This window comes from Netta rufina (assembly GCF_964035555.1).
Source record: "Netta rufina genome assembly, chromosome: 14".
Classification (NCBI taxonomy): Eukaryota; Metazoa; Chordata; class Aves; order Anseriformes; family Anatidae; genus Netta; species Netta rufina.
In genome coordinates, this window is record NC_140137.1 from 11,758,879 (window position 1) to 11,873,202 (window position 114,324).

A 114,324-nucleotide genomic window follows, 5' to 3' on the forward strand; every position below is an offset into this window, starting at 1 on the left:
GCCGCCACGCCGCCCCGGCACAGCCGAGCCGTGCCCTGCAGCAGGCAGACGCAGCCCGTCCCTCCCTGCGCTGCCCCGGGGCTGGGGACAGTGCCAGCACGAGGCCCGCGCCGTGCCTGGGGACACCATAGGGCAGGGGGTGCAGCTGAAGGGTGTGCTGCTGTGCCCCCGGCATGCCCCGGGGTGCTGAGCAGCAGTCCTGGGGCTGCCTCAGCTCTGGGGGCTGTGTCAGGGCAGCGAGCACAGCTCTCTGCACTGAGGGGTGCGGAGGCAGGAGGCTCTGCCATCGCCCGGCTCCTGTGCTGCCACGGGAGGGTTGGAAAAAGCCCCGTGCCCCCTGCCTGGGACGGATGTTTTCAACACAGGCAGCACAGCAGCCTGCAGCAGTGCCAGCAGGCTCCGGGGCCAGACTGTCCTGTCCTCCCCTCGGTGACACTGGTGTGCTCCAGGCCACGCTGACTTGCCAGAGTAGCGCAGAGGAAGGCACCTACCGGCTCTGTGCAGACCTCAGGGGCCTTGGGGTGACAGCAGAGCCTTGAGGAGGGCGGCTGGGAACACAAACCTCCTGCCCCTAACGAGTATTTGAAAGGGGTGCGCGTCCTGTGGGCTGAAACATGGCAAACCAAACCAAACCAGGAAGGGTTCTTGCAGAGAGACAGCACCCAGCAGTAGTAATAAACACTCTATTTGGAGAGCTTCACCTCGGGGAAACAGCAGATACATAAACATCGTGTACAGGGGGAGGCAAAACTGTTGGCACACAGCGCAGTGACACACCGGGCTGGGCAGTGCTGGAGATGGATCCCTCGTGGTGTCAGCGCACAGCACATCCAGCAGGCACCTGCACTCACACGGCGAGGCGAGAGCTAAGCAGCGGAGATCGGCGTTGGAGGCCACCCAGTGCCACCCGGCGCACAACGCTTCCTTCAGCTCAGTTTTCTGCTCGTTGATCGGCCTGCGAGGTTTAGAAGAGCCTCCCTCACGAGCAGGAGGCGAAGGTCAGACCTCAGCGGTAGAACAAGAGTGGAAAACGTCAGGAAGGCGAACCCAGACCAGCAGGAGCCTGTCCTAAGGGAAGGTGACAGACCCCGCGCAGGGCGAAGGCGAACAAAGCTCGTGCACAGCCTGGAGCGGGGAGGGGAAGGCAGAGATCAGCAGCCAGCTCTCTCCTTGCTTAACCTGCCCGGCGCACGCTGGATTTTGGAAGTGCCTGCACGGCCTGGCTCTCGGCCTCGCGAGGGCGGCAGCTGCTCCCCCTGGAACGCAGCGCGGGGAGCGCAGGGCCCCAGCCTGCCCCACTGCAGCTGCTGCGGCTCCGCTCAGCCCACCCTGCTCTGCCAGCCCCACAGAGTCCCAAGAGGGGCCAGATCCCCGTCCTTCTGCCCCAGGGAAGGACAGCAGCAGGGTGTTTGCCACAGGCCAGCAAAGTTTCAGCTCCTCAGAGGCACCAATGCTGTGATGAAGCCGTGGAGTGTCTGACTCGGAGCGCTGGCAGCGAACACGAGACCAGCCCGGCACACACACGGCTCTCGTGGTGGGCTGGCGGAGCACAGACAATGCCTTAGCTCAAGGACAAAACATCTAAAGAACTCACCCAAAACGCACAACAGTCTCAGATGCCTGCCCTTCCTGCCGGGGGCTTTTCTAACAGATCTAGTACATTAGCACCACGAAGGGACCATCAGCCTGAACTCCTGGGTCTGAAATGCAGAACGGCCCCTCTCCAGGCTGGGATGAGTACGTAAGAGCTTTGAGGAGAGGGCTCGGGCAAGGAGTGTCTAAGGAAGGACTAACAAGGGCAGGTTTCCAGGGGATTTGTAGTTTTTTAGTCAGCTAACAATTTGACCAAGTTATACTACGGTCTTCTATTGTATCTAGATTTGTTTCCTCTTTTTTTTTTTTTTCTTCTTAAAATTCTCTTTTCCCATAATATTTTGCTGGCAGTAGGGAAAATGCTGCACTTAAACTCTGTCAGGGCCTGCACGTGAAGCGAACTCGCTCTGCTCACCCTTCGCCTGCTGATCGCATTCAGACCTTGGAGATCGCCACCAGCGCCAAGTTGGGCTGCAATTTGTTTAAGTTACAGGGGGTAAAGACACACACGGTGAATCATCACATACACCTGTTTCCATAGGAAACCAGGCTAAACAGTTCCTTCCTTCCACATGGAAATCCTCGGAGCAGAGGGCTGAGCTGCCTGCAGAGCCAAGAGCTCCCGCTCCTCTCTCAGCCCCCACTCCCACCAGCAGCAAGCTGTACACCAGCGATCGTGACGACTTGTTAGACACCGAGACAACAGAGCTCCAGAACCGACGGCTGCAGTGCTGCGAAAGGCTCCAACGGCAATCGGTGGCTCAGGAAAATCTGCACACGAACCTGCCCGGAGCAGGCAGGATGGATGCTGCGCTGCCACTTCTCATTTGGGGCCTGTAAGAAGCCAGGCAGCCCGCACAGCGTCCCCATCCGTGCCGCGTGAGCGCTGCTTGCTGTGATCTAGGAGTTCTCCTCCAGCAAAAGCCGCCTCCGAGCGCGGGCTGCTGGCCTTCCAGGTGCAGGAACCCGCCGCTTGCTCTGGTGAGGGAGGAGGTGGCCGTTGCCAGCCTGTTGCCAGCCCCTCCTTATACCAGATACACACTTCCTCGCACACCGCACCCACCTTCACAGGAAGCAATTACACAATGAAAACTACTCTAAGGGAGTGAAGTATTTGCTGTCTACCAAGTCTCTTCCAGCTGGATCCTTTTTCGGACAGATTCAGTCCCCGTTCTGCTCAACGGGTGCATACAGGAGGGTAGGGCTTTGCTTATCCAGAGGGATAATGAAACCATTGTGGGCTGGCAAAGGACGTGCGTTCTTGGGCCACCAACACAACGCCGAGAGCAGTGCTGCAGCTCGCTCTAGAAGTCTTGGCTGAAGTAGCTGTAGCCTCCCGGGGCAGTCGACTCTTCCCGGACGTACTGCTGGGGGGGGAACGGTCCTACAACCGGCACTGCTCCTGGCATCCTGCACGTCCAACGGAGCAAGGGGGAGAGAAAAGGGAAAGGAAACAACGTCAGTCACTCAAATCTGTCAGCTGCCATCACTGCTCGGCAAGCACGGCTGTCAGCGGAGTAACAACCTACTACAGACAAGTCAGCCACTTGCCAGAAAAGCTTCCAAGTGCTTCCTTACTCTGTGTGTAAACAGACACCTTTAGCAGGGCAGAATTAGCTAGTGCACAGCTCAAGGACCATTAAGTGCTTCCACTACAAGGCAAGTATCCTGGCTCTTTTCAGCCTGCAGAAGCTGGCCTGGAACAGCGTTTAGCAGCTAAATCCAGAAGCAGCTTTCTGAAAGGGAGCTGTTTGGCTGGAAAAACTGGAACAATGTCCATGTCCTTAAAGGGAACGGCTATGCCTGTGCATGGGGAACACCTTCAGGGTTTTTTAATACAACAGGACAAATTCAGGCTAGGTGTTTGCCATTCACTGATCCTGCTGCGCTGTCCAAGAGATGAAACTTTCAGAGGGGGACAGGCAGAGCTTACATGTATGTCTTCCAATCAATTACTCCACAGACAGGGTGCAATGGGGCTGTTATTCCACAGACACACAACAAAAGATCCCAGTTTTCCTCCTAGCCCCTCTGGGAAATCTAGTTAGGAGTCTATCACTTCAGGTAGGGCTTCCTAATGCCTGTCTTTAACAAACTGTCTCACCAAGAGGGGTCCATTACTGACCTTCTTTAAGGTAAGGCACTGAAATTAGAGAGCAGAACTTTGCCAGTGTCCAGAGCAAGTACATTTGGTATTAATCATCCATCTAGCAGCCTAAATTTTAGAGATGAATAGTTTTCAGGGGATGCCACTATTTAACTTACCAGCTGTAGAATGAGTTCAGCAATATAGCCCGGGTTTCTGGAGCACACTGACTACAAGCCAGATTTTAAAAAAGCAACTCTAAGACTAGAATGGCAAGTGGATCTCCACTAAGCCAGTCTTCAGTTAAATTAAAATCTTGGTTCTTACAGAAATGGCGTTTAACATGTGTCAGGCTAGATGTGTTCGCTGCAAAGATCCATGAACCACTGAGAACCAACCACCACTGAAGGACGCTTCTACTCCAGCAGCATCCCCGAGCTGTCTGCAGGGGGAGCTGCTGAAGAGGCTGAAGGGATGCAAACCTCCACTAGTTAGCTGGCTTCACGACAAACAGCACAAGCTTGCACAAATTTTATCGGTCTGCTTGTGAGTCAGCTTGAAATACACACACAAAACTCTATTTAGGTTAGATCTAAAGCATTGTTTAGGTTATATCTAAAGCATTGTTTAGGTTATATCTAAAGCATTGTTTCAACAAGGGTGGAAGCACACTGGAGGGGAAAGTTACTTACTGGTTCTTGTGTTTGAAGCCACTGATGTGAGCCTGGTACTGCTCTATGGAGTTCAGCACTATGTTACAGGTGTTGCAGGGGTACCCCTTCCCGGCTGAAACAGACAGCAGTGTTAACACACAGCTAGCCAACAACTCGGTGCCCGAGGTAGGAACAAGACGATCGATCACTTGGTGCCTCAACCGGCTGCTAAACAAAGACAAGTAGCAAATCAATGGCCTGAGCAGACAGGGAGGTCACAGAACCCAGGTACCCCGCCAGATACCGGTCGGGCCCTGGTTGGTGATAGGAGGGAAGCACTAAGCCTGCAGGCCTTCCCCGGGCAGAACCTGGGTTTGTTATCTCCAAAAACAAACACACCTTTCCTACAACCAGTTCACACTATCAGATGAGGTGAAAATGCAGCATTAGGAGACCAACCCTGCCATTATGCTGCCTCTGCAACTCCAACTCCACTTTTTTTTTCTTTCCCAAATGCCCACTTCTCCTGATCTGTTTGTCTCATCACAGAAAACAAGAGACACTTAATTTGTAAGCTCGACACGTTTCAATAATAATAACAAGAACACAAAAGCAGCCAGAGGAGATTATACACAACATCAGGTTCCACAATGCAGCATTCTGCTAAGCCTTGCTGCGCTGCCAGTTGAGAATATTGAACTCTGTCCGCAAGCAGTTTAGTTACAGCCGGTGTATCAGTTAACTGGAAAAAAAAAAAGTCTCCAACAATAGTTGTACCAGACAGATCAATGGCTTTGATCCCAGCTGGAGTTGTCACGTTACACAAAGTTCTGGAGGTTGCAGATAGCAAACGAGCAAACATGGCAGCAGAGTTCACCACGGAAGCCTGTAAGAGGGGAAAATCCTGGCACTTGTCCCCAGGGCATGGAGTGTTCCCAAACTCAGGCTTCTCCTGAGAAGGGCTTTGCCTTGGAGTGTCACAAAGAGAACACTTCCCTAAGGGGAATGGGGATGTTCACCCTAGGGGTGCAGAGCAGCATCACCAAGGGACACAAGGCCCTCACGCCCACCTCCCTGCTCCATCCAGGTGGAGATCTCTCTGTTAAAAGCCTGACGATGAGGTGTGTGCTGAGCACTTCACACCGTGCCCCCGCACCCTGTGCTGATGGCTCCCAGAGGGTTTCAGGCAGATGGGTATCTGCCCATCTGGGTGTTGCACTGCGAAGGACACATCTTCACCTGCTGCCACTCTGATCCCAACAAGGCCACGTTTAGGGACAGCAAGTGCTCAAAAAAAATAAAAATAAAGTCTTCACAAAAGTATAGGCCAGCTTCTGAGCTCAAGAGAGGAACAAGAGGCTTGTTCTGGGAAGAACTGTGCCAGCACGCCAGCTTGGCATGGCTGTTAGCAGAGACAGGGAAACGCGTCCCTGACTGCAGCCCATCACATCAGAGCAGCCTCACATTACAGCTACGGCTTGGAAACCTCGCCTGGAACAGCTGAAGTGCCACAGAGGTGTGGATGGAGACACTGGTTTTGTGAGGACTTCATGGAGGACGTCAACCACACAGCCAACAGCACTGCCCGCTTACCCAGCCTGGGCCGGGGCTCCCGAGCCTGAGTCACAATTAAACAGAACCATTGATCAGGCCCCATTAATTAGGTAAAGAGCAGCTGAATAACACAAGATGCGAGGCACCTTTTCCATCTCCCACACGACTACACGATGTGGGAGAGAATATTACTTGGATAATTGAGCCTCATTTCTCCTAAGTGCTACCAGTAGCTAAAAGTGGCCCACAAAGAATTAGAGTAATTAATCTTCTGCTTACGGGCGTTTTATGACAGAGAAAGAAGCTCTTCAAGAAGATTTTAAGGTGATCTGTCTGCTTATCATTTACTTGAAGCATCCGGCAGGTGCTAGACTTCCTGCTCCGACGGAAGGCTGCTGGGAGGGACAAGGGAGTTTGCTGTGAGCTCCTGATGCTTTCCCTGGGCTCCAAGGCTTTCATCAGGCCGGAGTACTCACAGGGAACAGAACATAAACCAAATGAGTTTCAACTGTCTGCCCAAAATTCCTCCTTAATAGCTCAATTTTTTCCACATTCCTGCTTGCTCTGGAGAGTTGCATTAGTTCATCAGATGAAGTGCCCACACAGAGGCAGAAAGCATTCAGGGAGAAATCTCTCTGGCTTTCATGTGCTTTGAAGCAGCAGGTGCAGTAAAACCTATTTCTTCCTTCTTTGGCTAGTCCCCTCTGAAGGCAGTTTTTAAGCATCAAATGCCACTTTTATCTTTCCATTTTGGATGCAATCCACCTAGCTAGAAACAGCACTGGCCAAAATCCCTGGATTATCCGCACAGAGAATAAAAAGGCCACGTACCCGATTAGACAACATCGCAAGAACACAACCCAGAGCTTGCCACAAGCAGCTACAGCCTAAAACCTCTCCTGCTGCCAGGGGGTTACGCTGTCAACCAAATCCATCTTCCGGTGCATCATCAAGATCCTGCGAGACCACTAGCAATTCTCCCTGCTCCCTCCACACGGGCTCTCATGCAGAGACCTGTCAGACACGCAGTGCTGCTCTCCCACCCTGCCCTGCAATTCTTTATTCGCCTGCTTGCTGAGAACTCACCCATAAAGGACGCCGCCGGTGCATCAGGAGTTCGGCCGTAGTGTGCCATCAGCTTGTGTTTGGTCTCTTGCTTTCTGTGCTTCTTGCCTACGTAATGCTGTTTTGCCATAAGGGGGTTGTTGAACGTGGCGTGGCAGAGGGTACAGAACTTGTCGGGGTCAGTAATGTCCTTGTTCTCTTCGTTAGGAGACGCGGCAGAGGTGGGGAGGGCAGCAGGATGTTTCTGTGGGGGTGTTACTTCTGCAGGGTGAAGCCAAACTCGTGGTCAGTCACAGAACTCAGATGCAAACTAAAAAGTCATTTTAGTTCCCTAAAACATGCATTAAACAAACAAACAGACCCCAAACACCCCAAAGGCAAACCAAGTCAGAGAATGTAAGAACTCTGGACAAATTGATGTCGCCCCTACCTCTTCCCTTAATGTTCCTGGTGCGTGCTAAGACAAATCCCAGTAAGGGGACTGAACACCAGGGAGAAGCTTCCTAAACACCCGAGAGCACCTCTCACACCCAAGTGGCAGGCGTGCACCAGACTGCTCCCATCTCCTGCCACCTTTCCCAAGGCTCCTCTCACACCCAAGGTCTGCCTTAGCTGTGCAGCCTGCAGAGCAGGCCGTGCCAGACACCACGGGCAAAGCAGGGGGGCAGGATGAGCACAGCCCCGAATTTCCCAGCTACACATCCCCAGCTATCTGCAGCTCAGAAGCCCCTGAGCCACAGAAGCTGTACTTTACACCCGAGCAGCCCTGCCCAGTTCACCTTACAGGCGTTTCACTGGTCACTCAGGTTGCTGCGAGCTTTTAGCAAGCATCACATCCCGTGACAGGTATTTCTACAGCTTTCCCTGGCAAGCAGCTCTGGCCCATTCCTTACACGCAGGGATGTGTACAGCTGCTGAAAGCTTCACTTCACCCAAACAAGAAATAAAAAACCACCCCAAACATGCTGCTTTTAGTCAATGCCAGCCTACCAAGCAAGCTGCTGAGAGGCAGCAGTCTCTGGAGGTGTGCTGCTGGCTTGCCTCCTTCACAGGCACATGCCCAAAATGGCTCACACCTGGTGTCCAACGACACTTCCCAGTGCAGACTCACTGCGTGCAGCACTTTCCAGCTGGCACGTTACAAGTGAAGGCACTGCAGTCATACCTTCTGCTTTGGGGGACTGCTGCTTCACGTTCTTGGCGTGCGTCTTCCCCAGGTAGTGAGACGTCGCCACCGCCGGAGAGGAGAAGGTCATGTTGCAGATGGGGCAGCACTTGTTCCTGTCCTCCCCGTTGCTGCCTTCCTGCTTGCTCTCCTGCACACAGGACCACAGAATGGCTGAGGCTGGAAGGCACCTCTGGAGAGCACCTTGCTCAGCCTTCTTGTCATATGAAAGAACGCTGAGGCATTTAAGAAAACAAAATAATCTGAGACACTCAGATTATTGGAAATTTGAATGAACAGGAGTTCCACGGTGCAGCACCCACTGACCGGACAGCATTCCTGCTTCAGATTTCCTTGTCATCTTAGTGAACCGCTCTAGGCAGAGGGGCTGTCCTGGCCTGCATGGGTTGAGGACAAGGTTAACTGCGGGGCTGCTAGCACAGGATCAGCCAGCCTTCTGTTCCCCACGAGGTGTGAGCCACGCAACACAAACACCACTATCAGCTGGGTCATCGGCAACACGATGCTGGCTGAGCAGGCAGCAGCAGTCATTCCTAAGCCTAACACTATGTGTGAAGGCATCCTCCTTTATCCCCCCCTCCACCCCCGCTACAAATGTTTGAGGGTTAGGGATTAAAGCTGAAGCAATCATAAAAGCAGAATCTGTTTCCCAAATGAGTCATGGGGCAGACAGATGGCAGGGTGGAATGTGCTCCTCTCGCTGACCAACAGGCTCCAACCACTGGCTGACGAAACTGAAACAAGTAAAAACAGAGTTGTGCCAGAAAGGGAAGTCCGTGAGTTGTGAACCCTGCAACTACTTGTAATGAAATTAAACATTACGCAGGTGTGATGAGACTCCTGACTTTGTTATTCATGAATTTGCTGCTCCTAGTTGCTTTACCCTGTTTTTTTTTTTCACGTAGTTCACAGGGAGACTTTCAGTACAAGGCAGTGGGCGTTCCCTTAAGTGAATGAGGCAATGGGAACCGTACTCACCGCAACAAGGCACAGCCACAGCAGCACAGAGCCCTTCCCAGGACCCCTTTCTTCAATCGCTCACACAGGCACAGGGGTCCCTTGGCAGCGTTTAGCTGAGACCCAGTGTCATGAACCCGCCGGGCTGGGCACGTTGCCTCACCTGCTTGGCGTCCACCTTCATCCTCTTGCCGGGCGCCAGCTCCTCCTCGCCGTGGATGGACAGGTAGCGCCGCACCTTGTTGGCGTGCTTCTTGCTCTGCGGGGCAGAAAGCGGCTGGGGCGGCCTGGAACAGCCTGGTACTGTGGGACATGGCCCAGTACGGCCCGGTACAGCGGGATATGTCCCAGTATGGCCCGATACAGCCCGTTATGGCCTGGTACAGCGGGACATGGCCTGGTACTGCCTGTTATGGCCTAGTACAGTGGGACATGGCCCTGTACTGCCTGGTACAGCCCGTTATGGCCTGGTACTGTGGAACATGGCCTGGTACAGCAGGGTATGGCCCAGTACTGCCCGGTACAACAGGACACGACCCGTTATGGCCTAGAGCAGCCCGATACGACCCGGTACTGCCCGGCACAGCCCGTTATGGCCCTGTATGGCCCAGTACGGTGGAGTATGGCCCAGTACGGCCCAGTACAGCGGGACACGGCCCGGTACGGCCCGGCTCACCTGGTAATGCGCCAACCTCTGCGACTCGGAGATGAGCAGCGCGCTGCACACCTTGCACTGCGCCTCGGTGAAGATGTGCCCGTTCTCCCGGATCAGCCGCTCCACTGCCGGCACACAAGCGCTGTCAGCTCGCTCCGGGCCGGGCCCCGGCCCCGTCCCGGTACCCCCGCCCTGCCCCCGCTCCCCTCACCTGCCTCCCTGCCCACCGGCAGCGCCGCGGCGTCCCCGTTGCTACCCGCCCCGTCCGCCATCTTGGCCGCCGCCGCCGCCACAGCAGCTCTCGCGAGATCTCCGCGCTCCTAGCAACGGCGCAGCGGAGGGAGCGGGAGGAGGCGGCTCCCCGCGCCGTCACGTGCTGGCGGAGTGAGGCCGCAGCCGCCATGTTGGTTGTGGGCAGCGGGGGGGAGGCGGCCCGGTGTGAGCCCCGCGGGGGCTGAGCGGCGCCGTTAGAGCCGTGCAGGAGGGGGGGGTGAGGAGCGGGAGCGGCGCTTGAAGCATCCTGCGGCGGGGTGGGCTGCGCAGAACGAAGCCACGCTGTGCCTCGATGTTTATTTCCTGTTGAAATCAGTCACAAGAAGCCGTGGGGCGCCCCGGCAGCCCTTGAGGAGCTCGGAGCGGCGGCTGCCCCCCGCTCCCGCTGTCCCCTCGGTCACCCGTGCCCCCTCCCGCCCGCTCCCCTCAGCTCCCCGTTGCCAGCCGCGCCGCCGCCGCCCTCACCCTACATGGCGCCGCCCGCCTCGCCTCGCCTCCCCTCCCGGCCACGTGACGCGACGCCGCCGCCGCCATCTTGGTTGAGGGCAATGAGGCCTCCGCCGCCAACTTGAGTGCGGGTAAGAGACCCGCTGAGCGGGGCCGGACCGGGGGGGGGCAACGGGAACGGGCCGGGGGGGCGGCGGTGCCCGGTCCCGGTGTGCGGCCGAGCCCCCCTGTGGGGCCGGGACAGCCTCGGGGCTGCCCCGCCGCTAGGCCCCGGCCCTGCGGGGCGCCCATGGGGCCGTTCCCCAGCGCTTTCCTATCGCCCACCCCACCCCAATGCCTCCTGGGGGGGCTTGTTTGGGGTTTTGGGGCTCCACAGCCCGGCCCTGCGGTGGCACCCATGGGTGAGGGGGTGGGGGGGGCTGGGTGGGTGGAGGGGGGCTGTGGGGTGGAGGGGGGCTGTGGGGTGGTGGGTGCTGTGGGGTGGGGGGTGTTATGGGGTGGGGGGTATTATGGGGTGCTTTGGGGTGTTTTGGGGAGGGTTCTGCCCCCCCCACGCCTCCCCTTGCAGAAAGGGGGCTGCCTCTGGGTCGCCGAGCAGTCAGCATCTCCCACACAGCCTGGCAGCCGTCAGCTTGGGCCATCCTCACATCCCTTCCACAAAGAGCCCGGCTCTGCGAACGGACAAACCCCAAAAACACCCCCCGTGAGTCCTGTGGGGTGCTGCGGACCTCGACGCCCCGACCGTCAGCTGCTCGTCGTGCCCGGTCCCCGCGAGGCGGGGGGGTTGTTTACAGAGCGCCAGCCCGGGGCTCGAGCGAAACTCATCCGGGGCTGAGAGTCATTCATCTCTGGCTTCGTTCTCCAGCATTTTTCAAGCTGTCACAGCTTGGCAGGTCTGTAGCTGCGGTGTCAGGATTTAGAATTATTCTGTCGGTAATTGCTTTCTGATTCATCAAAGTGATGGATGAGAGGGAAAATGACAAATAATCACAAGTTGGGGATCTTCAAGGATATCCCTAAAAATGTGACTGGAGAAGCGCGGCGTGCGCGCGCGGCCCTTGTCGGGAGGTCACCTTTGCTGTCAGAGCGTTTACGGAGGAATTCTCTCCAATTCAAAGTTGTAAAAAGAGAAAAAAAATTGGAAAACGAGTCCATGAGCCGAACTGCAAAGGTGGTTTCAGGTAGTGCAGGCTGGCCTTTTTCGCTGAACCCCAGAGCAGACATCCCCAGTGCTGCTGCTTGGGCAGAGTGCTAAAAGCAAAATGCAGCCTGGCTCCCTTACCTGGGGAAGGGGGTGTGCTCCGAGGCTTGTTCCCTTCCCGCAGCTACATCAGCTCGTCTAATAAAAGCTATTACTGCTCTCCTACTCAGACTAGCACAGCTACAAGTGATCTCTCACTTGTCTTGTTCCCTTAGTTACGTTTACAGAGACTCTTTTTGCCACGAGTCCCTTCATTTTCAGAAGCCTCGTGGGAGTTGTGTGGTTACATCTCTTACATTTTTTTTCCTTATCTTCTTTAAATGTTGGAGGTAGGTGACTCATCGTAACTCCAGCTGATATTTCTCAGTGATCTCTTATTTAGCACAGTGCAGCAGGCAGAAGATCTATTGCATGGAGGGGAGCTGTGATACCAGAGTGGATTTAAAAAAAAAATAATAAAAAAGCGTGGCAGGTGCTTGTTGCTGTTTGCTTTTGTTTAAGTGGTTTACAGGCTTTCTCTCCAAAAATAGTGACCCTGCCTAGGCGCACGTACCAGGGACCAGACGTCATGCCAGAAAAGCCTGCCTGCGTACGTGGCTCTGCTGATAAAGGAGTGCCCCTCCGAGGTGGGCTCCCTTCGTGGGGGCAGCTCCCAGCAGCTGGGTGGGAGGCTTGGTTCGTCTCTCTGGGCAGAGGGACAAGATACTATTTGGAGCAAAAGATATTAAAAAAATGGAGAAAGTGTAATGAGGATTCTCCGACAAAAGGCAAAGTTCAGCTCAGCTGGAGCAAAACAGCTTTGTTTTGCAGGAGCTGCTGCTTTTCTAAAGAGCAGCGCTTGTTTTTATTTCCCCTTCGTAAACACAAACGTTCCTGGGTTGCAGCGATGGTCGCCCTGCCCTCGCTTCGGGAGCTACGCGTGCAATTTGTGCGAGGCTCTGTCTGTAGAGGGCTCAGCAAGCCCTCGGTGCCAGTCCTGGCTCACCAGGACAATCATCTTTTGTGTGTGTGCTTGGATTTGCCGAGGAAGGGAGACAGGGAGGTTAAGGGAGCTGTGGCAAGCTGCAGAAAACACAGAGGCAGCGCGTGTGCTCCCCTTGCTCTTAGCTTGCTGCCTATGACAGTCGATGGAGGGGCACACTGCTGTCCTCGGTGCTATGTGGGCTTTGGACCTCTTGTTTACTGGTGTAAACACACAGTGCTGTCTGCAGCTTGCGGTGTTGCAGAAAAGGGTTTGGCTCCGTGCTGGATAACGCAGGGTCTTTTATTGTGCCTTGTCTTATTTTTATTCTAGCTCTTCTTTATTCTTATTTTAGCTCCGAGCAGCACATCTGAGCTATTTCAGTGGTCGCGAAGGAAGGCAGAATGATCCCAGGAAGGACGCTGGGCTGGGACCTGGCCAGCTCCTGGTGCTCAGCCTGCTTCTCCAGGCTCTTTCAGAGCACGTCACGTTACCTGCCAAATCGAACAGCAAAGGAAGGGCTGCTTTAACTCCGTGTGCCACCCCGCTGCTCTCACCCGCCAGGATCTCATCCCGCTCCTCTCGCTTGAGTCCCTTTTGATGGGAGCAGCCGGCTCCTCTCTCCAGCAGGCTGGCAGGGAGAGGAGCCGCTGAAGCACTGCCTGGTATTGTGTGGGCACCTGCCCTCGATTGTGCCGCTCCTCCAGCGCTCGGGTTTGTGCTAATGATGCTCAGCGGGTTCCTCCCTGCTCGTCAAGTGCCTTCTTCAAGCGGGTGGCACAGGCACGTCTGTGCGGAGGGCTTCCGGAGCCTGATGCTCGTTGAAAAGCCCAGGCTGCGAGATAAGCCCCTCGTCTCGTTTCCAGCCTCCCTCCTGCCTGTGTTCTCCCCCTCCGTAGTGCTCTGGTTCCCTGGGGCAGCTGCTCTGACAGCGAAATAGCTTCCTCTGAGGGACCTGCCTCTCTCCCCTGTGCTTTATTCCATGGAAAAGCTGGCAAATGGTCGTGCTGCTGTGGCTCCTCGTTCTGGCGTGTGAACCTCAGCTTGATTCACTGCCGGGGCCCTGTTTGTTCTGCACCACAACGGGGAAGGTGTGGGGATGGGAAGGAGAAGCTCAGGGTGGGGATTTGGGGAGGGAGACCCGCTGTGAAATGTTGCTTTGGAGCAGTTTGCCGAGGAGCTTCAGCAGGGGAAGCTAAGAGGAAAGCCTCCTCGCTTTGGAGCAAGGGCACTCAGAGTGGCTCTTGTCTGCCTTGCCGTTCCCCTGAAACCCCTTTCAGCAATCAGCTCTAATAAAGCATCCTTAACGAGATGAGCGGTGACAAGTGCGTGTGGCTCCCAGTACCGCTAAAGCTACCGCACTTTGTAATAAGGCTCTGATGCCTGGGGTATTTTGCCTAAAAATAGAGGAAAAAAAAAAAAAGGGAAGAAGAAAGGGATGGCTATTGGGGGAAATCCAAATCAGAAGGAAACAAATGGCTTTCAATCCTTCCTCCTTGTTTCAGGGTGAAGGATGCCGAGGAGGAGGAAGCCCGCAGAGGGCCCTGACTCTCGAGGTCAGGATGGGGAGGAAGAGGAGGAAGAGAAGAGGAGCCCGGCCAACGCCAAGAAGAAGCGCAGCTTTGTGGACGCGTTCATCATCATATCTGACAGCGATGGAGAGGTCAGTGGTCAGCCTGCAGAGCCCGGGGCCTGAGCTGGGCCCTGGGAGAGTGCCCATGTGCTGCTCTCGCACGGGTCTGTTGTGCCGTCCCTTCCCTTCCATGTGAGGGGAACGAAATCCTATTTGACTAGGAAATGAGCGGCGCGCTTGGTGAGGGTGAGTTATGAGTCTGGGATTTGATAACCAAATCCGCTCAGAACCGAGTTTGAAACGTAATTTCCAAGTAACCTTTCCTCAATCCCTTTACAAATCTTTTTTTCATAATTTTTATTTGATTGATTTCCAGCTAAGCCAGAGAAACATGATTCTGTATTATGTGCAAATGGATAAGAAAATGATTCAGAACGCAGGCTTGCGAGTGGCTCTGACACAGCTGGTGTCTGGTAAACCCATCCTGAATTACAGAAGTCGGAGTTTTTAACCCACTGCCACGGGGCATAAAGGTGCTCTGTGGGTGGGTGTGCCTGGCTACGACACAACAGCTAGGTCATTGATCCCTCACGTCATCGCATTAACGTCAGCCATGCCCTAAAACAGTGCCTAAAATTCGTGCCTGTTACACTGGTGTTGGGGATGCGTACAAAAACTCCCCTCTGGGAGAAAGCCAGAGCCCTGAGAACATGCCCTCAGCTTGGGGTTCACAAGAAGAAATTATTGGAATCTTTTTTTTTTTTTTTATGTGTGACTGCTGAGGCTTTGCTCTGTCTTGCCAGTGATTTGGGCTCCTAAGCTGCTTTTTGTAATTCCACCATTTTCAAAAGCATTTCAGTTCACTCTCAAGCTGTAGATCTTAAATCAAGTCCTTTTCGCTCCCGCATCTGGAGCATGAGTCTCTACAATAAGGCGATTATCATGTGAGGAGGGGAAAAGCACTAGAAATAAACAGTAAAAAGCTGTAGGGCAAATGATATTGGATGTTTTTTTCTTCACATTGTCTGAGTTCTTCTCCATTGGGAAATTCCCTGAAAGAAATGGAACATATGGCAGTAATAGTTCATTGGGGTTAAACCCTTAGCTCTGCAATATGCTAAGTTAACTTCAGATGTCTGCTGCATCACTGGCCTTTATTGTGAAACCTATAAGGGGAAAAAAAAAAAGAAAAAGAAATCAGCAGCTATAAGAGATGCTGCAGTACATAAAAGATCAGGACCTGTTATTGCCGACAATTATTCATCTCAATGTGCGCGTATCTGAAAAAGAGGAAACAAACGTCTCTTAAAACACATCTATAAAAAGGTTAGGCTCCCTGACTGTTCTGTAAGTTTGTCTATAAACAATAAATTCTGATGGCATAATCGGTCATATTACAGAAAAGGATATGCTCAGAGAGGCCGTTAAAGAGCCAATTAGGTTCTGTTTAAGTGACAACAGTTCAGTCGGTTGAATGAGTGGATTTATTCAGTTCAGTCTCCTGCTTTCTGTGAATCATCGCCTTCCAGATCCAGCGCCACAGTCTCTTGCAATGTTGTTTTCTGCAAAACCACCCAAGAATCTGATTTGCATGGAATCTCAAAAAAAGCCCTGTCTGGCTTCTGTAACTGTCGCAGCTCCTCAGCGTACATCAAGTTGAATTTCAATTTCAAACCTTGTAACTGTTGTTCTTGCTCTGGTAAGACCTTGTTATGCGCTCAAGAAGAGGTGTGGGAAGCCCAGATCAATAGCAATTTTAGAGAACAATACATTCTCAATTAATCTTGCATCTGTTAGGACATGGTTCCTTATGAATCAAAAGCTACAAGGACAATTTGGGCATCATTGATTCAATGGCTTTCTTCCTTGGCAGTCTCTTGGCAGGTATCTATAGAACAAGTCCCTAGTTCTGCTTCCAGACCAGCAGATCTTGTAGCAGCTGCACCTGGAAAGCCTCCAGCTTCTCACTTTTGATGATCTTTGGCAGACTGCCTCTCCCAGGAATTTTTCAGTCATGCTGGATTATCAAGCTCATCCATGTTATTTTGCCAAATTCTCTTTCTTTGCTCATGTCTATGCTGGCATCTGCAGAGCTGCATCAGAAGGAATTTTTCTGGACATGGGGCTTTCTGATCTCTGTTATATATAATCCTGGATTCGGGGAACTCTTCTTTTTTTGTGTGTGGGGGGGTGTTAGACAAATTAAGAACAGGTTACGGCTTCGTGGAAGCACGAGGAGATGATTTTCTTTATGCTGACTGCCTCTCTGAAAACACAGACACGACGGATGATCAAAGTGGTTCCGTCTCCTCTGACTGTTTAAATCCTGCAGGGAATTGGTTGCCCGCGACAGAAGATGGGTAGCCGTGCACCTGAGCACACAATATTCCACATGCTGCCCGACAGAGCTCTCGTCAAGCACAGCAAGTCCTGCTCTGTCTCATGAACCTCTTGCTTGAGCTGGGTTGTTGATAAAGACCCTTTGACCCTCAAGATTTTCTGAAGAAAAGCAGCAGGAGGCCTGCTGAAGGACGAGTGTAGGGCATAGCCAGAGGCTATTAGTTGTGCTAATTTAGTTGACGGATCTGCAGTCTTCAGTGCAGCGGATCCTAAAATGCTGCTGACCCGCTGTGGGACCTTGCAGAAGACTCACAGAAAGGTAGTTTAACCCATTTCTTCTTGGTAGATCCTCAGAGAGCTGTGGGAGTACCTGCTTCCTCTGGTCCCATTTGCATGAAGTCTCACGGGCTCTTTCTGCCAGCTCTTCCACTCAGCAGCTCCACCGTCCCTCGGGGAACGTGAGGAGACCTGAGGGTGGCAGTGCCATCTGCACGGCGCCCAGGGCCTGCCTTCCATGGGTGTGGAACATCCCTGTGCCTGAGTATTCCCGCTGGGAGATGTTCAGGGTCTGGGTAAATAGCAGTGTTTGTCGATGTCCTGGATCAGCTGATGCAGGTTTTGGGGAGAGGGGGAGGAATATTTGGGAATTGGCCGGGCTGCCTGGTCGAAGCCCTGTGAGTGCTGCTGGGGAGGCTTCTCCACGCCTCTGTGCTCGCCCCGTGGAAGTGGCAGCGGGTCTGAATCCAGCCTCCTCGTGGCCCAGTGAAAGCCCTTTTTCCTACACCGGCCTCCCCCCGTGTGTCAGAACCTACACATCTGGCAGCAGCCCGGCTGGGGCTTGTTGTTCCAGGCTCCGCTTCCAGCAGGTTTGTTCTAATGAGCTGAAAGAGAGAGCAGAGCAGAAACAGATTCTGAAGTCAGAGACTAATAAAGTAGGGTGTGATATTAATTTCAGCAGCAGCCTTGGCTAGAACCAAACGTGGCACTTCCAACATCTAATTAGCTTTTAAAAATAAATTAGTCTGGTTTTCATCTGCACATTTCCCATGCAGGACGTGCGGTGTTTGGCTGTGCCCTATTGTTAGATGGTCCCGACTGCTGTTGAGCAGCAAAATTAACCAGACCTTTTGACTTTGCAGTCTGCACCGTTAGCTGTCAAGACATTCTTCTGTAGCCTTCCCTTTCCTTCCCTGACTCTGACTTCTGTGGTTTAAGATGTGGATTCGAGGGAGCAGGATGTGGGAGGCTGGCTACTGGCTTCCATTTACGGGCTTTTAGAAGCGAGTGGAGCTGGGTCTGTTTCTGCTGGCAGAGTCAGGTTCTCTCAAGTATGTGCAAAAGCATTTTTAAAATGAGAATTTGATTTCCTGGTGTCTGTAGAAACCAAGCGGGTTAAAAACCAAGGAAGAAGAATAGCGGCTGCCTTCCACTGAGCGTGTGGGGAACTTTGGAAAGCCATTTTTTTCTCAATCCGCGCACAGTGCTGACAGTGAAACTGCTCAGAAGAGAGCATCGTAAATTAGACAGCGGAGCATGATACACAGAGAAAGAATTCGGGTTCCTTCTGGCCATTACACTTAAAATTGACGGCAGAGGAGGAGAGACCCAATCCAGGCCGGCACGGAGAGGAGGTGCACGGGTCCCGCCTCGCCTCGGCTATAATCATCAGTTTCCCCTGGAAGTTGTGTGTTGGAGATGACCTTGTAACTAAGAGTATCGCTGGCAGTTTGGGAATATTTTAATTGATTAAGATTATTTTTGGACTAGCGATCTTATTAGGAAGGCAGTTGGTTGAGTGGCCCCCTGAGTTCCTATTATCCTTGTAGACAGATGAGCATTAAAAGGTTGGGTCAGGAAGAGCAAGCCCGGTTGTCTTCCCTGAGTCTTCTTGGCCCCTTCTGTTCCTCCCATCCACGCCTGCATTTATGCAGAGCACTCGGGGGCCTGCGGGGCTGTCTCCCAGCAGAGGTACAAACAGCCATAAATCCTAATTAAAAGGTACGTTTTATTTTTCTGGTTTTAAAACGAACGAAGATTTAAGAATTCTTGGAATTGAGATGTGTGTGTATGTTTTGGCCCATCAGGATTAATTGGATTTGCTTCAGCAGTTCGCTGTGCCGTGGTTGTTCAGTAGAACGCCGCTCAGCAATTTAAACATCTTCCTCAAATGGATGAGGCTCGTACAACACGTGTCCTGCGATAATTCTGCTCCTGCTGCTGCTGTAAACGCCGGGGTTGCTCAGGACCCAGCGCGAGGAGCAGAGGCAGGTGCTGGGGGCTGCACACACCGCGGGCACGCCGCTACCCCAGGAGCCCCAGGGGTGCTTGAGCCCTGTGCCATCCTGCAACGTGTTGTGAACGTGTGCGTGTGTGCACAGCCCAGCCGTGGTGAGCTCGGTGTGCTCGTAAATCACGCCGGTGCCCTGGAAGAGAGCTGCAGATGAGAGTGTCAGGTTGACCTTCCGGCAAGTGCAGGAGTGATGAGGGAAGATTGATGCCTAGAGAGAAGAGCCGGGGATTCGCAGAGCCTGCTAGGATTAAATTGCCCCTCTCTTAAGCGGAATAGGTTTAGCACCATTAGCCAGCACTTTGGGGAGAGCGGGAGAGCTTTCGCTTAACCTCCTCCAGCGCCTGCTTCTGGCGTGGTCCCGCTGTGATCCCGCAGTGCGTTCCCACCTCCCCGGCTGGGAGCTGCCCACGGGGGCAGCACAGGGGCTGCCACTGCAGGCCAGCACTGGGCAACTCGCAGGTGGGCAAGGGGTGGGCGGTGGGAGTGGGAGAGCTTCTGGAAATCCATGGATCCAGGAAGAGAGAGGATTTCAGCTGTGGAGCTAGAGCTGGGGAGGCTTGGAAGCGGGCAGCATCCATCTTCTAGCAGGAGACAATCCATCTGCAAGGCAGCCTTTTGGAGACCCAGGGGCAGAGCGTGGATGTGAGGAACCAAAGCCAGGGTGGTCGGGGATGGGAAGGAGTCAGTCAAAGGAAAAAGCCCCTACTGTGAGCACGAGGGTGTGTGCTGAGATGGCTGCAGCCTCGTCGGGAGCTGGCTCTTAAATCAGTGGAGGTGAGGAGTGAGCAGGTAGTAGGGGATGGAAGAGCTGTGATGTATTAGGGTTTCGGGAAACCACTTAATAGCACGTCTTGCAAAATCTTACAGGGATAAATAATTCAATTTGGTCTAGATAGTAACATTCCTGGATTGAAGTCCTGCTAAAAGACTGTCAGCCAAGGCTGGTGATGAACACAAGAGAGGCTTGTTCTGGGGAGATGTAAAGCTGAGGCCACGAGGATCAATATTAGGTCTGTGTGTGTTTTAACACCCTCATTAATGATCTGTAAGAGGGAGCAAGTGGGGGATATGCATTAATAACATCTACAGATAGTGCTAAAGCTGGAGACATTGGAGCAGAACTCGGCGCTGAGGTTCAGTCCAGAGGACTCCGCAGGTTAACAAACACGGGCAGTGCCAGAAGAAACGGGTGACATTTAAAAGCAAATAGAGCATCCCGTGGCAGTGCTGCCCCACCACAAAGACCCCTCCTGGCCCGGAGGGGCTGAGGGTGGTGTGAGGCAGGATGGAGCCAGTTCGCTGAGGGTCTCGTGGGCAGCAAGACCCCGAGCACGGCGCAGCTGCGGATGGAGTCGTGTGAAGCCCCTTCGTGGCCAGGCGTGGGTGTCTCTGCTGGAAACACTGGGTTTGATTCTAATCCTACCTGATTTATAGAGACAAACTGGAAGGGGTCCAGGGCCAGCCTTCGGTAATGTGTACGCCCTCGCTTAAGCCGTTAGGACAGGCACTTGCATAAATGTGTGCCAATTAAGCCTGTGACCATCCGTGTTGCAGTCAGCGTGCTTAAAGCAGCACGGGCTGAGGTTTTCTTCTGGCTGACGTTCCTGGAGGCCACTCGGCTGCAAATTTCTGAAGTATTCAAGCTTCAAAAATGAAACAATTGTGGCAGTACTCAGGGCGGTGCAGTGACAGAATGGCACCAGGAATAAATACAGCTGCCTCTCCTGCCCTCTGGATGAGCCAGCCTGGGTCCCCCGAAATGGCTCAAACCCTAGCCTTGGCCACCCGATATCGTTTGGGCAGAGAGCTGGAGGCCGTATGGCAGGGAGCAGCCCTGGCTCACAGGTATGAGATGTTGTTACAAAAAGGTTTTATTTTTCTCTTTGAGTGCTTACAAGTACCGATGTTTTAGCAAGGCCAAACAAATTCTCTCTCAAATCATGGGCAGCAGGTGCAGCGCTTGGTAGTGACTGGCATGAAGTCTATTGTCTCTCCTACTTCTCTGTTTATGTCAGTCTGTAACTCTTTTTGCTCGTTATGCTTATCACACAGCTTTTAATAGTTACAGAATGTGCTTGAATTATGTTTGAAATTCAAATTTCACACAAATAGAGGCTTGTTCTTGAACCAGTGTTTGTGTCGGAGTAGTGGAGGGGAGGGAGCTGGTAGTATTTCTTACGTATTGCATGCACTCACCAGATTTTTTTCCATTCCAGCAGGAGTCGAAGGAAGAGAGCGGATTGCAAACGAAAAGAACAAAACAGCAGCTGGATAGAACGAAGTTCGCTGCTAAAAGAAAAATTGCACGTAGGTCTCGAGCGTGGGGCTGGGGAAGTAGACGGGTGCTGAGCAGCTTCTGCTGTTTGTGTTAGAGATTATTTCCCCCGCAGAAAGGCTTGGGATGCAGAAGTCCCTTCTCGGGGGTAAAATCTGCCTTCCTGAGCAGGCAGGCTGTCACTCGTCTGCTCCCCAGGTGGCGTGTACGCAGGCTGGGGCGGTTCCAGAATAAGCGTGTGAGGCTGTCTGTGCCTCTCCAGGTTTTGAGATTGGTTCTGATACAAACCTGATCCAAAAGCCCCATCAGTCATCAGGTGCTCTCCTGTTCGGGCCCCTCTGCTGCTGTCCCTGAAACATCGCGGTGCCCTGACCCGGCACTCAAAGCTTGGGAAGGATCTCGGGGTCAGAGCTGGCAGATCTCCGAAATCAGAGAGATCAGAGAGGGCAGAAAGAAGCCAGCCATGCTGGGCATCATACAGAGGGGTGCAAAGACTGAGGGTGTTGTTGTACATCATTTTCCTGTTACCTAAAGCGTTGGTGCACCCGCATGGGCAGCACTGCGTGCGGTTCTGCTCCCTGCATCCCAAGGACGCGGTGGGGTCAGGGGACATCTGGGGCAGGGCAGCTCAGATCACGGTGGGGACAGAGCGACTGCTTTATGGGGACAGACTGCCAAGCCTGGGGTCCTCCCCGAGGAGAGGGAGAGGCTCAGAGCCCGCACCAGGAGGGCAGTGCAGGAGGTGAACGCTGAGCTGTTGTTCACCACCCCCTGCGGCCAGGCTGCGCTCGCTGGCAGTAGCAGGAGATGGGATTAAAAAGGCGGAGGCGAGCTGGCCCAGCGTGTAGCCAGCTCCTGGAACTGCTTGGCACCAGAGGCTGGGGAGGGGGCAGCGGCAGCAGCTTTAACGAGGGATCAAATGCGTTCGTGGACAACGGCTCTAAAAACAGCCGCAAAAGGGAAAGGGCTGGGATGTTCCCACTAACATCCCTCGTGGAGTGGCTGTGGATGTAGAGGCAGAAGAGATCGCTGCAGGCAGTCTGTAGGGCTCCGTGTGCTGCAGCTGCTGGGCTGATGCAGATCACCTCTCCCGTTCCTATGCTCTGGGAGGCGGCGGGCCACCCGGCAGGTTAAATTCAGAACGTCTTAAAATAAAAGAGGAGCAGGCTGCTGCAAAACCCAAAGCAATCACCGAACAAAACGGAGCAGCTCCACGAGCAGCAGCAGTTGGGCTCGTCAGCCCTCAGAGGGCTCGTGTGAATTAACTCGTTTTTAATAGAGGCCTAAGGCCATAGCACGGAGCAGCCCGGCTCGTGGTGGGAGCTGAGATCCACCGTGCGTGTCCTGGCTGAGGTGGGGGAAGAAGGGCTGGGGTTGTTCCTTTGTTTTCCTTCTTTCTCCTCAAAGAAACAGCACTCAACCCCCCAAAAAGGTGCAGGTACCAAACACACGGTGCTGAGATCACCCAGCTGCTGAGGCTGGATGTCCTCATTGCATCTATGAGGCTGGTGTAAGGCACGGGCTGCATTTATGGGTACCGAAATTCCTAATAATGATTCCTCCCTTCCTGGGGCAGGGCTCGGCGGTGTGTCCGGGTGCCAGGCGGCGCTGCTAGAGAGCGGCCGCGTCTTCGTCAGCTGGCAGGCCCATCCCCTCGTTCATTGGAAGCTATAATTAGACCTTCGGTGTTTGCTTTTAGGCAAATTAAGATTTGAAATAGTAATTATTTTTTTTTTCTCGGTGTCTTTAAATAAATTCTTCGAATGGCGAGGCAAATCGCTCTTTTGTAACGACGCGGCGCTGCTGGGGAGAGCAAATTCTTCCTCCTCGAAACTGGAAAATTTCAGATATTTGCAGGCTCTGGCTATAAAGCATCTCCTCCCTTTTTTTTTTTTTTTTTGCTTTGTTGTGGTTTTATTCATTTTATCCTAAAGCCATAACTAAATGTGTCTGTGACGTTTCATCCTGACAGGATAAATGGGAATACAAAAACCCCGAGAAGTCTCCCTCTCTTTCTCCGGATGTAGTCAGTGCTCTAAAGCACATTTGAATGTTTTTACTGTAATTGCACTTTGGGTATGTGGAAATACTGAGATCCTGCATTTCCATTATTTTTGAGTAAATCTCTTATTAGTAAGTGTTAGAACTACAACTAGTGGGGTTTTGCATCTAATTCACTTTGCAAATGTCAAAATGGAACATAAATCGCTTAGCAAATTGCCGTATTAGCATTTAAAAAGGCTCTGAAATGGTTTAATTTGTTTAGGGCTGCAGTGTCTTAAAAACAGCTCCCCCCGACCCTCCCTCCCTCCTGGGAGCGGGGCTCCCGACGCCTCCTCCCGCAGCGCGCCCCCGCAGCGCCACTGGCCCCAGCGCTCCCGATTTCTGCTCGGCGTGGATTATGACCTCTGTAATCCACAGCAGCTCCGGTAAAACGTGACCCTGCCCGCACACGGTGCCAAAAAAGGACGGGATGTGGTGTGTGGAGTCATCTCCAGCCCCTCAACCAGGAGCAGGTCAGCTCTCCGGGACGGCTCGCACGGCCAGGTGGAATTGAAGGCGAGATGTCCCCGTCTCCAGAGCACCTACTCGATTGGAACGTGAATCAAGTGCATTTTGTTTGTCGCTGCTTTCTTTGCCAGAGGCAGCATTTGTCTGGCACATTCCCTGTCCCCAGAGGGGAAATTGCTGTGCCAGGGAGGGAGAGGAAAACAAAATGTACGGTAGTAACTCGCCAAAAAATGTTTCTTTATACTAAGCTTCATGGATGTTGATAGCCCGAACTGGTGAGCGCTCAGGCCCCCGTTTAATTCCAGCACGTGGGAAGGCTTGTGATGGGGGGACTGGTCACGTGCACCGGTTTCCTTGCACATGTCCAAATTTGCAGGATCTGGCCCGATTGCCGTGGTGGTTCGGGCAGGGAAGCAAATGAGGCACGTGCTGGGTGCTGGGGAGGTGTTTGGTACCGGGGAGATGCTGCTCTGGGGACGGAGCCTTCTTCAGCCCCCGGGCTGCGGTGTGCTTGCCATTAAAGGCAGCGTTTTTTTTTCCCTGGTCCCTGCTGGCTGGAACGTTATAGAGTGACTTTGTCCAAGGACAAAAGATCCCCACGAGCCCTGCGTGCGCTGTAGTCAGCCTTCGCTTCAACTCCTCTCTTAATTTTTAAAGGAAATTATTTTTAAAAGAGAACCTCTCTAAACCCAAGCGCTGATTTACTAGGACACGGAAGGGAAATCTGATGGCTGGTAATCAGAGCAGCCAAAAAACGCTTCAAATCCTGCTTGGGTGGGGGTAAAAAACCAGCCTGACACGAGCAGGGAGCTGGGGGAAAGGCAGAGAGGAGCGTGCTGCTGCGGGGATAGCTCGGTGCAGCCGTGCCACGGCCAGCACCACGCCAGCTCCTGCGAGGGAGGGAGGCTGCGCTGCCGCGGTTCGGTGGCAGCTGGTGGGGAGAGGACGGCTCGGAAAATGGGAGCCCGTAACTCCTGAATGCGTCTTCATCCAGGGAAACCTCTGGCCTGAATGAAAGCGGCTGCCGAGGCATGTTTAGTGCCTGGGTGGCCCTCCTGCTCCACTCCCTTGTCCGTGGAGCTCTCCCGGGCTGTCGGAGAGCGGCGCCGCTTGGCTCACGCATGAGATGGCGCGGGCAGGATTCTGCCTGAAGGGGGGAGACGGGCTTTGAAGGAAATCTGTCAGTTTGTTGCGAGCATGGAGATGTATTTTTCAGCTCCTGAGAGTGCTGTTGAGTTGTTGTGCAAGCTGCGCTCTGTTCTGCAGGCATTGTGTGTTTTAAGCGTAATGAAAGCGTCGGGTTGAGCCCAAGTAAATACATGTTTTCCCCAGTAACTGCTCGGTTTCTGAAGAGCCGGTTTCGGGTTCTAGCTAGCTCTGAAGGAGGAATATTTCAGGGAGAATATTTTGCTGGAATAACAGTTACAAGTGTAGGCAACCTGCTCCCCATGCATGACTGCCTTAGTGATGCAGTGGCACAGTGATGTGAGCAGAAGGGGGATGAATGCATGCGAAAGATCCTTCATAATGCTGCCGAGCCGGTAACGCTGCCCTCCGTGGAGCTCTCCACCTGCAGCTGGGGGTGAGCAACGTGTAGCTCTGCTGTTCCTGGTTAGGTCTCCCGTGGTACTGCAGGTAGCTTCGTGTCAGAAGGCAGTGAGACGTGCTGCTTGGCTCGAAACCAGTGCGTTAGAGCTGATCTGCTCCCTGTCCTGCCTTGCTCCCGAGTCTGTCCTATAGAACGTGGGCATGGCTTGGAAATCTTCTTCCCCTGTCCTTGAGCATGCATTTCTGTAGCTGTAGAGTGGCAGTAAGATGTCCGGTTAATGAACCCAAGGAGTCAGAGTTTAGACTGCTGTAGAAACCCTGACTGATGTTCCTGACCGGGGTTACTCCTTTCATTTCGTGTTGCTTGCTCTGGTGTCACTGATGCCTCTTCAGGAAGGCTGAGGTGTAGATGCTCATTGTTCCCGGGGAGGTGGGACTCCTTGGGCACCTCTCCCACAATGCTGGGTAAATGTAGGGTGCAGCTCTGACTTGACATTCCCCTTTTCTCCCGCTGTAGAGATGACTGAAGAGGAACAGTTTGCACTGGCCCTGAAAATGAGTGAGCAAGAAGCCAGACAAGTGAACTGTCAAGAAGAGGAAGAGGAGGAACTCTTGAGGAAGGCCATTGCTGAGAGCCTAACTGTAAGTGTGCTTCTGTGAAGAGGCTTATTACTAGGGTTCTTCAGCAGCGTCGCTTTCGGCGCTTGCTTTGCCACGCTGCACAAAAGGCTTTCCTGGAGCTCAGGCTGCTCCAGCGTGAGCTGGAAGCAGAGCAGTCACGGGGTAGTTGTTTTGTACCAGTCCTAGTGAGCGGCACATGAAGTCCAACCTCATCTGTCCCCCGTTTTGGGGCGTAGGGTTGTGCTGTGGGGGGCAGGGTCCGGGTTTCTGCAGCCCAGTTGACAGCCCGTGTGGTGGGAGCATCCTTGCTCTGCCCTGCCGGTGGGAACGCACCTCTCAGAGAATCAACCTCTTGTCTTTCAGAGCTGTCAGCCCTCGGAGTCCTCTGATGCAACCCCCCAGCTGTCTGAAGAAGCGCTGGGCGCACCAGGCCAAAGCCGCCCCGCTGAGCAAGAAGGCTGTGAGCTCCTGGGAGGCCTGGCGCTTCGCCCCGACACCCCTCGCTCCGAGGGCAGCTCCCACTCGCAGAGCACCAGAGCTGATGGGAACGGACAGATGGATGTCGCCCGGAGCCCCCTCGTAGTGTTGAGGAGGTTAAGCCAGGAAATCGTTGAAAGCTCCCTAGTATCCAGCATAATCGTGTCTCCGGGGAAGAGCCAGCCTCTGACAAGGTCAAGTGAGAAGCCTTCCTCGCCGCCTAAAAGTGATTCCAGTAACGTGTTGCCCAGCACCCTGGGAGAGGACCTCGTGTCTCTGAGTCCCACCTTTGGCAGGGCGTCTTCGGGCTCCTGGCAACTCACACCTCGGAGACTGTTCGCGAGCCCCTCCAGCTCTTCCAAAGCAGCAGGCCACGAGCCAAAAGAGCAGCCCCTGCCCTGCACTGGCCATTCCACGGGAGAGGCCAGTGCTGGGAGCTCGGGCAGCCTCTGGAAGAGCTGGGCCGTGGAGGAGAGCGGCAGCCCCAGGAGGAGCGGTGGAGGGACAGGTCCCAAACACACCTCAAAGCCCAAGCACGCTGCCACAGCCTGCGCTTCCACAGAGCAGGAGGAGGTGCCTGACAGTTCCCCTGAGGTCTGCGTGCCAAATGTGGCCGAGGAGAAGCACAAGCAGGAGGAGGCGAGAGACACAGTACACTATTACTGGGGCATCCCCTTCTGCCCCAAAGGGGTGGACCCCAACCAGTACACCAAAGTCATCTTGTGTCAGCTGGAGGTGTACCAGAAGAGCCTGAAGCAGGCTCAGAGGCAGCTGTTGCATAAGAAGGAGTTTGGAAACCCAGTCGTGCCCAGCTCTTCTTCCTTGAGCCGAAATGAGCTTGGGAAGGGGGAGCAGATAAGTAGAGAGAATGGGGTCGCCGATGATGCCGAAGATGGAGACCCAGACATGCAGAAGGAGTGCGAGAGCATCACCTGGCTCCTCCCTTCGAAGAGGAGGGAGGCAGAGAGTCCAGGGCACAACATGGAAGAGGAGAAGAACTCCACTTCCGATGACGAGCCGACCACGAGCTACTGCCAGGTAAGAGCTGTGACGAGCAGCGGTTCAGCAGTCGCGCTCTTCCCTCCATTTTAGGATTCAGCCCCTCCTGCAAAGCAGGCGCCGCTGATAAGCGCTCCTCTTAAATTTAGGGGCTGCCTCCCCCAGCCACCCAGCGTGCTGTGCAAGGGAGAGGAAAAGCCTGCAGGCTGATTTCCCGGCTCAGAAGTGGTGGGGGCATCGTGCAGCCTGGCAGCTGTCCATCACTGCACCACCGAGATAAAGACTTCCAGCTGACGCTTCCTTCTCGGAGGGGTGTAGCCTGGCAGGGCGTCAGGGCACCGAGACAGTGCTCTGGCGAACCAGCTTAGAAACCTGTGGCCGCGTGAGGAGCTCTGTGTTTCCCTCCGCAGACAGAAACGTGGCTGTTCTCGCACTGCAGCCTCTCCTTTTCGCCTCCCCGGCTGAGTGCTGCGCTCCTGCGGGTGCTCTGTTCCCTCGTGGTGCTCTGCTCGCAGCTCTGACGGGCTGGGCCTGCTTGCAGGTGCGTTCTGCCTGCCTGGGGAGATCTGTCACGAGATCTGTCACGACAGCAGCGCTCGCTGTCCTCGCTCCCGTGCCTGGGCACCTTCTGTCCGCGCCTGCTTGTTGGGGCTGGTAGACGCTAGGTGTCAGCCTCTGTCTCTCTCAGGGCTCTCTCGCTGGAGCGGAAGGCAGCTTTCTGTCACTGCTAAGTTTAAACAGATTGCTAGTCAGATGAAGTATTTATTACTGCTGTATTTTAGGTTTGTGTCAGCCTTTTCCAACCCTCATTTTTCATAATGACTTCACTCCCGGATCATTGTATAACTTTATCTTCTCTATGACTGAAGCCTCGGCTCTGTTGTTCCTGTTTTCGAGTGTATTTGATCATTTACCCTGGTGTTAGAAAGATACTTAACTTGTTTTGTGATATTTATATTCTGTCTTGTAATATTGAACACTTAAGAAAAACGTCATGTCTGCATTTTCTGCTTGCAGAAAAAGTGCAGAGCAGCCTGTGCTGAAAAGTGACTTTTGGTGACAGTGCTTTGGCTGGGTGTAGCGGATACAGATTTAAACAAGCCTTAGAGGTGACCTGCAGAGGAAAGAAGCAGACTTGCGCCTTTTTCATTTCTTTTGGATGGTTACAAACGATCTGAAGGGTTCTTAAGGCAAACTGTTCTTATTTTTTTCCCCTCCCTGTCTTTTTCTTTGGAAATTGAAGTCGTGGTACTCCGGAAGATTGGGGTGGCTGCAGATCTGCGGCTGTGTGCGCTAATCCCCTTGGGAAGCTACAGCAGCTGGGAGGGGCATGAACTTTTAATTAGTATTGAAAAATATGGGTGTTTTTTTTTTCTCTTATTATCCGTGTAATGCTAATGCTTAATTAATTCTTGGGGAGAAAGTGGTTTTAGTGGTGCTGAGTGGGAACTTGTAATGTACTCATCCTGACCACAAGAGCTCTCCTAAGGAGCTGTAAGTGCGTGGAGATTTCATCTTCCTGATATTTTTAAGGTGAAAAACCAAGGGGAGGAGCAAGCTTGAAAATTTCAACCCCGGGCAAAAATTTGCCAGTCTTCTGTTTAGTGGAGAGAGAAGGATGTCTAAATACCTTCCATCTGCCTCCTGCCTCCTGGCTCGAGAGGTTGCTCCCTTCTCCTTTCGCCTCTCTGCGCAGTCGCACGCTGAGGCCAGCGCAGGTGATTTACTTGCAGGATCGATCTGTTTGATGTTTGCTTGTGCCTCGCCTCCATTTTTTCTCCTCTATCAAATACAATTCCAGGACAAAGGACAGGCACAGGGCAGCGCTGTCCCCGATGTGCTGCGTGCCTCGGTCCCGGTGCTGCCGGGGGCTGCTTTGCCGGGGGAGGACAGCGGGAGATTTGGGGCTGTGCTGAGGCCAGAAACCATCCCTGCGGGCTCACAGCTGCCCTTGAAAAAGCCTCGTGATGCTCTGAAACCCCTCGCCTGCAGTGGGCAGCGACCTTCCACCGCGGCAATGGGCAACCCGAGCGGTCATCGTGGTGGAGACGTCTCCTTGAACCTGCCCCGACAAACCTCAGTGCTAGTGGCATAAATTCCTTCGTAGCCTTTCAAACAAGGTCGGGGGACTCGTGGCCTCTTAAAAGATTCAGAGGAAAACGACCCAATTCTGGAGGATTGGGATCTGGTGACCTGAATTAGCGCCATACCTTAAAACGTATACGCCAGGAAAAATGAAATTGTGGCAGTGGTTGTGAGAGGGTTTGTGACTCCTCAGATATGTGCAGCTCAACAACAACAACAAAAAGTAGAGGAGGAGGTGTGGTATTTTATGTTAATGATGTGTTAGGCTGCGAAGAAATAAAGAAGGGTGTAGATGAAACAGAATATTTTGGGGCTGGAGTCACTTTAGGGAAATGTGGCATCAGGCTTTGTGTTGGGGCTTGCTGGGGAGGCGCAGCAGCCATCTCGTACCGGGGTTGATGGAAGCTGAAACCTCTGGTGGAAATCAAACCCTGAGAGGAGGAGGGAGGAAAAACCCCTTGGATTTCTTGGAGAAACGGCATGAGAAATCGCGGGCCTGCCAGCGAGGACTGCTAATAAACCGTTGTAATTCCATCTGATTAGAGAATGGCAAGCGTGATGTGTACACGGAGGGAGAAGAAAGGGAGCCGGGTAATGACTGACATCTTAGCCTGACCTTGGCAACGCACAAGGCTTTTGAACAAATTTTAAAGGAGAGAATAAGTGGAGTCGGAGAGGTAAATGAAAAATGGGATAAAATGCACATGGATTTACCCGCTGCAGATTGTGCAGGTTAATCTGTCCCCGCTCTTTGATAGGACAGCTGATTACCCAGCTGGGAAAAATGCAACAGATTTTATCTGTAGGAATCTCAGAAAAGCGCTCCTCGTGGTCAGCCGGCAGCTGTACCAGTTGATCGGGTCACCCAAACTCAGAAAAATGGATCTTAAAGCGGGGTGGGTGAGGGCTGCTGGAGTGCTTGAAGACACCCAGAGCCCTGGGTGATTCGGCTCAGCACAAATGGGGCTGGGCAAGGGCTGTGATCGCTGCCACCATCGGGATGGGTGCTGGGAGCAGGCAGGGACTGTGGACGTGAAGGACAAGGTTGGCATGAGAACGGATGGATGTGGGCTGTCCAGGAAGACGGCTGGGCAGCCAGAAGTACTGCCAGGCACTGCTGCAGAGCGCTGCTGAGCTCCTTACCGAAAGGAGCAGCGGAGGCCAAAAGCTGACAAGTTCAGGAGACATACTTAGCTGTTTCTGGAAGAAAAGGAAAAAGAAAAGCCATGCTGCACGCAGAACCTGATGACCCAGCAGAGCCTGCCTGGCCTGCTTAGCTGTGTGGTGTTTTATACAATATCCGAATTTTTTTTTCTTTTCCAGGCCTCCCAGGTGCTGTCTGCAGAGGATGCACGCGGAGGTGGGGAACCCATGCAGGCTGCACAGAGGTGAGGAGGGGGAATTCAGCAACCCAGGTCTGTGGGCTCGCCCTGGGGACGTGGGCTCATCCTCTCACCAGGAGCAGTTTGGGGCACGGTCTGTGTGGGGCTTGCTGAAGCCCTGGGAGCTGTGGAGGCTCCAACAGCAGGTCCTGCTGGAAGGGGGCGTGCAGCTGCTGCTCAGCCCTGTCCCTGGAAACACACGGCTCGGGAGCAGCCTCTCTGAGAGGCACAACTGGGGAGAAGGGATCAGTTATTGTTCTTGCTCTCTAAAACGTGCGTGTACATCCTTGTACAAGTAAGAGGACTTGATCCTTACCCTCTGAAGCTAATTTGACACGGTACAGTAAAGCTGTGGAGATGGGTAGGTGAGCTAAAGGTGAGTTACAGCAGCGTGATCACATGCTCTGCCTTTGAAGGCACATATGCAGCATGGTGAATGGTTTACAGAATTTCTGTGTGTATTTTTATATTCTTGCCTTGCTGCTGAAGAGGAAAGAAGGGAGGAGGAAGCCAGACGGCACTGCCTATCAGCCAAAGATAGAGTGCAGTGCTCCAGAAAAGCCACTTCAGCAGATGACAGGTGTGGGACAAGTCAACATGATTTTCCTCAGATTTAAGCCTAGTCTTTTTTTTCCCCCCCTTTTTTTTCTTTACTTCCTGGGGGATGCAGTTCTGCAATGAAGGCTGTGAGAAGGTCAAAAGGGAGAGGATTCAAGGAGCAAGTTGCAAGAGAGGGCAGATAACGTTTTTTTTATTATTATTATTATTTTTTATTGACTGGGTTTTTAAAATTTAAACCCGTTTTGAAACAAAACCGCCAACTTTTCTTAGGTCTAACAGCATTGGCCCGAGTGGTTAATAACAACCTGCTGTTGCTTGCACCTTTCTAACAAGCTTAAAGCTCGCCTTGGGGAGCAAAAGGAGCCTGCAGGAGCTGATGTGCCTGTGACAGATGAGCGTTTGCTGCTGTGTCAGAGCAAAAGGCACCGAGGTGTACGCTCTGGAGATCTGCCTCCCCCCTGCTCGAGGCAGGAGAGGCCGGGGCTGAATGTGCTGAGAGGGAGATCTCCTCCTACTGGGGCTGGCTGGGGATGCTCCCCCCGAGGCCGGGACTCACCTGCCTGCTGCAGCCCCTCGCCTGGCAGCTGGCACATCTGCAGCACGACAATCAAAAGGCTGCAGTCTTTGCAGTTCGGTGCACGTTAAGGTTTGCCATCTGGCTCCTGGTAATTTGCCACAGCAGTCCTCCCCCTGGGGAGGCTCGGGCACCCCGAGCTGCTGGCCTCGGCGATGCTTAATAGGAAAACGCCTCTCCGAGCTGTCGGGAGGTGTTGGAGCAGTTGTGGAAGCGGCAGAGTGGCTTCTTTGCTTTCTGCAGGCCACTCTGCTTGATTGTTTTATGCTGTGTGCAGAGCATGGTAGATTGGGGTTTTAATAAATGATTATAGGCTTTGTTACCAGGAGATAGTTGGTGTAGCAAGAAATGTGGTTTGACTTCAAATTGATTAGCCCATTTTATAAATGTCATAGCAAGTTGTTTTGTGTGAGTCCTTTTGAAGTGAGCCCTGATGTTAGACACAGAGTAAAACATGCTCAGCCTGGATTCATAACAAATGCTTTGAGATGCTTTATTTAGAGAGAAAAGCCACTTGTGATTTCCTATCAGAATTTTGTTATTTATCATAAATCAGCAGTGCCTGTTCTCTCCTCTCTGAGGCCTGTGGTTGAGCCTAATAAATCTTCTATTTGTCAGTGTGGGGATTCATGTTTTTTAAGTGTGTTCTTGCATACTTGATCAGACTAATCAGGAAGCCATGCAAAGCGCGGAGAGTGTCAGCATGGGTGCCAGACTTACTCAGCAATGCCTGCCTGTTTCGGAGAGACACTGTGCTCGGTGGAAAAAAACAGAGGAACATGAAGGTTAAAAGGAGCGGGGCAGCGTGTGGTGCTGTGCCAAGGAGTGGCCACGCCGCTGCTGCTAGGACTTGCAGGGAGGCCTGGCATCGTGCTGCATCCTTGCTGCTCCTGCCTGCCATGTGCAGTGACGAGAAAGGAAATCAGTGCAAAGAAGGAGGGAGTAATGCAGGATTGAGCAAGTCTGTGTCTTTCCTCTCCGAGGGTTTTGTTCCCCAGATGGAAGATGGTACCTGCACAGCTCCCAGATCTAAGAGCAGAAAGAAGCAGGAGAGCCCTGCAGGTATTTTTGCTCCCCTCACATGAGATAGAAGCCCTCCATAAAGACACAAAGGGTCACTATATGAAAATTAGTTCTTTGGGGAGTTTCTGCTTAGGACAGCATTTTGTAGCAATGTGTTTGTTATCCTGATCATTTCTGGCTATCAAATAATGACCACCTGGAAATGGCAGAGTGCTCTGCTTTTCTGAACTGTGCAGGACAGGCAGGGACGTGTTGTCACACCTGCTGGATTTGAGTTTTATATTTATGTTTTGAACAGCATCTCCGTGTTGACCCCACTTGGCAGCAGAAGGAGCCCAGATATTGCCACAGAAAACTCTGCTGAAGAAGAGATCTCCGTTTGCCCAGGTAAGAGGCACCTGGGAATGTTCCAAGCTATGAAATAAATGTTACACACTTATAAAATACAGAGAAAAGAAAAGAATTTGCAAAGCATTTGAACAAAACAAGTTTTCCTTCCCAGCTGTGTTTATCAGGGCTGAAATTATCCGAATAATCTTGTTTTCGTTCCCTGGTTTTGGACCCATTCCCTTTAAGACAATGCTGCAGCTCTGTGGCCAGAAATAGCTGGGTGCTTGCTGCCGGTGAGACCAGAGGGGTCGTTCCAAACACAGTGCCAGGTGTGGTCTCTGCAAGGCTATCAGGAAATGTTCACATTTTTCACCGTCAAGATATGTAAAGCATGAGAGCTGAAGTAATTTTTTTTGGTCTTGCATTAATTAAGACTGTTTGGGACCAACAAGTTTTTCTTCCTTGGTCTCTCCTACCGCATTTGAGATGTTCCAGTTCAGGGTTTTAAGTGAGGGAAGTGATGAAGAGCCCGCTCCTGGTGATGAGCAGCTGTAGGGAGAGGCCATGGCAGTGCTTGGAGGCACGTTTTGTTGCGAAGGAAAGCCTGGAGGCCTGATGGTGTGAGAGCGTGACAGACCACAGAATGGGAGCTGTGTTTGCTGTGCTCCTCAGATGCGAGGCCGATCTCTATTCTTGCATTGCCTCTATCCCAGCAGTGTCCCACACACTTTCCCTGAGTCTAGTCTCACTCCCCATGAAGCTGCAAAGCTGCAGTGGCTCTGTCCTCACACCATTGTGCTGTGACTCCTAACCCCTCATCCAGCTGTGTTGTTGCACATTGTCTGATAACATTTGTGACAAGTCTAAAAAAATGTTTTAAAACTGTGAAAACGCTGTTACGAAACGGGTTAAGTTACATCAAGTGAGGAGAAAGTTTGGGGTCCACAAAGCTGCGCTGACATGGAGCTGTTTTTCTGCAGAGACCCAGCCGAGTCCACTGGAAGCTGCTGAGCCAGAGAGAGAAGAGCTCTGCTCGTCCAGCAAGGACTCACCTATGCAGGTAAAAGAGCCTGAAGCTGAGGATCTGTCGTGTTTCCAGTGCTGCTCGCTAGATCTTCCGTTCAGCTGGGCTGTGCTAGCATTTCCCTGATCCTCGTGAACACTTCTCCATTCACTTTTCTCTGCTGCTTTGTAGTTCCAATCCCTTTTGGCCAGCTGCATCTGGAGCCTCTCAGTCCTGTAGCTGGAGATTTGTTATCAGCTGCAGCTCCTTCTTCTGTACCCCATGCACTGCTGTGCTGGAGGACGTCCTCAGTGGGGACAGCAGCCTGGTGCTTGCCCAGGGTCAGAAGTGCAGTGCTCAGTGGTGCAGAGGGACCTCAGTTACTCGTGTTAGGACACAATTTTACCTGTTACAGTCCTCTGAACACCGGCGGTTGTTGGCCACAGACCATCTCCAAGAGGCTGAGGAGAGATTCACCCAAGGGGGCTGGGTTAGGATAAAGATAGCAACGAGGTGTTGAGGGCTGGTGGTGGCTTGCAGCCCAAGGAGAGGGAGCTGGGCCCAGGAACCTCGATTTGTATGCAGTAATGGTTAGCAGCAGCAGTGAGCCAGTGGCGGGGCCGTCCTCTCGGCTCCCGATACAGATGTGCGCTGTTGTGTGGCTGCTCTCCCTGTGTTGTCACACCTGTGCAGCAATTGCCTCGCAGCTGTCACTGTAGCGACATCTGACTTCAGTTCCTGCTTCTGATAAAACTCCCTTTGTCTATTAATTTAGAGAGCGATATCAAAGGGGTTGCCAAGTGCTCCTCTGGCAGGGTACATGAATACAGAGCCGCGCGGCTCTCGACAAGAGGATTCATTTGTGGGAAGCTCACTCGGGCAGCCTGCAGCTCGTACGGCGCGTCTGCAGCTCCGAAGCCTCATCGTCGCGGGCCTCTTAATTTATTAAGTTCTGCTCCCGTGCTCCTTCCCTTCCGCAGGTCCCTCGCAGCGCTGCTCAGTCGATCAGAGACTGCGGCGGGCAGCGGCTGCGGTCCTGTGCAGAGCTGTGCCTCAGCCCTGCAGGCACGCTGATGGCCCGTTTGGCAGGACAAGGTGCTGGGGCTTCCTAGGGGCTGTCCCACAGCGTTATCCTCGGCAGCAGGCACCAGCCCCAGCCCGCAGCCTCCCAGGCAGGCGGCAGCAGCAGCTGCCCGCGGATCAGCAGTTAGCACGAAGCAGGCAGGGACCGCTGGGACCGACTCCTTCCTCGCAGATGCTGAGCCAGGACACGGGAGTCTTGTTCTTGAGCTCAGCCTCTAGCATCGCTCTTGGCTGGTTGCTGGCTGCGAGCGCTGCCTCTCGTAGGCAATTTGCCCTGCTAGAGAGGGGAGGCGCTGGTCCCTGCCTCTGCTGGGGGTGACTGGCTCCGCAGTCGAGGTTTTCCGGACTGCTACTGCAAGGTTTTGTGCACGCCGTTTCAGGGCTGCGGTATCTTTTGTTACAGCGTGTTGCATTTCCATTTAAAATTAGTAATTTACCACTGAATGTAGGCGGGCAGGGCGTGTGGAACCGGTGATCTCCTAAGACTGATTTAAAAATGGCAGCTCGAAGGCACGGTGCCTGCTGCTTTTCCCATCATTTTTTTTTTTTTTGCTGTGTTGTCTGACTAGGATAATGCGGGTTTGATCCGATCATTCATATTTGACACATCTTGGTTTTTTATGACTCCTCTTTGTAACGCCCCACGGTGAGGACTTCGCGGGATGTAGTGACACTGAGAAGTGAGAGCAGGGGATGAGTGCTAATGCTGCAAGCGATGTGCTCCAACAGCTTGCGTTTGGCTGGAGGAACTCTTGTGGCAACTCCTCCGTAGAAACCTAGTGCAGAGTCTCCCTGGAAATCAGTGCAGTGTTTTTGGGGGTCGGTACCATCGCCTGTCAGGCGGTGTCTGGGAAAGATGAATTTTCTGACTTGGATTCTCAAGTTTAAGACGCAGTCGTGCAATTTCTTGCAGAGCCTCTCTGAGTCAACCAAGCGCTCTCCCTCCCTTTGGAACATAAAAATGAGGACGGATGCTCAGCATCAGGCCCTCTTTTGGCAAAGCAAGTGTTAAACCAAGAAATATGACAACGTGCTCCAGCAGCACCGAGCATGGTGGCTGGCCCTGGTTACTGCTTCCCTGAAATTGCACCGTTGGAGGGATGCAGGCAGCAGTTTTACTGCACATGTCACTGCTTAGCCCTACGAACAGAAAGCCCTCCTATGCTATTTCCCTCTAGGTTTCTTCTACATGGTTAATATTTAAATATTTTTTAATGGAGAGGGGGAAAAACATTTCTCTTTGAAATATGGAGAGATTCTGTAGCAAGCCTGACTTGGCAGAGCCCAAACTGTGAGTGAGATGGGGGCAGCCTGCTGCGTCCAGGGATCAGGAGCAGCGCAGGGAGCAGCCTGTGGTGCTGGGCTTTGTAGTGGGGCACCTCTGCAGCTGGGTAACCAACACACAGAGAGAGCGTGGGGAAGTGTTAATGAACAAACATGGGCTGTGACATTTTGCCCTGGCAACGAGCCCCTGTTAGTAATGCTGTGTGGCACGGGGTTTTTGACTGTGCTGCCTCTCGTGGGTCTGTGTCACCTCTGATGCTGCTCCAGCCACGTTCCCCGTTGAGGAGGAGCTTCCCCAGCGATCTCGCCGTGCCGCAGCCTCCCTTCGTCCTGGGGAAAGCTGTGTTCCCAGACAGCGCAGCCTCTGTAGTGTGGATCGTGTCCAGAAAGTGATGAGCACAAGTCAGGTGTTGAACTCTCGCTTTGCCCCATGAATTTCCCATCAGTTTCGCTTCTGAGCTTTCCTGATTAATGGAAGCTTTGCCGTTTTTCTGTTAGGATAGGTGGTGTTTGCCTTAAACGGTGTGCACGGCTGTGCAGGGAGGCTTCACCATGATTCAGCAGGACATGTTGCCTTTGGAAGAAGAATTAGACATTAGTGCTGCACAGTTTACTCAGGCAGCGGTGTTATTTCTGACCTGTGTGTGAGGAAGGGAGAATAAAACTTACCAAGAAAAAGCAAGTCTCTAGGAGGGTGAGCAGCTACCAGACAGCACAGAGCACTGCAGCTACCAAAAAAAGAACCAACACGACTAACTGTCTGCTTTTCCTCTCCTTCCTTAGGCCAGTGAAGACGAAAATGCTGGCAGGGCTCTGGCTGAGGGCAGTCCCACAGCTGCTGACCGCGTGTCGTGCCCGCTGTGCGACAAAGGCTTTCCAGCTGCAGAGATCGAGCTGCACGCTATGTACTGCAACGGCGTCGTGGGAGAGGAGCCTGCCGAGGACAGCCCAGGTCTGCCAAACTCGCTGTATATTTGCTTTTTGTGCTGGCCTCCCTCTCCTGGCACTTGCAGCCGGGTGCTGGAATCCTTTTCCTCCTGGGATATTTGGTGTGTGGCATGGCAGGTCGGGAGGTTTGTCCTCTCTGCCTTGGTCCGTCTCAGAGCTGGCCAGGAGAGTGTAGCTGGAGACTAATAATTTCCAGCACCTCCTGCACAGAGCTCTTCGCTCTGATCGGCTTCATAACCGACCACAGTATTAGTCCCAGGGAAGGTCTATAAGCTGAGCATTACCCAAGGCTTGAGACCTGGCTGTTTCACATGATGTTTGCAAGGCACATCTATTTTGAGTTTAGTGAGGACCTGCAGAGGATTTGCCACGGATAGAAAATGGCAGGCTCCAGAGCCATGCGGGTGAGCATCCTTCAGGCCTCTTAAGAAATGAGAATGTTCTGTACCGCTCCGAGTACAGCCTGCACTGTGCAATGAGCCTGACATTTGTATGTGCAAAAATGGCTTGTTCAGCAGGAAGGGATTGCAAAAAAAGTTTCCCTCTTGCTCCTTCAAAATTGCAAAATGATGGCTATTGATCTGGGAGCTCAGATTTTTCTCCTTCATGTGAAGAGTGAGGCATAGAAGTGCAATCAGAATGCCCGTATTAAATCCTCTTTGCACTCTTCTGTGTCAGTTTTCTGTAGCCAACCTTTGTAGAGCTTAAGTGAACAAATACACCAGTTGGCTATCAGCGTATTCAATAAGTTATGCTTTAGCTGCTGCTTGAAATGTAAAATCTGTTAGCACAATGTCAGGTAATATCAAAGTAGTGGCTTGTAATGAGATTAACTTTGCAGGTTGTGAATATATAATTTTTAGTTGCATACTGGGTTATTAAATGCGATCTAAATCTGTAATGTTTAAGCAATTTGAGCAAATCAGAGCAAGTGCAAGAGCTGTAGCTTCTGCACTCCTCCAGCAGGAAGAAGTTTCTCCATGTAATCTTAATGCAGAGTTGATGTAGCTTTAAAATACAAGGTCCTTGTTACACTAAATCTTTGAGGACGTGACATGGGGCCTGTCAAGACAACACGAGCCAGAGTAGCAGCTGTTACTGCTCGGAGCTGGATTTTGGTGGGGAGTTCTCTCTGCAGGCACAAGCCGGCTACCAGTGCAAAGGGGGAACGGCTCATGCGGATCATGCAGCATCAGAGTTCCTCTCCCATCCTGATAAAGGTCTTATCTGCACTACAAAACAGAGCAGAATTTTTAGTATGCCTTTTAGCAGGACTGGCTTTGGCCCGGTGGTAATCGGGTCCCCTGTGTGCCTGGATTGTGGGTATATCCATTGATCCTGGGGAATCCTGGCTGTGATCAGGAGAAGGCTTTGAAATTTTTGGCAGTGCAAGGGAATTTATTCTCTCCTTTGGTGTTGGCTTTCAGCAGGACAGAGTTCAAGGCTGGCCTCTCCACTCTGCTTCCAGACCGGTCTCCTCGGGGATGTTTGTCAGGGTAGTTATTTTGGAATTGCTACGCTGCTATTCTGCCTTGTTCAGAACAATCCCCCCCAAAAAGAAAACTAGCCTGGAATAAAAGGGATCTTGGTCTGCAGTAATGGCTCTAAGCAGAGCAATGGTTCTGGGACAAAATCACAGTAATTTGGGTTTTCAATTGCCAGTTATTCTAGTATTTTCCCCGTAGAGACCAGGCTTTATTAGCCATAACACTCTCCAATGCCTGATGTTGTTTGGGCCAGGGCTCTTCACGGAGCTGTGGGCTCCCCGTGCTCCGAGCTGTGCACTTGAGCTTGGAGGAAAACAACGTGGGGGAGAGGCCCGATGCCTGCTGGGCTTTGCAGGGCACCTCCCTCCAGCTCCCAGCGAGCGTACCGAGACAAACATCACCCTAAAAGACCCCAGCTGCTGGGCTGCTCAGGGGGATTTGGGATGAGCAGGCGGGAGAGGTGTTTAGCCCAGCAGAGGTCAGGCAGTAGCTTGGCACATCCATGCAGGTACAAAAGGGCTCTGCTTCCAGGGCTGCTATCTTGGCACCTTTTACTAGCATAAAACCTGCAGGTAAAGTAATGCAAGGGGAATAAACGAGGTGGGAGAACTATTTTCTGAAGCAAATGCGAACTCGGGTGTCGGTCCAGAGCCTGTCCCCTGGCACTGCAGCACCACGTCCAGGCTGGGCTCTGGCTTCCTCAGGAGCAGAGCAGCAGTCCTGTGCGAAAGGCAGTCAGAGTGCTGCCCTCTGAGCCATGTCCTGATCTGGTTAGGAAAGACAGCTTCGCTTTTCCTTCACTGCACCGGGTCAGGGGTTCCTGATCTGTCTTCAGACTTATTAATTGGATTTACTCCTGATGGCTTCGGTACCGCTGGTTGCTGTAGCTGGCAGCGTTTGAAGTTTTAAAATTACAAAGGGATGGATCCTTGGCGGTTTTGTTTCTCTTCTCCCCTCTTCTAATCATGCACCAAAGTCTTCCAGGGGGCTGTACAAGGAGGGCAGCTCAGGCTGGCTGATGTTTAAGGACAGGTTTTCAAATGAGGCAGCTGGGCAAGACGAGCTGCAGTTGCTTCCCTTACGTATATACATGGCCGCCCTGGCTGGATGCCCAGACAGCCACATACCTGGACAGGATGAAAATCTGATCATGAATTTCCATTTTCCTGTGGTCTGAGTAAATAAAAAGGAAGAGCCTGCTGTTGCTTTAGCTTCCGTACCAGGTTGGGGGGAGGTTCAGGTCCCAGGTTTCCAGCTCAGTGGCCGGTGTTAATTCCAGGTGAATGAGCGGAGCCATGGAAGTGCTGTGCCAGCTCCCTCTTCCTTCGTGCCACCAGCTGAGGGGCTCTTCACGGAGCCACCGGCTTCATTGCCTCCTGCTGCTGCCCCTGCCCATGCACAGAGCTGCTGCTCTCTGTCTGGAAGTGAGTCTTGGCTGTTACTGAGCGCATCAAATCGCCTTGAGCTTTGGGACGTACTCAATTCCTATCGTCCTCCATCTACGTGCTCCCATCTTCTCAGTTCCCAGGTGAGCCTGGGAAAATGAGGATTTGCACATCCCTTCCTCCCAGAGCCCCGAATGCAGCCTAATGCAGCTGTCAATCTTCAGCGCAGCAGCAGTGCCGGTGCTGTTAAAAACCTCCTGGCATCGACAGAGGTGGCACTGATACAGTGGAAAGAGGAACAGAATAGGTGCAGGGAAAAGATTCCGTGCCCAGAGCAGTGTGGCTGGTGGTGAGGGTGGGGGAAGCAGGTGCAGAGAGGAGCAGAAGGCTCATGCAGCAAGGCAAGGAGCTTGGAAACATGTGGCCTTGCTCCTCTGCGTGCCGGCATCTGGCTGAGTTCACCTGGCAGCCCCGGGAGGTGCTGAGGATGATTTGCCAACCAGGAGAAATGCTGAAGGAGTGAACGGGCCGTCCGCAGGCTGCAGAGCACCTGGCCCAGCACGGCGCCGTGCACCAGGTGGCATTGCAGGGTTCCCATCACACAGCGGCTCAGGACTGCTCTGTAGGCTGGGAGTTTGCCCCCCAGCGAGTATTTTCCCAAGCTCCTGACCCCCCCAGACCCGTGGGCTGCTGGTGTGTTGGGGCAGGGTCGTGCCTCGCCAGCGTTTGTGGGGATGTGAGCGGGGAGGGCTGGCTGCTGCGCCTCCCCTGGCACCGCCGGCCCTGTTCTCTCCCCCGCGCCTCTGCTGTCAGCAGCACAGCTGGGGGTCTTCCCCTGGGCACCCGCAGAGCTGGTCCCGGAGATCTCTAATGGGCCCATTATGCCAGATGTGTTCACTGCTTTGGGAAGAAAATAGAACTGATTAACACCTGAGCTTGGTGCACGAGGCTCCTGAGACGGTGTTAAAGGAATATTAACAAGTGCGCGCCGAGCCGGGGAGCGGCTTTCACCGCGCTGCCAAACGCACGGGGGGCAGGCTGGGGGGCTGGGGGGTGGCCGTGCTCAGCTGTCCTCCCGAGCACGCTGCCACCTCAAATCTGGGCCAGGCTGAGCTAAAGAGAGACGCCTGCTTTGGTGCTCGTGAGAAGCAGGCTGTTGGGATCCGTCGTCACCCACGAGACAGCGTCCACGTCTAGGAAAGGCTCGAGCTTGTGTCTTCAGTGTGGATGTCTCCCTCCAGCCCCAGCAGCTCCCGAGGACCTCGCAGCACATCTGGTGGTTGTGGCTGAGCAGTGACAGCCAGGAAGGGAAGGGCCTCGCTGTGTCAGCACCGTGGGTAGACACGGGGGTCGCCTGGTGCTCTGGAAATGGGGTTTTGCAAAAAATTCTGGAGGATTCCCTTTGTCCCGCACAAAATTCTGTGCATCCCTTCCTTTGGCACAGCTGATGAGCCAGCAATAACAGCTTTGTCATGCCCGTAGCTTGGATCCAGGCCTTTCTCCTAATGAGAGCGTGGAGTGTGGCAAGCAGTGCTTCTGGGCTGCAAAACAGCCCCGTGCATTGCCCCCCCCGTAGCCAGATTGCCTGAGAGTGCTTACTGTGACATCTGCTTCGGGGCTGGAGTCTTGGATGTCCCTGGTGGAGCGAGCTAAAATATCCGATGTGTTCCCCGAGGGTCTTTGCTGGTGGCATGTCAGCAGGAATATGCTGAGGAATTCAGCTGAAAGAGGCAATTCTCCGCCGTGCTCCCCGCGCGTGCCTGGGGAGCAGCTTTGGAGAGGCTGCTCGGGCGTGCTGGAGGAACTGTTGGACCACCTCCTGCGTGCTGCTCAGGCCAGCACCTCGCTGGCTGCCTCCGCATGTCGGAGCAGCACCTTCCCTGCTGCCACCGGAGAGCAGAGACCTCACGGAGCTGCGCAGACCAAGGTGGGGGCAACGCAGCGACTGCGAGGCCAGTTGTTGTAACCTTGCCACCCCAGCACGAGCTGCGTGCCTCCCCAGCAAGGCTGCCTCTTCCTTCCACGTCCCAGAAGGGCTGGTGGCCCTGCACAGCCTCAGCCCTCCTTCCTCCCCAGCCTCACTGCTCCCACGCTCCCTGCCCGGCAGCAGACACGGGTGTTTGGTTTGGCAGCGGGCGGTGCTGGAGCAGCTGTGCAGCTCCGCTCCCAGGCTGCTGCGCTGCCGTGCGTCAGCTTTAAAATTACTGTAAACTGCATCCTGTTGGTCCAGCTGTTTCTGCTGGAAGGCAAGGGCTGGTGTGAAACGGCTTAGCTGGCTTCTCAGCCTGGGGAAGGCAACTTCTTCCAGAGCCCTCCGCGAAAAAAGGAGGCTTGGCCAGCCCCCGCGTTGGCAGGAATTGAGGTCCTGGCCACCCCAGTCCCGCGTTCCTTCGCCTCACTTTGCATCCCTCCTGCTTCAGTGAAAAGAATGAAGGGTGTGGGCGTCGTGCAGGGGTGCTGTGGGGGTGGCTGGCAGGTAACCTTGTCTGTTTTGCCTCCAGTGCTCACCCGGCGTCAGAGAGAGGCCAGGAGTAAAGCTGCCGGTGGTGACAGCGGCCCGGCGGCCTCAGACACTGACAAGTAAGTAGGTATGCTTGCTCCTCCAAGACTGTCTCTCTGCTCCAGCTCGTCCCTGGATGTCTTAATCCCTGTATAAATGCTGGCTGTTGGCCTTACAGCATCATTTCCCTGAGAAATTGCCTTCGCTTAGCGCCTCTCCTTGCAGGGTATGTTTACACCGAAACAAGAGGAATTTGCTGCTCTCTGCTTGCTTATTTTTTGCACTAATTCCTTTCAGCCAAGCCCATGGTGGGTCAGGGATGCGTGGTCTCCGGCCATCGTGGAGGGAGCTAAAATGTTGCTAACTCAGGCGGTTTCTGCTGGGAGATCTGAGCTTGGTAACCCTGGGAAAAGAAGAGGCTAGGACAGGGAGGCTGTCAACATGGCACCTGTAGTGATATTCTTAATTAAATTAGACTTTCAGAATAGCAGTGGCTTTGTTTAATCTCTTCCCATGCAGCCCCTCCTCCTGCCACCCACACAAAGCATCATAAGAGAGGATCTGACAGTAAAATCCCTGCTATGGAAGCAATTTTGCTGTTACAAACAGTGGATGGCAACATCACTAATGGAATTAGGCTAATTATAGAGAGGACAGCTTCTGTTTAGACACATTATCTGGGTAATCAGCACTGACTGGAAAGAAAATACGGGAAAAGTACTGCAGAGTTTTGCTCGATGGGGGCTCTCCATACGCGTTTTAGAGCCTGGGGTGAGTTTTACTCGGAGAGTGCTGCTTATCAAACTGAACACAACACTGCTGGGGCTGGTCCCTGGGGGCTCGTCTCTTCCTGGAGAAGGTCCATTCCTGAACAGCTCCCCGGGTGGATGCTCTCCCGAAGAACCAGTGCCCTCTTCTGCATGCTCTGGTCCCCGCCGAGAGCTGGTGTGGAAGCAATTACAGCCGTATAAAGCCAAGCCTGACCTCCAATCTCCTTTCACCCCGGGTAATTTTCTTCCTAGCCACACTCAGTCATCCTGCGTGAGCCTGGGCATCTCCTGCACAAACGAGGGGGTTCGAGGAGCGCGCTGCAAGGGAGAGGGCACCTGTGCCAGCCCCTCAGCAGGAGCGTGTGCTGTGGCATGTAAAATGGAGATAGTGCAGAGAAAGACTTGATTTACTAGTCAGACAAGCTCATCCAGCCCTGGTAAAACGTCTCTCTGATTTAACACACTTGGTTTGCTTTTCAGGCGGAATTTAACTCCCTTTTGCAAAGCCCTCGCACTTCATTTCTGTGGATTTTGACAGGGTGCTTTATGTCTGGGGAGAAATCAGCAGCGGTTGAGATAGTTAGATGAGCAGATTTGATTACCGTCCCGCTGCTGCAGCAGCAGGAGACAGAGGAGCAGGCAGGGAAAACTGATAATCGCTCAGGCTTTGTGCTCGGCGCTGGCCTGACCCCGCTGCTCGGTCCTGATCCGGTGGCCGGGAGCCCGGCGCAGGGCGAATCCTAACGCGGTGCTCTGTCCTTTCGTGCCTGGCAGGTGTGAGAAGTGCTACCTCTGTAAGTCACTGGTGCCACTGCTGCAGTATCAGAGGCACGTGGACAGCTGCCTCCAGGCTGCTAGGCAAGCTCAGGGAACCAGGAGGCTGCGAAGCGCCAAGGTGAGGGGCGACCCCGCAGACCGTCTCCTTTGCTTTGCGCTGGGTTCGGGGCCGGGTTGCCAGCAGGAGCCCTTTCCTTGGGCCGTGGGATGAGCTGTCCTGGCACGGGACTGCCTGGCCCTGCGCGTGGTAGCCCTGGCCAGAGAGCTTGTTGCCTTCCTGCGAGAGCATGGACCGGTCCCAGGGGTGAGCTAATCCGGCGGCGCTGCCAGTAACCTCTCCAGCGGGCAGGCAGCCAGCCTGTCCCGCTGCCAGGCGGCGCGCCTCGCTCCTGCAGCCTCCCTCGGCTGAATAGAGATGCCGCGGAGGGCGGTGTCAGGGTGACAGGAGCATCTGACTCCATCCACCGGCCCCTTCCCTCGGGGAAGGTTTGGAGCTGAAGCCTGGGGGAGCCGCTCCGTGCCTGGAGCATCCCAGGGGAGTGAGCACGGGGAGTTGTGCCCACTGGGGGGACGTGGCAGGAGCACAGGGAGCAGCTGGGGCACAGTCACCCACCAGGTTTTGGCCCCCACTGGGCCTTGTCCTGCTCGTGGTGGTCTGGGGGGAGCGTGGGGAGGGGTCTTCTGGGCCTTCCCGCTGGCTCCTGCGGGCAGAGCCCTCGTGCCTGAGCTTTGCCTGCGCTCAGAAATGATTCTCAGCGTGAAGATGCAACATGATGTCTTAGTTTCCTATAATCCCTTAAATCCATCACAGGCCTCAGCCCTTTGGGGATTCAGATGCAAATGATGAGATTTCTGGTTGATGGTTTTGGCTGGGACACAGCCAAGCGCTGCGTGGCTCAGGGAGCTGCGGGGCACAGCTGCTCCTGCGTGTCACCGGCTCCGTGGGGGCCGTTTGACTCCATCCCTGTGGGAAAGAGCTGGGGGTGGGCGACCCTACAGGTGGCTCGAAAGGCTCTGGGTTTCCTCTGGCTCTGCCTCGTGCTGAGGGGGGAGCAGGTCAGGGTCATGGGCCGTTGGGGAGCTTCTTGCTGGTAGCATGGGGTTCCTGCCACGGCCAGTTTTGGGGTGCTTGGCAGCTCCAGCCCTGCCTTCTGGGGCAGGGAACTGTCAGGAGAGGGGACTTTGCAGGCAGGCTGAGTGCCCTTCCCTTGGTCTGTGTGGTCACACCTTCCTGAGGCTGAGAGAGGGCACGAGATGTGCGCTCCTCGTCTGGCTGTGCCGTGCAGGAAGGCTCTTCCCAACAGCATCAAGCCCCATCCACGGAGCAGGACAAAGCCTCAAAAGGCACGGTGCCTGGGGGATGTGCCTGAGATGTGGCAAAGTCTTTGGTGCCCAGATAGCCCCATACAGCCCCGTGCTTGCTCACTGGGCTTGAGGGTGGCTTCCTGCCCCTGGGCTCCCTTCTTACCGGGCTCTGCTCCATTAACTGGCCCCAAAGCTGCCCCGGTGTCTGTGCCCAGACAGCTTCCTTCACGACAGCGCTGTGACGGTGTTCTCCTCTCCCTTGGCAGGTTGTGGGAAGGCACGAGAGGGGACTCCTCAGCATGCTGGAGCTCTCGGAGAGCAAATCTGCAGGTGGGAAGCTGCGTTTTGTGCTGGGATGAGGGCTGCCGGACCTCCCCTTTTGGGCCTTTGGGGTGTCAGCTCGGGCTGTGCAGGCACCATGTTCCTGCTGAAGGAACCCGCTTATAGGGGGCTGTTGGACCCCCTCGGGAGCCCCACAGACCTGTGGCACAGCCCAAGGTGTGCCGGTGATGGCACAGCCCAGCTCCATGTCACCGAGGTGTTGAGGGGGGTGTCAGGGTGCTGCCCCCACAGGTGCTGACGTGCCCTCTCCTCGCAGGTGCTGATGCGGGGACCCCCCTCGCTGGACTAGGAGGCCGATGCTCCCCTCCCGTGCTCCCAGCCCGCGCCGAGGAGGAAGAGGAGGAGAATGAGGCGGCCGGGGACAGCGCCAGCTCCCTCCCGCGCCTCCCTTTCGGCATCTCCGCGGTGCCACCTGCCCCGGGCTGCTCCCTGGACTCGGCGCCGCGCTCGGCGCACCCCTCGGGCAGCCAGCAGCAGCCCCGAGCCTGCCGCCGGAGGAAGCACAAGTTCTGAGGGCTGCTCCCGCTGCTCCCACACCCCCCTTTTATACATTTTTCTACGCCGCGAGCCGAGCCGGGAGCGCCGGGCGGAGCAGTGACTGTGTTTTATAGGTGCCTGCGCGGCTTCGCTCCCTGTTAAAGAAACCGAAATATATTTATGTATGTTTTTATGAAACTGCAGCAAACCCGCAGCAGCCGTGCTGTCCTTCTCGGGGGAGCGGGGCGCCGAGCGGGACCCCAGGGCCGGACCCCCCCCGGTCCCCTATTGCAGCACCCATGGGCCCGCTCCTGGGGGCGAGTTCTGCTTCTGTTGCCGGGGCAGCGGCGTTACCAACGGTTCCACCCCCCCACAGCACACCCAGAGTGCCACCAACGGGTGCCCCCTGCCCGCTGCCATGTCCAACCCCGGGCGCCCCGGCTCCCAGCCCAGCCGCGGAGGCAGGGCCCCGTGGAGCCCCCGCGGGGAGAGGGGCCGCCTGCCCCCCATCAACCGGTGAGGGTGCCGTGGGGTCAGGGCTGTGGGGTGGGAAGCGGGGAGAGAGAGCTGGGCCCCCCCCACCCTGCTTTTAAACATCCCCTCCCCGGGCAGAGACCAGCCTCCGGCCTCTTGCAGGTGCGTGGGCATGATGATGTGGGGGCAGCAGCCTTCGGCGGTGCCCGGCCTCGAGGACAGCCTCTGCGCCATTGCCATCGTGGGGCACAGCTGTGCCCTCTACCCCCGGCTGCCCGGTCGCGACGGCGGCACGACGCTGCCCAGCCACGACGCTGCCCAGACCTCGGCCCCCTGCGGCAGGGACGCGGAGGGGAGGTGGGGAGGCCCGGCCGGGATCAGGCCCCTCCGGCCATGCTGCTGCGGCACGGCCGGGGGCTCGGTGGGTGACGCCACCTCCCTCCGTGCAGGGCCCCAGGGAGCTTCCAGTTCGGACACCAGGACAACGTCCCCTCCTGCACGCCGGTAAGGCCCGTCCCTGCCTCTCCGTGCCCGAGGTGTGCTGTTCCCTGTCCCCTCCGTCCTGCCGGCCCGCCCTGACCCGCTGTCCCCAGGTGCAACGGGCACTGCTGTCGCTCACCCTCTCGCTGGAGAAGCTGCAGGCGGTGAAGTGCCGCATGCTGGAGGCCATGGAGAAGGGGCTGAGCCAAGAGACACACGCACAAGCCACCGTGCACATGCTGCCCACCTTCATCTGCTCCACGCCTGACGGCACCGGTGAGGCAGCCCGGCGGGGGGACGTGCTGCTGTGCTGAACACAGTCCTGCACCCCTCGCCGCGGTGCCAGGGAAGGGTCCCGCAGGAATCCCCTCCTCGGGCTGGTTGTGGGCTCTGGGAGCTGCCCCTGCGTGGGGACAGAGGCCAGGAGCTGGCTCCCTGGGGCCCTGCGGTGATTTCAGGAGGGGAATTGCTGCTTCCCGGGGGTGGGCGTCACTGGTTCAGGGCGAGGGGCAGATCGGGGGCTGGTCTCTGCTCGACGCTGCCACCGCTGCCCCGTAGAGAAGGGCGACCTCATGGTGGTGGAGCTGTGCCAGAGCCACGTCCGCACCCTGTTCGTGACCCTGCTGGGCGATGGAAACCAGAGCCCCCAGCTGATGTACAAGATCTTCGAGCTGCCAGCGGACATGCTGCAGGGCACCGGGGAAGCGGTATGGGGGGGGGGGATCATGGTACCACGGGGCTCCGACCACCTCCTGCACCCCGGGGTGCTGGGGCAGGGGGGCAGCTGCTCACCCGCTGCCTTCGCAGCTCTTTGACTTCATCGCCCAATGCGTGCAAAAGTTCCTGGAGGAAATCGGCAACCCCCAGCATCGCCTCCCCGTGGGCTTCGTCTTCCCGTTCAGCTGCAGGCAGACGGGGCTGGGCAAGGTGAGCGGGGCAGCTCGCCGGGGGGGGGGACAGAGACACCCCCGGGCCGAATATCAACAGCTCGTCCCCGTGCTCTGTGCAGGCCGAGCTCATCTCCTGGTCCAAGGGCTTCCAGTGCAGCGACGTGGAGGGCAAGGACGTGGTGCAGCTGCTGCAGGCAGCCATCAACAAGCTGGAGGTGGGGTGGGGGGGGCCGTGGGGCGCCGGGCGAGGGTCCCGTCCAGCCTGGGGGCTGCCCCCCTGGGGATGGAGCTGACCGAGCCTTGCTCCCTGCCAGCTCTACCACGTGGAAGTCATCGCCCTGCTCAACGACACCGTGGGCACCATGATGGCGAGCAGCTGGGGGGGGAAGCCCTGCGAGATCGCCCTGGTGATGGGTGAGCAGCGGGTGGCACGGCGCGGCACGGCGCTGCCGGGGGGGCTGCGTCGGCGCTCAGCACCCCCCCACCTCGCTCCCACCCCCCCAGGCACGGGCACCAACAGCTGCTTCATGGCCGAGGCGCAGCTGGTGGAGGTGGTGGAGGAGAACAACGGCAGGATGTGCGTCAACAGCGAGTGGGGCTGCTTCGGGGACGACGGCGCCCTCAGCGACGTGCTCACCCCCTACGACCACCGCGTGGACCAGGAGTCCTCCAACCCCGGGGAGAGGAGGTGCAGCGAGGGAGGGGGGGTCCCGGGGGTCTCCTCGGAGCGATGGGGACGCCAGCAGGAGCGAACGGACCCCCCCATGGTGCTCTGAGAGGGCTGGGGGTGGCGGGGCTGTGCTGGGGAGGGGGCTGACTCCCGCCGCACGCAGGTTTGAGAAGATGGTGGGCGGCCTCTACCTGGGGGAGATCGTCCGGCACGCCATGCTCATGCTGGCCACTGAGCAAGCGCTTTTCGTCGGGGCCAGCACCTCCGCCCTGGGGAGCAAGGACGCGTTCAAGACCCAGCAAGTCCTGGAGATCATGGAGTGAGTGGCCGGTGGCCGGGGAGGCCTGACGGGTGGGTGCCCCCGGCCGCGAGCGGGCAGCCCCTTGAGTGCTCTGCCTTGCAGCAACGAGACGGGCATGGCCAAGGCGAGGAGCGCTCTGGAGGCCCTGGGGCTGCAGCCGAGCGAGCGGGACTGCTGCCGGGTGCAGCAGATCTGCCGGGCGGTGGTGAGCCGCGCCGCCGCGCTCAGCGCCACGGGGCTGGCCGCCATCCTCAGCCTCATGTGCCGCAGCCGGGAGCTGGAGCGGCTGGTGGTCAACGTGGGGGTGGATGGCGAGCTGTACCGTGCCCATGCCAGGTACGGGGGGGACACATGGGGCTCCTGGCTGGGGAGGACGCCCCTCGGGATGCCTCAAGCCCGGCCTTTATCCTCCCCGTAGGTTTGGGGAGATCCTGCAGAGCGTGGCGGGGCTGCTGGCCCCCGAGTGCGCGGCCACCCTGGTGCCCTCGGCGGACACCAACGGGCTGGGGGTGGCCATGGTGACGGCGGTGGCCCAGCGCATGTTGACCCAGCGCCACGAGGTGGAGCAGCTGCTGGCCCCGCTGCGGCTCAGCCGCGCCGACCTGGAGCGCGTCCAGGGGCTGATGAGGCAGGAGATGGAGCGCGGGCTGGGCCGGGACAGCAACGCCGACGCCTCCGTCCGCATGCTGCCCACCTACGTCTGCAACACGCCCGACGGCACCGGTGAGGGACAGGGCACAGGGAAATGAGCCCCTTGGAGGGGAGAGGGGGGTCTCTGGCCCCGCTCACACCCCCCCCGGGTGTGCTCCCCGCAGAGAGAGGCGACTTTCTGGCGCTGGACCTGGGGGGGACCAACTTCCGCGTGCTGGTGGTGCGTGTGATGCAGGAAGGCATCCACATGGCCAGTGAGATCTATGTCGTCCCGACGTCCATCATGCAGGGCACTGGCGAGGCGGTGAGGCTCCGGCACCGGGCGAGGGCTGGGAATTGCCCCAGGGCTGCCTGTGCCTGGGGACAGCCCCCCGCCTCGCTGCAGCCTGACCGCAGCCCCTCTCCGCAGCTCTTCGACCACATCATCGAGTGCATCATGGACTTCCAGACCAAGCAGAACCTGATGGAGCAGGTCCTGCCCCTCGGCTTCACCTTCTCCTTCCCCTGCCAGCAGCTGGGCCTGGATAAGGTGAGGGGGCGGCGCTGGCCCCGCGGGATGGGAAGGGTCCCCGGGTGCGATGCAGCCTGGCCCCTGCTCCTGTTTCTCTTCCAGGCCGTGCTGCTGACCTGGACCAAAGGCTTCAGCGCCTCGGGCTGCGTGGGGCAGGACGTGGTCCAGCTGCTGAGAGAGGCTGCGCAGCGCAAACAGGTGGGGAACGGCTGGGGACCCCTCCCCTCACCCCCCGCCGGTGACAGCAGGAGCCCACTGGGTGCCACCACGCCACGTGTCCCCATCTCCTGCCCGCAGCACCTGGCACTGAAGGTGGTGGCCGTGGTGAACGACACCGTGGGAACCATGATGGCCTGCGGCTACGACGACCCCAGATGTGAAATCGGCCTCATCGTGGGTGAGGGGCACCTCTGCACCCGGGGGTCTCTCCCGTTCCTTGCCCTAGCTCTCCAGGCGCTGCTGGGGCTTGGTCTGGGGGGTGACAGCGGCGCTGGGCTGCAGGGACGGGGACCAACGCCTGCTACATGGAGGAGAGGAAGAACGTGGGCACCGTGGAGGGGGAGGAAGGCTGCATGTGCATCAACATGGAGTGGGGGGCCTTCGGGGACAACGGCTGCCTGGACGACATCTTCACCACCTTCGATCGGATGGTGGACGAGAAAACCATCAACGCGGGCAAGCAGAGGTGGGCGAGGGGCCTGGCGTGGGCAGGGCTCCGGGGGGGGCAGTAAGGCAGCCGGGGCTGTGCCTGGAGCAGGTTTGAGAAGCTCATCAGCGGCATGTACCTGGGCGAGATCGTGCGCCACATCCTGCTGGCGATGGTGGACAAACAGCTCCTGTTCCGCGGCAAGCCCTCGCTCAAGCTCCAGACCAAGGACATCTTCCAGACCAAGTTCCTCTCCACCATCGAGACGTGAGTGCGGGCAGCCCTCGTGTCGGGGCTGAGGGGCGCAGGGTGCCGCCACCTCCACCCCATATAGTGGGATGGTGACGGCGATGCTAACCGTGGCCCTGCCCCGGGGCAGCGACGGGCTGGCCCTGCAGCACGTGCAGGAAATCCTGAGGGACCTGGAGCTGGACGCCAGCTTCGAGGACAGCGTGCTGGTGCGCGAGGTGTGCCAGACCGTGTCCCTGCGGGCGGCCCAGCTCTGCGCCGCCGGCCTGGCCGCCGTGGTGGAGAAGATGCGGGAGAACCGGGGCCTGGCCCAGCTGGCCGTCACCGTGGGGGTGGACGGCACCTTGTACAAGATGCACCCGCAGTGAGTGCCCCGGGTAAGGGGTTGGGGGCACGGGGCTGCCCTGCTGGTGCTCAGCCACCTCGTCCTGTCCCCGCAGCTTCTCCCACAACCTCCAGCAGATGCTGCAGGACCTCGCGCCCAACTGCGCCGTCACCTTCCTGCAGTCGGAGGACGGCTCAGGGAAAGGCGCCGCGCTCGTGGCGGCCGTGGCGTGCCGGGAGCCCAGCCCCTAGGGACAGCCCCGGTCTCCTCCTCACCCCCCAATAAAGCACTTGGCTCCGCACCTCTGAGTCCTGGGGTGAGGGCAGGGGGCGGGGGGGGCACCGCGCACGGCCGGGCAGAGCCGCACGTAGCAATATATATCGAATTTATTTACATTCACGTCCGCCAGACCCCCCGCCCGCGGCACCGCTATGTACATAAGGCCAAGTGTAAATACTTGAATGCACTTAATACAGAATTAAAAAAACGGTCTTTACACAACACGGCACGGGGCCCGGGGCCGCCCAGCCCCGGGCGGAGACAGCACGACGGCACCGCACGCACCACGCACAACCCAGCGCCCGCACGCACCCCGGCCCCGCGCCGAGCCCGGCACCCACGGCCATGGCCACGGGCAGCCCTCCCGGCGGGCACGGGCCGGGAGCCGTGGGGCAGCGGGGCCCAGGGGCCGGCCGGGGCCCCCTCCTGCCCCACGGTCCCCGGGAGAGGGGCCGGGACCTCGCCATGGCTCAGCACTCGGCCTCGGACACGGCGAAGAGGGCACCGTCCTGCTTGCCCACCTCGGCCACGGCGGCGGCCAGCTGCGAGAGGTTGCCGTTGGGGAAGTGCCGCGCCTCCCACAGGTTGAGGATCATGGCCGTGGGGCTGGGCTTGGAGGCATAGAAGCTGAGATGGCTGCGGGGCAGAGGGACGGCGTCAGGGTGCAGGAACGGGGACAACTCACCATCAGCATCACCCCGCTCCCGGGGTGCCACGGGTGCAGGATGAGGCCAGACACCCCCCTGTCCCCGTCCCCGTCCCCATCCCCACGGCACCTGTCGAGGTTGAGTTTTTGGGCCAGCGTCCTCCAGTCGGCTCCCCGGGCGCACGGCGTGTCCAGGCTGCTGATGATCTTCTGGCGGATGAGGAAGGGGATCTTGAAGGCACTGGGACCCACCAGGGCCGGGGAGCCCACCTCGCTGTCGGGGACCAGCCAGTCCGAAAACCTCGTGTCCTGCAGGGGAGAGCACCGCAGGAGTGAGCGCGTCCCAGGGGCGCTGGGGGTGTTCCCCCCACCCTGCCCTCACCTTGGCGATGTTGAAGTTGATGGTGAAGCTCTGCCCATCGCCCTCCACCTGCCAGATCCAGATCTTGCAGGCCAGCTCGCAGGTGCTGGGGCTGAGGCGCTCCAGGGTGAAGGTGCAGTGCAGGTAGGGCTGCAGCCCGCTCCAGATGTGGTAGAAGGGGATTTCCTGCGGTGGGGCGAGGGCGGTCACGGCAGGGACCCCCCCCATCCTTCCCCAGGGTGCCAAAACCAGGACCTGCCCCCCCCACCCTGTTCCCCTTACCTGGTAGCTGGCGAGCAGCTTGCTCTTCCAGAGCGAGCTGGGCATGTCGTGGATGGAGAGGCGCAGGTTGTGGTAGCTGTCCTTGAAGTGCAGCACGCGGGGGGCCCCGATCAGCTGCCCCCCCATCTGCTTCTCCAGCTGGATCACCTCCTAGTGGCGTGGGCAGGAGGTCGGGCAGTGGGGCACAGACCCCCTGAACCTCCCCCCAAAAAAAAATCCCGGCACAGGGCGGGGAGCCCCGGTACCTTGAGCGCGTCCTGGGTGTCGCTGAGGCAGTAGACGCGGATGTTGTACTCCAGCGAGGGGCAGGCGGCGGGTGCGAACAGGACCAGCTTGAGGCGCTTGGAGGCCGCCATGCTGAGGGACTCCCCGACCAGGGCGAAGCGCCCCAGCTGCTCCGTGAAGATGTAGCAGGCCTGCGCCTCCAGCTGGCAGTAGTACAGCTCCGTGCACGGCTCCGCGCCCAGCTGCAGCACGTCCTGCGGCACCGGCAGATGCAGCCCCCATGCCAAAAAAAAAAAAAAAGCCCCCAGTGTAGGGGGGGTCCTCCTCCCCATCACCACCACCTCCGGCGGGGTGCTCACCTCCCACGTGCCCTCGCACGACTGCTTCTTCAGCCGCAGGCTCCAGTTCTCAGCGCTGGCCTCCACGCAGTGCCCCATGGCCAGGATGGCGGGGCGCGTGAGGAGGACGCCGGGGGGGCCGCAGCTGACGATGGGGCTCAGCAGCGTCTGGCAGCCGGCTAGGGGCAGCCTGGGGGAGGGACACAGGAGGTTTTATGGGGGGGTGAACATAGCCGGCACCCCCGCAGCCTTGATACCCGGCGGCCCCGGCACCTACCTCACCTCCTCGTGCTTGTGCAGCGTCAGGTAGACCTCGTAGATCTTCCCCCGCGGGATGGCATCGGGTGGGATCAGCAAGCTGATGCCTGGTGGTGGTGGTGGTGATGGGGGAACACAGGCAGCAGGCTGAGCCCCCCCCAACCCTGCACCCCGTGGGGCGACGCAGCCACCGGGCGGCCCCCCGGCCCCCACCGTACCTGTGTTGGGGATCATGAGGCGCCCCCCCAAGAAGTTGAAGGTGCCGTAGGCCATGTTGGTGTTGCCGCGGGGCAGGGAGCGGAAATAGCTCTGGGTGGAGAGCCGGGCCACGAAGTCGGCGCCCTCGGCGGCGGGCGAGCTGTGGTGCAGCGTGTGCCGGCCGGCGCCCAGCGGGCTCAGCAGGTGCCCGTTGGGCAGCTGGAGCTTGGCGGGGCCGTCCTGGCGCGGGCACAGCGAGCCCTGGTAGGTCATGGTGGCCGTGCTGAGGTCGGGCTGGATGGTGAGCAGGCTGGGGTTGTCTGCGGCACAGAGCGGGGGCCGTGGTGCTGCTGCCCTCGTGTTGGGGCGCAGCCGTCCTGGGGACCATGGGGGGCACGGCCCCAACCCCATGGGAAGGATCTGATGGGGCACAGCCACCCACAAGGCTCCAAAACATATCAAGCCCCTGACCCCACAGCACAGACCCTACAGGGCGCAGCCACCCCCGGGGGTCCAAGGAGCACCCAGCGCCAACCCTATGCCCAGGAACCCTCTGGGATGCAGAGCCCCCTACCCACAGCCAGGGGCCCTATGGGATACAAAGCACTGACCCATCATCAGGGACCCTATAACAGAGCCCCTATCCCAGCAGCAGGGACACACGGACACTTCCCAGAGACCCCAGGGGGCACAGAGCTCCTACCCAGGGAGACACGGAGCACACAGTCCCTCCCCAGAGTCCCCCCCCAGGAAACTGCCACCCCAGGGAGCAGGGGACGCCGTGTCCCAGCAGCGTGCAGGTGGCAGGGTGGGCACGCAGCCCTGTCCCCCTCGCTCACCGGCCTTGCTGGGCTTGATGCTGACGGGCTGGAAGCCGGCGGTGAGGATGGAGGAGTCGGCCACGTCGGCGTCCAGGCCCCCCTTCTTGCGGCAGTACACCAGCACGCCCACCAGCAGCAGCAGCACCAGGCACACGGCCACGGCGATCAGCCCCACGTACAGCGCCACGTCCTCAGCGCCCTGGGCGGCTGCGCGGGGCAGGGCGTCAGCACCCAGGGGTGCAGTTCCGTGTCCCCGTTCCCCCGTCCCTCGGCGCGCCCCCACCGTGGCACTCACCGGGGCTGCAGAGCTCGGAGGTGCAGTTGCGGGTCTCCAGCTCGGCGCCGTGGCACTCCTGGCCCCCGTTGCGCGGCGCGGGCTCCGAGCACTCGCGGCTCCGCCAGTGCGTGCACTCGGTCCCGCACACCGACCACTTGCTCCACTCCGACCAGGCTCCATCCACTGTGGGCACAGCAGGGATCAGCACCTCGCTGGCACCCCCCCAGCACCCCTTCCCCTGCCAAGGGGCTGGGACAGACAGACGGACACACACACGGGGGGTGGGAGGACGAGACGAGCGGGGTGGGCGCGACGCTGGGTGCAGTGGGGCGCAGGCGGTGCCGCGGGCACGGCGGGTACCTGGGCAGAGGGTGGTGCAGGCGCTTTTCTGCACGTTTTGGCCCTCACAGAAAGCCCCCCCGTTGAGGGGCGTGGGGTTGGTGCAAGTCCGGCTCCGCTTCTGCCAGCCCCGTCCGCAGCTGGTGCTGCAGCCCGACCACTGCGTCCACGTCGACCAGCCGCCGTTCACTGGGTGGAGAGCGACCCGTCAGCGCCCACCGGGCCGGGGGGGACGCCGGGGGACGGGGACAGCGACATCGGGGTGGCACAGCGGGGTGGGGGGCGGCGCGGTGGGGCCGTACCGTAGACAGTGATGGCGGCTGAGGCACTGCGGCGGCGAGCCACGATGTTTTTGGCCACGCAGGTGTAGTTGGCGGTGTCGGCCAGGCGGGCTTGCCGCAGCACCAGGCTGTGCTCCGGCGTCACGTAGACGTTGGCGTCCAGCGCCGGGTCCACCAGCTCCTCGTTGCGCAGCCACTCCACCTGTGGGCACGGGGACGTCGCTGGGAGCCCGTTCGGGGAGCACCCACGGCATCCCCACAAGGAAAGGGCACGCGTTGGCCCCCGATGCCTTGTCCCGTGGCTCACCTCGGCGGGGGGGATGCCCTCGGGGGGGCGGCACGGCAGCACGATGCCCTGCTCGATGGAGACCTCCCTGGCCGTCGGCTCCTGCTCGAAGTTCTTGCGCAGATCTAGGGGGGGGGGCGCAGCACCCCGTTATAGGGGCCAGCACCCCGTGTGCCCTGCCCTGCCTGGGGACCCGCCGGGGCGGCCCCGAACACTCACAGGCGATGCGCACGAAGGCCTTCTGGCTCTTGGTGGTGCCGGAGGAGCTCCATGCCACGCACTGGCACCAGTACTCCTCCAGCCCGAAGATCTTCTCCACTTGCTGGCGGGTGATCTCGATGCGCACCTCCATCACGGGCAGCCCTGGGAGGGACAGGAGGCAACACGTGAGCACTGGCCACCCAGGAAAGCTCCCTGCAGGTCCCCGGCCCCGTGCAACCCCCAAAAGGGACGCGCATGGCTCCCCGCGACCGCGGCTGCCGCCAGGAGCCACGGCGGCTGAGCCGGCGCTCACCAGTGCTGCGGTCGGTGCTGTGCTGCGTGACGTGGTCGCCCTGGTGCACCCACTCGCCGTTGCACTTGAAGTAGATCTGGGTGGCGGGGGTGGCCCGGCAGGCCAGGCTCACCGGCTTGTTCTTCACGATGTACACGTCCTCGGGCTCCAGCAGGAAGCGGGGCAGCAGGTCCGGGGACGCGCCGGACACGGGGGTGGCCACGGTCGCGCTCTGCTGAGCACCTGCAGGGACACGGGGGCTCAGCCACCTCCAGGGCCACCGATGACCCCAAGCCCCGCGGCCACCTCCCCCCGCTGCCAGCACTGCGGCAGCCCCCCCCCGGCCCCGCCATCCATCAGCGAGAGGAGCAGCGCGGCGGCTGCGCCCACTGAACCCGCGCCGATCCCTCATGTCCGCACTTAGTGCTAATGAAAAGGAAATGTAGTGTGACCAATAAGGGACATCGCTCACTCCTCCCGGGGCGCTGCAGGCGCCCGCTGCCCCCCTTCCCCTGCACGCCGCAGGGGCCGCATCCTGCCCCGCTGCATCCCGGCGAGGTGGGAGCCAGCGGGGTGCGCACCCCGCTGCCGTGCCACAGGGACACGGTGTAGGGTGACAAGGTGGCATGCCACGTCCTGTGTCACTTCCCAGCAGCTGGCACACGGGGGGTGGCCGTCCCCAAGTGTCCCCAGGGTGGTGAGGATGGGTCAGGCCATGCAGGTTGATCCCTGGTGGGGCTGAGCATCCCTTGGCATTGCCTGGGGGGCTGTGGGAGCCACCCCAAGGACAGGACGGTGTGGGAACAGCAGCGCTGGGGACGTGGCACGTGGTGGTGGCCGTGTCCCCCAGCCCTGCAGGTGGCCGCCTGCCCCCGCAGCCAGCGCCCCCGCTCCTCCCGCCCCGCGCGGGCGCCAGCTGTGGAAAGAGTTAATAAAACAGGGCCCTAAATAAGCATTTGATTAACAAACGATAAAATAGCGATTGTGTCACTGAATGAAGCTGTAATTGCTGCTGCTAATTGGCTGGTTAGGATTTAATAAGCAATTAAATGGGATGGAATGCGCAGTAATTAAGTGCCTTCGTTTGGCAACCGCCTGCCGCCCCCCGCGTGCCCGCCGTGCCCCCAACTCGCCGCCAGCCCCGGGGTCCCCCTGCCCACCCGGGCAGCGCCGCCTGCACAGCAGGGACACGGGGGACACGGGCGTCCCTTGGGCTCTGCCTGAGTCTCCTGGGGGGCTCCGTGCCCTGCTGCCCCCCGGCCGGATCGGGCCCCTCCAGGCCAGGCAGCGGGCGCTGAGCAAGCCCGGCCGCGGTGCCCAGCGGGACGGGCAAGGTGCAGCAGCTCATTTACGCGGCGAAGATAAACGGCCACCATAACGCGCCAGTTATTACCCCATCAGCACTTTTACAATGTCGCTAGCAATTAATTTAATTAAAACCCCTGTCCGGGATACACAGGCATTTCATATTTCACCGGTTTAATGACACCCACCCCCAGCTGCAGCCTGGGGGGGTCACGGCACGGACAGGGGCTGCGTGTCCCCCCGACGCGTGCCGGCGGTGACGGGGTCACTGCAGCCCCCGTGGCTCACCCCACGGCACCCATCGCACTGCTGCCTCCTGCCCGTGCACCCCTGGGTGCCGGCACGTGGGGCCCCACGCTGTGCCGGGGGGGCTGCGATGGGCAGAAAGGCAACCCAGCACCAAAGGCTTTATTTCTGAGCTAAGCAGGTTGCTCTCACAGCAATAAAGCTGCCGGGCTGCGGCTGGCACGTGGGTTAATGGGCTCGTGGCGCTCCAGGGCTCTGCCCTTAATCACACACGGAATGAGCACGGAGGGTGCTGAGCTGGGCACTGCCCATCGTGGTCAAGCAGAGGGGTGTGGGGCAGCAGCACCACGGGTGGGTGCAGCATGGTCAGGACCCCCCCTGGCTCCCCACGGGGCCACCAGCGCCTCGAGGGCAGGGTGGGACGGGCACTGAGCACACGGCAGGCCCCCGGAGCCCCCCGGAGGGACACCATCCTGCTGCTTAGCACCGTGCTGAGCACCAGGGGGGCTCTACCACGCTGTCACCCAGTCAAGGCACTGATGGTCTTCGGCCATGGGCAGGGCTGGGGGACGGAGCTGGCCTGGAACCCTGGCAAGGGAGCGGGGGGACCATGCTGTGGGCCCCCCCCAAACCCCACGGGCACCCCAAGCACATCGTGGCTCTCTCCAATGCACCACAGGCACCCCACAGCACGGCCACCCCAAACCCAGCGTGCCCCCCACGCACACCACGGACACCCCCACGTCCTGCGGGCGTCCCACAGACCACGGGCACCCCACCCCACCCCACATCGCCGTGGGCGTCCCGTGCAGCGTGGGCACCATCGGGCCCCCCACGCGGCACTGCGCCGGGCTCCCACACCGCGCGGCCTCGCCGCTCACCTGCCGCTGCGTCGCCATGGAAACAGGCGAGATGCTTATGTCACCTTGGCAAAGGGAGCCGCCTAACTTCGGGAGGGTGGGGGACACGGGGACCGGGGGGGGGACAGGGGGGTGCTGGTCCCGCTCGTCACGGCCCCGGCCAGCCGCTGTCTCGGCAGCGGAACGGGTAATTGGGACGGCGGCGCGCTACCAGCGCCGATAAATCACCGCCGGTAAACCTAGTGCATTAAGCGGGGCTTTATTATCAATTATCCCCCACCCACGTGGGCTAACGAGCGCAGCGGCGGGCCTAACAAAGGGGCAGCGTGCCGGGGAAACTCGGGGTGTGGAGGGGGTGCTGCGGGGCTGGCCACCCCCTGCCCTCCCAGGGGGGACGTGGGCACCCGGCCCTGCCACGCGCAGCCCCCGCTGCTCCCTGTGCTCCCCCCCCAAGGTGCTGCCACCCCTGGGGGCCCTCCACGTAGCGCCAGAGCCCCCCAGCACCAAACACCGGGTGCACTGCAGCCACTGGGCAGGGTGACACTGCAGGGTGCCCCAGTGGGGAGGGGACCCTGCCAGAACCCATCACACCCCCACCCCGGGGCCGTGCCCCCCACCGCCCAGCTTGGCCCCACTGCTCCTCAAGGGACTGATCCTGCTCCCAGCATCAGTCCCGAGCTCCCCGGCGGTGCTGAGCGCGGCACGCCGGTGCCTGCTGCGAGGAGACGCGGGGAAGGTCAGCGTGTTCTTGGCGAGGAGAGCCTGCCCGCGGGCGGCCGCAGCAGCGCCGGCCCCGTGCCACCAGCTCGCCGTGCCACCCCCGTCCCCTGCCCGCAGCCCCTCGGCCACCCCGGCACCGTGTGGGGTGGGGACCTGGGTGCCAGCCCCTGCCCCCGCCGGCTGCGCCCCCCCGGGGACCTCCCCACATCACCGCGGGCATTGCAGCCGGCAAATTAAATCCCCAGCTGGAGCCCCATAAATCGTGGCCCGCGCCAGGCCTGGCACTCCATTAAAATGAAAGATTTCCTCGCACTTCGCAGGCGCCCGGCCTGCGCCCCGGCAGCAGGTAATTAAAGCAATAATTGCTGCTGATTGCGCCCGCCTAAACGAGGGAAAGGCGGGCGCTGGGGGGCGGAGGACGCTGGTCCTGCCGTGCCCAGGAGGGCCTGGGGGTGCCGGCCCCGTGCGCCCCACGCAGCCCGGGCACGGGGTCCCCTCTGGCAGGTGCCAAGGTGGCACCGCACGGAGATGCCAGCCGGGTGCTGGTGCCAGCTCCATCCGGGCAGCGAGCCAGCAGGGTCGGACGCCAAGGCCGGGCAGCGCAGCCCGGCTCTGGGCCAGTCTGGTGTGCGGCAAGCCCCGGGCAGCAGGGACAGCGGGCACAGGGCGCCAACGCGTCCCCGAGTGCTGCAGGGCACGGCCGTGTGCCACGGGCACGGTGCCACTCCCCGACAGCGTGTCCCAGCGTCCCAGTGCCTGGCACCACCCCACAGGATGGCCACGGGAGACCCCGGCGTGCACCCCACGGGTGCCACCTCCACGGGTGCCAGCCCCACGGCCACGTCCCGTGGCGCTGCAGCGGCTGCGTGGGGGCTGCAGGGTGCCCGGCTCCCGGCGAGCGCGTGGCAGCGTCTGGGCGCTGATTAAGCGTGCGGTTGTTATGAATGAATTAGTCAGGCGGGTTTGCATGACAATGGAACTGCCTAATTACGGATTTTAGCTGATAACACTCTCCCCATTACATGCAATTAGCATGTGCCAGCGCGGGCAGAGCTCCGCGGGCTGCACCCTCGCGCCGCCCCGGCGCCCGCCAACGGGGCTGTCGAGGTGCGTGGTCCGAAGCATGCCCACGCCTCCAACACGCCGCCCCACGGCCGGGTTTTGGGGACAACGGGGTGCCAGCAAAGCAGCAGGGGGCAGCAGCCTCTCACCTCCCTGCGGACCAGCTCTGGGTGCCACCAGCTCTGGGTGCCACCAGCCCCTGCAGCCAGCGCTGGGCACCCAGGGCACTCCAGGGCCTCTCTCGGCCCCACCGCTCCGTAGCACAGAGCTCTGCTCCCAGCCAGCCCCCGGTGCCCACCAAGCCCCCCTCCAGGACCCGTGCCAAGTCGTGCCAGCCCCTACATGCAGCGATTGGAGCGCTGCATGGGGAGAGGGGCCCGGTGCGATGCGCTGCCTGGGGGCTGCGCTGGTCCGGGCTGTGGTGGGGTTGGGACCCAGCCTGGGGGAGCCGAGCGGCTTTTCTGGCTCTCCTCTAATTGACAGTGAAGAACAAACGCTCTGACCGCACTCTGTCCCCGCCGGGAGGAGCGTCAAGGTCACCCTCAGCGCTGGGTCCCCGGCCGCAGCGGGAGGGAGCCAGGTGGGAGGCCGGGGAAGGCCCCTCTGGCCACACCACGGTCCCAGGTGCCGGGGTCCGGCCCCATCCCACCCACAGCTCCGTGCCCCACGGCTGTGACCAGCAGCCGCAGCACGCCACAACCGAGAGCAGCCAGGGCTGGCCAGGAGGGGGCTGGGGCCTGAGCCCCCCCACCCGTGGCCAGGAGGGGGTCCCAGCGTGGAGCCAGCCCACCCCGTGCTGCTGGTGGGCAGAAACTTGACCTGCAGGAGCAGCGATGGTGCCGACAGCCGGAGCAGTGCTGGCACCGAGGGTGCAGGGCAGGGTGGGACACGCACGGTGCCATCACCCCGGGGGGGCACCAGACCCCGGGTGCACCCACGGCCGTGAGGTGCCGGGGGTGGCTGCGAAGGTGCTGAGCCCCAAGAGGCACCGGCAGCGCCCCGGTCCCCTCCTGCAAGCACCTGCCAGGCTCCGCCAGGTTTGATGTAGTGCCAGCCCCACGTGGCACCGAGCCAGAACAAACAGCCCTGGGCAGGCTGCGTCTGCCGCGCTCGCGCTGACAGCTGGCACGGCAGCTTCCCGGCCGCCCCGCGTGCGCCAGCCCTGCCCGGCGCCCTGCCCTGCTGCCCGCCCCGCTGCTGAGCCTGCCCTGGGATGCAGCGAGCTGGGGGGGCTGCGAGGATGGGGGTGCAGTGGTCTGGGGGTGCCCTGTGGAGCCAGGGGGGGCTCTGGAAGCCGGGTGAAGCTGGCGGCACTGCGTGGCTCAATGCGTGGTAAGAGCCGTGCCCCCAGCCCACAGCTGCCCCCAGGGATGTCGGTGTGATGGGGATGTGCCCTGGGGGCAGGGGATGCACTAGGGCCTGGATGAATTTGGGGGGTGAGCACCAGCTGCTGTAGATGCAAAGGGGAAGGGGAAAAGGAAGGGTTCTCAGGCAGTGATGGGCCAGGGTAGCTCCAGGGACGGATCCTGCCCCGTGTCCTTGCCACCCACCAGAGCAGCAGCTGAGCGGTGCAGCCCTGGCCCCTCAGCACCCTGCTGCCCGTGGATCTGCTCCTGCCCATCCCTGCGGGCACCGGGAGCCCAGCAAGGTCCGGAGACAGCGCTCCATGGCTGCAGGCAGGGCCCCCTGCCCGGACACCTGCGTTCCCCTGTCCTGCACCTGTGCCTCGCATCCCTGAGGAACGGATGCTGTGCCATGCCGTGCCGGGCTGGAGAAGCACCCAGAGCACCGAGGCCCAGCCCCACCGTGTCTGTGCCGAGCAGCAGCCGTGCAGGTGGCTGGGATCGGTCGCGCCGCGGCCGGCTGTGAGCTGCCTGCCAAGCAAGAGGCAGCGGCGGGCGAGCTCCTGCACCGCACTGCCCCGAGCCAGCACTGGCACCGCCGCCCCCCCCGGCTCCCCATTTTTCCCTCTGCACACCCGGCACGGGGCGCACCCACCGTCCCACCACCCTCCGTCTGTGGGTCACCATGGGGACAGCCCCGCTCCTTACCCGGCTGGGTGCTGGTGCCCACAGCACCCTGCGTATGGGGTGCCCTGCACCCACGGGGGCTGCCCCCCAAGGAGGGCAGCGTGCCACCCAGCGTGCTCGGCCCTGCAGCGTCCCTCTGCAGACGGGGCCGTGCTGGGAGCACTGGCGCAGGGTCCCCGCGGTGCCCAGCCAGGAAGGATGCGTGCGGGTAGCACGGGGGCTGCAGCCCCCCCACGCCGTTGGGGTGCGTACCCGCTCAGCCCACCCGGGTGCCACCGCGCCTGCTTGGCACATCGAGGCCAGGTGAGGGGACGTCTGTGCTGGTGGCAGGAGGGGTGGTGGCCGGGACCCCCAGGGTGCATAGGAGCCCCCCCCCCGCCCCGGGGCCCCCAGCAGAGCGCACGTCCAGCTCGGGCGCAGCTCCCCTCCCCCTGCTCGGTCCTTTGTCTGCAGCCGCCACTTCCAGGCTAACGTGACACCTGCCAGGAGCCGCCGCCACCGCGGGCACCCCCGCGCCCACCCCGCAGCCCCCGGCCCGCCGTGGGGGGGGTCCCGGCACGGCAGCTCCCCCTCCTCCCTCCGCGTCCCGGCCCCGGGGCTGAGGGCGCACGGGGCGCAGCGGGCTCCGGACCGTGCGCGGCTGCACCAGCACCGACGCAGCCCCACGCACCCCATTCCGCGCCCCCCCAGGTGCCCCCCCATCCCCACCCGGGGGTGACAGCAGCCCTGTCCCCTCCGCCACGGTCCCCCGCGTCCCGCCAGGTGCCGGGGCAGGCAGGGACCCCCCGCGCTGGGCGAGGACCCCCCACGCGGAGCAGCTCCACTGCGGGCTCCGCGGGGGGCGGGGAGCGGAGCCAAGGGGGCGAGGCGGTTATAGGGGGGGGGGGGGACACGCGTGTGCGGCCCCGCGTGGGCGTGGGGAGGGGGCGGCAGTGCCCGGCTCGGGGCAGGGCGCACAGCACCATCCCCGTGCCCGGCCAGCCGGCACCCCGCGGCCAGGCGGTGCCCCGGCGCTCCGCAGCCCGGGGGGGGGGGGATCGGGATGCAGCGTGCACCGGGCACGGCACGGCACGGCACGGCACGGCGGCAGGAGGGGAGGACCCCCCCTAAGCCCCCAGCACCCCCACACCCGGCCGGGCACCCATCCCGGGGGGTCCCCCCCGCTGCCCTCCCGGGGATGCCGTCCCGGGGGTGACCTTGCCCGGGGACTCACCGGCGGCGGCCAGGAGGGCAGCGGCGAGCAGGGCGCCGAGCGGTCCCGGCGCGGCGGCGACGACGGCGGCGGCGGCGGCGGCGGAGGAGGCGGCGGGGGCCCGGCGGCGGCGCGGCCGCGCACCCATGGCGCGCCCCGCGGAGCGCTGCGGGCCGAGCGAGCAGGCGGCCGCGCTCCGCGGCGCCCTCAGCGGGCCATGGAGCCCCCGGCCCCGGCCCCGGCCCCGGCCCCGGCCCCGGCCCCGGCCCCGCCGCTGCTGCCGCCCGCGCCGCGCCGCCCCGCACCGCTCCGCCCGGCGCCGCCAATGCGGGGCGGCCGAGCGCGGACCCGCCCGCGGGAGGGACGGCGCAACAGCTGGGCGCGCCCCCGCCGCCGCCACCGAGCGGGCACGGCCGCCCCCGCCCCGCACCCCGGCACGGCTCGGCACGGCTCGGCACGGCTCGGCACGGCTCGGCACGGCTCGGCACGGCTCGGCACCCCGCTGTCCGCCCCGTGCGCCGCCCTCCGGCACGGCGCTGCCCGGCCCGGGGACGCACGGGTGGGCTCAGCCCTCCCCCTGCACCGCATCCCTGCGGGGGACGGCACCCACGGGTGGCACCCACGGGTGATGCAGAGCTCCCAGCGGGGGTGAGCTGTGCTCGCCGCCCCCCTCCCCGCACGGTGCCCAGACCCCGCTGTGCCCCCTGCGCTCCCCTCTCCCCCAGCCCCTGCTGCCCCTTGTGATGGGCAGGGGTCCCCTAGCCCACCGGGCACCCCCATAGACACTGGGGTGCGGGGTGCCCCCAGCAAGCACCAGCTTGCACTTGGAGGTGTCACAGACCTGGGGACACTGTTTTGAGGGGACACGTGCCACCCGTGGGCACCCAGCAGGCAGCAAGGCCCCACCTTGCCACCACCCCACACTGTCCCCACACAAGCACTGGGTGCCATCCAGCCAAGGTCCTCAACCAAGGCTGGTGTCATGCTGCAGCCTGGGCACGGGGCAAGGAGGGTGAGGCTGCTTTGGGGTGCCTGAGGTGATCCCAAGCCTGTTCCAGTGCTGCTGAGCAGCCCCTGTCCCTGAGCAGCCCCTGTCCCTGAGCTGCCCCTGTCCCCAGCAGCAGGGGCCGGGCAGGGGGCAGAGCTGGGCAGCAGCTCCGAGCACCGCGCGGAGTTAATTTCATTAGCAGCTCCAGGAGCAATTAACAACTGCTCCGCTGCCTTCAAGAGCTGAGGCAGGTGTGAAGCCAGCGCGGATCTCCAGCCCTCACCGCAGCCTCCACCTGCCCCGGCGCAGGGCCAGCAACGCAGGGCAGAGCCCCAGCCAGCACAGCGCGGCGAGGGGCAGGTTGGGGAGATGGGGATCTCATTAAATCTCCCACAATCGGGCTGCTCCCACTGCTGGGGAGCCCCACACCAATACAGCCACGTGCCAGCTGTGTGCACGGGTAGGGATGGAGCTCGTGGGGTGGCACCCATGGGTGCCTGCTCCCTGCTCACCATCCTGCGCTGTGTGACCCCAAACCCCGGCACATCCCGCACGGGGACCGGCGGGTCTGGCAGAGGGACCCCCCCCCAGCCTCCCTTGCATGGGCAGGAGCCCCGGCACGGCGTAAACACCCTCCCTCAGGCTGGCTCATTATTACTAATGGCATTCGCATGGAAACAGGATGTTTTTACTCCTCGCCGCTCCATCTGCTCCTGCTGAAGTCACCGCGCCACACGTGAGCTCCCGGGGGGCTGCCATGGGAACCGGCACCAGTTCACCTCGCAGCGTGGGGACCCCCAGCCCGGGCTCTGGGACCCCCAGCGTGGCACTGGGGAGGGCCATTGGGGTCGGGCTCTGCCCCGTTCCCGTGCCGTGTGCTGCTCCTGTGATGCACGGTGCCTCCTGGGTGCCACACTGGCGCTGGGCTTCGCCGGCCACGTCTCTTGTCACCCTTGATGTCCCTCCTGTACCACGGCCTGGCGTGGCAGGGCTGTCACTGGGGAAGCGGCTGGGCGCACTGACGAGTTAATAGACGCTAATTAATACAGATTGGGGAGATCACTTTCAATTCTGCTCGCTCTCCCTCTTGCTGAGGAAGGAGCCAAGGGGGTGGATGAGCTGGATCCTGCTCCGCTGCTGCCGGGGCTGGGCCAGCCTGGCCCATGCCAGTGGGGACATCCAGGCTGTGCCGTGTCCTCCTGGCTATCCCCATGCCCCCACCGCAGGGTGCTCAGCACCCAGTGCCACCCCGCTGGGCGGCTGGACAGCCACATGTCCCACCACCACTGCACCCCAGGGGGATGCCGGCGACGCTGGCCCCGCTGGGTGCTGTAAATGGATTATTACTCGGAGTAATTAAGATGGAATTAAAAATTAATTCTCTTCTCCAGCACGCCGCGGTCGTGGCTAAGCTGCGTGCTGCAGACTTTGTGCCAGGGCTTGTGCCCGAAAGCGGCGGGGCTGGGCAGAGGCGGTGTCACCCTGGGTGCTGGTGGCACGGCACAGGGTGTCCCCAAGGGGCTCGGCGGGCTGCGGCTGCCACCAGCCATCGCTGCCACCTCGCTGGGGACATCACATCACTGCCCCTCACCATGTGCCACGTGCTGGGCAGAGCCCCTGTCCCTGCCCTCCCAGCCAGCCCCGGTGTCCGCGGGCAAGGCCAGCACCAGGGGTCTCCAAACTCCCATCAAGTATTGAAATGTGTATTTGAGCTCATGTATAATGGATCGTCGTCGTGCTTCCTCCCCATCCATTTGTGGTATTTAAGGAAGTAGAATATTAAACACCATTGTATTAGCAAAACTGCTGCCTGACTAATTGAGTTACAAAGGGAGAAGTGCTGACGAATAAACAGTGCATAATGTGTGGCTCTGGCGAGCAGGATGTGGCCACGGCACCGGCACGGGCTGTGCCCAGGCTACACGGGTTCTGGGGGCCAGGATGGGCAGGGACTGGTGCTGCTGGCCCCGATGGCAGAGCCGTGGTGTGAGAAACGTGTGGCATGTGGGGCTGGGGCACGTGGCAGGGCACGGCACGGGATGTCCCAGGCCTCATCCTGCACGGGGAGGATGCTCGGAAGCAAAGCCAGGAGCCTGGGTGCGAACGCAGCCACACAAGGAAGAGAAAGATTATGAAAATGAAAAGTAAATAAATATGGATGTTGAGGACCTAATTCTGATAAGAGGATTTTCAAAATTAGCCATTTGCAGGAGTAGATTAACTACATCTAATGCTGGGGGTGGGAAGGGCTCTATTAAGACACAGCAAACCCCGGCCCAGCCCTCCCTGCGCAGCCTCCAGCGCCTGCAGCAGCGCTCGGTGCTTTTAGGGAGGCAGATTTGTTGTGCTGGAGGGCAGCGGGCTCTGACACCAGCCTGGGGCATGGCCCTGGTGCCACCCCTCGAGCTCTTCCTGGCCACAAAGGGTCCCGGGGACGCGGTGCCATCGCTCTGGGACCTCCCTGGCCAGCACCCAGGGACCCTGCTGTAGGACTGGGATGGGGGCGATGAGGATGAGGGGATCAGGGGGGAGAGAGCAGCAAAGACACTGCCCTGGGCACCCCATGGGCACCCCATGACAGCCACCACAGCGGGTGCCCCAGCTGGAGTGGGTGCCGATGCCCCCGGCACGGCTGTGGGTCCCGTGTGCGGGGCTGGGGGCACCTCCGTGCTCGGTGGGCAGGAGCGGGAGGCTGCCAGGGCTGGCGGAGGCTTTCCGCATCCCCCATCTCGGATTTTCTATCCAGGCAGCCAAGCAGAAATCTCATTACAGCCCGGCACAAAAGCAGCGTCCCCGAGCGTGGCTGGGAGCTGGCACAGCCTGGGGCGGGCACGGCTGTGAGGGTGTCCAGGAGTGTGGGAAGGGGCTGTGCCCCCCCTGCACCTCCCCACATCCCCTGTAGGGTTCTGCACCCCAAAGTGCCCCCCCAGCCCCTGCCCCAGCCCCGGTCCTTGCCTACAGACGTGGCTTCTGCTTGCCCCAGGCCCCCGGGTGCAGCCGAGTGCCTGCCAGCCCTATGGGGTCAGCTGCGGGTCCGAGTTTGGTGCCGGCCCCATGGGGATGTGAGCACGCAGGCGGGGCTGGGTGCAGCCGCCCCGGGTGCCTGGCGCTCCCACGGCAGCAGCAGCAGCCAATTAATTAGCAGGGCGGTGGGAGAGCAGCCGGAGCCGCTGGGGGATCGATGGGCGCATCGACCGCCTGGGAAACCCCAACCCTCCCAGCAGGGCAGGGGGCGCGGGCTGCAGCAGCAGCAGCCCCGTGCGAGGGGACATCGGGGGGCACAGCAGGGCACGGAGCCAGCTGGGAAAGGATGGGGACAGGCGGTGCCACCGCCACCACCCCGGGGAGAGCGGCCGGTGCCGGGCAGCGGGGACGCGGTGGTGCTAATGGAGCCCCCCCGCCTCCGGGCTGCTCGGAGGCATTTACGTCAAGGGGAGACGTGGGACACTCAGGATGCTCGCTGCGATGCGCCGAGGTCACTGCATGGGCACAGGGGAGCCAAACCCAAAGCCCTGGTGGCCTGGTGCAGGGCAGGGTGGCACCGCCTGCAGCCAGCCGGAGTGCCACGGCATGGCCATGGCTGAAAGCCCCTGAGCACGAGGCTCCTGTCCCTGTCCCTGTCCCCATCCCACCCGCCCGCTCCCCCCGCCTGCCTCTGCCAAGCGGAGAAGTGCCAGCCCGTCCCCACGGGGAAGGAGAGTGCTCAGCCGTGTTGCAGGAGCGTGGCTGCCACCGTCACGCAGATGAGAAGTGACAGCGAGGGACCCTGCTCAGGTACAGGATCCCTGCAGCGCAGGGCAGGATTTGCTGTCCCCCTCTGCCCTGCCTCTGCCTCTGGCACCAGGGGACAGCCCTGCAGGCACTTAACCCCTTCCCACCATGCAAACCCCACTGGGCAAACCCCGATTTGGGACCCCACTGGCAAATCCCTCTGCTGGAGGGGAGCAGCCCCAGCACCGCCGTGCCCACCCGCCCCGTGCTGGAGGATGGGGCCGAGCCCATGTGGGATGCTGAGCAAGGAGGGGGGTCCGCGGGCCCCTCTCCCCCCTCTCCTCCCGCACCGAGCGCTGTCTCTGGGGAGGTTGTCATGGGAACGGTGCCGTGCTGCCCCTCGTCGCGGGGACCCCCACCGCGTGCCGCGATGCTCCTGGAGGCAGGGCGAGCTCAGCCGGTGCCCACACCAGGATGGGCACGGGGAGGCGATGGGCACCCATGGGACACAGCCCCCTGGAGGTGCTTGGTGGCTTCTGGCAGCACCCTGAGCCCCCCCACATGCCCACACCCACACCTCCCTCCTGGAGGAGCCCAGGGTGGCCCTGCAGTCCCTTGGGGTGGGCAGGGGCCCCCCATGGCCGTGGCGTGGCACAGCCCCAGCGCCGCAGCCGCGCTGCCTGCCCACTCCCACGGTGAGCCAGCGCCGCTGTTCCTCCCCGGCCCACGCAGCCAGCAGCTCCTTCCCCGCTTGCTTTTGGGGGATTTTAACCCTGCAGCGCCCGTGCCGACAGAGGCAGCAGGGTGGGTGCCCGGGTGGCCGCGTGCTGGGTTTGTCCTTGCTGCCGGCGCAGGGTGAGGAGGGCTGGCGGCTCGCCCAGCGCCCGGCCCCGGCTGCGTGCCAGCTGCTGGCAAGGTGACCCCAGCATCACCAAGCCACGCTGCGTGCCCAGAGAGGGGGACGCGGGCACCTGCCCCCTGCCCAGCACCGTGCTGCAGTCCCCATCCCTGCTGCGCCCCACAGCTCCTCTGGCCCCACTCCCTGTGGGTCCCAAACCCTCTGTCCCCAGCCCTGTTGGACCCCACTGCACCCTGACCCCGCATCTCCTGCCCCACCGCCCACCACAGCTCCCCCCATCCTCGCTGCCCCCCCAGCTTCAGCAACGTCCCCGTCCCCCCCCCCAACACAGCCTTGCTGCCTGTCTGCTGCCATCTGCCTCTCCCTGTTGATCAGTATTAATTTTTAATTATGATTATTGACAGGGCTGCCAGCTTGGCTGCCATACGGGCCAGCTGCCCGGCGTGACCCTGGCTGGGGACAGCCCTGGCACCGCCGCGCTCTCCAGGCGGTCCCTGGCCACGGCAGTGCTAACGTGGGGGGGGTCCTGAGCACCCCCCCACCCCAATGTGCCTTCTGTGCCCCCGCAGGCAGGCACCCGGTGGGCAGGAGCCGAGGACAGAGCCCATCGTGTCCCCAAAAGGGGGGCTCTGGGTGGGCACCTCCAGCCTTGGGGCTGCCGGGAGACCCCAAAACCAGAGACAAACAGCTCCCTGACTTCCCTGACCAAACCGAGCCCTACGGCTGTGTGCAGGGGGCCATAAAGCAGCCCCTGCCAGCACCCAGCCAAGGCCACCAGCACGGTGTGACGGGGGGCACCCCAAGGGCAGAGCCCCCCCTGCTGCCCCCAGCATAGGGCTGAGGGGATGGGGACAGGAGCCCAGCACAGCCTGCAGGAGGCTGGGGGACACGGGGGGGGGGGGGTCCTGGCACACCCTGGGTGGGGGGTGCTGGGGCTCAGCCCCATAGCGAGGTGGGGGGGCTGCAGGGGGTGGCTATGACGGGCAGCAGCCCCCAGCCTCAATTCACGCTGCCACTGCTGGGCGAGGAGGGGGGGAGACACACAGAGTAGGGCACCTGGCGGTGCGTTATTGGGGGGTCCCAGGCAGGGCAGGACCCCCCCCCAGGCAGTGCTGACCCCCCCCCGCAGGCAGGGCTTGCTGCTGGCCCCCCGTGTGCCGGAGCTGGCCAAGGTTGGGCGAGCGGCACCACCGCGCGGCCAGCGGCCGGCAGTGCAGCAGCAGGAGGAGGAGCAGGAGCAGGGCTGCGCCCCCCCGACCCCCCCAGGTCCCCTCCTCAGTCCCCATAGCCCCCCCCCTTTGGGATGATCCCACCCGCTCCCGGGCACTCAGCACCCCAAATCCCACCAGAGCTCTGTGCTCCCAGCCCCGCTCACCGAAGCAGGGGGGGTGCAGGATGAAGCCGTGCGCCTTCCCCATCCCAGGAGACCCCCACCCCAAAAAAAAAGTCCCCCTCCAGCCCCTCACGCCCAGCACACACACAGGGAGCCGGTGAGCTGCAGCCATTCATTGCGGGGTCGGGCCGGGGGTCCCGCTCCCCCCGCGGTCACACCACGAACTTGTTCTTGGTCAGGGAGCCGCTCTTGGTGGCCGTGTCCGCGTGGGCCTGGTAGCCGATGGTCACCTTCTGCGACAGCCCCAGGTGCTCCTTGTACACGCGCCTGTGGGACAGAGGGGGCTGCGGGGTCGGGACAGCAGCACCGGACAGGACGGGACACCCAAATCACCAGCCCCTGCCCCAGGAGGAGCTCGGGGTGCCATCCCCGTGGCTATGGGGCCAGGCAGCCCCAGGACCCCGCTCCCCGCTGCGTTACCCGATGTGGGTCACCCCCTCCTGGTTCTCCGCCTCGCGGGTCCAGATGGCGATCTTGTCCCCCTTGGCGCGGATGTTGATGACGGCCCCGCACACCTCGTCGCTGTACTCGCCGAACATCTCCCCGATGAGGCACAGGAGCTGCAGGGGAGGCTGAGATGGTCCTGCCGGGGCTCGGAGCCACGTCGGGGGTGACACCACCACCACCCCCCTGACCCCACAGACGGGCACGGGGCCGCGCTCACCGTCTCCAGCCAGAAGCGGTCCAGCTCCGTGTGCCTCTGCTGCTTGGCCAGGGTGATGAGCCAGCGCCCGCCGCGCTTGTTCTGGCTGTCCTCCCACATGGGCTCGATGCCATCCTGGGGACGGGGACGGGCAGGGGGATGCTCAGGCAGCGCCAGCACACAGACACAACCAGCTCGGGGTCCGTTTTCCCCCCCCAGCAGCCCCCCAACCCCAGGGTGCCTTGGCACGGGGGTGTCGCACCTTGAAGAGGGAGTAGTCGCAGCCCGAGGTGAGCTTGCTGGCCAGCTGGATGTGGCTGTAGAGGCTGCAGCAGGGGGGGAGACAAGAGGCAGTGAGGAGCAGTGCCCTGGGACCCCCCCCAACCCTTCCAGAGGGTCTCATCACCCCCCTGCCCGGCAGGCACTCACGCCCAGAAGTCCTCCACCGTGCTGAACTTGGTGACCAGGCGCAGGTTGGCCTGCCACATCTTGCTCTTGTCGTTCTTGAAGAACCACAGCGCCCACCTGGGGGGGGGGAAAATGGGCATCAACCAGGCTGGAGCCCCCCCAAACCCCCCTCCTGGTGCTGGGGGAGGCTCCCCACGGCCAGCCCCCCTTACCCGTACCTGTTCTGCAGGGGGTGCTTGCCCAGGCTCTCTGCCAGGAGCAGCTCCTGCTGCTGAGCCCTCCGCCGCCGCCGCTCCTCTTGCCTCCTCTGGGGAAGCGGGGACAGCCCCAGGAGCCCCACAGCCACCCCAATAGGGGGCACAGGGCCCCCACCCCACAGCCCCAAGGGGACAGCAGGGCTGCCCAGGCCCTGCTGCTGGTCCCAGCCCCGCTAGGGGCTGAGCAGGGCCAGGAGAGGACTCACCTGCTCCCCTGAAGCCATGGTGGCCAGCACAGCCCCATAGCTGCCCCCAGGGTTTTTAAGGGCTCACAGCTGGGCAGGACGAGGCGGGTGTCCCACTGCAGCTGGGGAGGGGTGGGGGGCACGGGAGGGGGCAAGGCAGGGGCTGGGGCAGGAGGAGGTGGGGGATTGGGGCAGGGGGAGAGGTGGGATGGGGCTGGGTGGAAATGGGATGGGATGGGGTGGGATGGGAAGGATGGAATGGGGATCAGATCTGGATGGGATGGGGTGGGGTTGGGATCAGATCTGGATGGGATGGGGTCATGATGGGATGGGGATGGGGTGGGACAGAGCGGAAGCAGAATGTGATGAGGAAGGAGTGGGATGAGGAGTGGATGGGGGAATGGGGTGGTGTAGGGACTGGGTGGGATGTGGAGAGGATGGGATGGGGACAGGTTGTGGTGGGGAGGGGATGGGATCGGGAGGAGATGGGATGGGGATGGGGTGGGATGGGGACAGGGATGGGGTGGGACTGGGACGGGGGGCTATGGGCACAGCATGGGATGAGCTCAGGAAGCCAGGGGACGGGGTGGAGGTGCGGTGTAACGGGACAGTCGGGGGGTGCCGAGCCTGTGCGGGGCAGCACCCCCGGGGCGCAGCTCCTCTGCGGTGAACCGGGACAGCGCGGAGCCACGGGGTGCCGAGCCGAGCCGAGCCGTGCCGGGGGGACCTGCTCCGGCTGGGGGGCGGCCGGGCACGGCTCTGCCCGGGCTGGGCACGGCTCGGCACGGCTTGGCACGGCTTGGGACGGCTTTACTCGGACTCAGCACGGCTGTGCACAGCTCGGCACGGCTCGGCACGGCTCTTCCCGGCTCGGCACGGCTCTGCCCGATCCCGGCCCGGCTCGGCACGGCTCGGCGCGGTCCCCCCCTCGCATCTCATCGCGGCGCGGCCCCGGCACAGCCGCACTGAGCCCGCCCCGCCGCAGCCCGGCCCGGCTCGGCCCGGCTCGCTGCGCGCCCCTCCCGTCCCCGCCACCACCGATCCAGGTCGGGCAGCGCGGCGGAGCCCCGGGGCGAGGGGGGGGGGGGGGGGGGAAGCGGCGGAGCCCCCCGGGGATGGGGAGGGGGGGGACGGCGGGGCCGGGGCGGAGCCGGGCCGGGCCCGGAGGGCGCGGGGATGCGGCGGGGAGGGCGCGGGGCCGGGGTGAAGCCGTGCGGGCTCTCCCCGCAGAGCCGCCATGGAGGTGTTCATGAAGGGCTTGTCCAAGGCCAAGGAGGGGGTGGTCGCCGCCGCCGAGAAGACCAAGCAGGGGGTGGCCGAGGCGGCCGAGAAGACCAAGGAGGGGGTCCTCTATGTGGGTAAGGGCCTGCCCCCCTTCCTCGCCCCCCCCCCCCTCCCCGCGCGCCTGCCCTTGCATCCTCCTGCGTTTGCCCTTGCAGCCTCCCGCCCATCCCCCTGCTGTCCCCGCTTGTCCCCGGGTGTCCCCCCCGGTGTTCCCCGCAGCCCCTGCCCCAGCCCCGGGGGGGTGCGGGGTGCAGGGGATGGGACCCCCGCGGCTGCGCCCCCTGCGCCCCCCCCCCTCCCCAGCGCTGCGACCCGCAGGGGCCGTGCCGGGGATGCTCCGGGGCAAAAGGGGTGCTGGTGGGCGCGCCCTGCCCCTGGTGCTGGTGTCGGGGGGGTTTGGGGACTCCCCTGCTGGGGGCTGTCCCCCTCTGGGCTGCTCAGGCCCCGGGACAGCGCCAGCTGCTCCGTCCTGCTCCGTCCCACCAGCAGTGCTGCGTGGCGAGGGGCCGGAGCGGTGCTGAGCCGTGCCGGGTCCTGGCGGGGCAGCGGGGGCTCATCCTGCCCAGGGTGCGTGCCCCGGAGGGGGTCCCGAGCTCTGGAGCACCCCGAGGCCCCGTCCTGCTGGAGGTGCCCGCACGGTGCTGGCCTCAGCTCCGGGCACCGACCCCAGCTCCCGTGGGATGCCTCGTGCAGCGGCACAGCCTTGATGCTGCCCAGTGGTGCTGGTCCTGTGCTGCCCTGACCCGAGTCTCCCGCAGGGACCGGAGCAGCCTCGTAGGGTGCCGGGGGGGTGCTCAGCCCCCGGCTGTCCCACTGGGGTGCGGGCAGGATGCGGCCCTGGCTCACGGAGCACCACCGGGGCCCTGGGCACGGTGCGGTGCGTGGGGCTCTCTAACCCCATCTCTCTCTGTTTCTACCCCCAGGGAGCAAAACCCAAGGCGTGGTGCAAGGCGTCACCTCAGGTACGGCCCCTCTGGCTCCCCTCTGTCCCCAGGAGCGCCGGCCCTGGCTAACGAGATCAGGGGCTAATTGAGGGGGCTGATGTCACCCGGCTAAAGCCTCTTATATAACAGGGCCCGCAACAAAGGATTTGCGGCGCTGCTCGCGCTCCGTGCCCAGCTGCAGAGCGCCGTCCCGGCCCCCTCCCCTCCCCAGCACCCGGGCACGCAGGCGGGGAGGGCCTGATCCTGCCCAGCGCCCCCCTGCACCCCCCCTGTGCCGGGAGGGGGGGCACTGATGCGCTCCCCCCGGCTCTTGCAGTGGCTGAGAAGGCGAAGGAGCAGGCGTCCCAGCTGGGCGAAGCCGCCTTCTCGGGTGCCGGCAACATCGCGGCGGCCACCGGGCTGGTGAAGAAGGAGGAGTTCCCTGCGGACCTCAAGGTGAGCCCCGCGCCCTCCGGCACCGCTCTGCCCGCACCGGGGACGCCACGGCCCCCGGCACAGCGGGGAGCCCCCCAGGGCCATCCCCAGCCCCGCAGGATGGATGCGGTGGCACCCCCAGCGCCTCGCCGGAGGGTCTGCAGCTGAGCGCACCCGGGGCTGGCGGGGAGGGGGGGACACACACACAGATGCCACCGTCCCCAGCGTCCCCAGCGTGGTGGCTGCGTGCGCCGGGGACGTGTGCGTGCGTGGGGTCCCGCATGGCGGCGCGGGGCCGGCGTTGCGCAGCGCTGGGGCGCGCGGCGAGGTGAGCTGACAGCTGCGGGAACGTGGGGCCGGGAGGGGCGGCGGGGTGGGTTTTTTTTTTTTCGCATCTCGCCGCCCCGATGAGCCGCTCGCTTCCAGCTTAGCCCGAAATAGCATCAGCTGAAGAAATGAGGCCACAGCAGGCACCGCCGCTGCGCGGGGGGGGGGGGGATCGGCCGCCCTCCTCGCTTCTTGCCAGCGCCGGGGAGGGGTTCCCGGCACCACCCTGCCCTGCTGGGGATGCAGGATGCTCCCGCAGCCCCACCAGAGCCTGAGGGGGCCGCATGGTGCCAGCACACGTCACCCACCCAGGGATGAGGCTGGGAGCACTGCAGGGCCACACGCACCCAGGCGCTGCTCCCACAGCCCCTTTGCCTGTCACCTCCCGGCTAGGTGCAATGCTGTGAGCGCAGGGTGCCCTGCCAGCCCCCCACACCCTGCCCCACACCACACCAGCCTGTCTTGATCCCACTCCCCTGGTACCCCCAGCTGGAGCTCCCAGCATCACGGGTGCATGGCTGGTCTCCGCCAGGTCCCCTGGGTCCGGCAGGAGCAGGGAGGGTGCGTGGGTGACACGCGGGGGGCTGTCTGTGTGGGACTGACCACCCCACTTCGCCCCCAGCCAGAGGAGGTGGCCCAGGAGGCTGTGGAGGAGCCGCTGGTCGAGCCGCTGCTGGAGCCGGAGGGGGAGAACTACGAGGAGCCCCCGCAGGTGAGGGGCCGGGGTGGCACTGCGGGTGGCGTGGCTGCGCTCAGCCCTGCAGCCTCGAGGGCGGGCTGGCGTGGGGCTGGGGGGCACGGGGGCTCCGTGCCACAGGGAAACTCTCTCACAGGCTTTTTCTTCGCCCACCCCGCAGGAGGAATACCAGGAGTACGAGCCAGAGGCATAATGGACCCCCGTCCTTGCCTCTTCCACCAGCAGCACAACGAACCGCCGGTAGCCCCCTGCTCCTCCCCAGCCAGCCCCGGCCGGTGCCCGCGTGCCGGGGAGGAGCAGGGGTGCCCCTGCCCCGTTCGCTCACAAGTTCTTCCTCCAGTTCCGTTCCAAGGGACCGTGTCCGTGTCTCCGTACCGTGTCTAGCAGTGAGAAACCCGCTGTGTCCAAGCCCCGCAGCCCCGGCGCGTGCCCGAGCCGTGGGCGCTGCCCGCAGGGGCCGGTGTGCGTGCGTGTGTGCGTGCGTGTGTGCCCGCCGAGCCCGGGTTTATCGCCCTGTGTCCCTCCCAGCGCCATAAACCCGGCTGCTCCCGGCGTGTCCGTGTCTGTACAAAGCATGTTGACCTGCTCGCGGGCTGCTGTACATTCCGCTTGCACGCGTGTCCCCGTGGTTCTGCTCTGGTCATCGTGGAACTATTTTTTTTTATTTATATATATCTCTCTATCTATGGGTGGACGGGTCTTTTGCCTTTGTGAGCCCTGGGTGCCCCAGCCCGCTCCCCAGCCTGCTGGGTGGTGACGGTGCCCGCGCCCCCCCTCCCTCTCCCCCCGAGGTCCCGTAGTGCCGACGCTGTGTTGTGACGTGGCATGGATATCCCCTCGCCCCCGTCGCTGGATGTGCAATACGAGGGCAGCTGCCAGTGACACAGCTGCCCCCGTGTCCGTGAATAAAGCCAACTCTTGTCTGTAGCCCCCTGGTCCTGGTTGTGGGGTCCCTGGGGAGAGCGGCTGCCCCCACCCTTTGGTGGCAGGGCTGGCGGGTTTGAGGGAGAAGATTTGAGGGGCTGGGGCAGGCTGTGGGAGCAGGTCCTCGCGAAGACAAAACTCTTCCCTGTGTGCTTGCTGCTGCTCCAGCAGCGGGCAGCACGCTCTGGCTGAGCCTGGGGTGCTGGCAGCATCCCCGTGCCACCCGTCCTGCTGCTGGCTGCAGTGCTTGGCGAATGCAGGGGACCTTTGGGGCTGAGGACCCTAAGCCAGGAGGAGGATGGATGTGGTCCTGGCCTCGAGCACTGGTTCCCTTCCAGTTCTGGCCCCTGGCTCTGCCAGCAGGCACAGGCTGTGCAAGCAAAGGGGGTTCAGGTGCTGGGCGCAGGCTTCCTGCAGGCTCACGCCTCCCCAGAGCAGCAGGACGTGCAGTAAGGTGCCTCCTGGACACGCACCCCGATCCTTGTGCTAGGAGCACGGAGCAAAGGGGGACTTCTCCTCTGCGTCCACCCCAGAGGGCAATCTTTGGGCCTCCAGCTCCCACCGGGTGGGACCCCCAGACCAAACTGTGTCCCCAGGCAGCCTGCAGCCCCTCTGCTACAGCACAGGCAGTGGGGAGAGGTTCTGCTGAGCCTGCCCCTGCGCGGATCGTATTAAATTCCTCACCCATGCTGGCTCGCCAGCTTTGCCGGTGAGGAGCGAAGCTGCAGCAGTCAGCACAGGCACACAACAGGTCTGCTGACGCCTGCAGATCCCGGCCCTGGCTCCCATCCCCGTGTCTGCACCAGTTGCAGCAGTGCCTGCAGCGCTCCCCATGCACTGCTGGGCACGCTGTTAAGCAGCCTGAGCTGGGGCTCTCCCCGGGGGCACAGTTTTGGGGAGGGAGGCGGATACGTGCGGCAGCTGAAGGTGGGACAGGCTGCAGGGGGGCGTGGGACCCCCCGTGCTGTGTCCCCAGAGCCAGGCTGGGAGTGCTGCAGGACCGGCTGTGCTGCAGTGGGTCCCCGGGCAGCAGCGCTGCAGGGCTTCAGCCCCTGGCAGAAGGAGGACAAGTTGGTTTAGCTCAGCTTTTCGGAAGAGCTCCCCTAGCTGGCCAAGAAGTCCTGCAGCATGCGGCAGAGCGCTCCCAGGAGAGCAGCGTGGCACGGGGGCAGCCGGGGCACAGCCAGACATCCTGCTCTGACCAGGAGGCTGCAAAGGGGCTGGGGCAGAGCGGGTGTGGAGGGACGAATCCAGCCCGCACTGCCCAGGAGAGCTGAGAGCCAGGCACGAGAGAGAGCATATAAACCATCAAAAGAAACCATTTATAGAGACCGGGGCTTCCCCAGGCGGTATCGGGGCACCTCTGCGCAGCAGACCTGTGTCCCTCCCCGCGTGGCAGCCTGTCCTTGTCCCGTGCAGCCTGGCGGGTGCTGTCAGTAGGTGAAGCCGGCCTCGTTGTACACGGTGAGCACCTTCTCCAGCGCGCACAGGTAGGCAGCGGTTCGCTGGTCCAGGCCCAGGTTGTACCTCGCAGCCACGTCCATGATTTGCTGAGGGGAGAGGAGCTGTGAGGCCGCCGTGTGCTGGAAAGGTCTGGGGGCAAAGGGGAGGCAGGGAGGAGGGGGCACGCAGTGTGTGCGAGCACTAAACCACAGCCACAGCAGCACCCAAAGGGCACGAGGCCACCCCTGGGTGCCCACTGCTGAGCACGGCACAGGGCTGCTGCCCCCAGGGGTGGCACGAGGCCTCCCCCAGCACCGCCAGCACCAGGCTGCGTGTCGGGGATCATCTAAACAATCCTGGGAATGGGACCCGAAGGTTCAGGGGGACAGGGAGAAGGACAGGGACCCACGAGGTGCTCCCTCTGTGTCAGGAGCAGCGGGGCACTGCTGAGCAAGAGGCTTTACCCGAGCTGCGGCCAGCAGGGGAAGGGGAACCCAGGCCTCGAGTGGTGCTGAGGGTGGGCACCCTGCAGGCAGAGCCCCCGCAGCGAGGGCTGGGGTAAGGCCAGGAGCCCCGCGAGGTACCTTGGCTGACTGCTCCATGGTGTAGGCCAGTCCCGCGTACACGATGTCCTGCTCTGAGGCACCCTGAGGGGGACAGCAAATTAATCTTTTTTTGGGGGGGAGGCTGGGCTGATTTCTCCAACGCAGCCCCACAGAGCACCACGGGTCGGCACCCTCAGCTGGCCTGGAGGGCTCTGCGTGGGGGGCACCCAGGACACCCAGTGCCCTGTCCCAGCTGGCCCCACACCAGGGGAAGGCAACTGCCCACCGACAGCGGCACGGCACCACGCACACCCCACATCCCACACCCTGCTGGGGGCAGCAGACAGGGGTGCCAGGGATTGTGAAACCAGCATCCAGGACAGCCACCCTGCTGCAGGCACTTACGGACACGCGGGCCTGGAGCTCGGGGGACGGGAGGATGGGGATCTCCCCTCGGGCCTTGCCGAAGCAGCGCTCCAGGCTGTGCTGCACCGACTGCAGCAGGTAGTGGCTCGACTCCCACTCGTACTGGAAGCTGAGGCGGCCGTAGCTAACGTGGTTCAGGTTCTTCAGCCACTCGAAGAAGGACACGGTCACGCCACCGGCGTTCACGTACACGTCCTGCCGAGGGCAGCACACGCTCGTCGTCTGCTGCCTCGAGTGACCCCGAGACCCAGGATTGATCTGGGGGGGTCCTCCCCCCTCTGCCTTCAGCCCCTCCCCACTCCTGCCCTCAGGGACACCCTGAGGTTACCGGGCTGGCTGAGTCCTAGGGCTGCAGAGTCTCTGACCAGAGACACCAACTGCGATGTGGCAGTTTGCTGCTGGCCAAACATGACTGCAGGCCCTGCTGGTGACAGCCAGGAGCCCTGGGGTCTGCCACCGCTTGCAGCCAAGAACCGGGAGGGCACAGAAGGGAAAGCAGCAAGCTGAGCTCCCCGGATTTGCTCGGCAGCTGGAGTGAGGCAGGAAACAACTGCGGCAGCACCGTGAACACTGCCTGATCTCGGAGCCTGGCAGAGCCAGGCTGGATCCACATCAGTGCAGCCAACACCACCATGAGCCTGCCACCTCCCCACGCACTGGGGACGGACGTACCGGGATGACCAGGATGTTTCTTTGCAGGAATATGTCGTGTGCTGCGGGTGTAGTGGGGCCGTTGGCAGCTTCAACGATGATCTGAGAGCACAAGCAGAGCAGAGGTGACATGGGACAGGAGAAATGAAAGGAGAAACCAAGCCTGGGCTGCTGTTATCCCCCCCACTAGGTCACTTCTAGTGGCAGAGTTTTGAGTGCTCGCCTCCCCACCGAGGCTGTTCAGGGCCCGCAGATGCTCAGACCTCATGTTTTGCAAGAGATGATTAAAGGTTCAGGCTGCAAAAGACCTTGGCTGTGACAAAGTCCCAGGTGCCAGCATGCCTTGTCCCTTTGGACCTGAAGCTCACAGTGGAGGCTGGAAGCTGCTTTCTGGAGCAGTTCCCTGCTTCGCTCACTCTTATCTGCTGCCTCTGATTTTCAGTGCCCACATTGTAACACCCAGCACCTTCAAGGATCTCATCTCCTCTGCCCTGGGGGAGGATGTGGTAAAGCAGCGAATGCTGAGGATGCCAGCAGAGCCAGCCAAGGTCACTCAACATTCCTTGCTCCTGCCAGCAAAGGGGAGGGCTTAGGCTTCCCTCTTCCCCTCCGTTACGTGACTTGCTACCTCTGCCTCACTCTCTGTCCCTCTGGCACAGAGGGCACGTTGTCAGTGAGGTGACGTGACGCCTCCCTGGGGTGCTGAGTGCCCCAACTGATGCTACAGCACACAGCAGGTCCCCAGGGGGAGCGCATGGTGTGGGCTCTCCGTACCTTGGCTTGCACCCGGGGCGCGTTCTCCCTCGTGAGCTGTTTCTCAATAGCAGCAGGGATGAGGATGTCGCAGGGCACCTCCAGGATGCTGCCCTCATAGGGCTCTGCTTTCGGGAAGCCAACTATGGTGCCGTGGCCCTGGGGTGAGAAGGAGAGCCGAGCTGGGCTCTGCAGGGGACGCGGGGCAGCCCCTGCTCCACGGATGCTTTGAGGACAAGCACCCACCACCACCCGTTCAGAACAGGCTCAACTCACTCTCTCGTAGTCTTCCAGCTCCTTGGGGTTGATCCCACTGGGATTGTAAATGGCCCCGTCTGTCTCCCCAACGCAGATGCAGCGGGCTCCAAACTGGTGCAGGTACTTCATGGTGTGCAGCCCCACCTTGCCAAAGCCCTGCAGCAACACAGAACAGCGACAGCTCGGGGCAGAGGGAAGGCGCGGGGCCAAACAGAGAGCTGTGCAACAGGAACAGCATCCCCGACCTAGCTGTCCCTGGTGAGTGCCCTGGCTGGAGGTAAACAAGGTGCTGGCAGGACAGAGACCACCATGGCTGGCTACAGGGTTGTACGAAGCAGATCCTGTGGCTCCCAGCTCAGCCTGTCTTTATCACCTCCAGGGCTCCTGGACGTGATGTTCCAAGCACAGCACGCTGTTCAGTTTCTACGAGCCGATCTCAACAGCAAACTGATGCAGTGAGAAGCACAGCCCTTTGTTGGGCACCGCACAGCGCCTAGGCACAACCTGAGCAATCCTCCGGCACCTCGCACTGCTCTGTTTATTTCTCCTTCCAAAGAGCACTGGGCTCAGCAGAAAATGCAGCCAGCCAAGCTGCAGGCAGAGCAGTGGTGGCTCAGCGGTGTTGGGGCAGCAGCGGCCAAGAGCAGCAGCTGCAGGAGATGCAGCAGGGGGAAGCACCTCACCGCGGCTGGGAGCAAGGCCTGGCTGCAGGGGAGGGAAAGCCCTTCCTGGGAGGAGAGGGGAAGAGGCAGGGCTGGCACCCTGAGGTCCCAGCTTGCTCCCAGACCCACAGAGCACCCCAAGGGATGGGGGCTGCGCCCAGAAGCTTCGCAGCGGGGAACCTCAGAGCTCACTCGGCTGGTGACAGAAATGTGAAGCCACCACAAGGACCAGCTCCTTCAACCAGAGCCACCAGAGCTCCATATCCTGTCTCCTGTCCTCTCTGTGGCTACACAGACCGGGGTTTGTTGCAGCTCCCATTTATGTGGTATTAGTGGATGGCTAGGGAGAAATGTTGGAAATGCCTGTGCCGTGTGAGCAGCGCTCACCCCTGAGCCTCCGTATGCAGCCGGTCTGAAAAACTGCTCAAAGGAGCAAATTTGGCCATGCCAGCTGCCATGGCGAGTTCCTCTGCTTGAAACCTTACAGAGGTTTTGTTTGCAGGAAGGTCTGATCCCAAAAAAGCAGGGATGGGCCAGCTCTGTGGACCTGGTGCTGAACAGATCACCAGCAGGTGGAGGTGACATGCTTGGGGCTCAGGAGCCAGGGGCTCAGGAAATCATCTCCGGGCAGTGCTGCAGGAGCTGAGGCTGAAAGCTCTCCCAGAAAGAAGTGGTAGAAAGACACCAGAGAAGTGCCCTCCTCAGAGCTGCAGGGGGCTGGGCACTCACCTGCAGCACGAAGGTCTTGCCGGGCAAGCCGGGGCTCATGCCGATGCAGTCCATGTAGTGCGTGTTGTTAATGTAGTTCTCGATGCCATGCAGCACCCCGCGCCCGGTGGCAGAGTGTCGCCCTTGGACCCCTCCCTGGCTGATGGACTTCCCGGTGACACAGGCCAGGGCATTGATGTCCTGCGAGGCCGGGCAGGGAAGAGCAGTGGTTAAGGTCTCCCCTGGTCTGAGTCCTCCAGAGAAGCACCCTGAGCTAAATGTGCATTCCCCAAGCCTCGGCGTCCTTCATCCAGCCCCGAGCCTCAGCTAAAACTGCAGCAAGTCCCTGGCAAGGGCCCCTGGGCACAAACCCTCGTGACACCCACAGCACCCTGGGCTCCGAACCAACAGCGCTGGAGCTTACCCGGTACCCCAGCGTGTAGGTGTAGGTGTCAGCTATCCAGCACATCTCCCGTTCCCCGGTACTGACATCAGGGGCCAGCACATCAATCCCAGGCCCTGTGGAGGAGGAAAATCTGTCAAATCTTGTCTTTGCAATTTGATTCCTTTGCTCCAGCCATTGGCATATGTACATATGGTTTCCACGAGCTGGTTGTGTTCTTGGGCACGCCAAGGAATGCCCCGTCCAAAGCCTGGAGCTGCCCATGCACCAGCATATTCCCAGCCTCCTTTGCATTAGCATCTTTGGCTTTTACGGGGTCTTTGCCACATCCCTTCCAAGCATTTTCAAGTAAAAACGGAACACAAAGGTTGTTGTTTTGCGACTAGCATCCACTGAGCAGGAGAAACTCTCCCTCCTCTCCATGTGTCCGTGCAGCCCAGCAGGAACCAAGGGCAGTGCCCTTGCTGATCAGCAGCACCTACAGTGCAGCCTGGGCCAGCTGCTGCTGTGTTTGGTGCTGTGTGGGGCTCTCCCTGCTCCAGATTCACAGCTGAGACAGAGAGGAGCAGTGACCTGCCAGCAGAGCAGCAGGGCAGTGCCCAGTGGGTGGTCGCTGTCTGCTCCGCTGCCTGCAACCCGCTCACTTCTTATGGAATGGAGAAAAAAAACACTCTCACCTATAAATCCCTTCTTGGCCATCTCTATAGTAAAATGTCTCGTTATTTTCTCCAGCTCGTGTTCCTGTGCGAGAGCATCAAAACACTGTTGTTACTACAGGCCCCAAGAAAAATCAGGGAGCCAAGGTCCAGCACCCAACAGCTCCCCTTCCCCGCCTCTACACAGCACACCCTGATGTCTGCAGGGGGATAATTCTCCCTTGCTATGTCAAAAAAAGAGATGTGTGAACTCGGGGTCCCTTTGACCCCTCCCCATCCAGCCCCTTGCTGATTTGCACCTTCCCCCAGCACCACAGCAGCAGCAGGGCAGCGTCCCTGCTCCGGAGCCTTTCAGCCTGTGTCTGTCTGCACGCACTGAACCGTAAATCAGAGTTCACCACCCCCGTCTCCCCCCCAGAGCTGCTTTTCACAGTTGCTGGGTGAGTGTTACTCACTGCAAGCGGCTTCCCCCCCCCGCTTGTCAGAGCGCATCGCTGCGATACGCGGAGAGGAAGGGCTGTGCAAATGGAGCGTGAGTTATGGGCCGCCAGCAGGGGAAGGAGGGGGGGAGCTCACCGAGTATTTCCTGGGATCAATCCTCACACCCGCCACGGCACCACCGAAAGGAACATCTGCAAAAGACCGGGTGAGGCAGCCAGATGCTCCCCGCCTGCCCCCAACAAGCACACACCCCCCCTGCCACGCACAGCTCCCCCCTAAGATGCTGTGTGGAGGAAAGCAGGCAGGATACGGACCCCGAGCCTGCCACAACCACCGCCTGGCAGCGCTGAATCCATGACAACACAGAGCCTGCATGTGAGAAGCACAACGCCTGGCGCTCCCCGATGCACGCCCATGTCCCGGCCGCCCGGCGGTGCATTCTGCAGCCGCAGCGAGCCCGGCCCTCGCGCATCAGTGCCCGGAGGAACATCCTGCACCTCCAGAGCGCTTCTGCTTTTCAAAGCACCTAACGAGCTGCTCTGAGTCACCGCGCCGCGGCCCCATCCCATGCCCAAGTCACCGCCCGCTTTTACGCTCCTCTGGTACTTACCCACCACGGCACATTTGTATGTCATTAATGCAGCCAGGGCTTTTACTTCATCGACGTCGATTGAACTGCTGAAACGAACCCCTGGGAAAAGAGGAGAGAGAAGAAATGAAGAGTACCTGCCTTTTTTTTTTTTTTTTTTTTTTTTTTTTTTTTTTTGCCACAAACGGCACAGAGGAAATGTAGGCAAGGCTTTGACTCCTCTGAAACAGCAGCATCCAGTCACAATAGGTGATCAGAAATCATTCAGCTGGGCTCGTTCCTCCAGACAACCACAGAATGGAAAACAACCTCCTAACCACCAGCCGTCCTACAGACACGGGACAGCTTCGGGGAGCACCTCTGGGAGGGGACAGGAGGTTGGGCCCCCTTGGGAACAACTGTGACCGCTATGGGGCACGTTTGGGGTGCGTTACACCCTCAGTGAGCACATGGCATTTAGGACAGGGACTCAAAGGCACACGGGGACAGCCACGAGCCACACACTGACATCCAGAGGGGGCTGCAGGTGGGGTGAACCAAAAGGGAGGACCTTTGGGACGGAGACCGCGGCTCCCTCACCCCCTTTGCAGGGCAGGCGGTGCTGGCTGTGCTGTGCCCGCCAGCCCTGCACCACCTCCCAGGTGCCGCCGTCCCGGCGCAGGGGGAAGGCCACCTCCAGCACGTAGCTGCAGCTCCGGATGGTCTCCAGGAGCCCGCGCAGCCAGGGCAGCCTTCCCGGCCTCCCGGCCGCCGACTGCAGCGCCAGGCTGGCCGCCCGCCCGTAGAAAGTCTCCACCATGGCCAGCAGCCCGGGGGCATCGGGGCTGCCCCCTGCCAGGCTCCCCCCGGCCCGGCACTGCCCCAGCACCGCTCCAGCTCCGCCACGGCCCCGCAGCCTCCCCGCTGCCCTCCACATGGCTGCCCAGCCGCCCTCAAAATGGCCGCCCCGCCGCCGCCATTTTGATGGCCAGCCGCATGGCATGAGTGTCATGGAGCCGAGGCAGCGGGCAGGCAGCGCCGTTTTGAGGGCTTTCAAGGTGTTTTTTGGACCTCCCAGGAGCGTTTGTGCCACCCCAAGGCATCTGTGGCTGTGCCACCCCGCAGCGGGTGCTGCCCGCCGGGACGCAGCCTGGCTTGGGGAGGGGGCTGAGTGCGGTCCTATGCCCGTAGCCTACGCTTGCCCCGGCACCGGGGGCACCCCCTGTCAGCCCCCCGGGGCTGTGGGTGCCGGGTGCGGGCTCGGCTGGCGTGGGCGCGCCTGGCGCGTTCACGTGGCACTGCCCGTGCGCGCGTGGGAGGCAGGCCGCGGCGCGGAGGGAGGGGGCTGCCACGCTACCTGCGCCTGCGGCCCCCTCCCCGCGGGGAGGATGCGCTTTTCAGGCAGCTGCCTGGCTCCTCGCGAGCCGGGGGAGCGCGGGAGTGCGTTGCCAAGGCAATGGGGACCATCTTACTCATCCTCCTCGCTATTGTTATCCTGCCAGCCCGGAGGTGCCCGGGTGGGGAGAGGAGGAGGAGGAAGAAGGCAGCTGGCTGGGGAGGAAGGCTGGCTGCAGGGAGGGGAGGGACGCACGCCAGCCCCCCACGGAGGGGCTGGGACACGCAGGGGCTGGGATACGAGGTGCTGATGGGGAAGGGGAGAGCAGGGGGGTTGAGGTGTGAGCAGGAAGGATGCGGCCCTACAGCCCCGTGGTCCTGTTCTCCGCCAGGACCTGGCTCTGCCTGCGGTGTCCCCTGTCCTCCCCATCCCCAGCCTGGGCTCGAGCCCCCACGGGGCAGCATAAACCCAGATGTAAACCCGTAGCTGGGGTGCCCCTTACCATACCCAGCTGCACAGGGGGCCAACTAGGACCAGTAAGTGCAGAACTGGGACCAGCACAGCCCGGGGTTGGGGACAGCATGTGGCTGTGGCCATGCAAACACCTGGCCGTGAGTGCGCCGGTTGTGCACCGTGCGTGACGAGCTGGTGCAGCACAGCCATCCAGGCAAGATGCCGGCTGCTATGGGGTCTGGGATTGGGGCTCTGGGATCCCGCAGCAGCACAGACCCACTCCTGTCACTGCCCATGCGTGTGCCCCATCTGTCCCCTGGCTTTTTGGGGTGCCCGGCAGTGGCGTGGGGGTGCCCTGGGGAGGCAAGGCAGCGCTCTTTATTTTGATATCCTTCCTCCCTATTTTTAGCATTCGGGGTTTTGTTCCAGCCTCGCTGTTTACTGGAAGGAGCATTTCCACCGCCAACCTCCCCTGTCTCCAGGCAACCAGGTGTGCCAGCTCCCATCGCGCCGGCGCTGCGCCACCCTATAGATCTATAGGGCTGGGGGGGCTTAACATTAACCCCACAATGGGGAAACCCCAACTGAGGGTTAATGTTACCCCCCTGGCCCCAAGCTCCTGCCCCACAGACCAATCCTCAGGATGCTCCACGGACCTGTTGCACCATCCTCTCCAGAGGGAGTCTGGTGGCACCCATGGGTGCCAGGATGGAGGAGAGGTGGCTGGAGCAGCACATGGGGCTGGTGGCTGTGGTTTTCCCTCCCTCGGTCCCCACTGCCATGGGGGGGATCACAGAGGGTGAACCACGAGTGGATCACGGTTGTTGGTGCCCCATGGCGGGTGACGGAGCCCCCCGCCACCCCATACTGTGCTGGCACAGTGGGGGCTCACTGCGTGTCCCTGTGCATGGGACACTACCCCCAGCGCGACATCCCCGGGGCAGGGAGACGACGCTGGCCCCACACGGTGCTGGGGGGCAGGCGGGCACCCCCCGGGAGGGGGGCCGTGAGCCCCCCGAGGCGAGGCGAGGCGAGCAGGCCGCCTTCCCCCCCGCAGCGCGAGCGGGAGTGCGTGGGAAGGAGTTAGACAAAGCCTGAGCCCGGGAGCAGAGGCAGCGCTGCCGGGAGGGAGACGGGGACGTTCTCCCCTCCCCGTGCTCCCCCCGGGCGAGGGGTGTGCGGGAGCCCTCCTCGTCCCCTCGGTGGTGACAGCGGGGAGCCCCGGTGTCCCCGTCCCTCGGGGCCGGTGGCCGTGGGGTGCAGCCAACGCCAAAGACCCCGCGGTGATGCCGGGGAGCGAAGCATCCTCCTGCAGCACGAGGTAGGGAGGGGAAGGGGCTCCGTGCCGCTGCCACCCCCACCCCACCCGGGGGACAGTGCCACGGGGGGGCTCGTGCCACGGACCCACCGCCCAGGCCACGGTGCCGGCCACGTGCCCGCTGCACCGGGGCGCATCGGGGTGGCACAGCCCTGGGGGTCCCGGGGCGGCTGTACCGGGCTGACCCCCACCCACACCCCAGGGGGTGCCGGGGGGGGGGCTGCAGGGTGGGGGGCCCGGGGTTGGGGTGCGCTGGGCGGGCAGCGGGGTGGCAGCGACAGATGCTGGCCCGGTACCGACGCCACCCCCGTTCGCCCCCCCAAATCCCGGTGCCCCCCCCCCCCCCTCCCCACACCGGCACCGCCCCCGCCGCCGCCGCCGCCCCACGCATGCTCGCGGCCGCCACCGCGCCGGAGCGGAGCGGAGCGGGACGGGACGGGACGGGACCGGGCGGCAGCCGCAGGTAACGGCGGCCCCGGGGCGCGCACGTGGCGGGGTCCCCCCCCCCCCTCCGGTAACCGGGGAGGGGATGGCGGAGATGGGGGGGGCGGCGGCTTTGTTCGTGGCTCGGCCGGGCGCGTGCCCGTGCGCGTCCGCGTGCCCCCGTGCGTGTGCCCGAGCCGCCGGCTGTGCGCACACGCGTGTGCCCCAGGGATGGGTGCGCCCCCCCCCCCTCGCAACGAGGCACCGAGCACCCCCCTCCCTTGTGGGTGCCCGCAGCGCCCCTGGGTGCCCGCAGGGTAGGCTCGGCCCGGCCCCGAGGGGAGGTGCCGCTTGGGGGGGGTCGGGGGCTGCGTGGGGAGGTGGGCGCCGGGGTGCCAGGGGCGCGGAGGGGGTGGTGGCAGCGTGGTCCCCGCTCCCGGTGGCACCGCCTGAGCTGCTGGGGTCCGGGGAGCTCGGGGCTGCCACAATCCCCGTGGGGTGGGGCTGCCCCCATAGGGGCTGGAGGGTGTTTGGGGGCGGTTGTGTGACACCAGGTGGTGTCCCCCTGGCACCTGGCACACCCCGCGTGGCCTCGTACCCATCTGTGTGTGAGTGCCCTATGCAGGGTGAGGGTGCGGGGTGCCCAGCTGGCAGCCCCTGCCCTGCCCGGGGCACGGCTCTGACAGCCCCGAGCCCCTCATCGTGCTCTGCAGCCCCCCAGGCCCTCAGCACCCACAAAGGTGCCGCTGCCGGGGGTCGAGGGTCGGGTGGGCACGGAGAGGAGGGGGCTGGTGGTGCCCCCAGGGTGGCTGCAGCCTGCCTGCGTGCCCGGCCCAGACGGGTGCCCTCGCCCCACGCCGTGCCGAGCGGCCCCGGTGCTCTGCCAGGCACCGACGGATGCTCTCGAGCTGCTCTCCCTCCGCAGGGTCTCCAGGCCACGTCCCCGCGGCCCCGGGAGCTGCAGCAGCACCTGAATCCCGCTCCTGGCTCGACCACGCCGGGGGAAGGCTGGCGTTTGCGGTAAGAGGCTGCCACTGCTCTGCCCTTCCCCGGGGTGGGCGCTGAGCACCACCGAGCACCCGGTGCCCGACCTGTTGGTGCAGGCGGCACGGAAAGGAACAGTCGGCATCCGACTGTCCCCAGCCCTGGGGGGGCCGGGGTGAGCGCCCCGCTCACCACCCCATCCCCTCTCTTCTAGGATTAGCATGGGAGAAGCCTTCCCCGGGCATGGGCAGCGCTAAGGAGCCCGAGGGCTTGCAGCTGCTGAGCCGCGAGGCCGAGGACGCCTGCGAGCCCGGCACCGGCTCCTCGGGCTGCCCGGCGGTGGGTGAGCGCCTGCCCAGCTCCGGCTGCGCCGCGGGCGGCCGTGCCATGAGGAACTGCTGCGGGGCTGAGCCCGAGGCCCCGGGCTCGGCGGAGAAGGCGCCAGTGCCGACAGGACCGGCTCCCGGTGCGCTCGGGAGCGCAGCGGCGGGGAGCTGCGCGGCACCCGTCGGCACTGCCCCCGCCTGTGGTCCCGCGGGCCCCGGCACCCCGAAGGAGAAAGCTGCCCCCGTGCCCCCCCTGCCCGAGCCCTGCCTCAAGGCGCCCAGCAAGGACGCGGGGAGCGCGCCGGCTCCGGCCAAGCACGTGGCGTTCCTGGAGCCGGCCACGGGAGCACCGGGGACCGGCAGCCCCCTGATGCCAAGCCAGGAGCAGCCCCAGGGCGGCACAAACGCGTCCCCGGGTGCTGTCCCCCAGGAGGGGGGCGCTGAGGCTGCCAAGCCCCCGCAGGGAGGCACGGCCGCCCCCCCCGGAGGGGGTCAGGGCAGAGGCGAGGGGAGCGCAGATGCCGAGAGCAGCCAGCAGCCCCGGACAGCCAAGCTGCTGTGCGAGTCCTACTCGTTCGAGGTGACCCCGCCTCAGGATGCCGGGACGCAGGACATGGGGACACAAGTGGACAGCCGGGCGTCCCTGGTGTCGGTGGCCCTGAGCCCCATGAGCCCCCCGGACGGGGCCGCCGCCTTCACCTTCCCCAAGAGAGAGCCGGGCTCCGCCGCCGCCCCGCACCCGGGGGCAGCCCCCTCCAAGAAGGACGCGGAGATGCAGGTGTCCATGCCCGTGGAGACCCGCTCGGTGGCCACCGGGCCCATGACGCCGGTGGCCAAGTCCCCGCAGGCCTCGTACCCCGAGGTGCACGTGAAGGGGGCGGTGGAGGAGGCTCCGGAGCCCATCCGGGAGGTGAGCTGGGACGAGAAGGGGATGACGTGGGAGGTGTACGGGGCCTCCATGGAGGTGGAGGTGCTGGGCATGGCCATCCAGAAGCACCTGGAGAAGCAGATCGAGGAGCACGGGCGGCAGGTGGTGATGACCCCGCAGAGCACCCGCGCCGGCTCCGTCAAGGGAGCCCCCCGCAAAGGCGAGGCGAAGAGGCAGCCCAGCGTCTTTCGGGCTCTGCTGCAAAACGTCCGGCGGCCCCGGTGCTGCTCCCGCGCCGGCCCCGCCATGGAGTGAGCCCCTGCCCGCTCCAGCAGGATGGGGGTGGGGGTCTCGGGGAGGGGACCCTGCCCCGCTGCCCCGAGACGCCTGCTGCCGGCATGCAGGGCTCCCGGGGCGGGTGGCGACGGAGCGCTGCAGGCGGGGACGAGGCATCTCCTTCATCAGGGGGCCCCCGCCAGCGGTGCCGTGGGACATGGTGCTGGTGGCACCTCTGGGATGTGGCAGGGGCTGGCAGCGGGACACGGGCAGGTTGCTGCCGGCTCCCCCCGGCTCCAGCCCCGCACCGCAGGCAGCAGCGTCGCTGCCCGTGCTGGAGCCGCTGCTGCATCGCGGTGCCACCCGCCCCTGGCCGTGCCCACCCCACAAAATGGATTTACAGGAGCATGGGGGCAGCCACATCGGAGACACGGAGCCCGTGTGCTCGGGGCCACCGGCTGCTTGTCCCTGTCACTGTGGCCGGAGGCGCTCGGGGGGGCTGTCCCCATGCCCCCAGCCCTCGGCTGCGTTGGAGCACGGGGCACATCCGTGTCCCCGTCACAGCTGGCACTGGGGACAGAGCCCACCCTGGTGCCGTGTCCGTCCTGCCTGCCCAGCCCCACTGCCACCAGCAGGACCCCGGTGGGTGCCCGAGATGCCCGGGGTGCCTGTCCCTGTGCGGGGGTCCCCGTGTCCCCTCGCTGCTCTCCTGTCCAGCAGCCAGGGCCGTGCCGGCCGCAAAGCGCTGCCACTTTTTACCGCTGGGTTTTTGCAGGGGGTGGGTGGGGAGGGGGGCTTTTACTGAACGGTGTTTGCATTTTTGGAGCTTTTTAAGAGACACTTTCAGCTGCGAGCCACCTCCTCCCCCGCGGCCTGCGGGGCCGTGGCTCTTTTGAAACACTTTTCCTACGTCCCTGCCGTGCTGGGAAGCTTTGGGAGCACAGGGTCGGCGCACGGGGGGGGGCGAGTATCCCCCTGCCAGCAGCACCGCGGGACCCAGCACCTCGTCCTCCCTCCAGCCCGACCCCAGCAAAGGACTGGTCCCACAGGGCCCCGGGAACTGGGCGAGCACCTGAGCTGCTGGAGGCTGCACCTGGGGGGTGCTTGGGAGCCCCCTGCCCGTGCAGTGTCCCCCCTGTCCCCTGCCCCCCAGCCCTGTGCTGCGGCTCAGTCCCTGATCTTCTTTTTCCTCTTCATTTCTTTTTTTTGTTGGGGGGGTGTGGGGAGGAAGGGGGGGGGAGGACTACACTTGTCAACTTGGGTGTTGGGTAATAAAACCTTGCAGAAAGCTGTGAGCGGGGCTGCAGGCACCTCTCCCCGGGGGGGTGTGGGGTGACGGGCAGCGGGGTGGCCCCGGGAAGGGTCCCGGTGGCACGAAGCTGTGCTGAGCCCTGCGGTGGCACTGGGCTGCCCTCCTGCCAGGAGAGGGGACCCGGTGCTGGCTGGCAGCAGTGGGCAGCGCGGACGCAGGGGCTGGTGGCCACGGGACGCTGTGAGCCACACGTGGCAGGTTTATTGCTGGCATCTGGGCAGGATGGCGCCGGAGCAGCTGCCAGAGTCCTGCTCTGGCCCCTCTGTCCCCCAGGTGCCCGCTCACAAGTCTGTGGTGCTGAAGGTGCTGTTGATGAATGCCATTTTGCTGGGCTCCTTCGCGTCCAGGGCGGCCACCAGCACCTTGTCCTCAGTGGGGTCCGTGGGGTGTGATCTGTGCGGCTGCGGGAGGGGAGAGCGGTCAGGGGCTGGGGACGGGGACAGGGACAAGGACAACAACACCCCCAGCCCTCCCCAGAGCTGCCAAAGCAATGAAGAGAAGGGGACACGAGGGCTCCAGCACACAGCAGAGGGGATGGGGATGGGCGGAGGGGACACGGGACTCCCCGCCGGGTACCTTGGCCTTGGGGTTGTTATCCTTGGGCGAATCCACTTTGTTCTCATCCAGGGAATTGGTGCTGCGGAGAGGGGAGGGTGCAGGTTAAGGGACAGCCAAAACACTGATGGTGTGGGGACACGGAGTGACAGCCCCACAGAGCTCACCTGGCCAGGGAGCTGGTGTCCTCATGGAAGCCCAGGTCGTGGGACAGGTCCATGGGCAGGTTCAGCATGGGGTTGGCCCTGGCGGAGGACGGGAGGCAGGTGAGTGACCGGCCCTGGCACCGCAGGACCGGCCGCGTTCCCCGGGTGGCAGGGATGTTTTGGGGCTCCCCCCCCCCAGCAGGGCGCCCACGCTCACCCCTCAGCGTTGTACTTGTTGGTCCCGGGGATGCCGGCTCCCTGCTGGGCCACGGTGGGGCTGAGCGTCGTGGCCGCCTTCAGCGCCTTCATGGCATTCAGCTTCCTCTTGTAGCTGCGGGGACGGGGCGGGTGAGGAGGGCGAGGGCTGGGGTGGGGATACGGAGACAGGGATGGGGGCACGGGGTGGGACGCGTGGTACCTCCTGGTGGTGAGAACCAAGACCAGGGTCATGATGAGGATGAAGAGGACCAGGAACGCCGCCAGCCCCGCGATGATGCCGATCATCTGCGTCTCCTTGTTGGTCTCCGTCACCTCCCCGGAGCCCTGGAGCGGAGCAGGGCTGAGGGCAGCACGCAGCTCGGGGGACCCCCGTGCACTGCACGGGGCCGGCGCCCTCTCCCCGCACCCCTTGCCCAGCCCCACTCACGATGACAGCTAGCCCCAGCTCCACCAGTTGGACCAGGGCCTGCGTGTTGCTCTGGATCAGCCTGCCAAGGGGAACAGGGCAGGGGGTGAGCACCGTGCGGGCAGCAGTGCCCACACACAGCCCCCTGCCCAGCACTCACTGACTCAGCTCGTTGACATCCAGGGCGGTGCCGTTGCTGTAGACGAAGTACGCATCCATCACCGACTTGACCTGTGCCCTGCAGGGACAGAAGCACGGGGTGAGGGTGGCACGGGGCGCGGTGTCCTCCCCTGGGGTGGCCCCACTGCCCCTCCGCGCCCCACTCACCGGGCGGCACGGCTGTCCTCGGGGCTGCTGATGCCCACCACGTAGACCGTGGCCTTGGTGGCGAGGGTCAGGGTCCTGGAATTGGGGGAGAAAGAGCTGGGTACCTGCATGGGAAGCAACCACGGCCCCTGCAGCCCAGCGGCCGGCCCAGCCCCAGCAGCCCTTACGTTTTGATGTCTTCCAACTTGCTCTGCACTTCCTCCACCGGTTTGGAAAACTGGAGGCGAATGCGGTAGCTCTGGTCCACGGTGAAGATCTGCGTGGGGACAGCGGGGTGAGCGGGGCTGGGCAGGGCGCGGGGGAACCCCCGGGTAGGGGACAGGGGTGACACTCACAGTCAGCACGGTCTGTGCCGTGTTCTGCGGGGCTGTGCGGTCCTGAGCATTCACCGTCACCTGGTACTTCCCCTTCAGCGAGACGTCGAGGTTGCTGGCCACCCTAGGGGGACGGGGACATCGGTGATCCCACAGGGCTGCAGCAGGGGGGTGCTGAGTCCCTTCGTCCCATGCCGGTGCTGTGCAGGGACGGACTCAGCCTCTGCCACGCGGCCCCAGCCCAGCCCCACGGCCTTACTGGATGCTCCCCACGTAGTTGTTCTGCTCGCCCGTGGTCACCACCTTGAAGAGGTTCTCCAAGGTCCGGTTGTTCCCATTCTCCTCCATGAACACCACTTCGAAGATGGAGAAAGTGATGGCTCCTCCGAGCCCCGAGTCGACATCTGTGGCCTGCGGGGACAAAGCAGGGCAGGAGCACCCATGGGCACGGCTCGCCCCGTGCCCGCCGTGGGGACGGGCAAGCCCAGCTCCCCAGGAGCGCACACGCAGCTCCTCACCCTCACGGTAGCCACTTGCAGGTCCACAGTAGAGACCTCGGGGACAACCACTGTGGAGGACAGACAGAGTGATGGACAGAGTCACCCCAGCCCGGACCCCGCACCGCTCGCAGCCCTGCCCCAGTTGGGAGCTGGGCAGCACGGGACGGGGGCTGCGTCCCAGCCCTGCTGCTCACCAAAGGTCTCAGAGACGGGCAGGAAGACCGGCGTGTTGTCGTTTACGTCCTTGATGTTGATGGTCAGGGTTCCTGCCAAAATCCCAAATGCATTGCTCACCCCACGGGGACGTTCCCCCCTCCGTCTCCAAGCGGGCCAGCTCCTCGATGGGGACAGGAGCTGCAGGACCCCCCTCCCTGCCCCGGTGCCAGCGGGTGCTCTCCGTACCGTTCTTGCTGTAGCGGTCGCCCTTCTCAGTGTAGAGGTCTTCGGCCCGCAGCGTCAGCTTCACCGTGTCACACAGCTCGAAGTCGATCTCTGAGCTGTTGACCAGCAGCGAGCCGTTGGGCAGCAGCGCGAACCAGTCCCAGCACACGTCCCCGGCGCTTGTGGAATTCTTAAGGCAGGTGACCTGCAGCTCCTCGATGACCAGCGAGTGGTTGGTGTCGGGGTCGGAGGCGCTCACGGTGTAGACCAGCCCCTGCTGCGTGCCGTTCTCGCTCACGGTCACGGTCTGCGAGGTCGGCACGATGGAGGGGGACTCGTCGTTGACGTCCAGGACGTGGACCACCACCGGGACGCTGGCGTTCCTGATGATGTCGGTGGCCGTGTTCTCCGCCACCACCACCAGGTAGAAGCTCTTCTGCTGCAGGGTGTCGTAGTCCATGGTCGTGTCGGGGTCCAGGGACAGCTGCCCGCTGTAGTTGCCCGTCCCCAGCTGGTGGGAGCGGATCAAGAAGTTGCTGGAGCCGTTGCCGCTCTGCAGCCGGAAGGAGATGCGGAAATTGATCTCCGTCTTGTCGGCGTCCGTGGCCGCCACGGTACCCACGAAGGAACCTGCAGACAGACGGACGCTCAGTGCCCAGCGGGCGCTGACCCCGGGCCACCCTTTGTCCCACAGCCTGCTCGTGCGGCGCCTACCTGAGGAGCTTTCAAAGATGGAGAACTCATAGGACTGCTCGAGGAACACGGGCGTATTGTCGTTGATGTCCTGCAGGAGATGAAGCCCCTGAGTGCCACTGCTCAAGGAGGTGGGGGACAGGGCACAAGGCGAGGGGCAGGAGCACGGACAGGACCCCCCTTTCTGCCTCCCTGCATCAACTGGGGCACCTCGGGGCGCAGTGCCACGGCCGGGTGCTGCCTCTGCACCCTCCCCACCCCGCTGTGCCCGGGGCTCACCGCCACGGTGATGGTGACGTTGACCTGGGTGCTGAGCGGTGGCACCCCGTGGTCGTACACCTCCACCGTCACCACCAGCTGCCCGTCCTTGTCGTCCAGCGCCTCGCGGTCCAGCGGCTCCTTGCTGTGCATCTGCCCCGTGGTCTCGTTGATGGTGAAGTTGCTGCTGAACAGCCCCGGCAGGATCCTGAAGCCCAGCTCGCTGTTGGGGGTGTTGGGTTCGTCGTTGTCGATGGCCTGAAAGGAGAGCACCGAGGGGGCTGCAATGGGGCTGCCCACCCCTCGGGACGGTCCCTGGCTCCTTTTTGGCAGCCCCAGGGGTTGTCCTCGTTACCCAGCACCTACCTTGACCTGCGTGCTGACGTTCTGCCCCTCTTCCACAGAGATGAAGTAGGAGCCGGTGATGATGGGCGCGTTGTCGTTCTCGTCCAGCACGGAGATCTCCAGCAGCGCCGTGTTCATCATGCCCCCCCCCGTCCTTGGCCTGGATGTTGGCGTAGTAGATGGAGCGAGTCTCCCGGTCCAGCGAGGCTCCCTTCGACACCAGCACCGCCCCGCTCGTGGCGTTCACCGTGAAGGTTCCGAGGCTGTGGCACACACGCACCCATCACCGGGGCTCCATCCCCGGGCAGGCAGCACCCCGTGGACCCCCCCCGGCCGCGTCCCCACGTACATGGTATCCGGGAGCAGCTGGTAGGTGATCTGGCCGTAGGCACCGCTGTCTGGATCGTAAGCCTGAACGAGAGGAGGAAGCATCACGAGAATCTCCATCAGCCCCTGGGGTGGTGATGGACCTGGGGCACTGCATGTGGACGGTGAGCACCCCAAAAATGTGTCCCTGAAGGGTGTAGGGTCCCCCAACCCTGCCGCCACCTTCTCCCCACACCGAGGTCCCTGCTGGTGACCTGCACCCGCGGTGCCCTGCCCGGGGGACGCGCCGTGCCCTGCCCTGCCCGGTGCCTGACCGTGATGTTTGGGGCGATGATGGTGCCCTCGGGGCTGTTCTCCATCACGCTCAGGACGTATACGCTCTGCGGGAACTCGGGGAAGTGGTCGTTGGTGTCGATGAGGTCGATGGTCACGGTGGCCACCGAGCAGCAGTTCGCGGGGTTCCCCGTGTCGTTGGCGACGAGCTGCGGGGTGGAGAAGTGGCAGCATCGTGTGGGTCCCCGAGCACGTCACCTAGCCCCCCTGTCACACCGACCCAGCTCCCCCGAACCAAACGAGCTGCCAGGACGAAGCCAGCAGGGAAGGGCCATGTCCCTGCTGTGCCCTCCCCATGCAGGGAGCGAGGGTGATCCCTCGGCAGCGGGTCCCACCTGCACCACCATGACATGGCTGATCTCGTAGTCCACCTCAGACGGGTTTTGCACCAGGATCTGGACCTCCCCCGTGCCCACGATCGTCGTGGGGGACACACTGAAGGCGCTGGCGCTGCCACCCTGCAGGTACAGCTCGAAAGTGCTGTTGATGCCCTGCGGGGAGAGAGGCCGGGGGTGAGGGTGGAGGAGCAGCAGGGGCAGGGACCCGCAGCCCGGCCCAGCCCCAGGGGCAGGCTGCCACCTTGTCGGGGTCGTGGGCCACGATGCTGAGGTTGGACACGGGCACTTTGGAGGAGGAGTGCTCGATGATGCTGCCCGTGAAGTTGCTCTGGCTCTTGGTGAAGTCGCAGCTGGGGAGGGAGCACTGGTAGAACTCGGGCTTGTTGTCATTGACGTCGACCACCAAAATCGTCACCACCGTGCTGGCCTTGGCCACCATGCCGTGGATGTCCAGGTTCTTCTCCCGCGCCTGGCCAGGAGGAAGAAGAGGAGGAGGAGGAGGAGGAGGAGGAGGCAGCGGGGTCAGGCGGTGCCGAGGCGAGGAGGAGGAGGGGGCTCTCCCTGCTGCCCCCCACTCACCTGGACCTCCAGCAGCACCTCCTCGCTCGGCAGCTGCTCGCGGTCCAGCCAGCCGCTGACGGTGATGATGCCCGTGGTCGTGTTGATGGCGAAGGGGACGCTGGCATCTGGAGCACGGGGACAGCAGGGACTGCTGCAGCCAGCGGGGAGGCACACCCGGCCTCGGCCTCCACCGGGGCGCTCCCCAGGGTGCTGGGTGGTCCCCAGGGTCCTGCCCCATCCCCCTTGCTCCCCCCGAACCCCTGCCCCAGCCTCGCTCACTGGTGATGCTGTAGAAGATCTCATCGTTCACCCCCGTGTCCCTGTCGGTGGCGGTGACGGTCAGCACGGAGACACCCTGCGGGGACAGGGAGGTGAGGGCAGGACGCGGGGACAGCCCCAGCCCCAGCCCCACGCCGCCGGGCCGGGCGGGCTCCTCACCAGCGGGCTGTTCTCGGACACGGAGCCGGAGTAGGGCTCGTTGAGGAAGCGCGGGTCCAGGTTGGGCAGGTCGACGACGGTGATGGAGAAGTAGGTGGTGCTGTTCTGGACGACCGTCACCCCGTACAGCGGCCCCCCGCCGTCCTGGGGGCAAAGGGCCTGTTAGTCCCCCCCCTGCAGCCCTCCCCACCGCCCCCCGTGCCCCGGCCACGCCGTCCCCCAACCTGGGCGAGGATCTTCAGCTGGTAGAAGGTGTTGGTGGCGTAGTCCAGCGAGCCGTTGAGCACCACGCTGCCGTTGGGCAGGATGTAGAAGAGCCAGAAATTCTTCGCGTTGTCCGGGATCACCTGGGTGGGGGACAGTGCCCCGCGTCAGGGAGTGGAGGGGACCCCACAGAGGGGGGGGCTCAGCGCCCACCCTTCTGCCAGGCCCTGCCCATAGGGACCCCTCCTTGGTGTCTATGGGGTCCTCACAGGGGGGCAGAGCAATTGCTGGGGTGGGATCCCGGGACCCCAAACCCCCCTTCCGGCCCCCCAGACCCCATTGAGCAGAGCCCCCCAGTGTCGGGGTGCCGGTGCCCAGGCGCGGTGCTCACCTCCAGGATGCTGTAGCTGACCTTGGCGGCGTTCCCCGTGTCGGCGTCGGTGGCAGAAATGGTGTAGATGATGCTGCCCGCCGGCATGTTCTGGGCACCCAGATGAGTTCAGGGGGGTCACACAGGGCAGCAGGGCTGGGTGCTGAGCCCTGGCCCCCACCGGCCCCATTTTGGGGCCCCCCGACCCCGTGGCCCCGCAGGGGTTGAGCCCTGCTGCCTCCCACCCGCCCCCCTGCCCCGGGGGCTCCCCAGGAGCCGCACCCCGATGCTGGGGGTGCTGGAGGGGGTCGTGCTCAGCCCCACACACCCCGAGCTGGCGTCACGCTGCCCGGGGCTGAGCGGCACCTGGGCACTCCCTGACGGCGAGGGCAGAGTCCCAGCCTGCGCTGGCGCCCGGGGCTGGCACAGAGCCGTCTGCCGGGAGCAGCGTGCCGGCAATGCCGTCACCGTCACCGTAGGGCCGGGCACGCCCGCGCTGGGGAGCCACCCATCATCATCATCACCGCGGGGCCGCGAGGTGCCCGGGAGGTACCTCGGGGACGGAGGTTTCGTAGGGCAGGCCCTTGAAGACCGGGGCGTTGTCGTTGCAGTCCTCCACGATGACCGTCAGCTTCTTGGCGGTCTGCCAGGGGCAGGGGGAGGTGAGGGGCACGGTGTCGAGCTGGAGCTCTGGAGCCGGCCAGCATCACCCCCGGGGGGTGACGTTGCCCCCTCCCCGGCCCCCAGCCCGGCACTCACCGCGTCGTTGACGCCGTCGGACACGGTGACGGTGAGGGTGAGCCTGGCCTGGGACTGGGAACACAAGGCAGGGCTCGCTCAGCGCCGGCACAGCTCGATGCTGGGACCCCGGGGGCTGTGCCGCCGAGCGGAGCTCCGTGCCCTCACCTCCCGGTCCAAGAGGTTCCTCACGGTCGCGACCCCCGTGCTTTGGTCAACGTTGAAGTAGAAGGCATCCGCACCGCTGATGGAGTAGCTGAGCGTGTCCCCATCCAAGTCAGTGGCCGTCAGCCTGAAAGCGAAGTCGCCTGGGGACAAGGGTGGTGTCAGCCCTGGCCGTGCCCCCCCCCATGCCCCCCAGGCTCCCCGAGGCCGCCCGCTCACCTATCAGCCGGTCCTCGGACACGTACACGATGGTCATGTTGAAGATGGGGGGCGTGTTGCCTGAAGCTACAAGGAGGACAGGAGCTGAGCGCGCAGGAACCCAGCTCCCCCCCCTCCCTCCCTCCTCACCCCCTCGCCCCCCAGCAGCAGCCCCCTGCCCACCCCGGGTGCCACCCCACAGCCAAGGGGGTGCCCGTGGGGTGGGCAGCGGCGCTGGAGGGGGGGCTCGGCTGCCCCCAGGGCAACGGGATCACACAGCGGGGAGCTGGAAGCGGCTCCAGCGCCTCCCCGCAGCCCGTGCCCGCACCGAACAAAGTCCTCACCTGCTGCCAGGAGGAACGGGAGCAGCAGCAGCGAGGGCAGTGCCATCCTGCCGGGAGCCCGCGGTGCACGGCGCAGAACCTGGGGCACGTCCCGAGCGCTCCCCCAGCCCCCGGCGCCCACCTGGGAGAGATTGCCATGGGGTCTGCGCTCCCCCGGGAGCCTGGGGACGGGCTCCGTGGGGACACAGCGCAGGGGGACGGGGCTGGCCTCCGGGTGCTGGCGACCTCGGGGGTGTCCGGGGACCCCCAGAGCCGCTGGCGGACCCCCACCCGCGTCGCCCCTTACCCCAGGCATCCCTTACCTGTGGTGCCTCGCTGGGGATGCTGCGCGCAGGCTGCGCTCTGCCTGCACCCTGACACCACCACAGACCTTTGCCTCCTGCTGTACCCAAGTTCATCAATGATTAACTGCAATTAAGGGGTGAGAAATCCCTTTCTCTCCTTCCTTCTCCCTGCTGCTCGTCACCGCCACCCGGCTCCCACCCAGCCCCGCTCTCACTCCCCGCCACAGCCCCTGGGGACCCCACAATGCGACCACCCCGACCCAAACCCCGAGGAGTCCAGCTCCCCGGAGTGGGGCAGAGCCTGTGGGGGTGCAGAAGGACCCCAAACTGCTCCCGGGGTCTGGGGAGGGGCTGGGGCAATGCCCGGCATCCCCCAGGCTGGTGGCACTGGGGTCTCACCAGGATAGAGGTGGGCACCGAGCCGGTGAAGCAGCCACTGGGGTGGGTGCCGGGGGCCCCGAGCACCCCCCTGTGAATTCCCCTCCCCGGGGTGGTCCAAGGGGGTCGGCCCAGCCTCCCTGACCTACTTCGGACCCGCTGGGGACAAGGGCGGATTGTGCAGCTCTGCTCAGGCAGAAGAGGGCTGGGAGGAGGGGGGGGCATGGGCACAGCCAGCCCTGGGGCCCCCAGGACCCCCGCCTGCGTGGCCTTGTCCCCCTTCAGCCCCATCCTCCAGTGGGGACCCGAGGGGTCGGGGTGGCCGGGCAGCTCGGGGGTCCCACGGGATGCCCCCCTTGCTCCAGGGGACCCCTGGTTTGGGCACGGGGAGGAAGAGCCTGGGGCTCCCCCAGCAAAACCCCACAGGGCTGGTTTGGGATAACCCCGTGCCCCCCCAAGCCCTCCAGGGCTGGTGCAGAGCATCCCACTGCAAAACACCCAGGAGGCCCCAAAACCTGCCGGGGGCTGGTGCAGGACATCCCCCAGCATCCTGCATCCCCCCCCCAGGGTCCCTATCCCTGACACCATCCTATTCCCATCCCCAACCCTGACCCTGTTTTCATCTCCATCCCTGACCCCAACCTATTCCCGTTTTCATCCCTGACCCTATCCCATTCCCATCCAGAACCCTGACCGTATTCCCATCCCCATCCCAGTCCCCATCCTATTCCAACCCTCACCACTGACCCCATCCTATTCCCATCCCCATCCCTGACCCCATCCTATTCCTATTCCCAACCCTCACCCCATCCTACCCCCATCCCTGTCCCTGACCCTATTCCCATCCTCACCCCTGACCACATGCCCGACGTGTTCCCATTCCTGCTCCCATCCCCACCCCATCCCCTCCCACCCCACCCCATTACCGTAAGGGCCGCGCCGCGGCAGGGATCATTACGGTAGCGATTCCAGCTGCGCCCCTACTGCAGCCATTACGGCAGGAGGGGGGGGGGGGTTGGACGCGCCCATCGCAGCTCCGCGGGGGGGGGTGGGTGAAGGGGGGGGGGCGCGGCTTGGCCGGTACCATCGGCGGGGCAGGCGCGGGGGGCGCCATGAGGCGGGGCTGAGGCCGAGGCCGGAGCGGGAGCGGCCCCGGGAGCGGCACCGGCGGCGGCAGCGGGAGCGGCCCCGAGCCCGGCGGGCCCGGCCCCGCACCATGCGAGCGGGCTGAGGCCGCGGCACGGCCCCGGCGGGCGCGGAGCGGCGGGGGCGGCGCCGCCGGTAGGTACCGGGCTGGGCCCGGGGAGCTGGGACAGGGGCGGGGGCGGCGGGGCCGGGACCGGGACCGGGACCGGGACCGGGAGGAGGAGGAGGAGGAGGAGGGGGGGGGGGGCACCGGGGCTGGGCCCGGCTTCACCCCCGGGGCACGCAGGGCCGGGCCCGGCCCCCCCCCGGTGTGCAGCGGCCGGGAGGGGGGAGCGGGGGAAGGCCGGGGGGAGGCGGGGAGGGGGGCGCGTCCCCGGCAGCCCCCCCGGGCCCGTCCCGTCCCGGTGCCGCCGGTGGGTGCCCCCTGCCCGGCCCGTGCTGGGCCCCGCTCGGCTCTGCCCCGTGTCCTGGGGGTCCCGGGGGGTTGGAAGGCAGCGGGAGGAAGGGCAGGGGGTGCTGCTGCCGGCCTGCTGCGCCCTGAGGGTTGGGGCTGCGGTTTTGGGGTCCCTGCAGGGCCGTCCCCGCACCGGGGGGAGCAGCACCGGGCGCTGTCGGTGCCGTGCTGCACCGCTCACACCCGGCCGGGGAGCGCAGAACAAAGAGGGGAGCGCAGAGGGGAGCGCAGATGTGACCCCACCGGGGGAAGCCGCTCGCTGTTGGTGTCCTGCTGCCGGGAGCGGGGCTCCGTGCAGGGAATTGATCAGGCCGCAAAACCCAGCTAACGAAACGGGGCCTGTGGGTTTGGGTTTGAGATGGACGAGGTGAGGAGAGGTTTTGTTATTGCTGCTTTATGGAGCTGTTCCAGGAGCCAAGCAGCAGCCGGGCAGGTAGGGCCCGGGCTGTGCCTCGCGGCGTTGCCCTCCCAGCGAGTGTTCGGCACCTGGACGTGGCGGGGTCCCGCGTGTCCTGCCGGGTGTCCTCGCTTCCCGGGGTGCCAGCACCCATGGGAGAGGGTGCTGAGATCGCACAGGGGCTGGTGCTGGAGCGGCGGTGTCCCAGGGTGGGCTCCCAGCCCTGAACCAGGGTTGTGTGGGCTCGTCCTGCTGCAGGTGGGCACCGGGGGCTCAGTTCTGGCTGCTCCCTCGGTCGGTCGGGGTGTGCTGGCCCCAGGAGGTGCTCCGGCAGCAGGCACAGCGCCGAGGTGCCCGTCTGATGCGTGAGGCTGTCACCGGCTGCTGAAACACCCGAGGAGGCCTTTGGGGAGCTGTGCAGGGCTGGGCAGCTCTGCTGAAGGTCGCTTCTGGAGGGGAGCAGCGCGGGGCCGTGCCCTCAGCCCAGGGCTCGTCCTTTCCTCTGCCCTCATGCTTGAGGGCAGCCCCGGGGGCCGCAGGTTTCCTGGGACAGGCTGTTTTGGGGTTTTGGGAGGCCTCCCCGCTTGGTGCTGTGTGGCAAGGGGGAGGAGGGCGCTGTGCAGGCAGCGCTCGTGGCAGGCGTCCCGTCCCGCCTGCGGGGTCTGGTTCTCCAGCTGTGGCCCTGTCCCCGGAGACCTGGCCTCGGCTGAGCTGAAGCTCCGGGCTTCCCCCGGCTCCCTCAGAAAGCAGGGCACGGCTTCTCAGCTCCCAGGGCCTCGGTTGCTTTTTCTCTCCGTGCCTGCGCTGTGGGCAGGCAGTGAACAATACAGACCTGCCGGCAGAGCCGGAGCAGAGGGCAGGCAGCTGCTGCGCCCCGGGTGGCCCTGCTGTCACCGCACGGTCGCGCTTTGTGCACGGGGGCTGTCAGCTTGGAAGCCGTGGTGGTGCTGGTGGGGTTGTTGTGGGTTTTTCCTCTTCAAACCATCCCCACGAGTGGCGTGGGGCTGTCCAGGAGCGATGTGCCGGGGAGGTTCAGCAGCAGCAAGCTTCCTTCGTGCTTAAGGCACTGGTCAGTGCCTGCCTCGGAGCACCTTGAAAGCAGCCTCTGGGCAGATCTGGAATCAAGGACAAAAGAGGGCAAACAGTTGCTGAAAGCCGCCTGTTTCTCCGAGCTCCTTTCTGAAAACAACCGGTGCGGGTTGCGGGGGGGCCCTGCAGGCTCCTTGAAATGCAAAACAAAGCACCCGGCCCAACTTCCTGGCTGCCACCAGCGCTGCCCAGAGGCAGCTGGGCGATAAGGGAGCTCAGCGGGAGGGGGGGTCTCTTTTAGGAAGGGTGTTTGGGTGGAAGCACGGCGCAGAGGAGTCCTGAGGCGCCCTGCCAGCGGGAGGAAGCCGTGGGAGGGCTGGGGGGGGGACGCGGCTGTTGGGCTCCTCTCCCCCCTGCTGCGTGTGAGGCCGGGGAGGACGGAGGTGAGCGGGGTGCGCGGTGCTGCTGTCTGTGGGAAGGGGTCCTCCGAGGGCTCGAGGACACAGCTGTGGTGCTGGACGCCTCCTGCTGCTCAGTGCTGCTGAGCTCCGGAGGGACCCGAGGTGCTGCGCCGCTTCGGGGGGTGCTGTGCGGGCCGGGCAGGCGTCCGCAGGGAAACGAAGAAAGGGGGAGGTGGCTCTGCAGGTCCGTTACCCCGTCCCGAGGAGATGAAGGCTTGTGCGGGCCGGCTGTTAATTCGGGAGCCCTCTCTTGCTGGATGCTCTCCGGTCAGATCCCCGGTGCCGTGGCCGTCCCCGAGGTCCGGGCTCGCTTCTGCCTCGTGGGGAGGAGGCCGCTGCTCGCTCTCCCTCCGCACTGCAGCTCAGCCTCGCGATCAGACATCAGAGAATCCACGTGGGAGAGAGCTCGACGGGAAGCCGGGCGCTACGGGTTCCGCTGCCTGCGCGGCTCCCCTCGCTCCTCGCTCCTCGTGTCGGCCTCCCCACGTGTGTGCGTGGCCGGGGGCGTTTGACGGGAGCGCTGTCAGCCCGGGGGCGGGAGTGGGAGGCGTGCGAGCGCGGCGGAGGCGTCCTTGCCTCCACTGCCAGCTCCGCCGGGCGTGCGAGCGGGGAGGGAGCTGCTCTCCCCCCGGCTGCGCGGCGGAGAAGCACCTCGCCCTGCTGCACCCGCTGATTTTGGGGTGTCCCACAGCCCCCGGGGTTCGTTGGGGGGTGTTTGTAGGGTGGGGATGCTCCTGCAGGGCCCCCGCTGCAAACTGGGGGCTCCTCAGTGCTCGGTGTTGCTTTCTTCCCACTCGTTTTGCACCCACTGGGGAGGGGAGAGGAGGATCTGGGGCGTTTTCCTCTCCCTGGAGCTGGGGAGAACGTGGATGCGAGCTGTCGGCGTGCTGGGTGTCGGGGAGAGGATGGGGGAGAGCGTCTCTCCGGCGGGAGTCGTGCTCCCGGGGCTGGAGCCCCCCCGGCTAATCCTGTGGCAGAGCTGACCTATATCTGGGGCCGGGGGGTGGCTCGTCTGCAGCAGCAGATGGTGCCGTAAGGAGCCCGGGCTCGGGCTGGCCTCCATTCTGCCGACCTCTGGCTCCCATGAGGTGCAGGACGGGCCTCCTGCTGGCTGTGAGGCAGCCGAGATCGTCCTGAGCAGCCCCCCGGGGCAGGAGCTGGGCCCTGCAGCTTGGGGAGCTTCTGCTGGTCTTGGTGGCTGGGGTGAGGGTCGAGATCAGCAGAGGAGGGTGGGTGGATGGACTCAGAACCCCTCGTCCTGGCCCAGAAGCACCAAGCAATGCAGCTGGCCCTGCTGTAGCACTGGAGAGGTGTCCCTAAGGCTCCTCCAGCCTTGTGGCCACACGAAGGGGCTGTCACACTGCTGGCTGGTGGCCACCAGTGTGGTGGCAGAGCCCGGGGGCGGCGTGGTGTTGGTGTGTGTGGCTCTGACCCTAGGGCAGCAGGGCAGCTGTGGGCCAAGCTAGTTCCACAAACCGGGTGCTGGATGCCTGGAGCCCCGTCCTCGCAGGGCTGCCTGGCTGGGCAGCGGGCTGTAGGGCTGGACCCAGCTCTGCCACGGGATCCATGCGGCCTGTTTGGGCACGGAGCACCGGAGAGCCATATTCCATCGATTGCTTCTCCCACCGCTGTCCCAAGGACATCGATAGCTGCCGGCCACGGGGGAGCTGGAGCGCGGCGGGAGGGAGTGTTGGCGGATCTCTCTGTCTGGGGCCTCGCTGCCTGTGCCGTGCGCGGGATCCGGGAGCCCTGGGAAGGAAGGTGTGACAGGAAGGTGTGACACTGCCGGCACACGGCGGTGAGTTGGAGCGCACGGTGCTGTTTGCCTGCAGAGCGGAGAGGAGGCAGGGAGGCGGTGGCAGAGCAGCCCCCGAGGGGCGGCTGTTGGGGCTGGGCTGGCCGTGCAGCCCCATGGGGTGCTCTGAGGGCGTGGGGCCGACCCCTGCCCCATGCCCTGTGCCGGGAGCAGCGGGAGCTGTGGTTGGGGACATTGCCCCGGGGGGTCCTGCTGCGGGTCCCCGTGCTGCGTGCCCGGGCTGGGGGTGAGCTGGGAGCCGGGGCCGGGACAGGGCCGAGCCCACGGCGCCGTTAAAGCACCGCCCCCGCCCCCAGGCTGCCGTTCAGCGGTCTGAGGCCGCCCTGCCTCCTTCCCGGCCCCTCAGCAGCGCTCCCCAGCCCGGCTGCCGGGGCTCCTACCTGCGGACGGCTGCCGGGAGGGGAAGGGGGGGGGGTGGCTCAGGGGGCCTCCAGCGGGGCCTGCTGCCGGCTGCCCCGGGGCAGGGCCAAGGCGCCGCTTCCGCGTCTCCCGCGGGGCCTAGGCCGCGTTGCTAGGGGCCCCCTGCCTTGGATACCGTCCGCCCCCCCCCCCCCCCCTCCCTCCCCTCCCCCTCCCCTCCCCTGCCCCGCGTGGCGGCCCGGCCCCAAGCCTCCAAGATGGCGGCGGAGCGTGACACGGCCTGGTCACGTGGGCTACCGCGCGCGCGCGCGCTCCCCCCCCCCCCCCCCTCTCCTCCTCTCCCCCCTCCCCTCCCCTCCCGCCAGCCGCGCGCGCGCCCCCGCGCCCTCCGCGTGCCGCGTCCCGGCCCGGTGCGTGCCCGCCGCCGGTTCTTAAAGGGGCCGCGCACCCCCTCCCCCTACCCCCCCCCCCCCCCCCCCCACCGCCACCGCGCAACAAAAGAGGCACCGGAAACGGCGGCGGGGAGGGGAGCGGAGCGGAGGGGGGGAGGGACCGGAGGGGGTTGGTGGGAGGGAACGGGGAAAGGGGGGAAGGGGAGGGGGGGGGCCAGGCCCCGGGGCCCCGGTTGTCGGCGAACAAAGAGCGGGGGGGAGGGGGCGGGGGCGCCGCGGCGGCTCCCGGAGCGGCGGTGCAGGTAGGTCCGGAAGGGGGGGGGGGGGGGGGGGGGGGGCAACCGGGAACGGGGCGGGCGCCGCCCCCCCCCCCCCCCCTTCCCCTCTTCACCCCCCCCTCCTCTTTTCCCCTTCCTTCCCCCACCCCCGGTGCCCCGGGACCCTCCCGGTGCCGGTGCCGTGCTGGGGGGTGCAGCTGCCCCGGGGCGGCGGCGGGGCCGTGCTGCCGCCTTTGTTATTGCTTTTGTTTGGCGCCGAGCACATGGCCCCCGCCGCGGCCGCTCTTAAAGCCACAGCTCCGCACCGGGGGGTTCCCGGGGGGGGGGGGCTCGGCCCCATCCCCACCCCCCCACCGGGGGTCCCCAGCCCCACCGGGAGCCCCCCACGCCACGTCCCGAGGCCCCCGAGGGGGTTTTTGGGGGGTGGGCGCGGCGCAATGAGCACCCCCCCCCCCCCCCCCCCCCCAAAAAGCGGGGCTGGGGGGGGTACCGGGGTTACCGGGGGGGGCTGTGGGGTCGCGGGGACTCCCCGGGGAGCGGGGCTGCCCCCGGTAGGTGGCACCGGGGGGGGGTGCTGCTGGCACGGCCCTAACTTTGTGCCCGCTGCCCACGGGGGTCAGCCGGGGCCTCGGCACCGTGTCGGGGGTCACGGTGAGGGGGGGGGCACACCGGGGGCGAGCAGGAGGGCGCCCGGGCTACCTCGGGGACACCGGTGGCCACCTCGTCCCCGGGGAAGCGGGGCCACACGGAGCACAGGGAGCAGCAGCCCTGGGCACAGGCAGCCCCGGTGCCCTGTTAGGGCTGTGCCGTGTGTCCCGGTGCGGGGGCACGGGCCAGGCCTCATGCAGTGTCCCCCCACGGAGCAGGACCCCCCGGGACCGGCAGCCACGGACGCGCCGTGGAGCCCGGGCTGCCCTCAGCCCAAGGGACTTCACCTCCTGCTTCGCTCCGTGCCAAAAACACTCCTGCTTCTCTCACCCGGTGTCCGTGTCTTGCATGGGGGGGTAGGGGCAGGGGAGGCGGGCGTCCGGCCCCAGCAGTCCCCCCCCGGTGGCCCCGTGCCTCTCCTCCTTCCCTCTCCCTCTGTGGGGTGAGGATTTGGGGTTCCTGGCCGGGCTCCAGCCCCGAGTGTTTCGGGGTCGCTGACCCGCTGTCCTTCCCGCAGGATCCAAGGTGCTGCTGTCTCGCCCTGCCCGGAGCCTGAGGTCCCGCGCGCCCATCCGCCTCCCGCCGTCACCAATGCGACCATGGGAACTGGCAGTGAATAGGCGGCCTCCCTCTGCCCCCTTTAACCACCGCCGGTTCTCAGGGGGACCCTGCAGCAGCCCCCGACCACCTCCGGCGAAGGTACAGGGCGCGGGGCGGCGCGTGGAGCCCCCCCCCTGCCCGGCGTGCCCACCCCCGGGGATGCACCGGGGCGGCCACCGGCACCCGGTGGGCTCGGGGGGGGGGTGGCTCATGGTGGGGGGGGAGCCGCGTCCAGTGGGCACGGGGGGGTCCCTTTCATGCAGAGGACGAAATCCACGCGCAGAGGGGCGAGCGGAGGAGCTGGAGCTCGGCAGGAGGACGAGGAGTGTCACCCCCTGGAGCCGGGCAGGGGCCGCGCTCCCCCGGGCCCGGGGGGTCACTCCTGCTCTGTTTCTCTCTCCGCCGTGGCCCCCGCAGCCCCCCTGCCAGACGTCAGTGGGGACGACGCGAACCGCCCTCTGGCAACCCTGCTGGGCCAGGATGAGCCCCAGCTGCACCCTGCCTTCCCCCCAGCAGCCGCACATCCCCGTAGATGAGCCCCGCGCCTACGCTCTCCCCAGCACACCGCCACGAATGCTGCACCCGGCCGCTCACCCGCCCCCACCAGAACCCATTCATGGTGGATCTGCACGACCAGGTGGGTGCTGCCGCCCTGCCGAGGGCGACCTCGTGCCCAGTCGGTGGCCCCAGGATGGTGGCCGGGGGGACAGGGGGGGCTGAGATGTGTCCCTGGGTCCCCTCTGGCTGCGTGCAGCCCCGAGGTGCTGGTGCTCTGCACTCCAGGCATGGAAATCCCGGGGTCCTGCCGGCATTGGGGTGGTCCATGGTTGTCAGTGCTGCCACACATCATCCAGGGGGTGGTGTGGGGTCGGAGCCCGTGCCAGGCTGACCACTGGGTGCAGTGCGGGCTCCAAAACCCACACGGAGCCCAGCCCTGGGTGCTCAGTGCCCTGCTGGGACGGGGGCAGCCGAGCCGGGGCCGTGCCCTCTGATTGTGCCCTTGGCGCCTCGTCCCCAGGTGCACCAGGGACCTGTCCCTCTCTCCTACACGGTCACCACCGTCACCACGCAAGGCTTCCCCATCCACGCCGGCCAGCACATCCCTGGGTGCAGCACCCAGCAGCTCCCAGCATGCTCAGTGATGTTCAGTGGACAGCACTACCCGCTCTGCTGCCTCCCGCCCCCGGTGAGTGCGGGGATAATTTGGGGACAGCCCGGGCTTTGGGTGCCCAAACCCCTAGGATAAATGCTGGGGGGTGCAGGGGCTGCTCGAGGCCTCTGGGAGGGGGCAGAAGTTTGTGCCCGCGCTGGGTTTGAGCCACGTTTCTCTCTCCCGCCCTGCAGCTGATCCAGGCATGCGCCATGCAACAGCTCCCCCGTCTCCTACCAGACGTTCCCCCCCCCTCATCTCCAGCGACCATTACATCCTGCACCCGCCCCCCGCCGCCAGTGCCCCCCCACCAGCCGCCCCACATGGCGCCCCTGGGGACAGTTCGTACCTCTCCAAGCCCAGCACCCGCGCATGGTGAGTCGGGGCAGGGGCTGGGGGGGGGGGGGGGCATCTGCGCCACGGGGGTCCCGAGACGGGGGGCTGCTGTGGGGTCTCCTCCTTGCACCCCCCGCGGGCGTGAGCTGGGCGGGATGAAGTTTGATGGATGAAGTTTGCCCCCCCTAACCGTTTCCCCCCCCCCCCAGCCTCTGCAGAGGATAGACAATGACGTGGACCTGCGAGGGGAGCAGCACCCCATCGCCGGCTTCACGTACCCCCCGTCCCACCACGGCCCCCACGCTCTCCCCCTCCGTGCCGCTGCCATTACCTCCCCCACGACCCGCTGCACCAAGAGCTGCCCTTCGGCGTGGTAAGTCCTGGCCGGGGTGGGGGGAACGCGGTGGGGTTGAGGGGGGGGCCGTGCTGCAGGGCCCTGAGCTCCCCCCCCCACACCTTTCTCCCCGCAGCCATACCCCCACATGATGCCCCGGCGGCTGAACACCCAGCGGTACCGGCTGCAGCAGGCGCTGCCCCCCCCCGCCGCCCCCTCCGCCGCCCCCCCCGTACTACCCGGGCTTCCTGCCCTATTTCCTGTGAGTAACCGGGGGGCCGTGGGGCGCGTGGGGCAGGGCTGATTCGGTGTCTTTGCCCCCTCCCTGTGACACCGGGGGCGGAGGTTGGGGCTCGCAGTGACCGCCCTGTCCTCCCCCCCCCCACAGCTCCATGCTTCCCGTGTCGCCGACGGCCGTGGGGCCCACGATCAGCCTGGACCTGGACGTGGATGACGTGGAGATGGAGAACTACGAGGTGTGTTATCCTGCGGGGTGACCCCGGGGCTTTTCGGGGTGGGCTCCGGCGGGGCTGAGCTGTGCGCCCTCTCCCCCCTGCAGGCGTTACTGAACCTGGCCGAGCGGCTGGGGGAGGCCAAGCCGCGGGGACTCACCAAAGCAGACATCGAGCACCTCCCGTCCTACCCGCTTCAACCCCGAGAGCCACCAGTCCGAGCAGACCCTGTGAGCGAGCCAGGGGGGACCGGGGGGTCGGGGTCTCGTGGGGGGGGGAAGCGGGGCCTGGCTCTGACTCCTGCCTCCCTCCCCCAGGTGCGTCGTGTGCTTCAGCGACTTCGAGGCCCGGCAGCTTCTCCGCGTCCTGCCCTGCAACCACGAGTTCCACGCCAAGTGTGTCGACAAATGGTTAAAGGTACCTCCCGGGGGGGCCGTGCAGCGCCGAGCACCGCGTGCGTGCCGCGGGTGCCGCCAGCCCCCTGCTCACCCCCCGTCATCCCTCCTTGCCCTCGCAGGCGAACCGCACGTGCCCCATCTGCCGGGCGGACGCGTCGGAGGTGCAGCGGGAGGCGGACTGAGGCTGGCGGGCGCTGTGCCGCACAATTCGCTAGAGGACGAGGACGTCGGGCCAGGGGCGGGGGCCGCTGCCCGCTGCCAGGGCCTGACCGTGCGCTTACCCCCCCCTCCCCAAAGCCTCTCCTCGGATGTGGTGAGCATTGAGCAGCCCGGGCTCCCGGCCAGCCCTCCTCCTCCGCCGGGGCTCGGACTCGGCCTGCCCGCCGCGCTCCCGGGGCCCGAATCGTGTCGTGCCGGTGTGGCGGGCGGCGTGTGGCCGCGCCCTGCGCACTCCAAAGACGCTGTCGTTGCTCCATCACTTTCCAGGTCTTCGTACTCTGCTAGAGAACTTTTTTTTTTTTTTTCTTTTCCGTTTTTCACTTTTTTTTTTTTTTTTAGATTTTTTTTTCACCCTTCCGTTTCCTTTCCTTTTCCGTTGCGTTTTTGGTTTCGTGGCCGGTCGACCACGGCGGCACGCGGCTCCTCCCCTCGGCGTCGCTCACGGAGGATGCGGGGAGGAGAAGAGGAGGGGAGGGAGCGCCGCAGCTCGGGTACCGGCGGCCCCCCCGGGGGGGTCCAGCCGGAGGAGCCGGCGCGGCGCGGCCGTGGCGGGACACCAGCAACCCGGGGCGATGCCGGGGCACCAGCGCCTGCGCCCCGCGTCCCCTGGGGCGCCCAGGAGGGCAGCGCCGGCTGCTCGGTGTCCTTCCCAGGTGGGAGGACGGTGCTGGTGCGGCCCCAGCCCCTCTCCCCGTTCGTTCCCTCCTGGGGCCCGGCGAGGCAGCCAAGCCCGGCGGGGAGCCCCATGGCCGTGTGGCAGCCCCCCCTAATTTTGCCTCCTGGCCCCCGACCGTGGGTTCCTGCTGTCGTAAACCCGAAGGAGCCCCGAGCGCCCCCGTGCTGCTGGCGGGGCCGGCGGGGGGGGGGGTTATCCAGGACCTCGCGGCGTGGTTTCCCCTCGGGACCGCGGTGCTGCCCCCGGTCCCTCGCCGCGGGGACGCCGTGCACGGGGCTGGGGCAGCGGGTGCCAGCTGTCAGGGTGGCGTGGCCGAAGTCGTTTTGCATGATTAATTAGCGAGGAGGAGGAGGAGGAGGAGGGGGGAGGTGACGGGATTGGGGAGGAGAGGAGCGCCCTTCCCCGCGTCGCCGACGCCTGGGAGCCTCCGTGCGCGGCCGCCAGCCCTATGTAAATGTTCACAAATATGCATGCATGTCTGACCAGCTTGGAACGTGGTCTTGGCTACTACGTCTAGCCGGCTGTGGGGTGAGGGGGGTGGGGAGAGGGGTTTTTGTGCTCAGCTGATACTGCCATGCACTGTACTGCACATGTCCGCAACGCCGCAGCAGGACCGTGAGGCTTTCAGGGCCGTTCCCCGCGGGGCCTGCGCCCCTTTCCAGGCGGGAGGCGGTGGCAGCGGCGGCGGTGGCAGCGGCCGGGGGTGGCGGCGGCGTGTGCAAGGGGCCGCTCCCCGCGGGGCGGGGGGCAGGCGGCGGGGCTGGGCCCCGGGGGCGGCGGTGGGCGAGGTGTGAGGAGAGGGAACCGCGCCCAGCAGGTGGCTGGGCGGGACGCAGCCCCCCGCGCCGCCACGCCATTGGTGCGAGGGCACGCCAATCACCGGGGCGCTGAGGTACGGCTGCTTCTGATTGGCTGGGGGCGCGCTGCCGCCCGGCTCCCCTCCGCCTGCCTCTCCTCGACGCCTCACCAGGCTTCGTTGTGGGGGGGGGGGGGGGGGGGCTCTGCCACCGGCTCCGCCACGCTGCGGGTGCCGGCACCGCTGGGCTCGGTGCCCCCTGGGCAGGACCCCGGCCCCCTCCCCGTGCCCCTCGCTCAGTGACAGATAACCAAAGGAGTCCCCGTGCCGCGCGGCGGCCTCGCGCCCCGGAGACGCCCCCCACCCCCTGCAACCCCCACCCCAAAAAAACCTCCCCTCCCGCCCTCGCGGTGCCCAGGGAGCCAGGAAAGCCTTACGGTCCTTTGACGGCGACTCGAAAGCTCACAGCTCGTGTGCTGCAGAATTTATTCCGATGAGCAGCTAAAAGTATCATTTAAAAAAAAAAAAGACAAAAAAAGACAAAAAAAGACAAAAAAAAAAATCCATACTTAAAAAAAATTAAAAAACAATTATTTAGGGTGTTTGTGATTGCTGACTGCGCTGTAGATACCACTGTTTACCAATGATTTCCTGTGGTGGGATAGTGGACTGTTTACTGTTCTATTATACCAGTCCCCGGGCCCTCCAGCGGGAGCGCCGCGGCTCCCCGGAAGGTGCTAGGACGTGTGTTCTGTGTTAGAAAGTTTTTATATATATATATATATATATATAAATATATATATATAATTTTTTTTGCTCTGTTACTTGCACATTTTACAGTTACCTCATTTTTCCCATGTATGTATTTGAAAAAAGGCTAATATATAGAAAAAAAAAGGTTCTTAAAGCTCTAAAAGTGTTTGTTTTTTTTCCATTCCATTGGAATCATATTGGTTTTGTAGCATTTAACATAACTAGTATGTTGTATTATATATATGTGTATTATACTGATTGAAATTTTTAACAGATTTGTACTTTTTTTAAAATGAAAGTTGCTAGTTCTGCTTGACCAAGTAGTGCAATCATTATTTTTTTTAATGTTGTGGCTGATTTTGAGAGGGATATTCACTAATAAATGTATGATGTATACCACGGCGCTGTGCCCCGCCTCTTGTCTCGGTGCGGGCCGGGGGGCGGCAGTGGCCCCAGCGTCCCCTCTCCCCAGCTCAGTGGGGCCGGCAGGGCTGGGGGAAAGGGACGGGAACTCCAGCACCACAGGGCTGCTGCTCCCAAGGGCTTTGGGGCCAGAAAGGGAACAGCTTTTGCTCCGGGAGGAAGGTGGGGGCTCTCCCTGCTGACGAGGGGGTGCAGGGTGCTGGAGGCACCAGTGGAGGGGAAGGGGCTGCCTTAGGACAGCTTGCACCCTTAAAGCGTAGAAT

General features: G+C 62.5%; 9 protein-coding genes across 15 annotated transcripts; 4 read left to right on the forward strand and 5 right to left on the reverse strand.

Annotated features, from left to right (window-relative positions):
* Positions 1-669: 669 nt before the first annotated feature.
* ZNF346 (zinc finger protein 346) lies at positions 670-10,027 on the reverse strand. Its single transcript, XM_084295478.1, has 7 exons — positions 9,961-10,027; positions 9,771-9,874; positions 9,258-9,353; positions 8,117-8,267; positions 6,973-7,212; positions 4,372-4,465; positions 670-3,003 (listed from the first exon to the last, which is right to left on the reverse strand). The coding sequence occupies exons 1-7, from the start codon at positions 10,019-10,021 to the stop codon at positions 2,898-2,900; spliced, it is 852 nt and encodes a 283-aa protein (XP_084151604.1). The 5' UTR covers positions 10,022-10,027; the 3' UTR covers positions 670-2,897.
* Positions 10,028-10,556: 529 nt separating this feature from the next.
* On the forward strand, positions 10,557-46,743 carry UIMC1 (ubiquitin interaction motif containing 1). 5 transcript variants are annotated; one of them, XM_084295629.1, is made up of 13 exons: positions 10,557-10,600; positions 14,137-14,294; positions 21,051-21,141; positions 25,686-25,810; positions 26,153-27,304; positions 30,674-30,738; positions 33,189-33,277; positions 34,201-34,280; positions 37,374-37,542; positions 42,912-42,990; positions 44,455-44,575; positions 46,029-46,092; positions 46,361-46,743. In XM_084295629.1, exons 2-13 carry the CDS (start codon positions 14,145-14,147, stop codon positions 46,615-46,617), a joined length of 2,442 nt encoding a protein of 813 aa, XP_084151755.1. In that variant the 5' UTR covers positions 10,557-10,600; positions 14,137-14,144; the 3' UTR covers positions 46,618-46,743. The 5 variants fall into 5 exon arrangements, with proteins under 5 accessions (XP_084151755.1, XP_084151757.1, XP_084151758.1 ...); XM_084295631.1 differs by having other exon boundaries at positions 21,054-21,141; XM_084295630.1 differs by lacking the exon at positions 10,557-10,600 and adding an exon at positions 11,273-11,362.
* A 768-nt stretch (positions 46,744-47,511) lies between these two features.
* Positions 47,512-52,029, forward strand: HK3 (hexokinase 3; the record flags this gene model as incomplete). Its single annotated transcript, XM_084295039.1, has 18 exons — positions 47,512-47,559; positions 47,649-47,811; positions 48,094-48,242; positions 48,343-48,462; positions 48,545-48,640; positions 48,740-48,839; positions 48,930-49,113; positions 49,259-49,414; positions 49,499-49,732; positions 49,815-50,119; positions 50,212-50,351; positions 50,457-50,576; positions 50,661-50,756; positions 50,856-50,955; positions 51,060-51,243; positions 51,316-51,471; positions 51,584-51,817; positions 51,894-52,029. Exons 2-18 carry the CDS (start codon positions 47,712-47,714, stop codon positions 52,027-52,029), a joined length of 2,610 nt encoding a protein of 869 aa, XP_084151165.1. The 5' UTR covers positions 47,512-47,559; positions 47,649-47,711.
* Positions 52,030-52,527: 498 nt separating this feature from the next.
* Positions 52,528-64,425, reverse strand: UNC5A (unc-5 netrin receptor A; the record flags this gene model as incomplete). Its single annotated transcript, XM_084295070.1, has 16 exons — positions 52,528-52,693; positions 52,834-53,012; positions 53,086-53,250; positions 53,347-53,496; positions 53,592-53,825; positions 53,931-54,099; positions 54,187-54,274; positions 54,386-54,685; positions 55,205-55,393; positions 55,482-55,646; positions 55,824-55,991; positions 56,105-56,285; positions 56,391-56,494; positions 56,589-56,732; positions 56,884-57,105; positions 64,299-64,425. 16 exons carry the CDS (start codon positions 64,423-64,425, stop codon positions 52,528-52,530), a joined length of 2,751 nt encoding a protein of 916 aa, XP_084151196.1.
* Positions 64,426-71,380: 6,955 nt separating this feature from the next.
* On the reverse strand, positions 71,381-72,760 carry EIF4E1B (eukaryotic translation initiation factor 4E family member 1B; the record flags this gene model as incomplete). The annotated part of the gene is made up of 7 exons (XM_084295451.1): positions 71,381-71,495; positions 71,649-71,788; positions 71,893-72,006; positions 72,134-72,197; positions 72,301-72,396; positions 72,498-72,586; positions 72,743-72,760. The coding sequence occupies 7 exons, from the start codon at positions 72,758-72,760 to the stop codon at positions 71,381-71,383; spliced, it is 636 nt and encodes a 211-aa protein (XP_084151577.1).
* A 1,192-nt stretch (positions 72,761-73,952) lies between these two features.
* Positions 73,953-76,580, forward strand: SNCB (synuclein beta; the record flags this gene model as incomplete). Of its 3 annotated transcripts, XM_084295544.1 has the most annotated exons (5): positions 73,953-74,079; positions 74,929-74,967; positions 75,266-75,384; positions 76,313-76,402; positions 76,548-76,580. In XM_084295544.1, the coding sequence occupies 5 exons, from the start codon at positions 73,959-73,961 to the stop codon at positions 76,578-76,580; spliced, it is 402 nt and encodes a 133-aa protein (XP_084151670.1). The 3 variants fall into 3 exon arrangements, with proteins under 3 accessions (XP_084151670.1, XP_084151669.1, XP_084151668.1); XM_084295543.1 differs by lacking the exon at positions 76,313-76,402 and having other exon boundaries at positions 73,959-74,079; XM_084295542.1 differs by lacking the exon at positions 74,929-74,967 and having other exon boundaries at positions 73,959-74,079.
* Positions 76,581-78,744: 2,164 nt separating this feature from the next.
* LOC311214727 (glutamate dehydrogenase, mitochondrial-like) lies at positions 78,745-85,837 on the reverse strand (the record flags this gene model as incomplete). Its single annotated transcript, XM_084295452.1, has 12 exons — positions 78,745-78,861; positions 79,339-79,401; positions 79,705-79,920; positions 80,398-80,478; positions 81,151-81,288; positions 81,406-81,543; positions 82,779-82,958; positions 83,182-83,276; positions 83,838-83,901; positions 84,393-84,448; positions 84,868-84,948; positions 85,426-85,837. 12 exons carry the CDS (start codon positions 85,835-85,837, stop codon positions 78,745-78,747), a joined length of 1,641 nt encoding a protein of 546 aa, XP_084151578.1.
* A 6,565-nt stretch (positions 85,838-92,402) lies between these two features.
* Positions 92,403-100,327, reverse strand: CDHR2 (cadherin related family member 2; the record flags this gene model as incomplete). Its single annotated transcript, XM_084295453.1, is given in 32 exon segments — positions 92,403-92,522; positions 92,698-92,758; positions 92,844-92,921; positions 93,040-93,153; positions 93,241-93,365; positions 93,469-93,529; positions 93,608-93,685; positions 93,775-93,849; positions 93,942-94,030; positions 94,110-94,212; positions 94,348-94,499; positions 94,607-94,656; positions 94,783-94,854; positions 94,991-95,599; positions 95,684-95,753; positions 95,942-96,178; positions 96,287-96,415; positions 96,417-96,528; positions 96,615-96,676; positions 96,907-97,074; positions 97,261-97,416; positions 97,505-97,732; positions 97,843-97,949; positions 98,104-98,179; positions 98,263-98,406; positions 98,487-98,609; positions 98,858-98,947; positions 99,390-99,479; positions 99,596-99,649; positions 99,743-99,882; positions 99,959-100,024; positions 100,282-100,327. Coding segments are annotated over 32 exon segments (3,885 nt in total).
* A 1,749-nt stretch (positions 100,328-102,076) lies between these two features.
* Positions 102,077-112,545, forward strand: RNF44 (ring finger protein 44). Its single transcript, XM_084295515.1, is given in 23 exon segments — positions 102,077-102,224; positions 108,442-108,602; positions 108,604-108,623; positions 108,942-108,975; positions 108,977-109,030; positions 109,032-109,121; positions 109,123-109,161; positions 109,543-109,710; positions 109,869-109,898; positions 109,900-109,920; positions 109,922-109,960; positions 109,962-110,009; positions 110,011-110,049; positions 110,220-110,303; positions 110,305-110,334; positions 110,336-110,383; positions 110,481-110,543; positions 110,545-110,606; positions 110,733-110,820; positions 110,904-110,987; positions 110,989-111,026; positions 111,114-111,213; positions 111,314-112,545. Coding segments are annotated over 22 exon segments (1,329 nt in total). The 5' UTR covers positions 102,077-102,224; positions 108,442-108,515; the 3' UTR covers positions 111,377-112,545.
* The last annotated feature ends 1,779 nt before the right edge of the window (positions 112,546-114,324 follow it).

Coding starts and splice junctions, on each gene's coding strand:
- ZNF346 (XM_084295478.1), bottom strand. CDS start 10,021: ATGGCGGACGGGGCGGGTAGCAACGGGGACGCCGCGGCGCTGCCGGTG. Junction 8,268..9,257: donor TGAAGGTGGACGCCAAGCAG/GTGAGGCAACGT, acceptor TCCTGTGTGCAG/GAGAGCAAGCAGGAAGGCAG. Junction 4,466..6,972: donor ACCGGCGGCGTCCTTTATGG/GTGAGTTCTCAG, acceptor TGTCTGTTTCAG/CCGGGAAGGGGTACCCCTGC.
- UIMC1 (XM_084295629.1), top strand. CDS start 14,145: ATGCCGAGGAGGAGGAAGCCCGCAGAGGGCCCTGACTCTCGAGGTCAG. Junction 21,142..25,685: donor TGCTAAAAGAAAAATTGCAC/GTAGGTCTCGAG, acceptor CTCCCGCTGTAG/AGATGACTGAAGAGGAACAG. Junction 34,281..37,373: donor GCAAGGACTCACCTATGCAG/GTAAAAGAGCCT, acceptor CTCCTTCCTTAG/GCCAGTGAAGACGAAAATGC.